Below are 144,179 nucleotides of genomic sequence, written 5' to 3' on the forward strand. Positions count from 1 at the left end.
TCTATTTAAAAAGTGCAGCTTTATTCCAAACGTTCCTTGTAAAGACTATAGGGCTTTCAGAACTAATTTCCGTAGAACTCTCATACGAAAGTGGTTTGTAAAAGCTGTGGGTTATTAGGGCTTGATGAGGAAAGTACTGTTGCATATAATTTAAGCCACACCAATTATCAGTGACTACTTAGAAAGCTGGTGGGAGAATGACCGCTTAATTCTTCTTTATGAGTAAAGCAAAAAAAAGATACGTCAGAATGAGGGACAAAGTTTGGGTGCTATTATGATGGTATTATTTCCAGGAACCAGCACTGCCCAAATTCTGTTTTGTGACTCACTCCTCCTCTGCAAAGCGCTCTTGACCTGAGAGTGAGACTGAAGGTGGAAAAGCTAAATGAAAAACGAAATACAGGACCTCTTTTTATCTGAGGATAACTGATACTAGAAAAAAGCCATTCAGCTGGAATCCACTTAAAGTGGGGACTAAAATGTCATTGTAGACAGTGTAAAACAGGTTTGATAGGTATGACTTTTGAAAAATAAAATGCAAACATAAAAATGATTTTATTTTGTCTTATAATTAACAAAATGATTTTATAATGACAATTGTGTACTAAATCATTTGCTCAACCATAAATAAATCGTGTTCATTTTGACAGATGTGACAGATTGTTACTTTGGTGGCCCTCAACGAGCCATGCTTCTTTGTATTTGTACTCTTATGAGTCCCCTTACACGTTGATTCTGGACTTGGCCATGTGACTAGCTTTGGCCAATGGGACATTAGCAGGAGTGATGCAAGTGAAGGACCGGTAAGTCCTTGCACATCAGGCCTTTTCGTCTTGGGATGCTTCTTCTTGGAACCCATCTGCCATGCCATGAAAAAACATAAGCTACCATGTGGTGAAGCCCCTCTGGAGGAGAACTGAGGCCCCCTAGCCAACTCTAGCTGAGCTCCCAGACAGCAGCCAGTACCAATTTCCAGCCATATGTGAGTCTATTTAAAATCTTCTGGACGTCCCAATTCCAAGCCAACAACATGTGAAGCATAACCACCTGGTCAACCCATAGAGTTGTAAAAATAATAATAAATTGTTATAAGCCATCAAATTTGGGGATGGCTTGTTATCCAGCAACAGATAACTAAAACAGAAACTGTTACCTGAAAGTGAGGTCCTGCCATAACATGTGACATTGTTTTTGAGTCTGATAGAAGGAATGGAGAAGTTTGGAAGAGACTGTTAGTGGCGACTGGAAGGTCAGCAAGGAAATTCCTATCAGAAGCTGAAGAAAAGAGAACTTGAGTTACTTGTTGGCAGAATAATTAGCAAAACTCTTTGCCTGTGGTAATATAGGAAATAGAAAAGATATCTAATGAACTTGTGGATCTAGCTAAGGAGATTTTCAGGCAGAATGTTGAAAGTGCTATCTGGCTTCTTTTAGCTTCCCATGGTAAAATATAGGAGGAACAAGTTGAGCCAAAGAAGGAACTGTTCAGATTTCAAGCAGAATTTAGAACTAAAAAGAAGCTAGAACTTATGGGCATGATAGTAGAATTGTTTTTCATCCCCAATCTCTCCAAGAAAAAATTTCTTTTTTTTTTTTTTTCTTTAAAGATTTTGTTTTTTCCTTTTTCTCCCCAAAGCCCCCCGGTACATAGTTGTATATTCTTCGTTGTGGGTCCTTCTAGTTGTGGCATGTGGGACGCTGCCTCAGCGTGGTCTGATGAGCAGTGCCATGTCCGCGCCCAGGATTCGAACCAACGAAACACTGGGCCGCCTGCAGCGAAGCGCGTGAACTTAAGCACTCGGCCACGGGGCCAGCCCCCAAGAAAAAATTTCTTAATGTAAGAAATGGCCTTGGCTTGAAGTTGAATCCAGGGTGCTGGCAGTAAAATATGGTGTTGGGGTCAAGTTCTCTGTTAAGGCAGATTTAAGAAAGATTTAAGGAGTGTTTTAAGGATCCTCTCAGCTAGATGTAGACTTCTAAGAATCTTAAGGGTATTTTCCCATAGCACTCTGGTTTTCAGCCCCAGAGAGAGGATCTTGTCTTGAAGATCCTCTTGATCTTGAACAGATTTGTGAGTGTGGTTTGTCTGAATAGATTATAGTTTGATACATAGGAAACTACAAAATTTGTAACGAAATTATACTAGCCTGGATTAATAAGACAGAGATAGTTCAGAATGAAAAGATGCCTCAAGACCCCCAAACTCTTACGGGGAAGAAGCAAACTAAGAAAGAAACTCAGTTACAAACCTGGGTCATTTCTCTTGTAAATAGAAGGATATGTCAGAGACTGAGCCTAGAGCACAGAGGGCAGGGGTAAGAGCCATGGAGAATCACTCCAGGGAACAGAACTGGGCCATAATCAAGAAACTGGCTACATGTGGCTGGCTGGATTTCAAAATGGCTGTGGACCAGTAACTGCTGTATACTTTCCATTTTCAACCTTCTTGAGTCGGAGTTTCCATTGCAGTTTTCCTGTCTTTACCTCTTCATTGTATGTTAGGTGTGTGAGGGCCAGAAAACCTGTCTCTTTGATTTACACTTCTTCAGATCAAGCTGTGCCCAAGAGACCTTGGTTGCATCTGGACTTGATTTGGATGATGAGATTCTGTACCTGATACCATAATGGGATAAGAACTTGGGAGCTTTGAAGAGGGTAAGTATATTTTGCACATGAGAAGGACATGACCCATTAGAGACCAAAGGACTCTACTGCACTTTGTACAGTACTGTACTGTACTTAGTACTTTGTACTGTACTGTACTTAGACTGTACTTTGGTGGCCCTCAATGAACCTCATCTCCTAGTATTTAGATCTTTGTGTAGTTCCTTCTCTCATTGACTCTGGGCTTGGCTATGTGACTAGCTTTGGACAATGGGATTTTCGCAAGTGTGATACAACTGGAGACTTGATAAGCACATGCACATTGGGGTTTGTTCCCTAGAAACAGTCCTTCTTGAAACCTAGGTACTAAGCTATGTGAAAGCACAACCAATCATATGGAGGAGAACTGAGGCCCCCTGAACACTTCGAATTAAGTTCCTAGCCAATGGCCAGCAGCAACTTCCAGCCATGTGAATGAGGCCATGCTGGACTTTCTTGTCATTCGAGCATCCCAGTCAATAACATGTGAAGGGCATATTCATCCATTCATTCATTCAATAAACATTTGAATGCCTGCTCAGTGTCAGTCATTCTATCTAGTGTTTATATTATTAATGTAGGTTTGTAAAATGTATTTTTCAAAGCTATAATGTATAAAGTGGTGTCACTGGCACTAAGTCAAAATATTTGTAAACAGAACAAAGTCAGTAATGGAAAATTTGGAAAAAGGAGATATTCTTCAACAAAGTTCTTTACCTTAGGGGTAGAAGTTGCTGAAATAGTGACTACATCATGCCTTTGCAATGAGAACACAGATAGAAAGGTTGATAAATGCAGAGTGCTAGTGAAAAATCACTTAGGGAAAAAATACTCTAATCGTGATGCCTTTGGGGTGTTGTTATAAATGAAAAAAATGTTGGACTTTTTCCTGATGCCAAAAAAAACGAACCGCAATCAGCACTATCTGCTTCTATTTGGATTTTAGAGTAATCTTTATTAACCCTTTTAACGCAGTGCTTTCATAGTAAATATAAGAATACCCAAACTTTTTCCACACTTTCAATTCATTTCTCAACAGTCATCAGTGTCCTACCAAGCTGAAATACTGTGAGATCCTTCCTCCAGAATCAGAGGTCACTCCTCCAGCAAGCTTTTCAACAGGGTTTTAACTCTTCTATGCAGCTGGCAAAAACATTGATCCAGCAAACTGAAAACACACAGTGGTATGTATGTTTGCAGTCTTTATAAACTTTCCCATGTATGCTATTCTGTCAGCTTTACACATTCCCTGAGCAGATACTGGTGAGCTGAGATATTAGGCAAGTGCTCAGAGGTGAGAACTGATTTAGTATGCAGTTTGTGAATTTGCAGTCTGTTGAATGGGCCCAGCTATGGGTCTTCCCTTCAGCAGGAGGGGTCTTGCCGTTTAAGAACTTTGTTCCATCTGCCATGGCTTCTACCACCTCCCCAGGAGACTTCACTTCCTATGGGAAAGAGCCACTTGTTGACAACATCTTAGAGAAACCCGGGGCAGCTTTATGATAATAACACATATTCCTCTCCCATCCTTCCCCAATTTTGGCTTATTTTTTTCATTCATTCCAAAGACACTAATGTGAAAGGAAGGTCAATGAAACCCATCTTGTTCTCAGTCTGAGGTTTGGCTATGCTCTCTTGTATAGAGGGAAGCTTGGCTTCGTAGAGACTTACCTGAGACCCAGCATGCTGAATCTTAACCTTGTCAGTTACAAGGACATTTAATTGAAGGTGTTTCAGAGGATGTTGAACGAGAAGATTTTCAAGCCATTCTTTCCCAGGTAAAGGTTACGTCTTCAAAAGCTGGCTTTTCTCTCCCCAACCAATCAATTGTACCAACTTGACTATTGATGGATGTATACCCCAAGAGGGCAGGGTCTTCTTTGACTTATTCATTGCTGTATTGCTAGTGCCTAGAATAGTGCCTGACACCTAGTAGTTGAGACGTAAATGTTAAAAGTTATTTGTTGACTGATGACTATAGAGTGTCAAAATGCTCAATCCATACCTAGTGTTTCCATTCAATATCTAAAAAGTTAATCAGGAAGATATTGGGAATTTGGCTTGAAGGACTTAAAATTACAGCAATTCTTAGCGCCTCCTCTCGGTTACTTGAAAAATTGACTGGTCTTCCTGTTTCTGTTTTGCCAACTGTGCAAAGGACTATTGGCAGTGTCTTCATGAGGAGAGTAGAGTGAGGAAGCAAGCATAGTGCTTAACCCAAGTGCTCATAACACCCAACAAAGAGTGATACATTTCTGTGGCGTGCTTGTCAACTCCAAACTTGGCTCATTCTTTTTCTGAAATGAGACGCTTAAAATGACACAGATTATGATATCTCTCAAGAGTTCAGGCCCCTCCTTTCTGTCCCCTCCTGACAGGTCAGATTTTTATGGACTCAGCACTACAAGGTCATTTAAGCTAAATCTTAGTCCCCAAATTGGTTGAATTTGCAACCGTTATAGACAATGACTACGCGTCCTAAACCTGCCTCCTGAAAATGTATCATGTGTGAATGTGCAGAGGAAGAAAGATGCATGTTGTGTCTCAGCAGTCCCATAACATTCCTTTTATAGAACAAGATTCCAACAGAGTTTTGACACACACAGTTATCTCTCAAGAAGGAGGCCTCATTTGGGAGCCAGGGGACGCCAGGCAGAGATTCCTAACCCCGAGCCCCATTCCCAGCACCCCCAACGGCCTGTAGTTATGTGACCCCAGGCAAGGCATTTAACCTCTTGGGGCTCCATCTTCTTTATCTGTGAAATAACATTGGCTTCCTGCCTCCCAAGGATACCAGAAGGAAGAATGAGTTAACATTTACATAGCACGTTGGGAGCCTCCAAGAAAGGCAGTGCACAACTGGGAATATGACATAAAGAGAAGAATGTCTTTTAGTTTTAAATTGTTGGTCTCTGGTCAGCCTTGCTGGGCCCATTTCCTGGATACAGTATTAAAAAACAGGCAAAAGTCAAAGGAAGTTCTGAACCTAATTCAGATGGGATAATGGAATCATAGCTGCTGGAGGTTTGTTTTCATTTGTTAACCTTGGGGCAAGGAGATCTGTGGGGGAGGTAACATGATTGCTTTTGGGAGAAGTATCTGACTTTGGGTGGTATTTAGACAACAGACAAGCACACCTATGGAAGAACAGCAGTAGGCACAGATGGAGCGGCTGAAATTCGGAGTTCATCAGAATGGGGGGCTCTTGGAGGGTAGGAATTGTGCCTCGTGTGTCTTATTTCTCCAGTATCCTTCCAGTGCCTGACATATAGCTGCTACTTACTTTGTGTTTATCTAGTGAGTAAACTGACTAGGATCTGAATGGCAGCTTCATCCTTTACCAGCAGTGTGCCCCTTTTCCTTAATTGTAAATGGGAAGCAATAACACCATCTTCACAGGGCTATTGTGAGTGTTAGATGAGTGATATGTGTAAAGTGCCCAGCACACTGTCTGACATGCTTTGGGGGCACAGGATCACAGTAGCTGTTGTGATGACTGTTGGCTGTCTTTCCACTAGTGCTGGGGACACAGGGCAGTGCTGTAGTAAATGATGGATGGGTCCGCATTGTGGCTTTGGTACATATGTATCAGCTCCTGGAGAGCAATGTTGAACCTTTTTGGAACTTGGTTCCTCATCTGTATAAGAGGGTGGTAAAATTTGGTGTACTTTGCAGCTCAATGTCTAGAACGTAGAGTATGATAAAGGGTCCTGGATGTGCTTTAAAGATCTTTTATTGTAACATACATCAGGAGAAGACATAAAACGTATTTATGAGACAAAGTGAATGACCAAATGACCGCTGAGTTCAAGACATGGAACATTGCCAGCACCCAAGGGCCCATCATGTGCCCGCAGATCATTTATACTCTTCTTTCACTTAACACTATATCATGTGCCTGTCATTTAGAATATTTAAACATATGTTTACCTGTGATAAACTATTCAAATATATGAATGTGTGACAATTTATAAACCACTTTCTGCTTGTTGTCAATTTGGGTTGTTCCCACATACTATATTAAGTTCTTATAAACACAGATCTGTTTCATTCTCCCAAAATGCCTGTTGCTTCTTGCACAATTACCGCACCGTTTCAAGCATTGTACAATATACTTTAATATCTGGAAGGGAAAATTATTCCTGACAATTCTTTTTCAAAAACTTCTTAGCTATTCCACTTATTTATTAAATTTTCTTCTCCTTTTTATTTTGAAATATTCTCAAACTTACAGAAAAGTTGCAGGTCCAGTATCAACAAATTTTCTTCCTGACCCATTTGAGAATAAGTTTGTACATTATACCCAATCACCTGAAAATAAATTAGTGTGTATTTCCTACAATCAAGGGCATAGAAATTGAATATTAGCATTTGTATGTGACCATCACCAAAACTTCAGACCCCATTCAAATTTTGCCGCTAGTTCCAATAATATTCTCTATAGTAAAAGGATTCAGTTCAGAATCATACGTTGCGTTTAGTCTTCTGCATGTCTTTTTCACTTCCTTAAATTTGGAACAGCTCTTAGGTCTTTTATTGATTCTTGTGAACTTAACACTTTTGAAGATTATAGGCCAATGATTTTATAGACTATTCCTCAATTTGTGTTTGTCTGATATTTCTTCCCAATTATATTTATGTTATACATCTTCGGCAGGAATATCAGAGAAGCGATACTGTGTTCCTCTCATTGCATTTTTTCAGGTGGCACATGATTTCAATTTGTCCCGTTATTCAGGATGTCTAGGGCGGTATCTGCTAGGCGTCTCCGACTATAAGTTGATCTTTTTCCCTTTGTAATAAATATTTTGTTGGGAGCCATTTGTAACTATGTTAATATCCATAAAATGTTCTATTTATTCATTTATGTTGATACTACTGTGGATTCATGATTTTCTATATAGTTCTATGGCTTATAAGCAATTACTATCATTATTAATTTTAATTGATCACTGGGAGCCCCTTCAGGTTGGTTGTGTGTGTGTGTGTGTATGTGTGTGCACGCATGTATACATCCCAGTTATTCTTTGAGCACTCCCTTACTTTTTGGCACAGCAATATTCCTGGCTTATGTGAGAATTTTTATGTCCATCCCCCAACCACTCTCTGTAATCAGCCATTTCACCAAAGAGCCCTGGCTCCTTTTAGTGGAGAACGATATTTAGAAACCAAGATCTGAGTGCTAGCTGCTCTCATTCCTACTGGAATGTCACTCTCCTAGGCCCTCTCAGCGGACAGAGCTAGGGAGTGGACGTGTGTGTGTGTGTGTCAGGGTGTCCCACAAGTCAGTGCAGTTTTAGATTTTAGTAACTTTAGAAGTACAAATGCTATAAATTAACAAAAACATCATTGGGAAGTTTAGTTGTTTATGCTTCTTTGCACTTAGTTTTGTGAATTTTGCATAATATATTTTTAATTTTAAGTTCTTGTTTGTGACTTTTTATGGATGGGAATTTTTTTTTACAGAGCTAAAATTATATATAAGATTATATAAGCTTTGTGTGTACAACATCATAATTCGACATCTGTATACCCTACAAAATGATCACTACTAAAAGTCTGGTTACCATCCATCACCATGACTCCTTTCCCCATTTCACCCACCCCCAACTCTCTTCACCTCTGGTAACCACCAATCTGTTCTCTGTATCTATGAGTTTTTGTTTGTTTTGTTTGTTTGTTCATTTGTTTTGTTTTTAGATTCCACATATGAGTGAAATCCTATGGTATTTGTCTTTCTCTGTCTAACTCACTTCACTTAGCATAATACCCTCAAGGTCCTGTTGTTGCAATTCCAAGATTTCATTCTTTGTTATAGCTGAGTAGTATTCTATTGTGTATGTATATAAAAACCACATCTTCTTTATCCATTCATCCATCAATGGTTGTTTTCATATCTTGGCTGTTGTAAATAATGCTACAATGAACATAGGAGTGTACATATCTTTTTGAATTAGTGTTTTCATGTTCTTCGGATAAATACCCAGAAGTGGAATAGCTGTATCATATAGTAGTTCTATTCTTTATTTTTTGAGGAATCTCCACACTGTTTTCCGTAGTGGCTGCACCAGTTTAAATTCCCACCATCAGTGTATGGATGGGGATGTCTGAGGCCAGTGAACTAGTAGAGGAGGTTCTCATGTTTGGCCACCTCCGTCAGCTGATCTATTGCCATTATATTTTTCTTGTGGGATCACGTCAAAACTGTCATGTATGCATCAAAACATCATTCTTCCAACAAATTAGATAAACTAGATGAAATGGACAAATCCCTGGAAAGGTAGAATTGACCAAAACTGACTCAAAATGAAATGGAAAATCTGAATGGATCTATAACAAGTAAAGAGATTGAGTCAGTAATAAGAAAAAAAAAAACTTCCCACAAAGAAAAGCACAAGAACACATGGTTTCACTGATATAGTCTACCAACGTTTAAAGAAGAATTAAAACCAATAAATCAGAAATTCTTCCAAAAGACAAAAGGTGAGAGGACACTCCCTCACTCATTCTATGAGGCCAGTACTACCTTGATACCAAAACCAAAACATAAATGTCACAAGAAATGAATTACAGACCAGTATCTCTTATGAATACAGATGCAAAAATTCTCAAAGAAAAATACTAGCAAACTGAATCCAGCAACATATAAAAAGAATTATACACCATGACCAAGTAGGATTTATCCCAGGACTGCAAGGTAGCAAATCAATATAACATATTAATAGACGTAAAGGGCAAAAATCACATGATTGTACCAATAGAAAAAGAAAAACATTTGACAAAATCTAACACCCCTGATGAAAAAATTAGAAATTAGAAATAAAAGGGAGCATCCTCAATGTGATAAAGGGCATCTGAAACAAACCCACAGCTAACTTCATACTTAAGGGTGAAAGACTGAAATCTTTCCTCCTAAAATCAGGAAAAAGACACAGATTTTGCTCTTGCCAATTCTATTCAATATTGTATTGGAAACTCTAGCCAGGATAATTAGCAAGAAAAAGAAACAAAAGGCATCAAGATTGGAAAAGAAGTAAAACTATCTTTATTTGCTGATGATTATTTTATAGAGAAAATCCTAAGAAACTGACAAAAACTATTGGAGCAAATAGATGAGATCATCAGGGTTGCAGGATACAAAATCGATATACAAAAACAAGTTGTATTTCTACACACTGGCAATAACCAACCCAAAAATGAAATTAGGAAAACAATTCCATTTATGAATAGTATCCAAAAAAGAATAAAATGTGTAGGAATAAATTTGATGAACAAGTGCAAGACTCGTACACTGAAAACTACAAAACATCAGAGGAAGAAAATAAAGAAGGCCCAAATAAATGAAAGACATCTCCTGTTCCTTGATTAAAAGATTTAATATGGCAATGCTCACCAAATTGATCTACACATTCATTCCAGGAATCAAAGTTGGTTCAACACTTGGTGGCTAGAATCAAAATTACAGACAAATGTTGTTGAGGATGTGGAGAAATTTGAACCCTCATACATTGATGGTGGGATTGGAAAATGGTTGTGTCTTTGGAAAACGGGTCAGCAATTCCTCAAAATGTTAAACATAGATATACCATATGACCCAGCAATTCCACTCCAAGAGAATTGAAAACATATATTCATACAAAAACTTGTAAATGAATGTTCACAGGATCATTATTCATAACAGGAAAAAGTGGAGACAACCCAAATGTTCAGTAACTGATGAATGGATAAAGAAAATGTGGTATAGCCATACAATAGAATATTATTCCCCCATAAAAAGGGATAAGGTACTCATTCAGTTCATAACATGGATGAACCTGGAAAGCATTATGTAAAGTGAAAGTAGCCTAAAACAAAATGCTTCATATTGTATGATTGCATTTATAAGAAGTCCAGAACAGGAAAATCTATAGACATAGAAAGTAAATTAGTAGTTGCCACAGGTTGAGGGGAGGGGGAAATTCAGAGTGACTGGTAATGGGTCCCGGGTTTCATTTTGGGGTGATGAAAATGTTCTGGGATTACATAGTGGTGATAGTTGCACAACTTTGTGGATATACTAAAAAGCACTGAATTGTATACTGTAAAAGAATGGACTTTTATGGAATGTCAATTACATCTCATAAAAAAGCAAAGCCAATGAGAGTCTTAAAAAAACCCCCTATTTTTGATGATCCAAAGGCTAGAATTATAAATGAAACCTTTGCTATCACTGAGGAGCAGCTGATGAAGTTTTACAAGATTTGAAAATTGACTAGAATGATGTATACCACAATATAGTAATTACGTTGAATTTAAAACCTCATTTTATTTCTAAGTTTTGATATGTGAATACACTCATGATACATGACCCCATAATATATCCATCATCCCCAAAAGTTTCCTCATGTCTCTTTGTAATCCTTCCTTCTCACATCTCTCACTGGGCTCTAGGCAACCCCTGGTTTTATTTCTGTTACTATATGATATTTTGAATTTCCTAGAATTTTATATAAAGGAAACCATACAGTAAATACTCTTTTAAAAAAAATCTGGCTTCATTCACTTGGCATAATTATTTTGAGATTCATCCATAGTTTAGCATGTATTAATAGTTCATTCCTTTTTTATTGCTGAGTAATATTTCATTTTATATCAGTTTGTTTATCCATTTACCTGTAGAAGGACATTGGGGTTGTTTCCAGTTCTTGGCTATTACAAATAAAGCTACAATGACATTCATATTCATGTCTTTGTATGGGATATGCTTTAATTCTCTTGGGTAGATACCTAAGAGTGGAATGGCTCCATCACATGTTTAACTTGTTAAGGAACTAATTGTTTTCCTAAGTGGTTGTACTATTGGCAGTCCCACCAGCAATTCATGAGAGTTCCAGTTCCTCCACATTCTCAACAACACTTGGTATGGTCAGTCTCTTTAATTTTGCCATTCTACGAGGCATATAGGGGTACTTCACGATAGATGTAATTTGCATTTCTCTAATGACTAATAATATTAAGTGTATTTTCATGCACTTAGTTGCCATCCTGATATCTTCCTTGGTGAAGTGTCTATTCAAGTACTTTGCCTATTTTCATATCAGTTTTTTGGTCTTATTACTGGGTTTTGAGAGTTCTTCATGTATTTTGGATATGCATTCTTCGTGAGATACATGCTTTGCAAATATATTCTTCAAATCTGTGGGTTGACATTTCATTCCCTAAACAGTGTCTTTTGAAGAGTAGAAGTTTTAAAGTTTGATAAAGTCCGATTTTTGATAAAGTCCAAGTTAGCAGAGGCTTTCTCCTATAAGTTTTTTTATTTGATTGAGGTCACAATAGTTTGTAACATTGTGAAATTTCAGTTGCGCATTATTGTCAGTCACCATATATAGGTGTCCCATTCCCCTTTATGCCCAACTCCCCAACCCCCTACCCCTCTGGTAACCACTAATCTGTTCTCTTTGTCCATGTGTTTGTTTATCTTCTACATATGAATAAAATAATATGGTGTTTGTCTTTCTCTCTCTGGCTTATTTCACTTAACGTAATACCCTCAAGGTCCATACCTGTTGTTGCAAATGGGACAATTCTGTCTTTTCTAATGGCTGAGTAGTATTGCATTGTGTATATATACCACATCTTCTTTGTCTATTCATCACTTGATGGGCACTTGGGTTGCTTCCTCATGTTGGCTATTGTGAATAATTCTGCAGTGAACATAGAGGTGCATATGTCTCTTTGAATTGTGGATTTCAAGTTCTTTGGATAAATACCCAGCAGTGGAATAGCTTGGTTGTATGGTATTTCTATTTTTAATTTTTTGAGAAATCTCCATACTCTTTTGCATAGCGGCTGCACCAGTTTGCATTCCCATCGGCAGTGTATGAAGGTTCCCTTTTCTCCACATCCTCTCCAACATTTGTTGTTTTTTGTCTTGGTAAATATAGCCATTCTGACCAGTGTAAGGTGATATCTCATTGTAGTTTTGATTTGCATTTCCCTAATAATTAGTGATATTGAACATCTTTTCATGTGTCTGTTGGCCATGTGTATATCTTCTTTGGAAAGATGTCTGTTCCTATCCTCTGCCAAATTTTTGATTGGGTTGTTTTCTTGTTGTTGAGTTGTGTGAGTTATTTATATCTTTTGGAGATTAACCCTTTGTCAGATAAATGATTTGCAGACATTTTCTCCCAGTTGGTGGGTTGTCTTTTTGTTTTGATGCTGGTTTCCTTTGTCATGCAGAAGTTCTTTAGTCTGATGAAGTCCCATTTGTTTATTTTTTCTTTTGTTTCCCTTGCCTAAGTTGACATGGTATTGGAAAAGATCCTTCGAAGATCGATGTCAAACAGTGTACTCCCCATATTTTCTTCTAGGAGTTTTATTGTTTCACATCTTACCTTCAAGTCTTAAATCCATTTTGAGTTAATTTCTGTGTATGGGGAAAGACAGTGGTCTACTTCCATTCTTTTGCATGTGGCTCTCCAGTTTTCCCAACACCATTTATTGAAGAGACTTTCCTTTCTCCATTGTATGTTCTTACCTCCTTTGTTGAAGATTAACTGTCCATAGATGTGTGGTTTTATTTCTGGGCTTTCAGTTCTGTTTCATTGATCTGTGTGTCTGTTTTTGTGCCAGTACCATGCTGTTTTGATTACTGTAGCTTTGCAGTATATTTTTGAATTCAGGGATTGTGATGTTTCCAGGTTTGTTCTTTTTTCTCAGGATTGCTTTAGCTATTTGGAGTCTTTTGTTGCTTCATATGAATTTTAGGATTCTTTGTTCTATTTCTGTGAATAATGTCATTGGGATTCTGGTTGGGATGGCATTGAATCTGTAGATTGCTGTAGGTAGTAGGTACATTTCATCTATGTTTATTCTTCCAATCCATGTGCATGGAATATCATTCCATTTCTTTATGTCATCATCAATTTATTTCAATAATGTCTTACAGCTTTCATCATATAGGTCTTTCACCTCCTTGGCTAAATTTATTTCTAGATATTTTATTTTTTTGTGTGGTTGTAAAGAGGATTGTATTCTTGAGTTCTCTTTCTGTTAGTTCTTTATTAGAGTATAGAAATGCAACTGATTTTTGTAAGTTAATTTTGTACCCTGCACTTTGCTGTAGTTGTTGATTATTTCTAACAGTTTTTATGGATTCTTTAGGGTTTTCTATATATAAATCATGGTGTCTGCAAACAGCAAGAGTTTCGCTTCTTCCTTGCCAATTTTGATATCTTTTATATCTTTTTCATGCCTAATTGCTCTGGCCAAAACCTCCAGTACTATGTTAAATAAGAGTGGTAAGGCTGGGAACCCTTGTCTTGTTCCTGTTCTCAGAGGGATGGCTTTCAGTTTTTTCCCATTGAGTATGGTGTTGACTGTGATTAGTCATATATGGTCTTTATTTTGTTGAGATGTTTTCCTTCTATACCCATTTTATTGAGAGTTTTTGTCATAAATCAAAGTTGGATCTCGTCAAATGCTTTCTCTGCATCTATTGAGATGATCACATAGTTTTTATTCCTCATTTTGTTCATGTGGTGTATCACATTGATTGATTTGTGGACGTTGAACCATCCCTGTGTCCCTGGTATAAATCCCACTTGATCATGGCATATGATTCTTTTCATGTATTGCTATACTCGGTTTGCCAATACTTTGTTGAGGATTTCTGTATCTATATTCATGTGTGATACTGGCCTGTAATTTTCCTTCTTTGTGTTGTCCTTGTCTGGCTTTGGGATCAGGGTGATGTTGGCCTCATAGAATGTATTAAGAATTGTTCTGTCTTCTTCAATATTTTGGAATAGTTTGAGAAAGGTATTAAATCTTCTTTGAATGTTTGGTAGAATTCTCCAGAGAAGCCATCTGGTTCTGGACTTTTACTTTTTGGGAGGTTTTGATTACTGTTTCAATCTCTTTACTTGTGATTGATCTATTCAGATTCTCTATTTCTTCCTGATTCAGTTTTTGGAGGTTGTATCTTTCTAACAATTGATCCATTTCTTCTAGATCGTCCAATTTGTTGTCATCTAGTTTTTCCTAGTATTCTCTTATAATCCTTTGTATTTCTGTGGTATCCCTTGTAATTTCTCCTCTTTCATTTCTAATTTTATTTATTTGAGACTTCTCTCTTTTTTTCTTAGTGAGTCTGGCTAAGGGTTTGTCACTTTTGTTTATCTTCTCAAAGAAGCAGCTCTTATTTCCATTGATCTTTTCTACTGTTTTTTTGGTTTCAATTTCATTTGTTTCTTCTCTAATTTTTATTATTTCTCTCCTTCTGCTTAATTTGGGCTTCGTTTGTTCTTCTTTTTCTAGTTCTGTTAGGTGTAGTTTGAGATTGCTTATTTGAGGTTTATCCTGTTTTTTAAGGTGGGCCTGCATAGCTCTGGATTTCCCACTTAGGGTCACTTTTCTGATTCCATATGAATTGGTTTGGTGTATTTTAACTTTCATTTGTCTCCAGATATTTTTTGATTTCTCCTCTGATTTCTTTAATGATCCATTGGTTGTTCAGTAGCATGTTGTTTAGTCTACACATAGTTGTCCCTTTCTCAGCTTTTTTCCTGTAGTTTATTTCTAGTTTCATAGCATTATGGTTGGAAAAGATGCTTGATGTAATTTCAGTCTTCTTAAATTTATTGAGGTTTGCCTTGTTTTCTAACATATGGTCTATCTTTGAGAAGGTTCCATGTGCACTTGAGAAGAATGTGTATTCTGCTTTTCTGGATGGAGTGTTCTATGTATACCTATTGAGTCCTTCTGGTCTAGTTTTTCATTTAATTCTACCATTTCCTTGTTGACTTTCCGTCTGGATGATCTATCCATTGATATAAGTGGGGTGTGGAGGTCCTCTACTATTATTGTGTTGCTCTTAATATCTCCTTTTAGGTCTGTTAATAGTTGCTTTATGTACTTTGGTTCTCCTGTTTTAGGTGTATATATATTTATAAGCGTTATGTCCTCTTGGTGGAGTGTCCCTTTTATCATTATAAACTGCTCATCTTTGCCTCTCATTACCTGTTTTATCTTGAAGTCTACTTTGTCTGATATAAGTATGGCAACACCTGCTTTCTTTTGTTCACCATTAACTTGGAGTATCGTCTTCCATCGCTTCACTCTGAGCCTGTGTTTGTGATCAGAGCTGCGATGTGTTTCCTGGAGGGAGCATATTGTTGGGTCTTATTTTTTAATCCAGCTAGCCACTCTGTGTCTTTTGATTTGGGAATTCAATCTATTTACATTAAGAATGATTATTGATATATGGAGCTTAATACTGGCCATTTCATCACTTGTTTTCTGGTTGTTCTCCATTTCCCTTGTTTCTAGTCCCGCATATTTCTGACTGCCAATTCAGTTTGGTGGTTCTCCATGATGGTTTTCTCAATTTTCTCTTTATCATTTGTGTCCAATCTGATTTTTTGCTTAGTGATTGCTGTGAAGTTTGTATAAAAGATCTCGTAGATGAGATAGCCCCTTTTCTGATAGCCTCTTATTTCCTTAGTTGAAGCAGTTTCCATCCTTTTCCTCTTCCCTGTCTATGTTGTCACAACTTATTCTGTTTTGTGTTGTGAGTTTGTGGTTAAAATGAATTATAGTTATTTTCTATGTTTTCCCTCCCTTTATCTTTAATGTTATATTTAAGTGTTTGCTAACCTGTTCTGATAGAGAGCTGCAATTTTCTGATTTTGTCTGTCTATTTATGTCCTTGTTCAAGGCTTTGTAAACCCTTTCTTTTTTTTTCTCAGGTATGAGGGCCTTCTTGATAATTTCTTCTGTGTCTGGAGGGGGTCTTATGGTGATGAACTACCTCAGCTTTTGTTTGTCTGGGAAAGTTTTTATTTCTCCATCATATCTGAAAGATATTTTTGCTGGATTGAGTATTCTTGGCTGAAAGTTTTGTCTTTCAGAATTTTGCATATATCATTCTTACTTGTAATTCCAGCTCCTTCCCCAGGTTTGGGACGTTCTCAGCTACTATTTCTTTGAACAGGCTCTCTGCTCTTTTCTCCCTCTCTGCTCCCTCTGGAATACCTATAATCCTTATGTTGCATTTCCTAATTGAGTCAGATATTTCTTGGACAATTTCTTGATTTCTTTTTAGTCTTACTTCTCCCTCCTCCTCCATCTGAAGCATTTCTATATTTCTGTCCTCCGAAGTACTAATTCTGTCCTCCATAATACCAGCTCTGTTATTTAGGGCCCTTAGATTTTCCTTTATCTCTTTCATTGTGTTTTTCATCACCAACGTTTCTGATTTTTTTTTTATAGTTTCAATCTCTTCTGTGAAGAATTCCCTCTGTTCATTAATTTTAATCCTGATTTCATTGAACTATCTTTCTGAGTTTCCCTGTAACTCTTGAGTTTTTTTATGATAGCTATTTTGAATTCTCTGTCATTTACAGTGTAAATTTCAGTGGCTTCAGGATTGATTTCTGGGTACTTGTCATTTTCCTTCTGGTCTGGAGCATTAATATACCTTTACACTATTTGATGAGGTGGATTTGTGCCATCACATAGTGGTAGTATCTGGTTGCAGATTCCACCTGCTGCCACTGTGGGGGGGGGGGCAGGAGCTGTGTATTTTGAGCCCACTGTGACCCCTGGCAGCTGTGTCTGTCCTTTGGAAACTGTGTTGACAGGGCCGGTCTGCATTTGCCCTCTGGCCACCACTGCTTTACACATGTAGGTGCACAGGCAACTCTGGTGCTGGTCCTCTGCTCTGGTCGACCAGCCAAGTTGGTGGACTGGGCAGGGTGGGAGCTGCTTTCTTTCATGTGCCTGATCCTGGCCACTCCCGCTTTGCATTTGCTGTCTGCCCTCCTGGGCTGCTCAGCTTGGTGATGATGCCCACATGATTGTTTAGCCTCCTCAGTGTGGAGCGTTCCCATGGACTGGGAGGCAACTCCAAGAGCAAAGGCGTTCCTGCAGAGAGCTTCCCTTTCCCCCTCTCCTCTCAGAGTTGCATGCTGGCTGCCATACACAGTCCCATGCCCTACATCACTGCCATTCAGGGAGGAAAAGGAGATCCCCTTACCTTCTTCCAGCACCTCCACCTTCAGATTTATGGCTGCATGGATCTCTCAGACGTCTATTTTGTTGTGTGCATATCCTCTTTTGGTTTACAAATGTGCTTTTCATTGTATCTTAGCAGGGAGAGACAAGGGAAGAGTTCACTCCGCCATGATGCTGACATCACCCTCCTAGAAGTTTTATAGTTTCAGGTCTTATATTTTGAGCTAATTTTTACATATAGTCAAGGTATGAATTGAAGTGGGGTTTTGGGGGTTTTTTTACATACAGATATCCAATTGCTGTACCACCATTTGTTCAAAAAACTACCCTTTTCTCAGTGAATTGTCTCTACATCTTTGTAGAAAATCAGTTGTTCATATATATACATGTGGGTTTATTTCTGTACTCTCTATTCTGTTCCATTGACCTATGTGTCTGTGTTTACACCACAACACACTTTGTTGATTACTGTAACTTTACAGTAAGTCTTGAAACCAGGTAATGTTAGCCTTCTAACTTTGTACTTTATTTTTTAAGCTATTTCGGCTGTTCTAAGTTCTTTGCATTCCATATGAAATTTGGAATCTGCTTGTCAAATTATATCAGAAAGTTCAGAGGGATTTTGGTTGAGATTGCATTAAATTTTTAGACCAGTTTGGTGAAAAATGACACTTTAACAACTTAAAGTCTCCTGACCTATTAGCAAAGTATGTGTCTCCATTTTTCAGAGTCATCTTCCATTTCTCTCAGTAATGATTTGTAGTTTTCAGCGTACAGGTTTTTGTCAGATTTATTCTGAAGTATTTCATGTATTTCGATGTTGTTGGGAATGGTGTTATTTTTTACATTTCAATTTCCAATTGTTTATTGTTAGTATATAGAATACAATTGATTTTTGTATGTTGATGTTTTATTCCACATCTTGTTAAACTTTCTTATTAGTTCTAGTAACTCTTTTGTAGATTCATTTCGATTTTCTAGATAGATGATCACATCAGCTGTAAGTAAACAGAACTTTCCATCTTCTTTTTCCTGATGCTTTTCATTTCTTTTATATCCTTGTCTTGTTCCCGTTCTTAGAAGGAAACTTTCTATCTTTCATATTAAGTGTAACGTTAGTAGTAGATCTTTCATAGATACTTTTTATCAGGTTGAGGAAATTCCCTTCTATTACTAGTTTGTTCAGTTTTTGACAAAAATTATCTTTTTTTTGTAAGCGTGTAGCATATATATTTCTGAATTTATTAAAACTTGAAACTGCTCTAAGACTTTTGGGACAAAGATTTATATCCACACACACACAGCTATATTTATTTCTACATCTCTTATTACACAATATTCTACATCATATTAAAAACCATGAATTCACATTTCAACCCCACAGCGTTCGTTCTATTTTTCTTCCTTTCAATATTTGTAACTCCTTTGTCTGACTGTAGAAACACAGCTTCCATTATCCTTAATATATTTGCTTATTTGGTCAACCTCCTGTGTGTATCCCTTCTCCCATCACCATCACCATCCCATACCTCCTGCAGATGCCCTCCACATCACACTTGGGCTTGACACTCACTCATCAGACTGCAGCTGCCTTCCCTGACATGGACACCCTTTTTTACCTTGCTTAGTCTCCAACTCCATGCCCTGGGCTCCCCTTCTGTGTGCACACTACCTCACCCTAACCATGCTCTGATACTCTGTACTTGTCATCCCCTTCCACATGGAAGCCTTTCCCACCAGCTCATGCACTGACCTTCTATACTGGGAAACTCTCCTATGTGGATGTCCTCATCCCTGTTGGCTTCTGAAACCCATGCTGGGCTGCACCCTCTGAGGCCACTCTTTACTCTACTTAAACATGAATCCCTGTAAAGGCTGAACTCCCACATGGTCATCCTCCTCACCTTCTCGGTTTCCAAAGCCCCATGACATTCTCATATGCAGGGATTTCCTTCTAACTCTGCTGGAGCTCTGACACCCTGCACTGGGCCACTCCTCCGCATGGACCCTTCCTCACTCTTGTGGCTCATTCCTGCAATGGGCAGTCCTATTTGGAAACTTTGCTTGTTTTGCTTGGGCTCGCACATCCCTCCTCGTGCCCCTGCTTTGCCCTAACTAAAGGGTTTAGGACTAAGTTTTTTATGAAGGGATATGAAGAGGAGGAGGAATAACTTATTCATTTATTTTTTTATAATTAACTTAGAATAATTTTTTATCAAACTCAAAAATGTTCCATTGTGTTTTTGATTGGGATTTTAGGAGGAAATGCCATACTGACAGTACTGGGTCTCTCGCTTTAGAGGATCCAGCTCCATTATTGCAGAAGAATCTCTCATAAGGCAACTATAGCCACAATCAAGGTCAACTAGAGCTATAATTAAGGTCAAAGCTCAGCATGCTTCAGGGGACAGGTACAACTATGACCCATGAGGAAATAGCCTACACACTAAACGAATTGCCAGACTTTGCTGACATATATCGACAGCATCTGGGCAGATCTCAAGAGGGAAGAACATAACACTAGTTCTGGCAAAATTTATTTATACTGATGATTTACTAGGGAGTCCAGAATTAATGTACTGCTAGAGATGGCTCTGATAGCTTACTTGATTGATTGACTAAAATTTGAATTCAATAATGGCATATATTTAAAGAGGCTGAGATGCCAGAGCTTCCCTGGCATAATGTGGAGGGGGGAATCCAAAGGCTTAGGGAGCTAGAGATATTGAACTGAATGTTTCATATATGACCAGGATGGCTGCCTCCCAACTACATTCCACAAGATGGTCCAGAGACACTTGCTTCACAAAGGCAATGAGATATATATTAGTGAGGAGAGCACGTGCATCCTTGAAAATCTCTGTGGTTGCTCTTTTCTAGGCAAGATATGACTGTAGAGGATGCCACTGTTGAGATGGTTTCCCTGATTCAAAGGGAGTGATAGGATGCTGGAGCAGCAGGGGCCAAGGGTAGCACTTAATTGCCTAAGACAAGGTAAGCACATCTACCATAAAGGGCAGGAGGGATATACCAGGAATCAGAATGTTTTGATTGGCAGAGATCTTTGGCAGAGGCTCGTTGGTCATTGTGTCTCAGGAAACCAAATATATGGGCAGTCTACTAGATATTGATTGATCTATATAACAGCAAAAACTCTAAGCCTGGTAGCTGAAAATCTGACTTGAGTTGCCACAGTGGAGAGTTGAGGCCTCTTCCTCAGTTTCTAGACATATGTAAATGAACAGAGACAGAACCCTTTGATTGAAGGGTAGGCCAGGTGCCCTTGAAGAAGGACTCTGCACCATCGCCACAAGTATACATTATAAATCTTCCTCTAAGACTTCTCCAAAAGGACCAGAGGCAATTTACTGGAATGACTGTGCACTGGCAAAAGGAAATATCCAGACCTTTGGGGGAGTACTAGACACTGGCTCGGAAATGATATTAATCCCAGAGGGACCCAAAATACCACTATGGCCCAAAAGCCAAAGTGAGATCTTACCATGTTCAGATTATAGATGGATTTTAGCTCAAATCAGACCCAACTGGGCCAATTTGGTCCAGACATTCACCTAGTGGTTATTTCCCCAGTTTCTGAAGGTATAACTGGAGTAGACATAGTTGACAACTGGCAGAATCTACACATTTGCTCTGACCCATGAGTGATGGCCACTATGGTAGGAAAGCCTAAGCAGAAGCCCCTAGAACTTCAATTCATACCAAGAGACTAAATCAGAAGCAATACTGCATCCCTGGGGGGGACTGAAAAAATTAATGCTGCCATCAAAGACTTGAAAGAAGTGCAGATGGCGATACTTATCACATCTCCACTGAACTCACTAGTTGGGCCTGGGCAAAAGTCACATAGATCTTGAAGAATGAGAGAAGCCTACTTGAACTTAATGAGGTGGTAACTGAAATTCCAATTGCTGCCCTAGATGTAGCATCTTTCCTGGAGCAAATCGACATGTCCCCTGGCACTTGCTTAGCTGCTACTAACCTGCCGTACGCCTTTTCCTCCATACCAATTTGTAAAGACCACCAGAAACAGTTTGTTTCTACTCGTCAGGGCTAAGAGTACACTTTCATAGTCTTGCCTCAGGGCCATGTCAATCCTCCTGCTCTCTGCCATAGTTATTCTGCAGAGGTCTCGATTGTCTTGACATTCCACAAAACATCACACTCTACTTCACTGATGACATCATGATGATTCCATCTGGTGTTCATAAAGTAGCAGGTATGTTGGAGGCCTTAGTAACACATATGTGATCTAGAAGGTGGGAGATAGGTCCCACAAAAATTCAGGGGCCTCACACCTTGGTGAAGTTTCTGGGGGTTTAATTGTCACTCTTCCAAGGTGAAAGTAAAGTTGCTGTCCCTTGGACCACCTACCATGGAAAAAGAGGAAAATGCTTGGTGAGCCTGTTTGTATTTGGGGGACAATGTGTACCATATTTGAATGTGTTACTTGGACCCATCGACAGAATCAACTATAAGGCTGCCAGTTTCAAGCAGAGACGAGCAAAAGAAGGCTCTGTAGCAAGTTCAGGCCATAGTACAAGCCACTATATCACTCGGGTCTTATTATCCAGCAGGTCCCATGATACTAAAGTGTCTGTGACAGATAGGAATGCTGTAAGGAGGATAATCACAGCACCAAACTTTAGGACTTTGGAGCAAGTTTATGCCCTGTTCTGGATAGGACTATTTTTCTTTTGAAAAATAGCTTCTACCTTGCCACCAGGCCTTGTAGAGACTGAAGGCCTCACCGTGGGATACTGGGTGACCATGTCACCTGAGCTTCCCATCATGAACTGAGTGTTGTCTGACCCACCCAGCCACAAGGTTGTGTGTGCAGCAGCACTCTATTGTCAAACTGGAATGGTTTGTAAGAGACTGAGCTTGGGCAGGTCTAGAAGGTACAAGTAAGTTGCATGAGCAACTGGCTTCGGCTCCTTTAACTCTGAAGATGCATTGCCCCTTCCCCCTCCTACGGTCTATGGCCTCTTGGGCATGGTCCTGACGACCAGTTGACGGAGGAAGAAATAACTGAAGCCTGGTTTACAGATTGTTCTGGATTATATCCAAGTATCACTGGGCGCCACTTGGGGTTGATCCTGAAGGACATTGGTCATGGAAAATTCTCCTGGTGGGTAGAACATTCAGCAGCAGGTTTAGCTGTATGCTATCTAGACTGAGAGATGGCCAGTGGTACAGATGGACAGACACTAACTCAAGTGTAGTTGCTAGTGGTTTGGTTGGATGGTGTCAGGGTTTTCCAGAAAAACAGAACCAATAGAACCTATCTATAATAAATGTTAGGATATATATTTTATATATATATGATATATAGAGGATATATATCTATTTATATAAATAGAATATATGTATTTATATACATATTAGGATATATGTATTTTTTTATATATATATATAAAAGGAGATGAATTGGCTTACACGATTATGGATGCTGAAAAGTCCCATGATCTGCCATCTGCAAACTGGAGACCCAGGAAAGTGAGTGGTGTAACTCAGTCTGAGTCCCGGGGGAGCTGATGGTATAAATCCAAGACCAAGGGCAGGAGAAGATAAGATGAAATGTCCCAGCTCAAGCAGTGAGGTGGGGGGGGAAAAAAAAAGGAGGGCAAATTCCTCCTTTCTCCACCTTTTGTTCTACTCAGGTCCTCATTGGATTAAATGATGCTCACCCACACACTGGGGAGGACAATCTACTGAGTCTGCTGATTCAAATGCTAATTTCGCTTGGAAACACCCTCACAGACACACCCAGAAATAATGTTTAATCTGGGCAGCCGGTGGCCCAAGTCAAGCTGACACATAAAATTAACTATCACAGATGGCTAGGGACTTGAAAGCAATAGGATTGGAAAATTGGTGACAACATCTGCGGAAGAGGCATACAGATGAACCTCTTGGGGTGGTCAGATTGTGAAGATATTTGTATCCGATGTGAATGGCGACCAAAGAGAAGCTCTTAGTAATTGGGTGGACAAATCACATACTCTATGAGGGTCAGTCTCTTTCCCCAGCCACCTCAGTGCTTGCTCAATGGGCCCATGAAAAACGTGGCCGTGGTGGTAGGGATAGAGGCTGTGCATTGGCTCAACAGCACAGACTTACCCTTACCAAGGCCAACCTGGCTAACACTGCTGCTGAGGACCTACCTAGTATGTCAGCAACAGAGGTCAACATTGATCTCCTAATATGACCCCATTCACTGCGGGAATCAGTCAGCCACCTGGTGGCAGGTTGATTACATTGGACCTCTTCCATCTTGGAGGGGGCGGAGATTTGTCCTCACTGGAATAGACAATTTCTAGATATAGATTGGCCTTCCTTGCCCCACAATGCTTCTGCCAGTAGCACTATCTATGGACTCACAGAACACCTTATCCACCATCATGGAATTTCCATAACGTTGCTTCTGATCAATGATTTCCATAGCATTGCTTCTTTCTTAGCAAAGGAAATGCAGCAGTGAACTCTTGGCCATGAAATTAATTCGTCTTACCACATACTCCATCCTCTAGAAGCAAATGGGCAAATTTTGAGAGGTGTAATGGCTTACAGAGGACTGAATTATAGTGTCAGTTGGGAGTCAACACCCTGAAAAGGTGGGGTGCTATCTTAAAGGATACTGTACATGCTTCAAAGCAGAGAACAATCTATGGTGCAATCTCCCCCCTACCCAGAATCTATGGGTCTTGGAATCAAGGGGTGGGAGTGGCTTGTCTCATTATTAAACCCACTAATTCAATCATAGAATTTTTGTTTCCCATCTTGGCTATCTTGAGTCTGCTTGTTGGGAGATCTTAGTCCCCAAAGAGGAACTGCTCACCAGGGGACACACCAATGGCTCCAGGTAGAGAAGTCCAGTGAGTGAGGCACTCTGCCAGACCTTACAGAAGAGAAGAAAAGCATGACTGATGTGTCTGTGAGTCCGGAAGGAGAACTCTCAGAGCTGCTCACTTCTGGAAAATACATTCTGGGTAGTATTGGAAGAGTTGTGATTCTGTCAAGTTTATACAAGATAGAAAGCAGCCATGCATACTGACTTATTTATTTGCTCGTCTAAATGGAAAGAAAAGTCAGGGCTTTAAGATCTGTAGGAGGGGACAAATCTTTTCCAGGCCTCTAAGGCAATTGAAGATGCAATTAAAAAGAAAAACTTTCTTACTATCTTGTCTGCATAAGTTATAGCTTAGGGCTAAAATAGAGCAGGGCTTCTGGTTAATACAAAATTAACATTAGTCCAATTACATACTCTTTTAACCATCACTGGTGATTATGCTAAGGTTATTACTATAGTCTGCTGATTTCTAGATAAAGGGCCCACTTGTACCTTTAAAACATTGCCTATTTTGTCTATATTCTAGACATGGACTCTGGAGTCTGATACTGGGGTCTGAGTCCTGGCTCAGTCCCTTTCTAGCCCTGTGATCTTGGGTAAGCCAATTCACTGCTGTGTGCCTGAGTTTCCTTATCTATAAAATGAGGATGACAGGAGCATCTACTTTTGAGTGTTGTCTTGAGAATTAATTAAGATAACATATGCAAAGTCCTTACAACAGAGCTTGGCCCATAGGAAGCAATGAATAAATGTTATCAATTGTTAATGTTGTCATTTGGCAATGCTTTCTCTAAGTCTGCGTGCCAGGAATATAAACCATTTTATATCCCTCTCTCCCTCTTTCTCTAGCAAAGCTGCCGAACACCTGCTAAATAACTGATGTAGACCGAATTGTGTCTCCTCCCCACCCGGCACACCCCCAAAGTCATATGTTGAAGCTCTAACCCCCAATGGGACTGTATTTGGAGAAAGGACCTTTAGAGATGTAATTAAGGTTAAATACAGTCCCAAGGATGGGGCTCTAATCTGATAGGACTGGTGTCCTTAGAAGAAGAGGAAGAGACACCAGAGATCTCTCTCTCTGCATGCACCCAGAGGAAAGGCCGTGTGAGGACATAGAGGGAAGGCGGTTGTCCACAAGCCTGGAAGAGAGACCACACCAGAAACCAGCCCTGATGGCGCCTTGATCTTGGACTTTCAGCCTCCAGAACTGTGAGAAAATAAATGTCTTTAGTTTGAGCCCTCCAATATTTGTTATGGCAGCCCGAGCTGACAAGACAATGATATTATGCAATTTTGTAATTCACACATTCAGTGAAAGACAAATGAGCAGGGCTGACATAGATTCTGATGTCATCTTTGAATACCATTACCTGTTGTGTGAAAGTCTGGTATTTACCACGGGCTGGTCACAGCAGGGAGTCTGTTCAGGACTACTGTCCACTTGATTCCCTCTAATGACAACTATTTTTTCTACAAAATTTATTGAGGCTCTAGACTGATTACTAGATATGCAGGGATTCGTTGTTATCTGTGAGGAGTTCTCACTCATTTCTTTCTGCTGTTAGACCCATCACAGAGGATTTTCTAAGAATGAGAATTTGGTTGACTGAGTCATTGATCAGACATGGGCTACTGTTGAGCCCCTGTCAGCTATAGCCTTCCGTTCCCTCACAAGCTGGGCAACACTGGCTAGTATCCCCATCATTCCACTTCCGGGGATGCTCAAAGCCCTCCCTCGGATGTCTTCTGATTCTTGGAAACTGCCCTTCCCACAGGCTCTCCCTCCAGATTCCCTGCCCTGCACCGGCTGAATTTGGACCCCAGAGCTGCCTTTCGAAGTCTTCATTCCCAACAAGCGTTCAAGAATTTCGTTGTCCTACCTGAAGGTTCAGGGATCATTGGCAGAAGACTGGGGGATCATGGAGAGGTGAGGCCCCTCCTTGGAATTTTCTCTCTTGCTTCTCTATTCTCTTTTCTCCTCACCTTTCCTTCCACAGTTCCCTGAGAACTCTTCTCCCTTCAGTACATAGAAGAATTCGGCTAGGTTCCAAGTCTCAAACTTGCAGAACCCTAGTTAATAATATGCTTGCAGAACAAAAAGCTTTCCTTTTTAAGGCAGTTCTGCTTATAAATTTTTATATATTTATATATTAAATTTATGTTTATTAATTTATTATAAATATATAAGAATATGTATATGTATGATGATATGTAGATTATATGCATGATATTACATGTATGGTATAATAAATATATATAAAATATTGTAAATATAAATAAACACATCCTCTTTTTTCTTCTTACTACATTCGGAAGAATTAAGGCAATTTAGAGATAAAGGGAACTGCTGAGTTTAGAGAGAGAGAACTGTGGAGTTCGGGTCTCAGATTCACTCAGTGACTTGGGAAAAGCTGTTTGGAATTTACATCTGACTTTATTTCCCAGGGGTAGGGTGTTTAGAAACTGGAAGTAGGAATTATGTAAATCATGTAGCTTTAGGAAAATCAGGGCAAAATGGCTTTCCAATCTTTTATCAAGGCTTTCCCGAGACTGTCATTAAATAATAAGCAAAATGAGAGAGAGAGATCCAAAAAAGTTTATTAGCCCACACTGACTTTCCTAGTTAACCTCTGCGAAGGTAAAGTCAGATTTCATTTCTATGTATTTTGAGTCTAAATGAACTACACAGAGAACGTAAAAACTCACGCCGAGTAATCATGCAAACGAACAGCGATTATTTTAAGGAGGCCACGCGTTTGGAACATGCCTTACGCGTGGACAGCTTTGGCCCCGTCCATTAGTGGGGCGCCGGAGGAGGGCTGCGCTGCCGCCCCAGGCAGCGAACTTCTCGCCGCGCCCCCGCACCCCCTAAACACCGGCCGCGCGTCTCCCGAGCGCCCCGCGCGCCCCTGGTCCCTGTCCCACCCTCAACCCGGCCGCCTCCCCGCCCTCTCCCGCCGCCGCCCACGCTCCAGTCGCGGGGGGCAGGGCAGGAGGCGGGCGGCCGGCCCGCCCCGCGACCCTTTTAAAGCGTCGCGGCCGAGGGCCGGGCATGGTGAGCCTGGCGGCGGAGAGAGCGGCTCGCCGAACTCTCCGGAGCAGCGCGAGGAGTCGAGCGCCCAGGGCTGCGCTTCCCGGGCTGGCGGGGCGGGAGCCCCGGCTGCCCGACGCCTCCTGCGCTCGGCGGCCGCGCGCCCCCGCTCCTCCCTGCCGGTTCCCGGGGGTCCCCGCCATGCGCCCAGGCTAGTGCGCCCGGGGCGCAGCGCCGACCGGGGCCGCTCCCGCCGCCCGCTCCCGCCGCCGGCATGCTGCGCCCGCTGCTGCTCGCCGCGCTCTGCCTGGCCGGCCGGCTCGAGCCCGCCCGCGGCTGCCAGCTCCCCTCGGAGTGGAGACCCCTGAGCGAGGGCTGCCGCGCCGAGCTGGCCGAGATCATCGTGTACGCCAAGGTGCTGGCGCTGCACCAGGAGGTGCACGGCCTGTACAACTACCTGCCGTGGCAGTACGAGGCCAGCGAGGCGGGGCTCTTCTACTCGGCTGAGATCGAGATGCTGTGCGACCAGGCGTGGGGCAGCATGCTCGAGGTGCCCGCGGGCTCCAGGCTCAACCTCACCGGCCTGGGCTACTTCTCGTGTCACTCCCACACCGTGGTCCAGGATTACTCCTATTTCTTCTTCCTCAGGTGAGCCCGGCACCTCTCGCCCACACCACCCTCTCGGTCTGTTTGCGCCAGGGTCACCGTTGTCTGGAGCCAGGTTAGGAACTCGCACGGAATCCTGTCCGTGCCATATTCGAATACGCCTTGGGCTCCTTCCCTCACTCTCTTGTCTCCTGCCCCGTCTGGCGTCTCTACAGAGATCCCGGGTACCTGTGGCTAAGAGAAAACGTGTGATTTCTGTGCTTAATGCACAGGACAGTGTTTCAGGCAACAGCTCAAGGTGGTTCCAACAATCCATTTGACTCATCTTTTTTTTGAAACTGGATTCAGTGGGAGTAGCTTGGGATGGTGGTCAAAAACCCCCCCAAAACTTTGAAATCGGAGTGTTGTTGGAATTTTGACTCGGCTCTTCCTAACTGCTATTGAGCAAGTTACTGACCTTCTCAAGAACTTCAATATTCTCATCTTTATAATGTGAAAAACAAGGTTGGTTGAGACTAAAGCACAGTAACTCATGCACAACACCTGGTGCAGGTTGGATGCGTAACGAATAGTCACACACTCTTCTCCCCACCTGCTTAAATGCCAGGATGTGAATGGTGTGGAATGCAGCCCAGCTGTCCTTGTTTCACTCATATCAGCTAATATCAGTCTCATATCAGCTGCCAACAGACCTCAACGCCAGGCTATTCAAAATAGCAAGGGTTTATGAGGGGGCCTGCTGGGAGTAAGACCCTGAGTCACAATGCTTGGAAGTGTAGAGAGGTGAATCAGGCAGGAGGCCATCTCTGATTGGAGACTACTGGAATCTTGTGAAGTTCCATGAAAGTTGGCCTCTGGTCAAGATGGAATGCATGCGCGTAAGAATTCAGTCAGTGGGTTCAACTGAAGTTTGAAATAGAGAACAGCAGGTGGAACCCTAAATGCATTGGTTGTCTCCAGTGGAATTAGGAGAGTGATCCAGAGCAATGGAGAGAAACATCAAAATGGAATCTAACATGTATATCAAGAGAGTGACAGAATTCATCCAAGCTTTCGATTGATAGTAGTTCCAGGCTTCCCAATCTGCCAAGTAGCAATAAGGGTATTTGGAATGACCATGACCAGGTTCTGCAGATTTACTTTTCACTCTTGAGATTTCATGTCGCTCTGAGAAAGAAAACAGTAAGTTCCACAGAGGGGCGTTCCTAAGCTCACGGCAACACATGTTTTCCACATTGAAGCCAGAATATCTAAGTTTAGAATACATGGTGTGCTTTGTGTTGGCTTGAGTGGTTTAGCTAGATTAAGTTGAATTTTTTTTAATTTCTGGGGAACTATAGTTTCTAAATAAAGTCAGTAAGGAGTGAGACACTGGCCTTCTTTGTGCAGAGAAACTTCACTCAGATTTTCATGTTTTTACTTAGGAAAAACACTGAGACCCCCGCTATAAAACTATTCAACAATGCAACTTTATTTTCCAAAGAAAAAAGAGCCAGAGTTCTTGAGCAGTCTCCCCCTGGACCCCCCGATTTTATCATGAAATACAGTTTTGTCCCCTGGCTCTGTGGTGGTCAGCCAACTCTTTCATCTTTTGCTCTGACATATTTACAAAAAGTTAGGGCAGAATTACAGAGTCAAACAATAGTCTGACAGATTTCCATTTCACAGGGCTGTGTTCCCCTGAAGTGTGTTAACAACTGCATACAAATCATTCCTCCTGTGTTATTCTGGGACCTACTGAGATGAGAACAGATTCTGGTCAGTGTCACAGAAGAAAGTGGCAGTGGAGACCCACCGTTGAGCCCTACGTGCACCTCTTGGGCTGCAGTGTAACTTCCATCTCTCGTTTTCCTTTTTCTGACTTCTTTATCTTTCCAACAGGCAGTTGATGCTTGGCTCTATAAAAATGTTAACTAATATTTATAGTGTACTCACTCTGTGCCAGACTCTTCATTTACTTTTTCTAATGCAACCCTTACGCTACCACCAGGAAGTAGGGTGATATTATTATCCTTTTTACAGATTGGAATACTGAAGCTTAGAGAAGCTTCGAGATTTTAAGAAATTCGTTTCATGTCAGACAGAAGAGAAGTTACAATGATAGGATTTGAACCCAGGTCTTTACAATTGGCCTTCCTTTCACCAAGAAACACTTTAGGAGAAAGAAGGGCCTTTGGGAGATATACAACTGACAAACGCACCCATGCACACACTCCCCCCATGCCATCACCCAAATTCATCTTTTTGAAAACCTGAAGGATAGACTCGTGTAGTATGAGGCAGAGAGGCAATTAGAAATAGTAACTCCTCTAATGAGAGCCATGCAAGGCATTGTTGTGTAATTGGCAAGACTGCCACAGTCTTCTATGACTTTATTAAACCTGGTACACCCTGTGGTATCCAGTCTGCGTCTCTCCTTCTTTCTTCTGTTCCATTAGGATGGATGAAAATTATAACCTCTTGCCTCATGGAGTCAATTTCCAAGATGCCATCTTTCCAGACACTCAAGAGAACAGAAGGATGTTTTCCAGCCTTTTCCAGTTTTCGAACTGTTCCCAAGGGCAGCAACTGGCGACTTTCTCCAGTGACTGGGAGATCCAGGAAGATAATAGGGTAAGAATTGTCTGTACCCTGTGGCACAGCAAAATAATAGAACAGCTACATCTTGTATGAATTCTGTGATCAAAGGAGTCAAGAATGGTCTTCCAAAAGCCCAGGCAAAGAGTATTAGCCTCTCTCCCTCTCTTCCTCCCTCCCTCCCTCCCTCCATCGAAGCAGTTAAAAAAACACTGCTCATAAACTTTGGATTCCCAAGGCTTTACTATTTGGCATGGGGTGCCTCACAAAGTGAGGGAACAAGATGGGATGAAGGTTGGCACACTGTGCCTCAGTTTCCTCTTCTGTAAGATGCAAACAATAGTAGGATCCACATCATACCACTGATGCAATGTGATTTAACTATGTGAAACATGTAAGTAAAACCCTTAGCATAGTGCTGAACGGAGTAAGCACTCAATACATGTGAGCCTTCATGACTATTATTGTTACTGATAGCATAGGGCCCTAAGGAACTTTCTAAGAGGAAAGAGAAAGTCCTCAAGGAGATGAAATGATTGCTGTAACTACCACTTCTATGATTCTTAACAGTAGTTGCTGAGACATAGAAGTGCAGGGTGGCCAAGGTAGTTGTGGAATGTAAGGGTCAGGATAATTTTAGGGTATGAAAATATAGAAGGGATCTTCCAAACTGGGGCAGATGCCAGAGTTTCTGGGAAGTTTTGAGGATTCACAATTTAAGGTCACTTTCCCAAAGGAGTAGCATTGCCACAATCGAGCTGGGGTGATTGTGGGACCAGGTCCGTTGAGGCAGTGGCCCGCTACTCCCAATGCCCCATCTGAGATGGTTTTAGGGCAATGTGACAGGCTGCTGGAGAGAGCGGGGATGTAGGTAACTATGGGATGAGGACATTTTTTATGGGTTAATGAGCCAATTTGTATATGTTAAGCGGCTCCCTTCTTTCCACCCATATGTGTTGGGCTTGGGGGAAGTGTCTTGTGTCTGGGGGGTTGGCCTAGTAGTTGCCTTGTTCTTCCAAATCTCCTTATCGCCTGCCCAGCACTCCCTGGCACCTAGAGGCCGCCTTTGTGTTCTTTGCACAGAGACTGTTCTCTTGATGGGCAGGTATGTCCATCTAAGGAAAACTGTTTATTCTTCTTTGTGTGTGTGTTTGAGGAAGATTGGCCCTGAGCTAACATCTGTTGCTAGTCTTCCTTTTTTTGCTTGAGGAAGATTGTCACTGAGCTAACATCTGTGCCAGTCTTCCTCTATTTTATGTGGGATGCCACCACAGCATGGCTTGACAATTAGTGCTAGGTCTGCACCCAGGATCCAAGCCTGCAAGCCCGGGGCCACCAAAGTGGAGCGTGAACTTAACCGCTGTGCCACTGGGCTGGCCCCAGAATTGTTTATTCTTACTCCCTTGACATTACCAAGAGATTCCTTCCTTAGGCCTACCCTAGAGACAGCAATCCAGACTCCTCTAACCCCTTCTCCATGGCTTGCCAGAATTTTCGGAATGCTTGTCACATACAGATCTTCCTTGACTTGTGATAAACCCATCATAAGTTGAAAATATTGTAAGTGGAAAATGCGTTTAATACCCCTAACCTGCCAAACATCCTAGTGTAGCCAGTCTACCTTAAACATGCTCAGAACACTTCCATTAGCCTACAGTTAGCTAATCATTAGCAAGATCATCTCACACGGAGCCTATTTTATAATACAGTGTTGAATCTCTCAGGTAAGTGATTGAATACTGTTCTGAAAGTGGAAAACATTGGTTGTGTGAATACAGCATGGTTGTAAGTGTATCGGTTGTTCACTGTCGTGACTGCATGGCTAAGAGGGAGCTGCCGCTGCCCGGCATCATGGGAGAGTATCTACCACATATCGCTAACCTGGGGAAAGATCAAAACTCAAAATCTGAAGTATGGATTCCACTGAATGCGGGTCACTTTTGCACCATCGTAAAGTCCAAAAAACATTAAGTCAAACCATCGTAAGTCAGGGATCATCTGTTGTCACTCCCAACATGGTTCCGAGCACCTGTTCTTTTCCCCCATAATCTGTCCCAGTGTCCACTCCCTACTGAACTGGACCTACGAAGTGAATACCTGAGTCCCCCAAGACTGAGTCACCCCTTAGCATATTCTGAATGGAATCATTTTTGGCTCAGCCCTTTGGTTCTCCATTTTGTGGGCATTTTGCTTATACCGTTACATCGTTGGTAACAATAGATTTATATCAAGAGATCGGATGTTATTGCAAAAATACCTGCATAGGTTAGCCCCCAAACTCTTCAGCTATGTAACTTGTTAGCCCCATGTCACACAATGAACCTATTAACATTTCCTTGGAATTAAATTTTCCAGCATTTGCAAAAAATAGAAGAGTAGGACCATGGAGAATTGTTTCAATGTGAAGCCAGTCCTATTTCTGGTGGTCAGTTGTTGATCTTGGGGAGAATTCCTTTTCTCTTTCCTTTTAATCACCCTGGCCTCTTAGATAACAAAGGGCGGGTGTGCTCCATTGCTCTGAGGGAAAGTCAAAAGCTTTGGGGGAGGAAAAGAATTACTCCAGATTGCTGAGCTGATGTGTAGCCGAATTTAGAAGTTAGATGTGATGTACTCCTTAACGCCTTGCTCCTTCTGTTGCTATCCCCTGCCCACTTTGAAGTGTGCCACATCAGAGCTAAGTTAAATTAGTTAGTTTAGAATTTAATTTTAAATTTAATTTTAATTTCTTTTTTTGTCAACTCCATGATTTACATTTTCTGATGCTCCTTGAGAAATTTTTACGGACCCTGGGTGGATTAAAGTAGTTGTGAATTGAAGATCTCAGAATTAGGTGAAGAATTATGGACGAATGCTTGTTCCCTTCTTCAAAAAAAGCTAAAAATTCGCTGCTTTTTCTGGTGAAGGTGAGCATCATATTGTCTGTCCTACCCAGGATAAATATATCATGTTGTATCAGAAGCAGCCTGTATTTTTCCTATGTGGTCCTCAATCTCAGGAGGAATCAGAAGAGCTGTTCGGGTCATCTTTTTATTCCAGTAGAAATGGGTGTTAGACTTTTGTTAATCAGAACACATGAATCCTTCACATGTTCTGAGTCCGTTATGAGTGGCCCTGGACGTGGCACATTACAGACCTTTCTTGTGTTACATGCCATATCTTAGATTATAAATCCTGGAGGAATGTTAGCAAGTTCTCATCCTTCTCTCTGTTTATGCTGCTGTTCTCTAAGCTTCCAGTCCGCTGGAACAGTCGATGTAGACTGTGCTTGTGAAAGGCACATTTCATTCTCTTCACTGATAATCTCGTTTTCTCCATCCTGGAGCATTACATGACTCTGGGGCCCCAGGGTTGATCTGGAGGTTAAGAAATGGAAGAGAAGGAAAATCTTATGTAGGGAAACTTTTGTGATTGCACACTCACTCGGTCCTCAGCAGTGACATCCTCTCTCTGGTTCCATCTTCAACTGTCCCACCCACACTTTAGTAAGTAGAAACACAATCTTGCTTTCAGAAGTTGCCAGGAAGTCAGCAGTGTTTGTAAGTGTTCAGCACCTCTCAGGTTCAGGGTTGTGGTGTTAATGGGACCTCAGGGGACGTCTTTGGCAAGTTGGAGCATCTACCAGATTTACTGGCAGAATTCTCTCCACACCAGCCAAGGACATTTTTCCTCCCTCTTTTCTCTCCTGCTGGGTGAGTAGAACAGTCAAAACAGCAGTTGGATGTTTTCCCCTTTTTACAAATGCTGTCCTCCAGGACTGAGACCCAGACTGACCCATGCTTATATCAATCTGTCACAGAATGTCATGGGATTGAAATAAAATCTGTGAAAGTCCTTCTGCCATCTCTCTTCCCTTTTTGGAGTTGGGAAGGCTGATGGGGGCGTTATTCTCCAAGTTGTGTCAGAAGGAATGTAAACTTGTAATCAGAAGATCTAGATTGGCTCTGCTGTTTCCAGAGGAATGGCCTTGGCCAGGGCCCTTGATGTCTCACAGCCTCAGTTTTTTTGTCTATAAAATGGAGCTAAAATATATAAACTGTCTAAGGTTGTTGTCAGGACCTAATTAATTAGAGCTTAGGTTTGCAATTACTTGTAAACTGTAAAGTGTGATACAAGAGTTTATTACTGTGAATTGATAATTTTAAAGTATGACTTTAAAAATGACATATTTTTAAAATTTAAAGAAGCTTCCTGCTACTTCCCAGTGATATGGCAGAGTGGTGGCAGCAGTGGTGACAGGGATACGTGTTGGAGATGGGAACGGATGATGGGGAAGCCGTCGCGTGTGCTTTCATTCATCCGACGGAATTTATCGGGTTCTGTGCAGGGAGCATTTTACAAAAATTCATTGAGTGAATTAGGAACAGATAAAACATTCACCTGGGTTCCCAGATGTGAAAGTTTGACATAGTAGTCAGTCGAGTTTCTCTCCCACTCCTGACACTCATCCACCTGGTTCTCACCCGCCCTTCAAACAGGTCGCTGCTGTTATTAGGTTCTTATAACCGTTTAAGGTGTATTTTTATCCAACAAATAATTCAAATGTGTTATTTACCATCTTCTTTGACACAAATGGCAGCACATTATACACACTTCGCTATCCCTTGCTTTATTCACAAGAAAATATTGAAAATCTTTCCGTATCAATGCATATAAAGCTGCCTTAAATGGGTGCATAGTATTCCATTGTATGGATGTGTCCCAATATATTTACGTCCGCTATTGATAGGTAGGTTGTTTCCACTATGTTGCTATTACGGAGAGTGCCGACACATATGACGTTAAACATACGTCATTTTGTGGGATTGCTGAGTCTAATCTTTAGCAAATATTTATTGAGTGCCTACTGTGAGGCGGCTACTGTGTTAGACACCAGAGTTTCAATGTTGAGCAAAATACATAGTCCTTGACCCATAAAGCTGATAGTCCTAGTATTGGGGATTAACACAATCAAAAGGCTACATTAATGACTTTATAATTTTAAATGGAAATAAAAGCTCTAAAGAAAGAGAAAGGAAGTAATCAGGGAGTCTGACCTAGACGTAGGGGTAAAGAAAGCCTCTGTTGAATTGATACTGGGGCTAAGATCTGATGGATGATGAAGCATCAGGGGAGATGAGAGCAATCCAGAGAAGGAGAATCTGTGCAAAGGCCCTGTGGTAGCAGGGCACATGGTGTCTTTGAGGAAATGAAAGAAAGCCTGTGGCTGGAGCAGAGGGAGCCAGTGAGAAGGATGAGGCAAGAGCATTGGGCGGGGCCAGACCCTGCAGGGATTGGTGGATCTTGGTGAGGATATGGGCTTTGTCCTAACAATGATAGGAAACCTTTGATGTTTTAAAAGCAAGGGGTGATGGAATCAAATTTACATTTTGAGAAAACCAAACTGACAAGAGTGGGGAACTGGATGGGAGGGGATCCAAGTGATACAATGAGAATAGGTAGTGGTTGTTATAAAGCTCCTAGATAGATGCTAGACTACAGTGGAGTCAGTGGGGATGGCATGGAGTAGGCAAATCTGAGAGCGATTTAGGAAATAAAATCAGTAGCTGTTAACGATGGTTTAGATTTGGGTCAAAAAGGAGATGGGGGGAGGCTCAAAGATAACTCCTTGTTTCTGACACACAAACTGCATATCATGACCAATACCAAGAAGTGGGAATGGGACAGGTTTGGTAGAGAATTCAGGAGTCTAGTCTTGGACATATTGAGGTGTCCTTGAGCCATCCAAGTGAGATTTTGAATAGGTGGTTGGATGTCTAAGTTCAGAGCCTTGAGAAGAGCTCTGTGTGGAAGACGTACCTTTGGGACTGAGCAGTAATTAGATGTCATTTGAAACTGGATTCGAATGAGATTTCCAAGGGGAAGGGCATAGTGTAAGAGGAGTAGAGCCCTGGGTCCGACTGAGCCTCATGGAATGCTCCTTCTCAACCAGTGTGAGCAGTCAGAGAGACAGAAGGAAAACTAGCAGAGTCAATGGCACAGAATGTTTCCAGAAGGATGAGTGATGGACAGGGCCAGAAGCTGTTGAGGAGCTAAGTAAGATGAGGACTGAAAAGTAACCACTCGGCTTTGGTGGCCTAAATGAGGAGCTTCCACAGAGTGAGGAGGTAGGATCTAGAGTAGGGGGGCGTGAAGAATGAGTGGGACAAGAGGCTATGAAGATAGGGTGGACAATTCTGTCATGAAGTTTGGCTGTGGATGGTTTAATACATATAATGTTGAAGGGGGTGGAACCGTTGAGGGAGGGGTTCTGTTTTGTTGTATTTAAAGGTGGCAGCCGTCCTGGTCCCCGTTTTCCTGCTCTTCAGACACTGTTCACCCAAGTAGACTAAAGGACCAATGAGCGGGGATATCTCTTTTGTTTGCTGTTGTATACTTGGTGCATTTTTATGGTGACTTACACATTTGTTGTATGAATCATGTCTCTCATCCAGAGAATTCTGTGGCCTAAGTAAGCAGAAGCCTTCTCTCTGTCTCTTTTATTTTCTAAATGAATGTGTAAAATCCTCATACAGTAAAATTCATTCTTTTTCATGTACAGTTATGAGTTTTGACAAATGCACATGGTTGTGTAGTCACCCCTACAACCACAATGTGGAAAAGTTCCATCCCCATAAATAACCTCCCGTGTGTGCCCCTCCCCCAACCTCGACTCCTGAGAACCTCTGATTCGTTCTCCATCACTAGTTTTACATTTTCCAGAATGTCATATGGATGGAATCGTACAGTATGTTGCATTTTTTAGTTTGGCTTCTTTTACTTAGCAGAACGTACTTGAGATTCACCCGTGTTGTGTGTATCAGTCGTTCACTCCTCTTTCATTGCTGAGAAGTGTTCCATTATAGAGATGTCCCACACTTGTATTTATCCATTTACTTGTATTTATCCATTGAAACATTTAGGTTGTTTCCAGTTTTAGGCTACTGGAGTGTCTATAAATATACATGTCCAGATTTTTGTGTGAACATAAATTTCGTTTATCTTGGGTAAATACTGAGGGTGGGTTTGCTGATTCATAAAGTAAGTATATGTTTAACTTCATAAAAAACTGAAACCTGTTTTGAGAGTGGCTGTACCAGTTTGCATTTGCATTAGCAATGTCTAAGGGCTTCAATGATTCTGCATCCTCATCAGTATTTGACATTGCCTGTTAAAAAAAAGTAGACATTCTAATAGGTATGGGCTAGTATCTCGTGGTATTTTTGGGTTTTTTTAGAGTCCACATTTAAGTGAGATGATATGGTTTTGGTCTTTCTCTGTCTAACTTATTTCACTTAACATAATGCTTTCCAGGTCCATCCCTGTTGTCACAAATGGCAGGATTTCCTTCTTTCTCGTGGCTGAATAATATATATACACACACATTATATATCAAATAATATATATTATATATAAAATATACTGAATTACATATGTAATATACTGAATAATATATATATATATTATATATATACACACTCCATTTTCTTTATTCATCTGTTGATAGATACTTAGGTTGTTTCCATGTCTTGGCTATTGTAAATAATGCTGCAGTGAACATGGAGTGCAGATATTTTTGAGATAGTGATTTAATTTCCTTCAGATAAATGCCCAGAAGTGGAGTTGTTGGATCACATGGTAGTTCTATTTTTAGTTTTTTGAGGAACCTCCATACTGTTTTCCATAGTGGCTGCACCAGTTTACGTTGCCACCAACAGTGCACAGGGGTTCCCTTTTCTCCGCATCCTCAGCAACGCTTATTTCTTGTCTTTTTGAGAATTACCATTCTAACAGGTGTGCGGTGATGTCTTATTGTGGTTTTGATTTGCATTCCCCTGATGATTAGTGATGCTGAGCACCTTTTCATGTACCTTGTGGCCATCTGTGTATCGTCTTTGAAGAAATATCTGTTCATATCCTCTGCCCATTTTTTAACTGGATTATTTTATTTTTCTTGCTATTGAGTTGTATCAGTTCTTTATATATTTTGATATTAACCCCTTATCAGATATGATTTGCAAATATTTTCTCCCATTTGTTAGTTGCCTTTTCATTTCGTTCATGGTTTTTTTTTGCTCTGCTGAAGCTTTTTAGTTTGATATAGTCCCACTTGTTTATTTTTTGCTTTTTTTGCCTTTGCTTTTGATGTCAAATGCAAAAAATCTTTGCCAAGACTGATGGCAAGGAGCTTACTGTCTGTTTTCTTCTGGGATTTTTATGGTTTCAGGTCTTACATTCAAGTCTTTAATCCATTTTGAGTTGATTTTTGTGTGTGGTGTAAGACAGTGATCCAGTTTCATTCTTTTGCATGCGGCTGTCCAGTTTTCCCCACACTATTTATTGAAAGGACTGTCCGTTCCCCATTATATATTCCTGAGTCCTTTGTCATAAATTAATTGACCATATGTATGTGGGTTTATTTATGGGCTCTTTATTCTGTTCCATTGATCCATGTGTCTGTTTTTATGCCAGTACCATACTGTTTGGATTACTACAGCTTTGTAATATACTTTGAAATCAGGAAGCATGATGCCTCCAGCTTTGTTATTCTTTCTCAAGATTGCCCTGGATAATCAGGGTCATTCGTAGTTCCATATGAATTTTAGAATTGTTGTTTTCCATTTCTGTGAAAAATGCCATTGGAATTTTGATAGTGATTGTATTGACTCTCTTGATTTCTATGGGTAGTATGGACATTTTAACAATATTAATTCTTTTAATCCATGAACATGGGATATCTTTCCATTTATTTTTGTCGGCTTCAGTTTCTCTTATCAATGTTCTAAGTTTTCAGTGCACAGATCTTCTGTCTCCTTGGTTAAATTTATTCCTAAGTATTTTATCCTTTTTGGTATTATCATAAATGGGATTGTTTTGTTGATTTCCTTTTCAGGTGTGTCATTGTTGGCATAAAGAAATGCAACTGATTTTTGTATGTTGATTTTATATCCTGCAACTTGACTGGATTCATTTGTTAGTTCGAACAGCTTTTGTGGAATCTTTAGGGTTTTGTACATGTAGGATCATGGCAACTGCAAAAGGAGAATTTTACTTCTTCCTATATGATTTAGATACCTTTTATCTCTTTTTCTTGCTAGTACTTCACTAATGTGTTTAATAGAATTGGCAAGAGTGGGCATCCCTGCCTTGTCCTGGATCTTAGAGGAGAAGCTTTATTTCCCCCATTGATTATGATGTTAGCTACGGGCTTTTCATAAATGACCTTTCATTGTCTTGAGGAAATTCCTTTTATACCTAGTTTATTGAGAGTTTTTTAAATCATGAATGGACGTTCAACTTTGTCAAATCTGTTTCTGCACTTTGAGGTTTTTATCTCTTGTTCTGTTAATGTGGTGTATCACATTGAGTTGTAGATGTGAAGCCACCCTTGCATTTTAAGGGGATACAATTCAGTCTGTAACAGTTTGGTAGAACTTGTCAGTGAATAATCTGGGCCTGGAGTTTTCTTTTGCTGGAAGGTTTTTAATTACTCAATTTCTTTAATCCATAGGACAGTTCATGTTATCTATTTCTCCTTGCCTGTCCCAGTGTGGCAGTGCAGATCTGAGATTGAGGTTGGCCTTAGGACAAGGCTGAGTGAGAAAAGAAAACAAGGGACTTCCTCCATACTCTCTAGTACACTGGGGCTCCTTTTTTCCATCTTCTGGGTAGAAATAGGGAATTTCTCCTGCAGTTGTGGCTGCATGGTTCCATGAACCAGCCCCCTTTGGTTCAGGTCCCATTGCCTCTAATTGTTTAGTTTTTGGAGTCTTCAGGTAATTGCTTTTGGTATTATGTGCAGAGATTTTAATTGTAATCAGTAGGAGTCATAGGCTATGCTTGGCTTATTTCATCTTGACTGGCCCTGGAAGATGATGTTTCTGACTGCGCCCATTAAGAACATCTGGTGAAGCTTGCGTAGAACATATAGGGAGGGAAAGAACAATATTTACTTTATTTTCTGATGATCAAAAGCAAACAGAAATGGGAAAGAGGATCTATAGTTTTTAAAGTGAGGTTTGAGCCTTAAATGGATCGAGAAAATCAGAACTCACTTCATCCAGATTTTCCAGAAAGCCCTAGAAATATTTGATTTAAAATATCCTTCGAACTTTACCAAGATGGTCTAATTTACCAGATTATTCTGGTACAAGAACAAAGATATCCCTTAGGGATGGAGGAGTATAACTCCAGTTTAACAGGAATTTGAGCACCTGTAAGTCTCCCTTTTTCTGTCTATTATTCTTTGAAACTGCATCAAAACTCAAAAAGTGATCACTTCTTAAAAGTTAGTTGCAATGCAGAATCTGAAACGTTGTGAACTTTTTGTATTCCTACATGGAAATCTATTAGTCTATCTTACATTTTGAATGGATTTTCTTTTTTACACCTGCCTGATTTTGTAACATGATGAATTGACCATTTGGAAAATATTAGTTCGCAGAGTTACATAGATCTTGAAAATGTTGAGACTTTTAATTATACAATATTAAAAAAATCCTATTCCTTAATATCACCATCAGTCTCATCAGGAAAGCCTTTAAGCATTGGGAACGTGTCAAGCACACAGTGGCAAGTTTTCTAAAATTCTAATTTTTGCTTGAAAGCTTGAATTTTATCACTGACAACAAATATTGTTAGTTGTTTTCCTTGAAGTGACAGGCTAACTTTACCCGTTTTCTAGAAAATGTCTATCAGATAGTCAAGTCTGAATAACTGTAGTTTGTCATTCATTCTTTCAGGTAAAAATAGTGCTTCATGAAGAAAGCTACTAGTTTGGCTCCAAACTCAATCACATAAGTGCTTTTCCTTGAGACAGCCATTGTTCTTTGATAAGCAGCAGGAGTGCTTCGTATGTGCTTCTGATTTCTTCACACAGAGTATTAAAAACATACTCAAGAGCCAGGATTCAATTAATGATTTTTACTGCTTCATCAAGGACATTCTTAAACTGGCTTTTTCTTTTCTGCCCATGTAAGGCACTGAAGAATACAATGGCTATTAGTGTTATTTGGTGCTCCTGCCTTGATTTGCACCAGGTGCCATCAGTTTTACTCACCTTTGCTTTTGTACCCACAATGCAAATGTCAACACAATGAAAAAGACATCGTAGTATCATTCTGGAAATAGTTTTGATCTCATGGACCCCCCGAAAGGACCTTGGAATCCCCCAAGAATCGGCAGACGTTGAGAACCACTGCTCTAGACCAAGTCCGTGATGGGCGAATCGTAGAAGAGGATGTGTCACCTGAGCTGAGTGCTCAAGGATCCGGGACATCTCACGCTCCGAGCTGTGAAAGGGGGATGTGTGACCTCACAGTGGGCCCTGGAATTTCCAAAGGCCTGGGATAAACATTGAGCTTGGAATGATTTCCCCAGTTGGCCTTCTAGCATTGAGGAGTGGGAAGTTGGCGTAGGTAGGGTTGGGCCAGATTGTGGATGGCTGTGGATACTTTGGAAAAAGTCCAGGGCTGAGATTCAGGAGATCTGGATTCTAACTTGGGCTGTGCCCACGAACTAAGGTTAACCTTAGGCAAATCCATTCACCTTCATAGATCTTTGTGCTCGGCACATAATCAGTGTATGCTCAATAAATATTTTATTCATTGAAATAATTTCATCTCTGGAAAATGAAGGAGTTAACATTTTAGTTCTCTGAGGGTTGTATGAACACTGATTCTGTTCTTAGTATCACAGTTGCATCAACTGAGTGAGGCCCAGACAAGTCGAGTGGAAGATGGATAGACAATGACAGAGCTGGAAGTGAGACCAGGGTTTCCTGACTTCAAGTCCTTGATACTTGTGTTCTCCATCCTGCCTGGTTCCTGGTCTCCTGCCTCCCAAAGCTGAGAGATTCTCTGCTTAGAGAGCTGCCGTTACTTCCCTGACCCGCTTCCTACCTCCTCCTCTTCTTTATCCAGTGGGTCTGGTTTTGTCCTCCAATTATGCACTTAGTACACACTTATTTTTCTTTGTCGCACTTATCGCAAATACAATTAAGTAATGATTTGTGAAAATGATTGGTTTAATATCTATGTCCCCCAGTCAGGATGTAAGTTCCATATAAACTCCTCCTTATTCATTGTTGTATTCCCAGGACCTAGCACATAGTAGGCATGCATACCAATATAAGGAAGGGGGATTATTAAGTATCACATGAGAGGTGTGGGCAACAAAAGCTTTAGAAAGACAGAAAAAGGAGGGCTTCAGGAGGCCTTGAGGATTTTTGCAAGATTTCGGAGAAGAGAGAGGGCTTGATCTGGACCTTGTAAGATGACTATAATATTCTGTTTTTAAAGTGCTTTTGAGGTATCTAGGATCATGCTATTCACTTACCCTCTGGGTAAAGGCTAGTAACTTTCAGATTGTCATTACTGGGCTGATCATTTGGCCAGACAGAGCCAGCACTGTGAATTAGGTGGGGTCGTGGTCTTTTTCATTCATTCATTCATACCTTCATTGTATGCATATTTATTGAATACCTGCTATATGTTAGGCACTGGGAATACAAAGGAAAACAAGAGAAAAGAGCTCCCCGACCTTGAGCTTATACTGTAGTGGGATGAAGGAGAGACAGTCAATACGTCAGTCAACACATCACTCAATAAGAAAAATGTCAGATAATGATAGGTGTTTGGCAAAGAATTAAAAGAGGTGATAATATGCTAGAGAGGAACTGGTAACTACTTTAGGTTGAAGAGATAGCACTTACACAGAAATTTGAAGGACACAGGGCCAATCGTGCAAAGATCAGGTGGGAAAGCAGATAGAAGAAAAAGCTATGCTGTTGGCCAAGACAGAAACTGCTGGGCGTGCTTGAGGGATGGAAAAGTGTGAGTGGAGCATTAGTGGAGGGGGAAAAGTGGAACAAGGTGAGTTTGGAGAAGTGAGCAGGAGCCAGACCATGTGGAGCTTTCTAAGCAAGGGGAAGAGGTTCAGATCTTTGTGCTTCAGGTGGCCATCGAGTGCTAAGATCTGAGTGATGGAGGCTTGGGCTGGGGGAGGCATTGATGCTGGGGAGAAACGGCTGATTCAGGACACATTTTGGAAGGGGAGCTTTTTCTGGGTTCTTCAATTTGTCCTTGATCACAGTCCATTCCTTTGCTTCCACTTTTTAAGACATTTACTCTGTGTCCTCTCCAAGACGGCCTCAGTCACCCCTCAGGGTGTTGGCTAAATACCACATTTTGTGCTACAGAATGTTACACTTCTTTTTTGGGAAGATTTCCATCTTAATAAATTGACTAATAATTTGTCGCCTTAAAAATAAAGTTTTAAGGTGGTAATTTATATCTTGATAGGGCTTTGGAACTAGTCTTGGGTTCTACCCCTGACTCAATACCAATTGTGACTTTGACTGTCACGTAATCACCCTGAATTCAGTTTCCTTATCTGTAAAATGGCTCTAATTATACCTGCTATGCCTCATTCATAGCACTGTCGTAAATAAAACAACTGAAATAACATATTTAAAAGTACAAGTTACCAGTTGCGTGTGAAACATTGTGTCATGGCTCTTAGGCCTCCGTGTGTATCCATTCTCCATCATCGCATAGCTCGCAAGAGCAAGATTCAAAGGTCTCAAAGCACATAGACCTTTATTCCATCAGCAAGGCTTTTTGAGGATCCCCTACATTCTTAGCACTATGTGGTGTATTGTTGGGAATACAGTAGAATAAGATGTAAGTGTCTGAACTCAAGTACCTAGTTAGAGAGGTGCAGTTAACCCACGTGGAAAGGTGGGTACTGCTGTGAGCCTTCTGAGGTGGGAAGGACTGGGACAGGTGGAGAGGAGAGAAGAAGATAAGTTCAGACGGGGAAGAGCATGAATGAAAGCACAGAGGTAAGGAGAGTGCGTTAGAGGAGAACTGTACACTGGGGAATAGAGGCTAAATGAGGGTCCGCAGGTAAGCAGGTCTACTCTGGAAGTTCTTAGTTTCGAGTAGTTCACATTAAAGGAGGATTCTCTGTGACATGTAGAGCTGATGGTTCGTGTCTGTACTGTGCATGCCATCATTTCGTTTTTTCCTCTCTTCTCTCTTTTACCATCAAATATCAGTTAAATTGAAACACAGCTATTACTCTTACATATTGACCAATGCTATCACAATATGGTTACTTTGTGTTAAAAAAAGCTTTTTATTTTGGAATAATTGTAGCTTCACAGGCAATTGCAAACAAATGGACAGAGAGTTCCTGGGTACCCCTCAGCCGTTCTCCCTAGTGTGAACATCTTGCGTAACTATAGTATGACATGAAAACGAGGTAACGACGTTGGTAAAGTCCACAGAGCTGATTCTGATGTGACCAGTTATACATGCACTCATTTGGGTGTATGTGTATGTAAAAAAACTTTGCAATTTTGTCTCGTGCAGCTTCTTGTTACTACCACCACAATCAAGATGAGGACCTGTCCCATCACCTCATGGCTCCCTTGTGCTGCCCCTTAATAGCCACACCTACCCCCTCACTCATTCCTAAACCCTGGCAGCCATTCATCTGTTCTCTATCTCTAGAATCTTATTTCAAGTGTTATGTAAGTAGAACCATACAGGATGTAACTTTTTGAAATTGCCTTTTTTCACTCCGTATAATTTCCTTGAGCTTAATCCAAGTTGTTGTATTTCTCTTCATTGCTGAGTAATATTCCATGTTATGGATGTACCATCATTTGTTTAACCATTCACTCACCGAAGGACATTTGGGTAGTTTCCAGTTTTTTAACTATTATGAATAAAGCTACTCTGAACAGTCATGCGTAGGGTTTTATAGGACATAAGTTTTCATTTCTCTGGGATACATGCCCAACAGTGTCATTGCTGGGTTGTATGGTAAGTCCGTTTTTAGTTTTAAGAGACACCTTCAAACAGATGTCTCATTCACATTCCCACCAGCAGTGTATGAGTGATCCAGTTTTCTGCATTATTGCCCACATTCAGCGTTGTCACTATTTTTTATTTTAGCCGTTCTGATAGGTTGTAGTGTGATCTCATTGTGGTTTAAAATTTTTTCTTTTTTTTGTTGAGATATAATTTACGTACCATAAAACTCATCCTGTGAAAGTGTACAATTCAGTCATTTTTAGTATATTCACAGACAAGAGCCACCATCAATGTTATCTAATTCAAAGCATTTTTGTCCCTTCACCCAGTACCTATTACCATTCACTCTCCATTCTGCCCTTTTCCCAACCCCTGGCAACTACTAATCTTTCTGTCTCTATGGATTTGCCTATTCTGAATGCTTTGGGTAAATAGAATCTTAATAGTGCGTGGCCTTTTGTATCTGGCTACTTTCACTTAGCATGTTTTGAGGATTCCTCCAGGTTATAATATGAATCAGTACTTCTTTCCTTTGTTTGACTGAGTAATATTCAATTGCATGGATATACTACATTTTATTTATCCATTTATGAGTTGATGGACAATTGAGTTGTTTCTGCTTTTTCCTCTTATGAATAATGCATTCCCACCAGCAGTGTATGGGGGTTCAAATTTCTTCACATCTTTGGCGACACTTACTGTCTGTCTTATTGGTTCTAGCCATCCTAGTGGAAGTGAAGTGGTCTTCCATTGTGGTTTTCATTTGCATTTCCCTAACCGCTGATGATGTTGAGCATCTTCTCATGTACTTATTGGCCTTTTGTATATCTTCTTTGGAGAAGTGTCTGTTCAAGTCTTTTGCCCAGTTTTTGATTGGGTTGTGTTTTTATCAATGAGTTGTAATAGTTCCTTATATATTTTGGATACTAGACCCTTATCAGACATATGATTTGCAAATATTTTTTCCCATTCTGTGGGTTGTCTTTTCATTGTAGGTTAAGTTTCCCATTTGGTTGATGACTAATGATATTGATCTTCTTTTCATCTGCATGTTTCCCATCTGTGTGGCCACTTCAGTGAAATGTCTATCCATGCGTTTTGCCCATGTTTGTCATTTCTTCTTACAAAGCTACGGTTGTAGACATCGCCCTGTATAGTATAGGTTAAAAGTCTTCAAACTCTTCTTTGCAGCAGCCCTGGGAAGGATAAGAGAGACAACTGTTAAGCTACTCATAGATATAGGGTTTTTAAAAAATGTGGTAAAAAAAATATGAATTCTGTCCTCTTAAATTTTTAAATACACAGTACAATGTTAACTATATGCATGTTGTCATACAACAGATATCTAGAACTTTCCATTTTGCATGACTGAAACTCTAGACTCATTAAACAGCAACTCCCCATTTTCTCCTCCTCCCCGCCCCCCAGCCCCGGGCACCCACTATGCTCCTTTTTGCTTCTGTGAGCTTGTCTCCTTTAGATACCTCACATAAGTGGAATCATGAGGTGTTTGTCCTTCTGTGACTACCTTATTTCACTTCGCATAATGTCAAGTTCATCCATATTGTAGCATAAGACCATAGCAGTAGACTTTGATCCTTGCTAGGCCAGCTGTCATTTTATAACTCATTGATAATCACGTGCTCTCACCGTGACTGAGTGTCTCCACCAGCAAAATGGACAACAGTAGGTCATTATGGTGTGGACCTTGGGAGTAACTAAGCTTTGTAAATAATTGATACTCCAGTCCTCAGGACTTCCTCATAGATGCTGTCAGTTACAGCATCTATGCCAAAAAATCACAAGTCAGCAGGAGAAAGTTGTCATCCTGGTGTGTTGAAGAGGCTTCACTGAGTGGCCTCATTTCTTTCTTAATTTTTATTTCTTCCCTTGTGTAATGAAGTTCAGCCTTTAATTCCAAAGCCTTGCCAGAGTACCTCAGTACATATATACCGAGATGGAAAGGGAGGGAATCAAAAAGGAGCCTGGTTCTCTATAAATGGTCTTCTCTGCCAGAATCCTCACGCCAGCCTCCACCTGGCCCCACGAGGCACCCAGTTCCCGGAGAGTTACTATGGAAATATGCTCCAGTACTAGAAGGAAATGAAATAAAGCACTCCGAGAGTCTTGCAGGCTAGGAAATAGAAGTTCTGCCTTCTGTTCCCAAGGTCTCCTGCAGTTCTTTCTTCACTAAATTTTTCTCAATGTTTCGGTGTCCCCATGTGGACACAGAGGCTGAATGGGTTGACTGTCCTTACAGGGGCTTTGCAAAGAGGCATGAGAGTTTTGTAAAATCTCTGGCCATCATGCTGTGGTTTTAAATAAGAAATGATGATCATTTATCCCCCTTCTGTCTTGGAAGAGAAAACCCGTCACCATTTGAGCTCTCCCTGTGGACATCTTAGCTCACAGAGACTTCTCTAGGGAAAGGGGAAAGTATCTTTGCCTTTATCACTGTTTCTTCCCCACACCCCTTCTCCCTGTAGGCCCTTTGCTTCTGCATCATTCCACCCCAGGAGTTGACCAGCAGCCTCAGCTCCTGCCTTGCTCAGCACGCGCTGTGGTTTTGCATACAGGCGGGGCCGTTTCTGGGGATTGATCACAGTGGGTAGGACAAACGCTGCTTGTGAATCTTGAGCAGAGGAGATCTCCCCCACACTTCTCTGGCTCTCACTGGACAGACCCTCAGGGGTGCTGTCAAGCTTCAGTTCCCTTGGCTGGCTCTCATCTTTCTTTTAGTTAAATCAGCTGTGACGTTGGGCAGAGTCACACTTCCCCCAGGGGCCTAGGCAAGCCCAGATGCTGCCAGCGTGTTCGGGAGGTCAGTGTCCCCAGAGTGCACTCAAGGCCAGTCCATTTTACTTTGCACAGACACGGGATGAAGACTGTGAGGGTTCGAGGGAGCCGAGATGTCATCTAGTCCAACCCCTTAATGTAGCATCACAGAAGAATTTTATAGGATAACGGAGACTCACCCACAGCTACAACTCTCGGCACGTGGTCTACTGATGCTGTTTTGACTTTAAATACAATCATCAATGTCAATGATAAAACCATTAAAAGCATGAGTGGAAACTAACATAGAGTTCCCAAAGTGTGCAAGCGTTTGTCACAACTTTGCAATAAAACAAAACTGCCATGCTGAAAGTCAAAGGAAATGAACCAGCACATGCACACACACGTGCACTTCCATACATACCCATGTACATCCAACCCTATGCACGCACATCCATCCATATGCACGTATGTACATACATACAAAGTGAAGGAAGGACGTTCTTGCCCAGTATCAGATAGCAGCTCTACAGGTATTTTCTAAATTATTTCTGTTTACTTTTTTGCTCTGAGAAGAGGGTCCTTTTTCCATTTCCTTATTCTGTGTCCAGAGAGAAGGGTCCATTTCTGTTTCCTGGAAAATGGTTGTAGTTGTGTTTGGAGACCAGGGTTGGTCTCTCTGTGCCTCTGTCTTTCTGTCTTCTTTTCCTCTCTGGATTCTCCCTGCAGACCTGAGTTTCCTGCCTGCCTGATGCCCTCAGCTTCCCTCCTTATCTCTTTTTCAGTGTCCCATTCTCCCAGCCCCACAGATTTCTTCTTTTGCCCCACCAGTACTTTGCTGATCTGTGTCATGTAACCCCAAGGCTCCGCTAGATGGTTGACGCTGATCCCAGAGAATAATTGAAGTTAAAGTGGTAAAGGGTAGTAGTGGCATTATTTGTTAGCTTTCCACAAACATTTACATTTTAAAGCTTTGATCCTTTAATTCTAAAACAACTTGAACGGAGTGGGCCTTTCAAGCAAAAGGGGAAAAGGGGTTTTCTTTTCAGGATAATACATTGGGCCGCTGAAGCCACATGGTTGACACCATCCATGCGCAAGCCCAGGCCTGAGTTCATTCCTCTGTCCTGTTGTTCCTAAACAAGATTAAACCCACATTTATTCCAGGCATGTCTTTTATAAGTATTTGTCTGTCTATAATCAGGTCGTAAGCTGCTAATGAAAAGGAATCCTATCTTTTAAATCCAGTTCTTTTTATGAACAGTAGGAACTTGATATGTATCTGTTAATGATGAAAGATTAATGTGACTGAAGGAGTGTCAGCTGTAGATCTTTCCTAGGGTTTGAAAACTGTGTATAAAGCCTTATTGGAAAGCTCTGTGAGGGGTTGGATTTTGTATTATAAGAAAGGATAATTAATTGAAACCCTGGAACGAGGTCATTTCTTGTCCCTCTAGCCAATTCCTGTTGCAAATATGTTTCTCTCATAGATGGAATTTTATGCTTTCTAGAAAGACCTATCCAAGGAAATTAGCTTTAGATGCTGTCACTGTCAGCAGTGCTATCAGCTCCTAACTCTACAGGGCAGTGGATTTGCTCTCTTCCCTTGAGAAACTTTATCAAAGCTGGTATTGACAGGCATTTAGGGATGCCAGGGAAAAGTGCAGAAGGCACTACTTCCTCTCCTTTGGATGCTCAGAAGTGGTGGGTACCATCTAGAGTATTGAACTGGGGCAGATGCTGGGGTCAAATCCTAGGACTGCTCCCAATTAATTCCATGACTATAGGCAAGTTGTTCAACTTCTCTGAACCTCAGCTGCTTTTTCTATAAAACTGGGATAATGATCTCTTTTCACAGGGTTATTTTGAGATTTACATTAGGTATTCATGCAAAGAGCTTGGTGGAGAGTAAGGAGAAGTGGCCAGCTGGTGAATGGGGAGTGCCCCAATTTAGTGAATTCCCAAATGGCTTGCATTTTGGCCCATTTAATTGCCATCTCAGAATGGTGTGTGGCAGGGGATAGAGCTCACAGGTAAACAAATTTATATTTTCAAGTCTTGCACCCCAGAGGGTGGGTATGGAGGCTCAAGAGCCTGGCCTGCTGTGAACTGTGTGTCCTGTTTTGGCACATGGATTCTCCCTCCAGGTGAGAGTGGGTTTGAATGCTGCCAAGGAGAGGGCTCTGTGCAGAGAGTGCTCAGAGTGAGTAGGCTGGCTGGCTGCCCAGGACTGCTGTTGCCATAAACTGAATGTTCGTGGCCTCCTAGATTTCCTTTGTTGAACTCCTGACCTCCACTGTGATGGTTTGGAGGTGATTAGGTCATGAGGGTGGAGCTCTCATGGATAAGATTAGTACCCTTATAAAAGAGACCCCACAGAGCTCTCTCACCCCTTCCGCAGTGTGAAGATACAGCAAAAAGATGGCTGTCTATGAACCAGGAAGTGGCTCCTCACCAGAAAGCGAGTCTCCCAGTGCCTTGATCTTGGAATTGTCAGCCTAGAACTGTGAGAAGTAAATTTCTATTGCTGATAAGCCACCTTGTCTATAGTACTTTGTTATAGTAGCCCAAATAGACTAAGATACCTTAGTCAATATTATGATCCAGTCGTCTTATTGGATTTTTAACAAATAGACTTTATTTTTTAGAGCAGTTTCAGGTTCTACAGCAAAATTGAGTGGAAGGTGCAGAGATTTCCTGTATACCCCCCACCCCAACACATGAATAGTCTCTCCCATATCAACATCCCCCCTAGAGTGATGCATTTGTTACAACTGATGAACCTACATTGACACATCATAATCACCCAAAGTCCTAGTTTACATTAGGGTTCACTCTTGGTGTTGTACATTCTGTAGGTTTAGAAAAATGTATAATAATATCTGCCATTGTAGCAACATGCGGAGTAGTTTCACTGCCCTAAGATTCCCCTATTCTCTGCTGCTTCATCCCTCCCTCCCCACTGGTCTTACTGGATTTTCAGCAAGAATTAAATAATTTTGTATATTGAACAGGGCATATTTGTAAGTCCATAATCTGCTTTTATCTGTTTGCATTGTAAAACCCTGAATAAAAGTAGGAGAAAAGTAATTAGATGGAGAAAAGTAAATTGTATAACATACATTTCTTTGTGGCTGTGGGTTCTTGCCTTGACAATTCACCCTTGTGTGGTGGAATTCTGTCTTAGAATTCTTAGTTACTCCTCCCTCTACCCCTGCCACTCCTTACCCCACACTTCTCTGTTATGCTGGGTACTTTGGATCAGGGACCATGTCTTCTTCATCTTTGTGTCCTAGAGCAAATGCTCAGTGAAGTGAGTGGATGAATGCTCAGCTGCCAGCTCCTAAAACCCCACTTCTTTTCCTTCATGTCCTTCCATGATTTTCTGCCAACCATGAGCCACCCTTACCTCATGTCTGCTTCCTCTGCCCGTCTTTCTCCCCATCCATCTCGGGGAAATAGGGCAGAGGCCCGAGTCTCCAGAGGCATGTTTGTCAGCCACGCCTGGGCTTGTGGCTTTGAGCAGAGAGAGCAAGGGTGTGAGCTGGTTGAGATAGCATTGCTCCAGTGTCTCGACCCCATTTGAGGAGACACAGGGGCCTAGGTGCAAATAACAGCAATCCTACCCCTGCAGGCATTCTCATCTCCTGTCTTTAAGAGAGTAGGATGTAGTGTGGAAGCATGTGTCTTGGGGACCCAGGTCCCATGACCGTGCTGTGTCCCGAATTCTAGCCTGGCTCATTTCAACTCATTGAAACTGGGGAAATTAAATTTTGTACCTGCAAGTTGGAATTGGGTTAACTTTCACCCTTGGTTACATGGTTAAAGGATGATAAGAGTGCAATGCTTTGAGGTCTTCCTGTAAAAGTTGCTGGTTAAATGCACCATTTGTCCCTTTCTTTTGTCAACTGCCAAGGACACTCCTTTGTGTGGCAGAGGTTGCTGGAAACAGAAGAATGATTGTTAGCAGAACTCACCCGCCTGATGCCTAGCAGATGGACACCTGCCTGTTCAGAGCCCTCTGCTGCAGGCCTGGCAGTCTGCACAAAGGGAGACTTGTGAGGCCTGAGACCATGGGAGGAGTGTTTTAGTATTCACTGGCCCATCCTCCCTCTAGTTGAAAAACAACCAGGGGTGAATTGATTTGGTGGATTTGTTTTACAACTTTCTCTTCAAAGGCTGTTGAACCCCATCATGTTCTTATTCCTTTAAGAGGCTGAACTAATCCCCAGCAGGACGAGTTGGAGCGGAGCAGAACATGGCAAGGTTCTTGTCTGTTCAGAACTTGGGCCGGGGGCTGGGCCCCAAATGAACCTTGGTTTGTTTCCATTGGAGGATGGTGGGAAGTGGCCCACATAATGACTAGGGCAGAGTCAGTTAGGCACCACCTCGACTCCTGGCCTCGCCAGCTGTTTGATCTTTGCAAATCCCTTAACTACGGCAGCCTCAGAGTCTTCAGTTGTCATGGAATGTACAACGTAGATGTAACAATACCCGCCTTGAAGAGGTTAGACTTTCGTGAGACAATGTATGTAAAACACTGATGCTGCAAGTCTCTCATGCATTGTAGGTGTTTGAAAAATGGTAACTATCAAGTATTAAACTGGGGGAGGAACACATTATTGGGAAGACTGTGCCATAGCTGTAATTATCCAAATTTGGTCATCAAACCTTCATCCCTGGATGGGATTCAAGCATCTGGTGGTACCATATGCTATAATAAGACCCACTGAAGAATCCAAGATGTTGAAAGGCCACAGGCCCACAGAAAGCCCTCAGGCAGTCAGTGATCTAGGATGATGGAAACCTACCATGTTGTGGGCAGCAAAGACCCAGCTGCTCAGAAAGGTGGGTGCCTCCGCCCTGGGGCCCCTTGGGGCTGATCAGCTTCCTTCCCCACAGTCTCACAAAAGCTCCAAGAATAGTATGCCATGCTCTTGTTTTGCCACATGGGATGGCATCTCCCAGACATGCTGCCCTTTTCTACTTGGCTCTTCAGTGTGACAGTTAACTCTTGTCTTGGAGGCTTTGGGGGCATCTTCAAACACTTGGCATGAATCTGAGCTACAATACCGGCTATGTGATCAGTTTCCTCATCTAAAAAATGGCATCATAATAGAACCAATTTCATAGGATTGTTTGGAGGCTTAAGTGTTTTAACTCATGTTAATGCACTTCCATCACTTATAGTAAGGGCTCAGTAAATATTGGCTCTATTGTTACTATACTGACATTATTCTATCTTCTACCTTCTTCTCCCCCACACCTCCATCCTTTCCTTCCATCCCAATCATCAATTTGGGTTTCGAGAAGTTTCCAGGATGGGCAAGGGATTTTTGGGACCACCTGACTTGTGGAAGCTGTATTTATCCTTCCCCGGTCTCCCTCCCACCCACCCACCTCTATTCTGATGCACTGAGTCAGCCCAGTTTTCTTCCCATGTGCCCAACAGCAATCAGGTCTTGCTCTCCTTGAGGTTGGTTCCTACCATTGCAGGAGCTGGAAAAGGAGTGTTCTCATTGGACCTCAAGGGATGGGCCTCTGGGGCGAGGAGGAGGTGAGCAGAGCATTGGGTTGGGTGTACATGGGGCTTCTCTGGGCTGCGGAGAGAACTCTCATAAAAAACTCTGGCAGTTCCTTTTATGGGATTCAGTGGGGAGATCCTATCACTGAGAAAAACTTGACCCTGTCATCTACCCTTCCTTTCTCCTAAAAAGGTGGTGGTGTCCTGTTGGCCTGAGAGTAGAGCTCAACTTGGGTCTTCCTGAGCTTAGCTTTCAGTTCCACTGTGACTCATAACCGGAGCTCACTTAGTCTTCTGCCCCACGCCCTCTGCTTCCCAGTACCTCATGTTTTGGCCGGGTCATAATTCCCTTTCCACTCACCCCCTCCCTTCCCCTCTGCCTTCTGAAGGCTATCATGAGGCTGAGTTTAGGTGGATAAAATGGCCACAGACATGATTTCCAAATTCCGTGTAATTGATATTTCAGTATATCAATCTACCGTCAGTCAGCTCCATCCCTTCTGCCAAAAGAGATAACAACTGTAAAAACACACTTTGAGAGGAAAACAGGAGGAGAGGAATGTAGCCAGTCCCTGCCAGTGGGTAGTCATTTTGGCGGCAGTGGAAACCTCTGGCCTGCTCTGAACTGCCCTGTGCCTCTGCTCTGTTGATGATGTCTCTCATGGAACACGCAGACCAGCTTGGCCAGGTTCAGAAAGTAGCTCTTCTCATAAATGGAAACTCCAGACAGGAAGTTTGAAAACTTGGCCCTGATTTCTGCATGGAATGAGATTTCTCACCGTACCCAGCAGGCCTTTCCTATCCAACATATTTCGTTATGGTGGCCTAGGTTATTTCAGATTTGGGGTGTTCTGTCCATCACCCCTGATTTCTCACCGCTAAAGGGGCTATTGACCGTGTCATTTGACCATCTTAGACCTTTCTGGAATGCTGCCTGGTTCTTGCGGTGCTTTCATTTTTCATTTGACCTTCACAACCACCGATGTCATTATAGATGAGGACATGGAGATAAGTGACCCACTTAACGATCATAGAGATTGTTAGTGGAGAAAGAAAATAATTCTGGTCCCCTAATGTCTGGTCTGGTGCCTTTTTTACTACATCATGATACTTGGGGAAAAGCTAGGGTCATGTGCAGGAGATACCTTGCAGGTATGAGACCTGGGTGAAATTTACCTGGAAGCCCAAAGTGCAGTAGGAATTGGGTAACATGTGCAATGAGTGAGAGTGGAACTTACATCTTCTTATTGACAGGGAGGCAGCAACAGCCTTTTGGTGGCATTGGGAACCTACCAAGTAAGCACTGCTGGGACCTTTTGGAAGAGACCTCCCTGTTGGAAGAACATGGTTGGCTACCACTACATTAACGTTAACAGGCAGTGCCAGTCCAGACATGCAAGAACCAGTGGCATTCCCCAGAGGAGCTCCTTTAGGACCTGGATATGAGGCCCTAATGTGTATGGTTGCTTGCATTCTGGCTTTTTTCCATTGCTGTGGCGGAGCCTCCTCCCTTTGGCCTTGCAGCTTACCCTGTGGGTTGGGCTGCTGTGGTGGGCCCCATACCAGGACTCATGGCTGGAGGCAGGGGCTTGCCCTGGGCTATGATATTCTGTCTCTTGCATCCCTAAGGACAGACCTCATCTAGTCTCCTTTCCCCTGTGATCCATCAGACTGTTTATTGGCAAAAGAGACCTCAGGTCTTTAAGAGAGGGCTTTGCTCTCTGTCTTCCCCTGTTCCCTGGCAGAGCACATGGTAGGGCTCAGTAAATGGTAGCTGCTATCAGTGTTCTATGACCTCCTTTATTCCTCACAACAACCCTGAAAGCAACTTGATGCTGTCCCCATTTCACAGATGGGAGGCCAGGCTTGGAGGAGAAGCCTGCCTGGTCACAGTCAGTGAGTTGCAGCAGTGGGATTCGAACCCAGTTCTGTCCACATCCAAAGTCGAGATTCTTTCTGCTACACAACCCTTCTCCCTCTGCTGTGCTGTTCACCCCAAACCAAGCTGATTTCTAGGGTTCCTCACTTTTAAAGGCATCTGGGATATGACCTGGAGTCTCTAAGTGGCTATGGGACAGCTTTCTCCACCACCCTTTGGAAGGGGGTTGGCAAGAACTAGGAAGGGCTCCAGCTTAGAATGGGATGTGGCTAAGGGTAGGGAGTCAGGTCCAGTAGGAAACCCAGGATTCCGGGCTGGAAAACAAGGCAGAGATCAGGGGCACTTGCCTGGCTGGATTTTTGGGGGGGAGGTGCAAATGAAGCTGAGTATGCTATGCGTTCTTAGAGTTTAAGCCTGTTTGGCTGCGAGTATTATGATGAAAATCAAACAACAAACCACAAGTGAGGTTGGGGAGAGGGGTTGCGTTGGAGGCCTTGGAGTAGAAACAGTGAGCTTGGTCTGTGTTGTGGATGATGTGAGGTGACAGTTTGCGGGAGACGGTTGCTGTCTTGCAACAGTGGGGGTTGGAAATGCAGCGAAGAGGATGCTCCCAGCCTGGGAGCTGATGGTTGCAGCTGTGAGCTGGAATGAGTCCATCTTAGAGGAGATAGGGGACAACCTTGGGGGCTTGGCTGCAGTTGGAGGTGGAAGGAGGGACACGATTCTGCCTAGCAGACAGAGAGGGAGCCATGGGAAGCATGGGCAGGAGAGCAGGAGACGGCAGCGTGGCGGGACCCACGCGTGGAGACAGCTGGCAGGAAAACGGCAGCAGTGCCAAGCGCTGAAATTCAGGGCTCAGAAGGGACACGGGATTTGGCAAGAAAGGTCGTTTAGGACCCCAGGGTGCACGTTCCCACTTTTCCACATCTCAACCTCCGGTAGTCTATGATGAGTAGTTATGCTCTGAGGTTTTCAAAGAGCAAGTTGTGTTCACTGTGCAGGACCAGTTATGACAAGAAAATGTCCTGGTTCATTTTAGAAAAGATAGCAGCCACTTGGCTTTCCTTCCCAGGCATTGGTTCAGCTGACCACAGTAGCCCCTTCTGCTCATTTCAGCGAGTTCAAGTTTGACTCCATGATGTAAATATAGTCTGCAAGGCCCTGGGGACCGGGAGGGAGGCATCTGCGGGCAGTAGACGGCTTGGGTCTGATTTCCTAAGGATGACAGTCAAGGACTTTTCTTCCCTTCAAAATATGGTAGCTTTGTAGATTTGTGTATTAGAGTAATTAGCCTTGATGTTACACCTGTAAGTCGGCAGATCCCCAATTTAAATTATGGACAGGGAGAAGTTGAGACGTGGAAGGGTTTAATGACATGCTGGACTTTGTAAAGTGCTTTATGATTGCTTAGTTTTTTAGTCAGTTTGGGGAGCGACTTTTAAAGAACTTTTAAAGAGTCTCTAATTTGGGTAGAGACATACTGCTTAAGAATGAAAAATAGGTCTTTTAAAATAACAAAATAATTAATTTAGTTATCTTCTTTGCCTGGTAGAAGCTTCTGGAGCTTGGAAGAATTAAAGTTGGGGCTTCCAGTAAATTAAGCTATTTATTGAATGGCATCGAAGTCAATAAATTGTGTTGTGTTTTACAGTAGCCTTTAAAAGGTAGAACTGCTATGCTGGGGGGAGGTGGAGAGAGGTCTGGGTCCACGTCCTGTCCCATCTTGGGTAGGTCACTCAGCCCATTGGAGTCAGAGCACTGGAGGAAGACAGGAGGGAAAGATATTCCAGAAAGAACAGAAGCATGGGAGCAAGAGATCTGGAACATTGTACGGGCCTGTGTACCCTGGACAGATCACTTAAAATTTCTGGATCTTAGTTTCCATACCAGAGTCCAATTGGGATGATAAAGCCTGCCTTCCTCCCAGGTTTGTTGAGAAGGCCCGTGGAGATAAGATACGAGCGCGTGCTCTGAGTGTCGTCAAGCTCTGTACAGAGATGGTGGTGAAGCCTCTCCATTTTTAGAAAATGCTGGAGTTTGAGCAGGCTCAGTAAGTAGCCATTGGCTTTCTCGCTTGTGTTCTGATTTGAGTTAAAGATTGCTTTTTTTTTTTCCTTAACTGATCAAGATGATATTGGAAAATGTGGTTCCTGTCTGCAGGTGAGAGGGCTGATTCCCAAACTCAGGATTCCACGGACTCGCCCACCCAGGCAGGCATTGGCAGCCCTGGGAAGCACAGCCTGTGTCTGTGGGCCCTGACGCTCTAACATTTTCAGCTTTGATGAGAAGGCTGGACAGGGAGCTCCCTGTGGTCAGCTAACTCCCAAGAGGATGAGGGGAGAGGGTGGGACTGGCGAGGCATGCACAGTTCGTATTCTCAGATACACTAATCAGAATTCACTCCCCATCCCCAGCAGGCTGTGAGTGAGGGGCCCTGGAGAGACCAGGAATGGACCTCTAATCAAGTACCCTCTACACAGAAACTAGACGGCAGGGAAGGAAACTCCTCCCTACAGATATTACCATTCAGAAGTAACTCAACCCCCATGAACGGGATTCTGTGGACTTTGAATTCATTAAAGGCCATTTACATCACTTCCAGATGCTTCTTGTCCATAGACCGTGACAGATATATTGAGACGTTGCCTTAGGAACATCTGGAGAAATAAGTAAAGTGCCCGGATGGAGGATTCGCTTTCTATGCTGGAGACTCTTAATGATGTGTGGTCACTAAAAGTGAACTCTTTATTTGCTTTCCTAGAACTCAACGATTCATCATCCACAGTGAATTATATTCTGAATCCCACTCGGGTGGTATCTACCTTTTCCACGTGTCATTTTACAGTTCATGTATAGTAATGAAGCCCTCCCTTGGGAGGGGAGCCATCCCTGGGCTCTGTTTTGCCTGATGCCTCCTTATAGCTGAAGCCTCCATGCTGCCAGCATCCAAAAGTTAATGCCTCATGATCACATGAGAAAAGAAGCATTAACAGTTAACAACAGATTGCTGCTTTATTTATGTCCTTTGGCAATCCTAGCTCATCACTTGATTTTACTAAGATAAACTGTTATAGTCAAAACCATTAGAGTTTAATAAAAAATGATAATATATTTGCTTTTCCATGCTTTCATAACACTTTCAATGCCTTACACCTATAATCTCTCTCTCTCACACACACACAGTCAAAATCCCACAATCTTTGGGAATCGGAAATATATATTGAGCTCTAGCGATGAACTTGCTAACTATAATTTCAAGATTAGTTGTGGTGTGAGTGTGTGTGTGATTATGAAAGTATACGTACCTATAATTTATAAAATATTGGTGTTTGGAAGTCCTTTTAGCACTCCTTTTAAGTTTTATGTGTAAACTGTAGTCCCTAATGCCTGTGTGTTCTTACTACGTTTACTAGCAGCGTGATTTTAGGTAAGGCACTTGCCCTCTTAGTCTGTCTGTCTTCATCTGTAAAGTATGTCGTTAAGGAGGCCTTTGGCTTCATGAAGGAGAGAAATCCGATCTCAACTATTTTAAAACAATGAGGAGATGTATTATCACGTGAGTCAAGAAAACAAAAGCTATGGCAGCTCCAGACACAATATAATCAGGGCTCTGGGTCCCCTCTGGGTGACTGTCTTGGCTTGGCATTCTCTCTCTAGTGCCTTTGTCCTCAGGCTACCTTCCCTTCTCTCGTGGTTGCGAGAAGGTGGCAGCAACTCCAGGCCTCAGCGCCAGACCCAACAGATCCAAAAGAGGAAGCCATTCTCTCTTCCTATGTGGCTTTTACTGAGAAAAAAAATTACTCTTGTGAACAACTTCCCCCTTCCCACCACCAGCAGACTTTCTCTCACGTGTCATTGGTCAGAAAGGTGTCATGTACCTGTACCCAGTGGGCCTCCTTTTTTCTTCTTTTTTTAAAGATTGGCCCCGAGCTAACATCTGTCACCAATCTTTTTTTCCTTCTTCTTCTCTCCAAAACCCCAATACATAGTTGAATATTCTAGATGTAGGTCCTTCTAGTTCTGCTATGTGGGATGCCACCTCAGCATGGCTTGATGAGTGGTAGTAGGTCTGCACCCAGGATCTGAACCAGTGAAACCGTGGGCCACTGAAGCAGAGCACGCAAACATAACCACTTGGGCATGGGGCTGGCCGCGCTGCTGCGCCTCTTTCATTAACTTAGACCAACAACAACCCACCTTCTAGGATAGCCCCGCCTGAAGTAATGGCCGTGTGAAAAAGGGTGGAACTTTAACAAAATTGGGGTTCTCTAGGAGGGGGAGAAAGATTTAGGCAACCAACACAATAAACCCTGTAAGATTATTGTGATGAACGGAAGACATAACATGGTTTAATGAGTGAACATGTTCAAAACTCTTTGCACAGTGCTTAGGACATGGGCAGTGCTGTATATGTGTTTGTTGTAATAGATGTGTTTGATAAGTCTTAGTGTCTACCAATAAAAAGTAGTATTATGAATGGTGTTGTTTTATTAGAGATAGAAGAAGAAAGATGGATGCCAAAGGTAAACAAGGGAGTAAATCTAGTTGATATTCAGAGACGAAGAGGAGACGGAGTAGTGAGCAGTTGGCCCATATTTGGTCATAGTCTTTCTATTGGGAGGAGCTAGCGCAACCTTCTAAATAAAGGAGGAATACTATTGCCCAACGTGTTAATGAATTCCAGGCCCAATAATCTCCTCTTTCCCACAGCTATTTTCTTTCACTAGTTGAGAGTGGTATTTAACTGCAGAAGTATTTTTAAAACAGCTGGAGGTCTCTTAACCAAATAAAAAGTTTAGATTGTATGACTTTTGATGGGGGAAGAAGGGAGGTGGAAAATCACGTGTTGTGTATCTGTGTGTGTAAATTTAAATATCTCTTGATGAAAAGTACACAATATACTTGTAAGAAACCATATGAAAGCTATAGCAATCCCAGCCAAGAAAAAAGGAAAGAAAAAAATTGGCTCCTTGAAGCTTTTAGCTAAAAATAATCTTCCTCATCCATGTTTGGTACATTACTCAAGAGAAAATTTACTCTGTGTATCCTGAATGATTTTAGAGTTCGTTTCACTGTGTGACTTAAAGAAGGTCCCTGTTATATCTGGTGGCATTTTATGCATTTGGATCTTAGGCTTTTGTCCTGGCCACTTGATACGGCATTTTAAATGTAGCAGGTGACAACCGTAAACTACTGTTCATGTCTTTAAAAGAAGAGAGGAAGCGGCTCTTCTAATTGTAAAAGCCCGTTTCATGTTAATGCATCGAGTTTTATGCCTACAGCCTTGAGGAGATTTTGGGAGTTTGCTGATTGTTACACATTTTTCTTACGTGCAAGCAAATTACTTCAAAGGGAGGCTGTCCATCTGACAGTAGAACTTGTCATATCAATCCTTCCACCTCAGGGAAGCCGAAGAAGGCAAGGAGAAATTTTGGAGCTCTTATTCTGGCGTGAAGACAGCCGTTTCTGTTTTCATTCTTCTTGGCCTTCTATCCAATTTTACTTTCAATCTTCTCGGAAAGCAGTGTTCTATTATTTATAATCAACCTCGTAAAATCTGATGTTTGCCAGTCTATCTGGTTTGACACTTCGCATCTACAAGTCCAGAAGATCATTTCTTCCTTTATCAGAGGTTTGCATTTCCTCCCACTCCTACCCCTCAGGAGGGGTCAGAGGGCTGTTTCTCTACACTTCCGGAGTATTTCCTTTGAAGTTGAAACTGCAGCTAGCTCTTTAGAAGCCTTGTAAGGGGGTACTTAGAGCAACCCTGGATTACCAAGGAGAGGGTTGAAATGGAAACTCTACTGATTTCCGCCAAGTACTTGGGCGTGGGAGACCCCTTCTGCGTCTACCACGCTGTGAGGTTAAGCTCCATTAACTTCCTAATGCAAAGCCCTCCTTTGGAAATCAAGCTAATGGATGTCACCAGCTGTCCTGAGTGCTCCAGACATAAGAGCAAACATGAAAGGAGGCTGGGATACCTGTATTCAGTGGTCCCAGAGCCTTGGGGAAGAAGCAACAGAAAAACACCCGAAGTTATGTATGCCAACATCTTCTCAAAGGCTCACAGTGACCATTTCTATTAATAGATTTGCTGCGTGGACTGTAGCTCGGATAATTATGGAAGCTTTTTTCCTTCTTCCACTTTTAATGCCATTTGGCTTTATTCTTAATTGGGCTTTAAAGGAAATACTGGTCTTCAGTAAGGAGTTGACCCACCTGCTGTTTCCTTTCCTGACACATTCTTGGGAACAGCAGATTTAGTGGGTAGCAGCTACTTGGCGGGCTCTGGTGACACTAGGTTTTCTCAACAGCCCTGTGATGTGTATACTTTTATTACCCTCCTGTCATCGATGTGGAAACTGAGACATGGTGGGGTTAAGCCACTTGCTGAAGCCACTGAGCTAGTGAGGCAGAATCTGGGCTGGGGGCTCGGGTCTGCGGGATTCCAAGCCCACGCTCACTCAGAGCTGCTTCTGGATGGTGCTCTCTGCCAACACCTTAAGGATATCCATATTGCTAAGGGGAGGGTGTATTTCTAGGCTCCTCTCCTGCTGTTAGGCACTTCTGTTCCCCCTCCTGCTCATTTTTCTCCCACTGAGATAGATTCTAAGAATACTAACCCAAACTGTAGAAGGTAAGAAAGTCTGAAGGTTACTGCAGACTCACTTGTGTCTGTGCAGAGCGCTTCGTACTCCACAGAATGCGTTCCCATTTACTGTCCTTGATTTGGTCAGTAGGGCTCATTCTGGGTGTCAGGGCAGAAATCCCAAGCTTGTCATCTGGCGAGTGGAGCTCAGGCAACAGAGTTACCCTGAATCGGTGTTGACTTTTCCAAACCCTTGGCTCTAGGGGAGGGCTGTGCAGCCTTGACCCCTCCAGGGGCCTCCTGGCCATTTCCCACATTTCTTGCCACTCCTCACTGTCAAATCCCCACAACCCCCACCTCCTCTTTCAATTCTGCATAGTTTGTCATTGTGGTGGGAAAGTTCTTGAGCCTAGTACAAAAGGGCTGGACGCACATTGAATATTGTGGGCTCCGGTCTGTTTATTCCACATAGATCAGGGCTGGAATGTCACGTTATAAATCTCCCATGCCTGCAGCTGCCTTCTCTGGGCCAATAAGCAGATAAGCCTTGAACCCAAGGATGGGGAATTTCCATCCTCTGAGGCATAAGGACCCAGACTCATCTTTCTGGCTCACAGTGACCTCTCTTGCCTCGGTCTTTCTCCATTCTGGCTCCTCTTCCCCCCTCATCCCAAATACACACAAAGAAAATACTAAAAAAAAAAACCCCAAAACACTAAAGGTCTGTAGAGCTGAAGGATAAAAACACATTCAAAAGTTTGTCTATTTTTTTCATTGCTTTTCCCTCAAGGACAGTACAAAAAAATCCTTAAGAAAGGAGAGAGGATTTGAATTTTCCTAAATCTCACATGTAAGCGTTCTGGGTGCCATGTGACACAGTGGTCAGCACTGGGCTGGGAGGAGGCCCTGGCTTCTTGGACCCTGACCAACCTTGAGATCTGGGCCACACTGCTAACCCTCTCTGTGGCTCAGATTTTTGACTGTAAACCAAGAGATTTGGACTAGATGATTTACAAGGCATCTTCCAGTTCAGACATTCTGTCGTTTCAGCAGTAGAGTCCTGTGTCCATAAAGATGGTTTCCCATGGGCTGCTCCTTGGCTTACCCTGACCCCTATATATGCAAATAGTAGAACAGTTGGGTAATTAGTACTTGAGTATCTATTATAAGCCAGGCACTGTGCTAAGGAACAATAAAACATATTCCTACTCTTCGTAGCTTGTAAAATAGTGAGGATGGGTGAGGTAGGAGTGGTGGCCCTCTCTAGTTTGCAGTGAATTAGGGCAGTGGTAACAGTCTATCAATCAGAGTCTAAGATTTAATTCTTCATGCCCCCCATTTGTGGACATCCACTGTTTCTGCCTGCCTCTTGCTTTTGGCAGCAGCACCCCAACTTTCCTATGGCCACTGTTTCCCATTGGGTCGATCACATCCCTGTGATGTAGGCCTGGCTAGTTAGAACTCATATCCCCTGCCTGTGGTCAGTGGTTAAGAAATGGGCAGAAACCTAAGCCAGGCCAATAAGACTTTAGCTGGAACCATTGGGACAGAGGCTCCCTATTCACTGGAGAAATGTGTGCCTAAGGTGGCTGGTGGCCATCTTCACTATGACACAGGACAGTCCTACTGAAGCAGACGTTGATGCTGGGGAAAGCAGAGAGAAAAGAGGGGCTTCTGGTGGCATTGTCAGCACACCTGAGTCTAGCTCTGCCGGAATCTAGAACCAGGCCTGGACTTGTCAGTTTTGTAGGCCAATATATTCCCTTTTCTTTACTAAAGTTTTGAATTGAGTTTCTCTTACCTATAGTTGAGTCATGATCAATACTACTCTTCAGGCGCTACTGTCTTTCTGCCACATTCTCTGGGCAGCTCTTTATCTTTTGGACTGAAGCAGTTAGGATACGCTTGACTTCAAGACCATACTCAAAGCAGCTTAAACAGTAGGGTGTTTATCAGTCTCCTATAACAAGAAACCCAGGGCAGCGTGGGTCCAGGATTGGTATTTAGTGTCATCAGAGGCTCAGGTTGTCAGGGTCCTGGCACCCCCAGCTGCTGGCTTGTCTCAGAAGGGCGTCCCCACAAGGTGCTTGCTTGCAGTTCTAGAAAGCTCCTCGTCACATGGCTGCTTTATTCTAAATGGAAGTTTCTCCCCAAATTCCTTCATAGTCTTGGGTTGTTGGGTTTTGTTTGGTTTGTTGCCTTTTTGGTTTCATTTTGTTTTAGATCAGAGAGAAAAAATTCTACCAGCAGCCCTTTAGCGGACTTACCCTTACATTTCTTTTAAAGGAAAACAAAGGCCAAAGCTAGTTAAAGGCAGTAAAGAAAGATTTCAGTCAGTACCACTGCAGTGGGAGAAAGAGAAGTAAGTACATATAGGACTGGGCCCAACTCTGGTGTGCACAGAGGTGACTCTGCGCTGTAAAGGAAGAATGAAGGGGAATGAGCCGGGGCTCGAGCAGAGCCAGGGAAGTGGAAAATTACAAAGAGCACATGGGTTGGTCAGTGTGATTGGGGCATCTGGGTGAAATTAGACTCATACCCTCCCACAGAGACTGGGAGATGGGGTCCTATCCTTCCTGGTTATTACATTACAAAGGAATGGCTTTCAGCGCCTTGAGAAAGACACTCCTGGGTTTTAGGAGATACAGGTATATCTCAAAGGGATAGAGAAAGGGTTCACAATAGTAAGTCTTTTAAATAAATGCTTTAAGAAAGGGGAGGTCAGGGGCCTATTAAGTTGTTGACTGGAACAGATGGTAAATTCTTTTGGAAGCCTTGAGTTTCTCTAGACAGGAACTCAAGGGGGACCGGGTCAACCCAAGGCCATGACCTTAGGTTGCTAGAAGCCACATTAGAGTTTGTTCAAGTCTCTGAGTGCGGTGGGGTAGACAAAACCGCTTGTGCCCAAAGTTGCAGTTCTTTCAGCGCGAGGTTGAGGCCTAGCTGAGAAGAGGGCTCAGAGGAGCTTGAGTAAAGATGACCAAGGTGAGATGCTTGGCATTTCCTTGGCCAGAATTGCATTATCAGCCATGATAAACCAAGCCACCAAAAGCTCCAGGTTTCTATTGTGGCAAAAGAAATGTAACTTCCATTGTTAGTGTAGAGTCTACCCTGAGACTCATCAAGATTCATCCCCTGGAGCTGAGCTAGGCCTTTTCTCTGAGCCCAAGACCAGGAGGAGGGTGAACAAAATCAGAGATCCCTGGGCAGGAAGAAGGGGATGAGGAGTGGCCTTTGGTCTACCACTGGGTCTCTGTGCTGGCCCGTTCTTCAACTGGGATGGTTAGAGGGCCCCTTACTGTCTATCTTTACTATATTCCTGCTCCATAGAAATGCTAGATGGAGGAAAACTGGTCTGAAAAGTATAATTTGTTTAGTTCCCTTAGGGACAGCCCAGTATATTGAAAGGCATAGAATGATAGGATAAGAAAGTTTTTCCTTTGACCATGGGCATGGTGGCTTGGCAGAACAGCAACGTGTAGTGGTCACAAGTCGCTGAATCAAGGATGAAGTTATTGAATCTGAGTCTTGCTTGCAAACCAGATGATCCACGGCACTCACTTTGAACTTACATCCCTCTCTTCATTCCCGACATCCTGCCCTGTCCTAACTGTGGAGAGCCCTAGAAATAACTTGGTTTTGCCTCAGAAAGGTGGTGTTTTCAGATAGGAATCTGAATCTGAAGTGATGGAGTCGAATGAGGAGTAAAATCCTAAATCACAGAGCAGGTGGTAGGATTTTCTTAAGCAAAATACGACAGGTTGTCTAACAGATATGTCCATGAAAAGCTCATTTATATTTTATTTGAATTAGGGGAGCCTAGTATTTAAAAGAATCTTATAGTGACTCTTTTTGGAAATAGAAGTAAACAATTTTGGTGACTCATAAGTCTGTTTGGTGTACCAAGGAGTCTAAATGCCAGACATATCTGAACAATAATAGAATTATTCTAAACATTTTAAAAATAAATGATAATTCATCAAGAAAAAATTGAACAGTTTGCACTCGTGGGCGGTGTGTGGTGACTGTGTGAAGTGCTGGGCTGTGAGTGACAACTGGTGATGTCTAAGTGGGCTAGTCCACACACTAAAAATGGAGAGACAGATGGTAATGGAGATTTGCAAAGCTATTGTCACAGTTTCAAAGGTGACACATGCATTGTGATTGTCTGCGTCCCTTAGATGTTTTCATGCTTGATAGTCATTTTGGAGTATTGACTTATAATTGGGCAAATATATATGCCATTCACTAATCTGTATCATGGAAGGAAACATAAGAGCATTCAAAATAAAAAAATTGGGGTTGGATGAAGACTTTTATGAATAATGTGTTTGTTTGGATTTAAAATATCCAAATTCTGGAAATACTGATAATTTAAAATAGGTCAGATAATTGGGTTTCTGGGTAAACTACTACAGTATTTGTTTTCTGAGTGAAGATTTCAGACATTATAACACAGCGTGATTTCTCCACACTAGACCAGAGGTCAGCAAACTTCTGCCCACTGGCCAAATCTGGTCAGCTGGTCACATCTGACCCACTCTCTATTTTTGTATGGCCCCTGAGCTAAGTGTGGGTTTTATGGTTTTAAATGTTTAAAAAACAGAAGAATATTTTATGACACGGAAGTGTATGAAATTCATATTTCAATGTGCGTAAATAAAGTTTAATTGACGCACAGCCTAGGTCAGTCATTTATGTATTGTGTGTGACTGCTTCTGTGCTACAATGACCTACATGAGTAGTTGTCACAGGCCATGTGGCTTCCAGACCTGAAAATATTTACTAACTGGCCCTTTACCAAAAATGTTTGCTGACCTCTACCCTAGACCCTTTCAATGACTTCTGTTATTCTCTTCTTTCTACCTGGGAAGACCTTTCTCTTGGGGTCAGGCCTTCGGCGTGTTTCCTCGGGCCGAGTGCCTGTGAGCTCCTTGGGGCCCTTCCTAAGTCACAGTGACACAGGGTAAAAACCTGTGGCCATTCTCTCAGCTTGTTGTCCCTCAGCAAGTCAACAGCGAGACTCTGGAGAGAATTTTCCCTGCCCACATGTAAACAGTTGGTGCCTGAGTGGCAGACTAATGACTTCTCCATGGTGTACCTGTGAAAACGTGGTCAACCACTTACCTCCTATTTTCCTTTTGCTTCAGGTCATACCCGTATTTTATTGGCATGTGTATATTTTCATCTTTTTCTTTCCTCAGTATTCTTCCACATATATAATTCATGGGGATATGATGAGATGGGCTGAGGGTAGGCAGAAGAGTCTAGGTGGACTGACTGGGTTACTCATTCATTCATTTGCTCATTTATAGCTCCAATAACTATTTATTAATAAGATCCGCTGTGGCCCTCAGGGAGCTCAAAATTGAGTGGGGGAGTAAGACACGTAAACAGATAAATTGCAAAGGTGTTAGAGACACGACAGTGGACGTGCCCACAGTGTGGAGGTAGCATGGATGAGAACTTGATTTACTCTGTAGAGGTTGGGGTTAAGGGTCAGGGAAGGCTTTGAGAAGGTCACACCTGACCTGGGGCTTAAAGGAGGCTGGTCCTATTTGGCTGGGCTCTCCGAGAAGGCTGGTATTTCAGGCAAAGGACACTGAATGTGCAACAGCACCAAGTCATAAAATAGTTCGGAGAATTTAAATTAGTTTATTATTGCTAAAGAAGTAAATTTCAAGATGAGGTGAGAGGGAGGAAGGAAGTATAGGAGGGATCCCGGATATGGAGAGATGTCATGAGCCAGTATAGTGTTTAGTCTAAATGATGCCATCACAACATTTCAAGCTGGAGATGAATAATCTTCGTTCTGTTTCTAATTAGTTCTCAAAGTCTAGCTGAGTATAGTTGGTGCACCTTGGTGAAACATGATTTCTTTATAGGTTAAGTAAATTTGCCATAATTATTATTAGTGAATAATTATTTTTGAGTTTGGGGATTATCCTAACTCATTCCTTCATTAAATTGTTCATTCAACTAATATTTATGGAGGGCCTGTTTTGTGCCAGGGACTATTCTAGGAGCTGAGGATAGAGCAGTGAGCTCATAAACAGAACCTTTCCCGCGTGGACCTCACATTCTGGCTGGTGCCCGCCAGCTACTTGGGTCTGTTCATTGTTTGGCTACATAGAAGGTTGGGCAAAACCACACACAAGCCGGTTTCTTTGGTCTTATCTGATTGTGGCACAACCATTTTGACTCTGTTCTCTTTGTGGCCATGAGAAGTCACTTTCTATTATGCACCTTCATCCCTTATCTGTCAAAATGGTATAATCGTGGCCATCTTTGATGAAAACACCAGAAGACCTATTAGACACGGTACAGATGGGGGCTGAATTCCATGGAAGACCAATGCACAGGAGACGTAAAAAGAGGAGTTCCCACGAGAACGTGAACTATCCATCATTTATTCAGTCAGCAGCTTCCAAACGTTTTTGGCTATGATTCACTCAAAGAAGAATGTTTTAGAACCAAAACAGAAGTTTCACAAAATTAGGAAAGTGATGCCCAGATACTTTCTCTTCTATCCTGCTTTATTTACAAATGCCAGTAGAGACCTACTAAATTGATTTCGCAACCCGCTGTCGCTGGATCACAGCCTCCAGGCTAAGAAAGACTGCATTAGGTTGAACATTCTTGCCGGCTGACACAGGGTTTTAAACTTGCTTTATTTCTCCCAGATCTCACTAAGTACTTGTTGATGGATTGTTTCAGCTTCTACCTGGCCTTTTATAACCCAAGCAACTGTGCACAAACTGAGCCAGAGATCACTCAGTCTTTGTATGACTGGGGAAACCCAGTCATGCATGCCTCACTGCATGCTCTGCCCCTCATGAGGTGACCCAGGCTGCTTTGTCGTGCCGACTCCAGGTGGGCATTAAATGGAGTCAGATGTGGTGGGAGGGAAGCCGCTCCCCTCCCCTTCCTTCCAGAGGCTCTCGCTGTCAGCTCTGAATGAATGATCACGACGTAACACCTTTCCCGGGAGACGACCACAGGCCTGAGCTTGTGCATTCGGCTCTGCTTGGGGTGTGTGGGCTCTTCTTAGGGTTTCTGACGTGGGCGAGGAGGCAGGAAGTTTAGAAATGTTTGTCTTCTCTAGTCTAATGGTGGACAGGAGATTTAGCCAGAAAATTCAGGATAAGGGGAAAAAATGACAATCAAATGCACATTTTTCTGGGGTTTCCCAACCCCAACATGTTAAAGCATTTCATGTTGTTTGTTTTAATAGAGAACACTTCCCCTCATTCTGCTGTTTGCTCCTGAACTGATCTCAGTCCCGATGGCTAGAATCTGAGAGGGGGGTAGATGAATTCCTTCCTTTAGATTCTTGCTTTGCATTCCAGCAGAGCAGTGTCTTTATTTTCAAAGGAAACAGTCCCTTGGGCAGAGCAGCCTGGTGAGTCCTCGCATAGACTGTCTCTTTCTCTTAAACGCACGCTGCTTTCAGGCTTCCGGGAGGTGCTGTGGAGGAAGTGTTCTATTAGCTTGAACTTTCAAGTCCAAGGCCCTATTGATCATATGTTATTTATTCATTCCATAAGTATTCATTGAGCTCCAGCCTGTCAGAGGCAGCCCTTGGATTAGTCAGTGCGCAGGTGAGAGCTCCTAGAAGGCTGGATGAAAAAATGATCAGCTTCCAAGAAGAGATGGGGCTGGGTCTGTGTCTTAAGGAGAATAGAGGATGCAGGAAAGGGAAGCTGGGGGATGCAGCCCTAGAAAGGAGACAGCCAGGGGTGCACAGGAAGTGATGGTGTGGGTAAATTGGTATGTGTTCTTTAGGATTAGGTTCAGCTCAAGGATCAGAAAACCCAAGTGGCCTAGGTAGAAGTTTGCTTCTCTCTCATGTGAAAGTCAGTTAGGCAGTCCAGGCTGGAATGGAACTCCACGGGGCAGCTCCTTCCATCTGGTTCCTTCACTGTGCATGGCCTCCGTGGCTAAGTTCAACTCATCGCCTGAGATGTCTTCTCCAGCTCTAGCCGTCACGTCTGTGTTCCAGTCAGCAGGAGGGAGACAGGACGTGCCTTTTCCCTTTCTGAAGCACTTCTCACAAGTTGTACATGCTGCTTCTACTCACATCCTGTGCCCAGAACTTATTCTCGTGGCCACACTTGGCTCAAGGCAGGAGGGGATACTTGGGTTTATCCTGAGCAGCACTTGTGCCCAGTTATACATTCTTTTTGGACATCTCCCAGGAAAAGAGAGAACCAATATTGAGGGACCCCTGGCAGTGGTGTTTGGCTCTTTTGCTATTTAGCTAACCAAAAGAATCTTCCTTCCCAGGAGCCCTAAAAATCATCTATGACATTATAGTCCACTCATCCCCCAGCTGTTTCTCAGGTGTCCTCATAATGTCACAAGATATGAAAGAACTGGCTTAAGAGAAAGGACTTGAGTTCTGACCAGACCTTTTGGTCTTCATATGGTCACCAGATGTTAGTTTAGTGCTCCCAGAGATTTAAGGCATTTGACCTAGGATCTCAGAAGGGCAAACCCTGTCCAACAAGACCCTCACATTAGGGTTGAAGAGAGAGATCAGCTACTCTAGGAAAAGTCCTGCAGGTAGAGAGAGAAGAAGAAAGAGGAATCTGAGATGAGGTAGCCAATTCCCTCTGTCATGCATGTGCGTTGCTCACCTTCCTTCCGCCATGTCAGAGTCTTATCCCTGACATCCAACATGCCTGGAGGGCCTCCTCTGCCCATTTCCTGAGAGTCAATATGGTATAGTGGCTAATAGGTGGGCTCTGGAGCCAGTCTGCCTCGGTTCAAAGCCTGGCTGTACCACTGGATGGCTGGGACAGCTTGGGTCTACCCTCCAGGCCTCAGTTTCCTCATCTGTAAACTAGGGGATGATGCTAATAATAGAAAGCATTCCACAGGATTGTCGTGAAGCTGTGCTTAGGTCTGTGCCTGGCCCTAATAAGGGCTACAATTTTCGGTCATTATTATTACTGTTGTAAAGGAAATCTACAAGCCACTCATCTCTTTATGAAAGAGACACTTTATTTATTAACTTATTTTAACATAGCCTTCTCAGTGAATTACTGGGTACCTCCCGATTGCCTAGCTCTTACTGTACTGCACTGAATAATTAACTGCCCACAGGGATGTTATAATCTATTTGCGAATACAAGACGCTGAAGGTGACATGATAGCCTGCAGCTGAGGTGACGAGTGCCACATTGTGGAGGAGGAAGTGAAGGCAGCTGCCATTCCATCAGTACCTTGTGTGTTTCTGGTACCCAGCACCCAGGCACAGGTCAAGAAAAGTTTGTTGTGGAGAACTGAATGGCAAATAAATAACGAAACTGGACTCTGGCCACCTCCGGCATGAACTTGAGGAACAGGGTCATATCCTCTGGCTCACTAGAGACTCGAATCCAAATCATATTTACCAAAAGCTTGATACACAAAGCCTTTGAAAAGCTGAGCCCCCTGCCCTCCTGCCGCCCCCTCCTAAGGCGGCCTCCAAGGGAAGTGGCAGTTGCTTTAAAGCTCCATCAGGCATGCAGGAAACTGGACCAGAGGCAGACCCAGACACCATGCTTTCCTCTCGGAAACTCAGGGGGAATTTTTGATTGACAGAAAATAAACTCTGGAGATAGAAACAGGAGCAGAACCCAGTCATGAGAGGGCTGGCCTCTGTAGTGTGCTTTTTTGATTGATTTTCTGTGATCTATTTCCTTCTTTTGGCTTCTATCCTCCCTTATCTGATTGGGGGAGGGGCTGAAATGAGGGGGTCAACACAGGAGTCCCAGGAAAGAGCAGGGTGTGGAGGGAGCATGGATGATGCAACCTCAGGTAAGGCGATTGTTCCCAAGTAGTGACTATGCTGGGGAGAAGACATGTTGCTAGCAGGATGCAATGGGGGAAGAAAACCTTATCCTGCCCCAATAGCGAATGGAGTCTGTGAGTCTTGGGGCCCTGGGGAAATGTAACACCTTACCCACCACCCTTCAGTGTCTGGTGAGGTGGTGTCAACCTTCTCTAGGTCACAGACTCCTTCGAGGATCTGGTGGAAGCAATGAACCATCTCCCAGAAAAATGCATTTGTATACACGCTATGCTTTCATTCATTGTCTGAAGCCCACCCACAGAACACCAGGGGTTCAGAGATGAGTGATTCCTGCTCAGGGATCAGAGGCCAGTGGTCCCTAAATGCAGCGTCCCCCAGCCTCCCACTGGACAGTGCTGGATAAACCCTGTCATGTTCACGGGTTCCCCTTTCCAGACTCTCATCAGACTGCTCCCTGATGTTGATCAGTTCTTTCTTCAGAACTGGTAACACCAAGGGTTACGATGCAGGCTTTTTCTCATTCAATTCTGCCTTGCTTAGATTTAGGGGCAGGAAGAGAAGGTACATTGTCCACCTCCTATGTGGACACTTGACTCATACTCATACCATTGCTTAGCTTAATCCTCACCACCAGTGTGGGAAGCAAATGTGATTATATGCTAAGAAAGGCATCTAAGAAGTTAAGGGATTGAACAGCCATGCAGCTAGTTGGTGGTTGAGTAGGATTCACTCATCTGAATCTGACCCCAGGCCCTGTGTTATTTTTGCTATACCAAAGGCCTCTCCCTGCTCTTCTCCCTTTAACTGGGGAACCACCCTGATCCTCAGGTAACTTCTGCAGACATCCAAGCTCATCTATTATGTGGATTTTGTGAGTGTGACTCTCAAAGGGCCATATGATTTTGAAGTCCTCGCAGACCGTTTCATTGCAGCCTCTCGTGTACCAGTCATATATTTGAAATGCAGCGGCCATCTCCACATCTCATTTCCCAACTATAAAATCTCACTCCCAGGAGAAACAGTGGACTGTGGCTTGGTTTAGGAAAAAAACTATGTCGATCACTCTTTTTCCAGATGCCTTATTTTCATTTTGCGTTGTTACTTCTGTAACTGAAATAGTCTGATGTATTTTGAGCTGTTTTCTTTTCTGTGTAAAACATCTACCAACAGGGTCCTTTGCTTTTCAGAAAAATCAGTGTGTTTTTGGACATTTAGGTCTGATGTGTTAACACAGAAGTAAAATTAGAGATGGTGAGGGCCCTGGAATGGGCATTTAATCCATTCTGGCCAGTTCTATCCTATTTTTTTAAGGCCTCCAATCTCCTTTGATAAACTATGCTGGTGCCTAACAATCTTTATGTCTAGGAAATTCTTAGGATTAGCCAAGTAGTTAACTCTTTATACAGCCAATGATTTAATAAAAATATTATTTTTGGTCTCTCTTAATGGGATTGTCCAGGCCTTAATTTTGTCGTCCTTTTAGGCAATTATTATGATTTGGTGAGAATCTCTATTATGTCATGCAGTAATTTTCTGCATGGCCTCATGTGAGAGAGACTGAACTTCACAGAGTGTCTAATTTATTATTAGAGGCCAGCTGAGATCTGGACCAAAATGACCCACTTCTACCATTTCTTACATTCTAATAATCTTTATTATAAAATATAAATCTTCCTTCTCGTGCAGCTTAAAAGCTACAGTTTCTAATGGGTTGGGCAGAAGTTGAGGACTGGAGTAGGAATTTACCTTACTCAAAATAAGGGTATCTTCTCTATTGGAATGGGAAGATAAGAAGATGCAGATGTGTTTAGGGAATGGAGAAGAAAGTTGAGGAGCCTTTATTTTGCTCTCTGTCTCCCCCTGTGTACACACACACACACACACACACACACACACACACACACACACACCTGAAAGTCTTTATTTCTTTATAAGGTAGGAAGCAAAGTCATCTGCCAAGAGTGAAGAGAGAGAGAGTAAGAGAAAAAGGGTTTGAGGAGGCTGTTGAAGGCTAGACATTACCGTTGTAAGGAAAGGAAAGAGAGTCAATTTGATACACTTAAAGGAATGACTGGGCAGAGTTGAAATTGGAGATGCGGAATTTATAGTGGAAGCAGTCAACATCTGAGGGATGGGGAAGAGAAGATGGATCTTTGCTTAGATCCAGGACTGGTGTATTGTTGGAGGTGTTTATTAAAAGGACAAGAAGGCATGGGAATTGATGGAATGGATAAGAACATAGGTGAAGTTATGGGTCATTGATTCATTCAGGCACTAAACAAATATTTGTTAAGCAACCATGGGAGACAGTGTGACTGGATGGGGAAGGAGGTGAAGACAAGAGTAAATGGATACTTTTAAAGAAAATGGAGGATCAGGAGATTAGAAGACTCAGGAGGTCAAGGAGCAGCAAAGGAAGTGAGGGCAGGAGAAATCTGGAAGGATGATAATGGAAGCCAGTGTTTCAGTAGCGCTGTATATGTACCAGGACTATTCTAGATTCTTTGCACACATTAACTCATTTAACTATCACAGTAACCCTATCAAAGAGGACTATTATTATTCACATTTTACAAGTGTGTGAAGATGGAGTAACTTATCCGAGGTCTCCCAGCTAGTTCATGGCAGAACTGGGATTTGAACCCAAGTGGTGTCTGGCATCAAAGCCCAAGCATTCCGCACTGTACTGTACTGTCTCTAGGGGGCTGTGGTCAGAATGGGATGCAGAATGTTAAAGGTGGAGTGGTTCCAGGTGATTACACAGTTTGGGGATATCCATGGGGAAAGTGGTTAAAGCCAAGTGTGGGTGAAGGTGACTGGAGGCAAGATGGCTGGGTGCATTCTCCGTGTGATTACTGATGTCCCCTGGAATGCTGATAGGACTGCGGGGAGAGAAGACCGTGGGCTGGGGGCTAAAAGCATTCACTCGTGTGGACTGGTAATTGCAAGGCCAGTAGGTGAAGTAGATGACAAAAGGAAGAGGTGGAGATGGTGATACAATCAGATGGCCTGAGTCCAAAAAGCTCAAAAGTTATTATATGTAAGTGGAGGAGGAGTAGTTTGGAAATGCCATTGCTGGAGGAACAAGCTAACCCTTCCGTCCAATCCTGAGGGAGTGGGAAGCTGTGTTCCTGGGAAAGAGCCAGGCTTCACCTAAGCAGGCAGATGGAAATGAGAGTATTCTATGTGAGTTGATGACGTTTGGGAATTTATTTTCTATACTGCAGAGTTCCAGAGATTTGGGCAGGAGAAGAGTTTGGGGAGCCAGGGTCAAAGGCATAAGAACACAAAATTGGAATGAAAGTAAAGCCAAGGATGGGAGATTGAAGGGTGAAGATTTTGGGCGACCACTGAGATATGAGTGGACAGTTTGCCTTCGAGGGTCCCTGTGGGGCCCTAATATAAAGTTGCGTGGGCCTCAGTGCAGGCCAAGACCCCAGGTAGTGGCCATTGTCCAAGGGGACCAGGTTGGCCGTCCATTTGAGCCAGACCAATGAGCATCCTTTCTACAACACCGTTAACTTTCCCTGAGCCATGGCAACAAGCTGTTCCTGGGCTTATCCTGAGTCATACTCTCTCCCTATTCGATGGGGTTGTTAACCTGTTCTGTGCCATGGAGCTCTTCGACAGTCTGATGAAGCTTACAGACCCCTTTGCAGAGTAATATTTCTAAATGCATAAAATAAGATGCCCAGGATTACAAAGGCAACCAATTATATGTACATAGGTTATCAGAATATAAAAAACAAATTTGTGATATAGAAATAAACCTACATGCTCTGTTATTAACACATTGTAAAATAAGAACTAGCAGCAGGTCTGATAATAATTATAATTTCAAAATAATGATCATAAGTATATTGAGATATAATGTGAAATGAAGACATCGGTGATTTCTTTCGGTGATAAGATGTCAGGTTCTGCTAATACTGCTGTGGCTTCTTGACCATGTGCATAACAGAGGAAAATGCCGTATTGCAGTTAGAGATTAGTGAAAATAAATATTTTCACACGCAAATCCACATAGCCTCTGAATTCTACTCACAGACCCTTTGGGTAGTGGGGACCCCATATTAAGAACCCCCAGATAGAAGAACCGCACATGTAGGACCTAATTCCTGAAATGCACACATTAGGATTTCTAGCTTTTCCCATTCCGCCATATCTGCCATACATTGTAAATAACTAATTAGAAACTAATAAAATTGATAATTGTTGCACTTATGGGTAGATCTCATTCATAAATGTTTGTGGATACAGTATAATTGTCAGAGCTTTAAATCGATTTGTGCCCCTTAGTGCTAGAGTCAGATTTGGTCCAGAGCCTGGGACAGACAGATGTCATTGGAGTTCTCACTGGAGCCTCGTCCTTACAAGCCCCTCCTTTGCTTTATGCTCCAGATCTCTTTCTAGAATGGAGTTTCTCAACCTTAGCACTATTGACATTTGGGGATGGATAATTCTTCGTTGTGGGGGGCTCTCCTGTGCATTGTGGGATGTTTGGCAGCCTCCGTGACCACTGATGGCAGTGGCATTATCCTCCAAGTCCTGACAACCAAAAATGTCTCCACAGCCTGTCAAATGTCCCCAGGGTGGGTAAAACTGCCCCCCACTGAAAACCATTGCTTTAGAACATGTTTTTAGCAGTTAACCCAATGATGGCAGCCACTATCTGCTATGGCAGTTGTCAGTTGCACAGGAAGACAATTCTGCCTGTATCAAAATGACATCCCATCCCCTTAACCTCATATTAACCTCTTAGTGATAGCACAGGGAAACATTCACAAACCAGGAGAACTCTTGTTCCAATCATGGGAAGAGAACATTTTCCATTGTTGACAATGTTCGTTAATAGAAATTAAGTAATGCCTTCCCTTAAAATAATACTTGATTATACTCTTGACTCTGTTAAATGTCTGCAGATTGCTTTTGTGACATATGAGTTTTTTGAGGGCACATTGCAAGTGGCTGACTTATTATCGATGAAAAAGAAACGGACAAATATTAAACCATTTCGTAGAGAAATTTTACAATCTCCTCTCTTGGACAGCTTTTTAAGAAGATTAGAGACCTGTTTGATGAAAACGATTTGGCTGAAGTTCTGTCTAGAGCATGAGCTTGGTGACATCTGGAATTCTGGTCTAACTGTGCAATTACGGAAAACTAAGAAAATCATCATAACTTGCTCCCAACTTTGCATCTCCTGTTAAAATATATAGATGTGTGATCAGTAATTTTATCTGAAAATGAAATGTAATTATTAATCATCATTCCTTTCCCATTTTGTATTTGCAGACAGCTTTCTAATACTCTTCACCTTTCATCCACTGATTACAAAAAGAAATTTCAGTGGCCAGATCAAAAACAGAAAATTCTCTCTCATTCTAGCTTTTCTCTTCTCATGCCCTGCAGAATATTCCCTTCCTCCTCCCACTTTGCTTTCTTAGCTTGCTTTTGCACAGCATTTTATGGTTTTCAAAGACCTTCTATATACATTTTCATGTTTGGTATTCCCCCAAATTTTATCAGACTGGCATCATTACTCCCATTTTAAACATAAGGAAACAGCCATAACAGGTAAAGGTAACCAGCTCAGGCTCAGTTGGTGTTGGGTTGTCTTAATATGGGTGAGTTTTGAGGTATGTTGGTTTTATGGACCAGTGGAGAGGAGGTGAAAACTAGTCTTTGGGCACCATGAAGGATGAGGGTGTCCCTGTGGTGTTCAATGGCGTATGGCTGACAGCGATAGAGAAGATCTATGGCAGAGGGACAGGGTGGGCTCCATCCCTCATGGACTCTAAACAGCATCCGGGTATGTGGGCGTCATCCATCAATGCAAGGACTTAGGCTTCCTAGAGAAAATGATGGAGCTGTTGAAGGAGAGGCAGCCATCTCACCTAGTGCTCACAAGCTCTGCTTCTGTGAGAGTCTTTCGTCAGAGCCCCTTAGAGTCTTTGCAACTCAGCTTTAGTGATTTTAAGAAAAGGCAGAGGCAGGTTGAGTAGTTTGTCTAACATGACGGGGAGCGAAAATAAAACTCAGGGTTGGCAGGGCTCCTGTTTAGCCAACATTCTCCTGTAGAACTTCAGAGTCATCCTTTAGTCTGATGGTCCCAGTTGGCCTGGATCCTCGCTGTGTTAGTCAGGGTGCTCCGGAGGAACAGAACCAAGAGGATAAATTTAGAAAGACTTCTCATGAAGGATTGGCTCACACAATCTTCCGTCTGTAAGCTGGAGGCCCAGGAAAGCTGGTGATGTAGTTCCAGTCCAAATCCAAAAGAACCAGGGGTGCCAACGGCGTAAGTCCAAGTCCCGGTCTGAAGGTCTGAGAATCCAGGGGGCTGAATGGTGTGAGTCCCCGCCTGTGTCTAACAGCCCTAGAACCAGGATTGCTGAGGTCTGCGGGCGGAAGATGAATGTCCCAGCTAAAGCAGAGCAGGAATTCGCCCTTCCTCCACCTTTTTGTTCTATTCAGGCCCTCGAAGGATTTGGAAGATGCCCGCCCACGTTGTGGAAGGGGATCTTCTTTCATCAGCCTACCAGGTTAAATGCTAATCTCTTCCAGAAACACCCTCAAAATCACACCCGGAAGTGTTTTACCAGCTCTTGGGCATCTGTTAGCCCAGTTAACACATAAAATAAACCATACACTCGTCTCCAGTTGAGGTCAGCCAGGTGCCTGCAGGGCTGTTCTTGCTTCCTGTGGGGCGTGTGTCAAAGAGGCTTCTTTAACAGTGATGACCCTGTGGTAGAGACCTGTCTGTCGCCTTACCACGGATGCAGAGGACTAGGAATGTCTCCACTGAAACAAGAGCCCCTTGCCACTTCAGAACCTCCTATGCAGTGAGGTCTGACACTTCACCACTGCTGCTCCAGAGATGAGATGGTGGTGAAAGAACCAACTACCTGGATGCTTCACACTCCACCCAACCACGGGCTCCTGGGTGCAGAATCCCTTCCTGCAGGGGGCCAGTATGCACAGGCTGGCAGATCAGGTGTCTTGGATGAAAGTTAAGACTCAGGTGTCTGTATAAATTATACACCCCTAAAAGGAGTTTCAGGGGGCGGATACTGAGATTATTCAACCTCCCTTATTGAAGAGACAGCTTCCTGTTTGGTGGCTAAATGCAGTCCTGCCCCGGGGCAGGAAGATGGATTGCTAATGATAAACTGGTGTTGGTTCACTTCTTCAACTCATGGATGTGTCCGACCGAGGATATGAAGTATTGTAATTCCTATAAGGATAGAGGGAGATATAGCAGAAAACTGCCGAGAAGAGGCAGTCATTTCATGTTTTCTCTTTCTTTCCTTTTGTTTTAGTCTTTATTGTATTCTTCTCTTCGGTGCCTGGGGCTTTTCAAACTTTTCTTCCCAAGATTTTGGCTTTCGAAGCTCTCTAAGGGAAAACCAAGTTTGCGTTTGCTGTGGGCTGGGGTTGGAAATGGTTCCCCGTAGTGCTGGCTGACTAAGCTCACACGCCTTGGGCCACGGTTGTCATAAGCACTTCCTCCGAGCTCTGAGTTTGTCTGTATTAAGTTGTATCTGAACATTGTTGTGATGCCATTTGCTTGGCTGTGTTTGAACATGCTGAGGCCTGGGTGTGCGCACCTGCATTCCTTGACATCTCCCATGTGCCCCAGCAGGCCTTGAGGTTAGACAGAAATCAGATAGTTACTCACGACTTGGCAGTGTTCATCTCCTTCAGACCTAGGGGACCTGCTGAAGTCTTTTTTTCATTTTAGTTCCTTTTCTGGATGGTGCGCGTAGTCTGAGATTGCTAGAACTTATGCTTCTGGTTAGTGTTTTTGAAATGCAGATTGAATTTCACTTGAAATTGAATTGAAAGAAGTCTCTGCTCCTGATAATTCTAATGGGGTCCTTGGGATTCTAATGAGGTTCAAATTGGCTTAAACAGGTTCAGCGAATTCCCTGGGCAATGAGAAGCAATCTCTTTGGAGGGTTTTGGAACACTCCTGAACTCCCATATTGTTCTTTATTTATGCGGTGGTAGTAATCATCTTCAGAAGAGATCTTTGTTAAGTCAGAAAGAGCTGTTTTTGTCATTTTGTAGCATAAATGACCCAGTTTCTCTAAAGAAATCAATGGCTTAAAAAAGGAAAAAAGATTAGTGTAGCGTAAGAGACTCAGGAGTTATAACAACCAAGTGCAATATAAGGACCTTATTTGGATCATGATTTGAACAAACCAAAAAAAAAAAGAAATCTGTGACGCAGTTGTACTGGGTGTTAGTTGATATTAAGGAATTATTATTAATTTTGTTAAGTGTGATAAAGGGTATGGTGGTTATGCTTTTTTTAAATGTCCTTATAGCTAGAGACACTATGAAATTGTTTTCAGGTAAGATGGTGTGATCTCTGGGATTTCCTTTAAAATACTCTTTCAAAACATAGTTGGGGAAGGGCCAGTGGGTAGATGAAAAAGGAGAGACAGAATGCTAGAAATTGTTGAAGGTGGGTGGGGATGGGTACGTGGATGTTCACTACACGACTTTCCCTACTTTTATGTGTGTTTGGAAATTTCCATGATAAAAGGCTTTTTTTTTTTTTCAAAAGATTCCTTTTCTGGGTGGAGATGGAAAACAGGAGCTGGCAAACATCACATCAGCTGATATGGAGAAGACCAGGATGTTGGGCGTCGTTTTTCCTGCTAATACTCTACTCTGAAGCTCTTTAAGAACTTATTTTTTGTTTTATAAAGTGGAAGTTGTTTTGTGGTAGTGACTGTTTTATTTATCTTTCTACTGCCCACGGTGCTAAATCGATGCTCCCTGAGTTTACTTTGTGTATTTTTTGTTTTTAGGGGTATAAACATTTATAGTTATAATATCTTCATGACATATTGAACCTTCATGAAATATCCCTTGTTATCTCTAATAATATTCTGTGTGCTGAAGTCTGCTTTGCTTGATATCAGTATAGCCATATCAGCTTTCTTATGCTGAATGTTTCCATGATATATGTATATCTTTTCCATCCTTTTACTTTCAATCTATTTATGTCTGTGTATGTAAAGTCCATTTCTTGTCAATCGCATATAGTTGGGTCTTGCTTTTGTATCCAGTTTGATCATCTCTATCCTTTTAATTAGTGTGTAGTCCATTCATATTTAATAGTTGAGTTTGTCTACCATCTTGGTACTTATTGTTTTCTATTTGTTTTATCTGTTATTTGACCTTTGTTCTCACCTTAATAGGAAAAACAGGATACACAATGAAGAAAGCAGCCTCTCCATCTGGGTAGATGCAGAATTCCAGGAGGCATCATTCATATCACATTCTTTGAAAAGAGTGTTCTGGAGCACAGTTCCAATACATCATGAGTGAAGCTTCCAAGAAGCAGGGCGTCATGTCAGTCCTACCTGTCTTTCACTGGACCTTGTATGTAAGGCCACTGTTGCCTGCCATCCTTAGGTTCCATTCAGCCATAGTTCTTGGCCTCCTTGAGAAATATATTAATGGCTTTAAATATGTGCCTTTAGTATCCTATCCAGTGGAGCTTAGGGTTATCTCTGTTTCTTAGGCTCAGAGTTTGATGATCACTAAGTGGTTACACACAGCCCAGTGCACAGAGTAGAGACCAGCCTCTTATCACTAAATCTCAGCCATCTTCACACTCCGCCTGTGTTCCCCAGTTCATAGCATGGATTGATGTTCTTGTTTTGGTTTGTTTTGCTGACTGCCCACATGTTTTCACTCCTCCCAGTATCCTAGATGCCACCCAGGACTGAAACACTGTCCTGCACTCTAAGTGCATCATCAGATGCTCAGCTATCCTTCTCTGCTCCTATCCAACTCCTCTCTTGGGCACAGCACCTCAAATATACCACTGCACTTGTAGATTCTCTCTCTGTTGGCTGGTAAGGCCTCCTAAGACCTGCCTCACCCTAGTGAGCTGGCCTTATGTGAATTCGCAGCTCGTCCCCTCCTTGCTCCTTCTTGCCTCATACATAAGGTTTGGACTTTATCAGCCCTGGTCAGACTATCCCTTAAGCACAGTGCTCAGCTCAGACACAACATTAGGATGGATGGATGCACAGGAGAATTTCTTGAGATGTAGCGTCAGACCATTAAGCATCTTGAAAAATGTGAGAACTGGTCCAGGGAGCTGGAGATGTTTAATCTGGAATAGAGAGGACTTAGAGAAGGTATGATGCTGTGCACAAAGCTTGGGCATGCTACCTTGAAAAAGAGGAAATGGCTTTATTCTGTGTAACTCCAGAAGCAAGAATTAAAACCATTTGTGTTATATTTTCTTATAAGGTATTTATATATGTTTACCTTTGGGATAGATAGTTGTGCTAGAAAATAAAAGTGAGTTGGATGCCAGGCATGGTTGGAATGTCTTGTCCTGGAGGCCAACTGGCCACTTGTCGAAGGAGTTGCTGAGAATGTACCTTCACAGGGCAAGAAGTTGCCTTCAGGACCTCAAAACATATGATTTGACAGGTCTGGATTTTGAAATTATTCTTTGGTTTGGTTTGGTTTGGTTTGGTTTTTTGAGGAAGATTAGCCCTGAGCTAACTGCTGCCTATCCTCCTTTTGCTGAGGAAGACTGGCCCTGAGCTAACATCCCTGCCCATCTTCTTCTACTTTATACGTGGGATGTCTACCACAGCATGGCGTGCCAAGCGGTGCCATGTCCGCCCCTGGGATCTGAACCGGCGAACCCCGGGCTGCTGAAGTGGAACCTGCGAACTTAACCGCTGCGCCACCAGGCTGGCCACAAAATTATTCTTGATTAATAGTGGGCCACAAAGGATTTTAAAGAAGGAAAAGGAGATCTTGGTGACTTTTTGACTAGGATCAGTTACCTATTGAATATAAACCAAAGAGGCAAAGAATACCTCCAGTTTAGAGACCGGAACAGACTTCCCACTGGCTGGATTGCTTAGCACCTGGAGGCAGCTCTGCAGGCTTTGCTTCTCATTCTTGTCTCTGGAATCTCCCTCCCCACCTTCCTGTTTCCTGATGGAGACTCACTGGTCTCACCCAGGTTTATTGGCCTCTCCTGGGACCGTGTGTTTCATTCAGACCATCTCTGTCTCCCAAACCTGCCTTCACCCCTGACCAGTGTTGGTGGCTCTCTCTCCTTCACGTGGAAGCCTCTAGAATTCAGGCTAACTCCATCCTCTACGCCTGTGCTCAGTGTCACCTGAGGGCTTCTCACCACTGTCGCATCCAGCTCTCACCTTCCAGAACTGCAAGTCTTCCTTGAAAATCTCTAGCTGCTCTCACTTTGTTCTCTTCCATTCTTCTCCATGGTGTCCCATGCTCTTGAGACCTAAGTTGACTACAGAATTCACTGGAGAGTCTCACACACATCCATGTACACACACAGAACGTGACAGAAAAGTGGAAGTTTCAGCCCGGATACTCCAGTTTGAAAGCCCGTGTCCCCACAATGACATTCAAGGGAAGAAGTCAGGGAGTTTTAGAGCTCCATGGAAAGGCACAGTGGATTCAGAGCAGGAAAATGGATGTTTACCCAGGCCCCTTGTGGAGATCACACCTGGCTGTTCCACTTAGCCTGTTCTCAGAATCATCAGGGTTTAGGTATTCTTAGGCTGAGTAAAACATAACAGATTGGCTGCCATGGCAACACAGTTATAAGTTCTGTTTTTAGCAAAGAGTTTTCACTTCGGAAGGCATTCTAGGATTTCTACTTCAACCCACAGGCATAGGATTTCCTAAAACATGTAACAGAAGAATATAACGAATTCTTTTCTGCTCCAAAGTCTTCGCAGGCTATCAATGCGATGCTTTTTGTGTCTTAAGCCACATTGTACAACATGGTGGTTTAAAGACGGAATTGGAAATATGGAATGTCTGGCTCTTTGACTTCTTTACAGCTTTCTGGAAGATTGGGAAGGGCTCTAAAAACTCAGAGCTTCATCTAGAAGGTTGTATAGCCTAAGCTAATGATACCAGCTGCTTAAAGCAGAAATCGAGGCCGTGACAATTCTATAGTGTCTGAAATCAGTGTCTCCTTCAAGGCGCAAAATTGAGCTCACAAATGAGTCTCACACCAGACCTAATGTTTCATCAGTCCACCAAAGAGAGGCAGTTCCACTCTCCCTTGATTTCACTGCAAAGTTCAGCCGTTCCATGGAGAATGTGTGCATTGCTGAATTTAGGTGTCCTTATCAAAATTTGCAAAGATACTCGTGAAAGAGGAGGTTGTGCCCACAGATTGTATGCTGAGTATCGAGCATACAATTATTGACTTGTAAAGCTTCATAGACTAACATTTATTGAGTACCAAACAAGTTCCAGACATGGGGAGTGAGGGTGGTAAGTGATGGAGAGATGGGGCAGACACAGAGGTTACCTTCAAAGGGCTTATCATCAAGGGTAGGGGTAAAGACAAGTATATACATGGCTGGGATGTACATCCCAAGGGTAAACCCATCTGTGTATCTTACAATAATATAGAACATAATTGGTTTAAATTCTTACCTCTGGAAGATAAATGCAAAAAGGGAGGTTCCAAGCACCATGGGAGTCCCAAGAGGGTGATTACATGCAGTCGGTCAAGGAAAGGCTTTGTGAGGTGACCTCAGAGCTGGCCTCGGAGAGAGTACCATTTAAGCTGATAGGGGTGGGGAGACATACCAGGTGGAGGAAGCATCAGGGATAAAGACTCAGAAGTGATGTTTTGGGGTATGTTTAGGGAACAGTGAGAATTGTTCAGGGTTCCTGTAACTTAGTTCTTGTGAAAGAGTAATGATGTCTAAGCCGGAAGCTGAGGGAGGACCATCTCTTGGCGGCTTGCGGCCGCCTTTGAAGCTTTCTGAGGAGGGAAATGACATAATGCAGTGTCTCGGCGTGTGCACCCCAAGCAGAGGAACGTCACCCAGAGATTACTTTCCCTTCTAGAGGATTAAACTTACAGACAGGGGGCCCACGGGACGTCTGTGGAAGGCCATTCCAGTGTGGTTTTGTCTGCTCTCTTGCTTTCCTGTGTTCTGAAGCTCTCAAAGCCTCCAGATGGATCTCCTTCCCCCCAACGACTTTTAAGAATAAGTGATTTATTCTTCAAATCCATCAAGGGATTGTCTTTCTTATCTCACATACAAAGCGGGGAGGGAAGGAATAAGTTTGTGTACCGAACATTTGGCAAGTGTCAGAACAAGAGAATGTTTTCCTGAGCCCAGAAGGCTCTGGGCTCCCCTTCCAGGCAGTAAATTGGCATTTGGGAAATTGTCTCTTTCTGTACATTCCATACTATGAGATGTGACATGTAGGTGGGCGTTTTCTGCCAGACTCAGCCAAAGGGAAGAGGTTAGAAATGGGAGTTCGTTGGGGTTCAGACAACAGAGAGCCAGACTTGTACTTTCTACCACCTCCTGGGATCACTTCAACATTCTGGGTTCCCATGAAAGCAGAGAGGGAGGAGGAGGTGAAGGAGGGGGATGTTGGGAAAAGAAGAAAATGAGAAAAAGAAGGAAAGTGAAGGAGAGAAAGGCCCTGGAGTGGGAGCAGCAGGTCAGGATAATTTATAGACAGAGTGCGACAGTTAGCATCTGATACAGCTTTCCAGGCGCCAGGCCTCTCTCTGTTCTCACAACCATCCCACCAGTTAGACAGAGGTGGCCCCATTTTGTGGAGAGGTGAATAGGCTCCTCAAAGTTCGGTCAGCTGCCCAGGGCCACGTAGCTGCTAAAGGAGGCACCGGGTTGTAACGCAGGGCATGTGGTTCCAGAGCCCCTCCTGCCACGGAGAAGCCAGGAGAAGGAGGGAGGTGGATGTGGGGCCTGGCTGGGAGGAGGCTTTGGGAGTCAGCCCAGGTGGCAGATCCGGAGCCCTCTGGGCACTGAGGTCCTGCCTGGGTCTGGAAGGAGGCCCAGGAAGCCATCAGAGTGGGGGCCACTAGGAGCCTGTGCGATGTGGTCGCACTGCAGGCTTTATTCACAGACACAGCACCTCTGCAAAAAGCAAAGGACCGTCTGGAGAAGTGGACGTCAGCTTGTGAGGGCAGAAATGGAACAGGTGATGGGAGAAGCTAGGGTGGGACGGAAACACTTAGGGAATCCAGAGGTAAGGCCTGGAGAGGGAGGGTCGTGATGGCTGCACAACAGTGTGGGCGTACCAAATGCCATGAACTGTGCACTTAAAAATGGTTAAAATGGTAAAGCTTATGTTCAGTGTATTTTACCAAAATAAAAAAATAATTAGAAAAATAATAATAAGACCTGGCTTCTCCCCCAGTCAGTGAAGTCTATCAGTGGGCAGGGCTTCCTGGCTTCAAATTCAATCAGAGGGCCCTGTTGGGGTGCATGGGGGCCCGGCTGCCTGCTCTGGGCCCTTGGGCTGACCTCACAGCGGACGTGCACCAACAGCCCTGGGGACAGGATCCGGCACAGAGGCGGCTCTGGCCAAAGAGGATGTATAAAGTTTATGAGTCAAAGGTCACCTTCTCAGGGACTAGCGTGGAATTTGATGTTCATTAACTGTGAGTTTTTCAAAGCTGGGGCTGACGTCCTTCCTCACTTGAGTTGCCTCCTTAATTCATTTTAAATTGAATATCCAGACTGCTCGCAAATGGGATTATGGAGGGGGATGAGAAGGCAGTCATCTGGAATGGTGGTTTGCAGTTTTGTTTTTTGGTAACTGAAAGCCCTGTGTTGCAGGCAAATAGCCTCGTGTGGAGTTTGCCTGGGTTTCTCTTGAAAGTAGTTGGAAGGTGGTGGTTCTGTGAGAACGCCCTGGTGTGTACTGCGGGGGGTCAGGGAGAGCTGAGCCCCCTGCAAACCTCTGGTTTGCAAATTCCCTCTCGTTATTGAAGACCTCAGTCATCTATCATAAAGCTTAAGAGGTTGGAGCCACAGCCTTTAAGATAGGTAGTCTGATTTCAAGTTCAAGGTCCATCCTGGACCATGGGGCCTTAGGCAAGTTACCGCAGCTCTCTGAGCTTCATTTTTATCATCTCTAAAATGGGGAGGGTAGTACCATCCACCATATGGGTTGAATGTCAGAAGTTAGTAAGAGAATGTGTCCAAAATATCTAGTATAGTACTGAGCACGGAGTAAATGCTCAGTAAATAGTAGTTATTGTTGCTCTTTGTCCAACGCCAGAGTAGAATGAAGATCCAGTCCCAGGTCTGGGCATCTTAGTGCCTTGGGTAAATGACGACCCCCTCCCACAGCCACCCCTTCACACGGCCAGGCACCAGCTCTGACCATTCCAGTGCACTCTGATATCCTGAAGCTGTTAGCATGCTTAGCAACTGCTCCTTCTGGCGCTTGATTGGGAAGCCTAGATTCTGCTCAGAGACTGGGCTCCGAGTCGCTGCCAGTCCCTGGTCATTCACCCGCCCCCACCCCCTTCCCTGAGCATGGCTTTTCTTACCTAAAATGGCAACTGCAGAGTCTGTGATTCCTGCAGGCCCAGGGCTTAGTCATTGCACATCTCCCTGGGGGCCGAATGCTCGGGGTGCTCGTGGGGCGAAGTTTGTGCCTGTACCTACAGAGGGAACCGTGGTGCTGTGGCACCCAGGCGTATGCGAAAGAAATTCAACCCAAGAGCTGATAATCGCTTCAAAGAGTATGACTTTTAAAATATTTACTGCTTTCTAGTTGCACAAGTGAAACGTGCAAGAATACATTATCAGTGCAAAAATGTAAGCATGACAGACAAAAGCACAGCTTCCTTTATGCACTCCGCCCCAGGCCCCTCCCCAGAGGCCACCATGCTAACAGTAAAGATCTTTCCAGACCTCTGACCAGAGCTTTGTGTACATATATGTGAACACTTAAAACAATGGTTTTGTGGGCTTTTTTTCTTCTTTTTTGCATAAATCGTATCATACTACATGAATAGTTCTAAAACTTGGTGAGGTTTTCTTTTTGACTTGATAATATTTATCAGAGATCTCCCCTCTTTCGTCTTTTAATTTCATGTAGTATTTCATAGGGTGGATGGGTTGTAGTTTATTTAGCCATTCCCTATTGACGGGCATGAAAATTGTTCCTACTTTTTCAATTTTATCAACAGTTCTGCAGTGGCCATCCTTGTCTGCCTCCATTAGGAACATCTGTGCATATTTCTCTGGCTGGGTAATGAGAAGAGGGGAAAATTCAACTTTTATAGGGTAAATCCAGAATGAAACATAAAATTTCATGGCTTTATTCCCTGCATAGGCGTAAGACAGAGAATCAAGAGTATATTTAAGAAAAATAATGGGCAAGGAGATGGATCAGAAAAGTATATACTTTGAACTCATTTTTGAAATTATGTAATGATCAAATATTAGTCCATAGTTTTTGATCCATTTACAACATGTATAGAGCTGCATAGGTTCCATACTGCATTTTAATATTTGTATAGAATCCTTCCGGGTTTTAGAAATTGGGCCAAAAAGTTTTTGAAAAAGGAGAGGAATGTCCTATCGCATATTAAAACTAATTTGATAAAAGCCACATGGATTGGTGTACTAACTCGCGGCTCAACGGGACGAGGTAGGTCCAATCAGAAGTCGTTACTTAGTATAACTAAGAAGGCTAAGGAAGGAGGTCATATGGTCTGTGGGGAGGGGGTGGTATTTAATAAATTGTGATTTTGATGTTGCCATTTGATATTTGGAAAAAAAATTTGGTACTTATATCATACCGGAGACCAAAGTAAATTCTAGTTAAATTAAAGAAAGAAATATGAAAAATTAAACATTAATTCAGCACAATGCTTTTTAGAAAACAATTTGGCGACGTAAAGCAAAATTCTCAGAAATGTTCACTACTTCTACTCTAATAATTTCACTTTCAAATGTCGACCCTAAAGAAATAATTCTGGTAAAGAAAAATGTGTTATTTTCTTTAACATTATTTAAAATAGTACATTTAGAAACAGCCTGCGTACCCAACAAAAGGAGTATATGATTAAAGAGTGATCTTATAATGAAATAGTTGCAGCCATTAGAATAATGAAACTCTTGGATTGTAGCATTTTTATGAAATAAGTTCTAAAAAGCAAAACTCAAAATTGAAAATACAGTGTGTTTATAACCAGGTTAAAAAAAAAATCATGCCAGTAAAAAAGAAATGAAGATTGAGGAGATTCTAGGTGAGTTTTTCTTTTTTTCTTTTTTAATTTTTAAAATAACTAGCATATGATAGTTTTATAATTCATTTTTTTCATTCATCACTCACTCTTTTGAGCACTTAGTGTGTGTCAGGGACCGTATTAGACACTGTTTCACGGTAATGAGAGAGAGTCCCTGTTTTATGGTGTAGTGGAAGAAAGGTACAATTAACCATTAATAAATAAACCTGTTAATGCTATTCGGGACACAAGCAGGGTGCCGAGATAGTCACTAGGGGAGGCCACATATAGGGTGGTAAGAAAAGATACCTGAGGAGGTGACAAGGGAAGCAGAGGGATGGGAATGAGCCTACCATCCAGAGTCATAGAACAGATTTCAGGAAAATGGAACAGCAAATTGTTGAAGAGGTGGCTAGGGATAACTTAGATTGTTTGTATAATGGAACAACTATTAAGGCATATTTAAATTTTCTTCTCACAGCTACTATCCAGTTTTCATTTGTCACAAAGTCTGGCCATGACTCTGCATTGGGTCAGGTTCTGTAATTTAATGCCTTTCACGTGCAAATTTTGCCCTGACCATGTTATTGGAACTCTCAAGTTTGGGACTTGCGCCAGATTTCAAGCCAGGAAGGACAGCCCTTGAAAGTTGGCAGAAACACATCTCTATGCTTTCTTATCCATTTTTCTTCTGTTGTTTAAAGGTTTTCCAATAATATTTTCACCTAGTAAAATATTAACTGAGAATTGATTCTGGGACATGAGGTTATGGGCTGAGCCTGGCAGTATGTAGGAATAACAGTCAACATTTAGTGGCGTTAAGGCTCACCAAATACATCTATGCACACTATCACCAATAATATCAGTGTCTCTGCTTTGAAGACAAACTGTGTAGCCAGCAAGGGGCAGAGCCAGGTTGGAAGTGAGGTCTTACTGAATCCCACCCCAGCTCTTTCCACTCTAAGGAGAGACAGTCCAAGGCCACCTGTCTTGATTCAGTAGCAGAAAAGCCTGTGTCTGGGTTTGATAAACTCTCCCAAACAAACAGACTTTCAGCTGAGTCAGGCCCTGGAAGTGGCCGCATGGACAAGTCATCGGTGGCTGGGAAGTAAACAGGAGTGCGCTCACAGCTCGTAAATCTCCGTCACATTCCCCAGTAGGGCGGGTGGCAGGAGCCCATTGGGGTTTTCAGCCAGGAGTGACGATGCCAGGAAAACACACCAGCCATCAGAAGGAAAAGCAGAGCCTGGTCCTTAGCTGCCCTTTTCAGGAGAAGAGCTGGAGACGGAACCCCAAATCCTCGGAATCCATGACTGTGAAAGGCCCCAGTGAAATGAGCCTCAGGTCAGAGACGGGGCAGGCTGACGGTGCCCTTGGAGAGAGAGCAGGGGCAGAGCTGTCCTGTGTTGGCAGTGGGCCAGTTTCTGCTCTAGGCTGCCCCTCCTCAGTGGACCCTGGTGGTCCATGCTCCAGCCTTCCCACTCTTAGCAGCCTCACTGGTATGCACTGAGATCAGAGGGGACTGTCTTTAGATCACCCCGGACCAAGTTCAGAGGTCACAGGGCAAGGGGGAAGCTTTGACTTGGCTAATGACCTACTGGTCCCCTGAGCAGCAGCAGTGACCCGAGGCATGGAGCCTAAGGAGCCCACCAGTGGCTCAGTGCACCTCACTCAGCAGCTGTGGGCACACCCAGGGCTGGGGCAGGAATGAACTTGGCCCCCCACCCCCAATGGGGTTTGGGGAGGTGGCTACATTATCAGGCCTTTTCATCCTTCCTATGGCATAACCTGAGATGCCATGGGGGCTGAGCACACACACATCAGAAGGCCAGTGATCAGATCTTTACAAAAACCTGAGATTCCAGTGACCAGTCACAGTCATCCCTCCCAAGGGAGTTCCTACATCAGCAAGTCTGCTGTGAGCCTGCTTCCCACCTGCTGTTTTCATGGGAGAGAAGCCCAGCTCTGGCCATGACTGGCCAACTAGAGACAGAGATGCTCAAGGAAGCTTTGACTGAACATTCACAAGCATCAGAAGTTGGAAGCTTTCTTTCAGAGGCTGTAACTGAGGTCCAGAGAGGACCATGACTTGCCAAGGTCACCAGCACATGGGTGGCAGAATTGGGACTAGATGGAAGTGCCTCTCTACTGTGATGCTGATTTTCCGGAGTGAATTTCTGGGAAGCTAAAAAAACTAAGACACTCTCCTTCCCACTTTACCTGGGAGTCTTTCCTCCACTGCACCGTGGAGAGTGCTCAGCACTGAATCACACCAGTAGCAGCCTTCTTACCCAAGGATCTGTCATCTCAGTTTTATCTCCCCTTGTTAGGTCTAGACAAGCATTGGGGGTTGGAATCAGTATTCCATGGCCTAGCACTTCCTGGTCATCTTTACATCATAGGCAACAGAAATGATATTTGCAAAACTCCCTGGGGAGATATAGATCCACCCTCAAGAAGCTTAGAACCTAGATTGACATGTCACAAAATGAGACAAGTTCAGCTCCCCTTGGTGAGGTCCACATGCATACAATTGAGTAACAGAGCAGGGAGATGCAATGAGGAAATTCATTTTATATGTGAGTGGTAATCAAAGTATCATAATCTTCAAAACTGATGTATTCTAAAAGTTACGAAACTGCTAGGCTCATTATGCCATTTTCAACCATAACAAGAAAGGATTTTTGTAATGGGCATTGAAAAAAATATTCCCTGGGGGGAAATGCGGCAGGCTACTCACAGCTGAATGGACCGGCCGGGGGCTCTGGGGGCCTCCAGGACTGAGAGGGTCAGAATCTCTACACCCTTGGAGCCAGTTGTTGCCTGTTGGAGGGCTCCACCATAGTCATAGGAAATGTGGGGTAAAACAGAGTTATCAAGGTTTATTTAATGGAGGACCAGTGTGCACAGCTGATCTGTTAACGAGTATTACAGCAAATAGGGAGACATAATATGCAGCATTTCTGAACTTTATTTGACCAAAAAACCCCCCTTTGTCTCCATGCCAGCATCTCATAAGATGAGTGCTCTGTAGACCCCACTTTGGGCAACACTTTGCAGTGGATTTACCTAAGGTCATAACTTTTTTTCTCTATACCTGAACTTAACCAATAAACTTCCCTTTCTGTGACAGCAGGAATTGACTCAAAGCAGCACAGACTTGCCTGGTTTTAATCGTGGGCCATACAGGATGTAAGCCCTGGCTGGCTAAGACCCTGTCTCCATCTTCCCGCACTCAGCCACTGCTGCTGTTTGGAGCCAGCTTCTGAAACGTGATCCCGTCTTCTAAATTTACCTGGGTTTCCTGTAACCCAGCATCTCCCCTCTAAAATTCACTGCCTTTTCTCATCTCCATCATGTCCCACGACTTCTGTGGGATTTGGTATGGGGATATACCAAATAACCCAGTCAGCTGGGTGGGCAGAGAGGGTCAGAAAAGGAAAATACACTCATTTCAGCATCCTTAAAGTTCCTGATCTTTCCAGAACAGGTAGTCAAAACTGACTTTCTTACGAGAAACAGGACTTCACAAGGATCGTGGTTAAACCCAGAACCCCCTTTCAAAAGGTAGCTCCTGATTCTTCATTTATTGCCTGCTTAAGTCATTAAACTTGTTTCTATTTCAACCTGCATCCCTTCCTTCATTTATTAAGCACTTACTGTGTGCCACATGCCAGATGCAAAGATGAAAAATGGAACCCTTGTACTCCAGGGCCTTATGGTCTAGGAGAGAGTCAGACTTGCCAGCATTTAGAGCATGATGCGATAAACTTGACAGTGGAATCAGAACCATTACACACCTCTGCCTGGAGGAATCAGGGAAGGCTTCACAGAGGAGGTGACCCTTGCACTGAGACTTTGAGACTAAGTCGAATTTCATCAGTTGGATAAAATGTGAGGAGTGGGTTGGTGGAGATTTTCTAAGAAGAAGGAGCTATACATGCAAAGGCGTAGCTACTTGAGAGAGCCTAGTATTGTTAGGGAGTAGCAATTGGATCAGGAAAGCTCAAGATCAGGATGAATAATAATAATAAAAGCTCCATTTATTGTTCACTTTATGCCAGGTGCTATGTCAAATGCATTACGTATAGTATCTGACTTAATCTTCAAGGCAAATCTATGGCAGAGGGATTATTATCCCCATGGTATAAATGAGGAGACTGAGCTGAGGCAGGTTCGTTGACTTAAGGCCGTGCTGTCAGATGATGGAAGAGCCAGGATGAAATCCTAGTTTTACCCATTTTCCTGCCCAGGATACCAGACCGCCTCCTGCTTGCCCAGGCAGAGTCGTGCGAGGGGAGTGAGCTCCGTCCCCTTGAGCCAGTGCTGCCCAGTGAGAAGAACGCTCCTGTCCTCGCTTCCTCCTGCCCAGCCCCAGACCCCTTTCCTGTTCTCAGTCTCCTCTCCTTCCAGCCACGGCCTGTCCAGGACACTTGCTCTCCCTTCTGTTGGGCTCCTGGCACAGGGAGACAACTCTTTAAACTTTGGGTGGAGCAAAGAACCAGATGCCAAGTCAAATACAGTCATAGGAATCTAAGCTCATTTCTCCAGAGAGTCCTCAGAAGAACTGCCCTGTTGTCACTTCCATGGCTTGTGAGCTTTTTCAGTAGCTCTGGGTATCATCCAGCCTGTTAGTGTCAGGTCGTTCCAGAAACCATTCTGCATTCACTTGGCTCAGCTGCCCACCTCCTCACACATTTCTTAGTCTAGGGCTTTAAAACCATGGTGGAACAAAGAGAAGGGCCCCAAGAGAACCGTGGAGAACTTGGGTTGAGGCCTGGGGGCTTGATCCCCCACCCCGAGAGTTCCTGAATCACACAGAGAATGAAGGAATCTTGGCCTCTGCCCTCAACGGGGTCAGAAAACGCAGTGCAGTGTAAACTTTTCAGAACTAACTGACAAACTGCATGACCAGAGGGATCCCCTAATCTCCACACGGACAGTTGATGTTCCTGAGCACTGCACACTTGTAGATTCTAGAAAGCTTATCTTTCCAGTGTCGCTGGCGGAGCATCTTAGAAACAGTTGGCTCGCCATTTTGGAAAGAGCTGTCTTGTTGGTTTCCACCTGGAGGTTTGAAAATGGCAGCAGTCCATTGAGATGGAGTTGGAAGGATCCTTGACAAAGATCCTGAGAACCTGAGCTGTGACCCAGCAGCCCGCAGCAGTAACCACAAATCAGTGTTGTGAAAGTCATGTGAGGAGGTTGAGGGGTAGGCAGTGAGGGTCTTGGGAGACTCGGGTACCAGGTGCTTTTCTTGTCCTTTGCCCTCCCTCCATTCTTTGGCTGTCGGCTGTTTTCCCTCCAAACTCATCCAGTTGTCAGCTGTTGCTTTTGCGTCTCCGTTTGCCTTGAGTCCCTCTCAAGGTTAAGGTTTGGGAGTTTTTTTCCTGTAAAGAGCCAGATAGTAAATATTATAAGTTTGTTGGACCAGTTTGTGTCACAACTACTCAATCCTGCCATTGTGGCACGGAAGTAGCCAAGGACAATATATAAGCAAATGAATATGGCTGTGTTCCAATAAAACTTTATTCGCAACACCAGGCAGTGGGCCGGATTTGGTTCACAAGCCGTGGTTTGCTGACCCCTGCTCTAGATTTTAATTCTTTCCTTTTTGTCCTCGTCCTCTTTTTTGGAATCCCAAGAACAGGAACAAAGTGTTAAAAAGGCAAGCTGTTTGTCTGTGTTGTTGCTTTTGGACTCGCCTTCCCTCAATTTTAACATTTCAGAAAGGACACTTTGTCTTGTCTTTATAGGTGGTTATTTAAATTGAAAGCAGCTGTGAAGGCAAGAATCCTCTGAGCATTTGGTATGTCTGCTGCCATGAAATAGTAATTTTTAATACACTGTCTTTTTGTTTAGCTAGATACAAAGCTTATTGGTATATCGCAGACCAATTCAAGAAAACTTTCTGCACCTTATAGTGCCAGGCACGGTAGAGTAAATGCTTCTTGCTGGAATGAATGAACATATGGAAGCTGAAACTGCTTAGAAATGATTTTGAAAGAAATCATTTAGAGGTGATTTACATGGTAACATGGACACAGTTCCTGTACCTTTCATGATCTTGATGGTGAAACTTTCCCACAGCACCTGAGCTTCCTGGGAAAACCAGAGAACACATGGGAAGGTTTTGGGTAGAGGCAAAGGTGTGAGACTCCCCATGGGTTTGTCCTGTCATTGGAGACAGGTGACTGCCCAAAAGGCCACACTCAGAGACTCACAGCTGCAAAGACACCCATGTCGGCATCCTCCCCCACTGGCCTGTGGTCATCAGGATAAAGGAGGATTAACCACTGATGATCCAGTCTTGCAGCTCATGGTGGCCAGGCACAACCACCAGCATCCAATGAAATGCTCAGTGGAAGTGTATGAACGGATGTCTGGAAAATAGTCATGATGAAATGCTGAAGGGAAAAAATTAGAACAGAAAATCTAATAATGGCCTGATTCCCGTTGTGTTTAAAGTGATTATGTATCTCTACCCATAGAAACAATCCTAGGAAGAAATATATTAAAACCTCAACGGTGCCAATCTCTGTGAGGTAGAATTACAGGTGACTTTAACTATCTTTTTTTGGTGTCCTATAATTTTTTTTGTTTGTTTTTGGAGGTTTTTTTTGGTGAGGAAGAGTCTGTCTGAGCTAACATCTGTTGTCAATCTTCCTCTTTTTTTTTTGCTAGAGGAAGATTAACCCTGAGCTAACATCTATGCCAGTATTTCTCTATTTTGTATGTGGGAATACCTACACAGCATGGCTGATGAGTGGTGTAGGTCCATGCCCGGGATCCAAAGCCACAAACCCCTGCTGTGAAAGCGGAGTGCAGCAGAGTTAACTGCTATACCATGGGCCTGGCCCCTGGGTCCTATAATTTTTTAAAGTTTCTCTGCAATTAACATGGTACTTTCATAGTTTAAAAAGGTGTTAGTGGTGCAGTGGTCAAGTTCACACGTTCCACTTTGGCGGCCTGGGATTCACTGGTTCGGATCCCGGGTGCGGACATGGCACTGCTTGTCAATCCATGCTGTGGCAGGCATCCCACATATAAAGTAGAAGAAGATGGGCACGGATGTGAGCTCAGGGCTGATCATCTTCTTCTTCTTCAAAAAATTACTATAAAAAGTGTTGTTTTCAAAAGATAACGAATGCGTATCCCATCCTACCTTTTATCTTATTGAGAGTAAAAGAGCAGGCTCCCCTCTGACAGCCTTGCCATCTACTCTGTAGCAAGGACCTCGCTGGCCACATGGAGCTTTCCAGAGAAAAACAACCCTGCCAAGGCAAGTGCATGGAGTGCTGAGACAACAGATGTCAGCTTTATCCTCCTTGGCCAATCAGAACTGGTGTGATGTGGACCTGAGGATGAGCCTGCATGTGAGGAGTCTGTTGCTTCAGGACCCCCAGACATGGCCATTTGTTTCTCTTTGGTTCTTCTTCAAAGAAAATGTGGCAGGACTTGTCTCAGGTTGCCCTAGCCTCTCCCTCTCCTCTTCTCAGTTCGCTAAAAAAATACCGCAAAGCTAAATGAGCAGATAACATCTTGACCTTTTATGTTTTTTAAGAGCGGTTTTCTAAAGAGATTGATTTCATTGGGAAAGCATTCCAGAGAAAGGACAGTTTCTTAAACACATCTCTTTGAAAGCACAGCTCTTCTGTAGAGATGGAATTTTCTTTTGAGGTGATGGCCAGGATTCAGGAGGCCTCCTTGAAATACTATTGGCTGCGGCTTCATCATTTTACAGGGTTAGCCTCTATTCCCAGGGCCTAGGGTCTCCCTTCTTGGAGGCATAGCCCTCTTTTCTGCAGAGGTAAAGACCTTCTGCCTGGGAAGGAGTCCTGGGCACAGCTTTGCTAATGGTGACGTTGGACAAGTTACTAGGAGTCTTTCTATGTCCTTCTGCTCCTACTCAAACCTTCCCCATATCAAAGAGGATTTAGAATGACATTCACTAAGGACCTCCAGTCATTCCGTCCATCCCATCTTAATAACTGCCCCTCCCACCCACACTCTCTCTCCATGTGTCCCTCTGTTCCATCTTGGTTTCTTCAAGCTGTCATCAAGGTGGTCATCTTCTTGCTGTAGCTCCCTAGAGTAGGGAACAGCTGGCCCCTTGGTCTGAAGGATGACTGTGGAGAGTGCTGATGTCTTAGAAGTGATCACATAAGTCCCACCAAGAGTACAGATCTTGTTGCATCCTACTGTGTTTGCTTTTACTTATTTTAAAATGCAGCTTTTGAAGAACATCCTAAACATGACTAACCCTTGTCTTTGATGTTATGTTCCAGCACATTATGGGACTCTGTCCTTTCAAAATTTGAACAAACAGCCATGTAAAACTCTAGTCTTCTTGTTATAATAGACTTTCTTGGACTCTTTCATCCTGTTCTTGATTGAAGAATCTACCGTAACTTTTAGAAAGACAGTGACTTAATGAGAGAGCGAATATAAAGCGCTTATTCTAGTACTTGACCATATTAAATCCTCAGTAACTTATATAGATGATATCTGGTCCTATAAATACAAATAATGGGTTTTCCAGAATCTCCAGTGTCAACCTTCTTTTTGAGGGGGCTCTTTTTGGCCAGAAGAGGGCAGTGTTGCATGTGTGTCTCCCCCATGTAATAGTGGCAGCCCCAGCTCTATGAAATGACAGATGCTTTTGGAACACTTAACTTGATTCAGATTTTTTATCATATGTCTACTTAACTTGATTCAGATTTTTTATCATATGTCTACAATGGCCAGGGCAACAAGGCTACAAAGACCAAGATGGAGTAGGCCTTCAAGAGTTTGCAATATGACACGGGCAGTGCTGCCTGGTGCTTGGGGAGTGCTATATGAATAGCTATAGGGTGCTCTGCATACATGGGAGCAGGAAACATGATGTACAATTGGAGACCCCAAGGAAAACGTCATGGAGGTGGACCTGCAGAATGGTTATAGGATTGCCAGACAGAGCTGGAGGAGGATAGCCCTCCGGAAGTAGGAGGAGCAGAGCAGAGGCCCAGAGGTGGGAAAGAAGATGACATACTGGGAGACAACAAGAGCCAGGTTGCTTTGGTGAGCAGAAGTGTGTGAACAGAAGGATAAAAAATAAGACTGGAGTTGGAGGCCAGGTCCAATCACAGAAGTTAGGGGTTTTCAGAGATCCTGTAATAATGACTAAGATTTAGTGGACATTTACTATGTATGAGAGTGTCTTAGTCCATTCTGGCTGCCAAAACAAAATTCCACAGATGAGTGGCTTATAAACAACATAAATTTATTTCTCACAATTCTGGAGGTTGGAACTCTGGGATCAGGGTGCCAGCAGGGTCAAGTGTGGTCCCTCTTCCGGGTCTCAGACTCCTCTTCCTATCTTCACATGGCAGAAGGGGTGCGGGAGCCCTGGAGGCCTCTTTTATAAGGTCGTTAATTCCATTCATGAGGGCTCTGCCCTTAAGACCCAATTATTCCTCAAAGGCCCCACCTCCTAATAGTATCATCACCTTGAGCATTAGGATTTCAACATACAAATTTTAGAGGGACACAAACTTTCAGACCATAGCACACGGTATGGTTCTAAGCACTTTACATGTAAAACTCCTTAAATCCCTGAAACAACCGTCTGAGATGAGTTATTCTCCCAGCACACACAGGAGGAGACTGGGGGTTGCAGGTTGGGTTCTCTGGGAAGTAGACCCTGACCTAAGAGTAGTATGCAAGAAGTTGTTCTCTTTTCTTAGCAGAGTGCTCCTGGCATCAATACTGAGGAAGAGAAGGGGAGGAGAGGAAAGAGCGAGATTGGGCAGAGGGGGAAGCTGGACTGCACTGCTGTCTCCCCAAAGGCCATAGGTTACCCCATGGGGCACGCTGAGGCTAGGATGGCCCTTCAGAGATGTGCCAGGTTGGGACTTGGAACAGACTTGGCTGTCGTGTCCTTGTGTCAACCAGCCATTGAATGTGGGTGACCTGGGGAAGGAGGTGTGACAGGGGGTGAGCTGGCTCTCTTAAGTCAGGGGCAGATTCTGGAGAGAGACTCAGAGGAGGGCTGTCGGCCAGCAGCCTTCTAAGAAGCTAGGGGAACTACTCCTTCAGTCCTGAAGGGGGGTCTGGCCAGTGCAGCACAGATCCCGCCTCCCTGAGTTTAAGAAGGTTGCCAAGGTCACACTACTCAGCAGCAGAAGAGGCAGGACCAAGGCAGCTGGCTTTTCAACATTTCACTACGTTGCAGTGTGTATGGGGTGGATCAATGGATATTTCCAAGCAGTGGTAAGTTGCTGCTCAAGCCTTAATTTGGAAGCATAGCTCTTGATAGTAGCATCTAGAACACGTGGGAGAAGAGAGATATGGGAGATTAGAAAAAAATTTTTTTTTAAATAAAGGTAACACTAGCATATAGTACAGAATTCAGAAAGTATGAAAGGTAACACAATGAAAATCTCACCATTGTCCCTTCTGTTCCCTGGACATAGTCAGTTTCTTATCTATTCTTCCAGAGATAGCGTGTGCATATTTCAGCAGAGATAGATATGGAACCCATGTTTTATAGTTGGGTGTCACACGATCCGCTCTGTTCTGCACCTTGGTCTTAATATATTAACAACCTTGCTTAGATACTGTTACAATGCTATTCATGTGGCACTGCCTTGTTCTTTTAAAGATGGTGGATGTTTCCATTAGGTGGATTTACTATAATTTATTGACCTCTCATGATGGGCATTTTTAGATTGTTTCTGATCCTTTTTTCTTCCCTCAAGCTTTGAGATATAATTAGCATATAACCTTGTATAAGTTTAAGGTGTACAGCCTGTTGATATGCTACTTAGATATTACAAAGTGATTACTGCCATAGCATTAGCAAATAGCTCCATCGTGTCACATAATCATCTTTTTGGGGGTGAGAACACTTAAGATCTACTCTCTTAGCAACTTTATAGAATATAGTATTGCTAACCATAATCACCATGCTGTACATTAGATACCCAGAACTTTCCATCTTGTAACCTAAAGTTTGTACCTTTTGACCAACATCTCCCCATTTCCCCCAGCCCCTAGTAACCACCATTCGACTCTGTTTCTATGTTTAGCTTTTTTAGACTCCACATATAAGTGAGATCATACAATATTTGTCTTTCTCTGACTTTTTTCACTTAGCATAATGCCCTCAAGGTCCATCCGTGCTGTCGCAAATGGTAGAATTCTTTCTTTCTCATGGCTGAGTAACATCCCACTGTGCATATACACCACATCTTCTCTATCCATTCATCTGTTGATGGACACAGGTTGTTTCCCTTTCTCAGCTATTGTGAATAAGGCTGCCCTGAGCATGGGAATGCAAATATCTCTGTGAGATCCTGTTTTTATGTCCTTTGGATCTTTACCCAGAAATAGGAATGCTGGGTCATATGGTAGTCCTCGTTTAAATTTTTGGGGGAACCTCCGGAATGTTTTCCATAGTGGCTGGACCATTTTTCATTCCCATCACCAGTGCACAAGGGTTTCCTTTTGTCTGCAGCCTCACCAACACTTGTTATTTCTTGCCTTTTTTATTATAGACATTCTAACAGATTTGAGGTGATATCTCATTGTGGTTTTAATTTGCATTTCCCTGATGATTAGTGATGTTGAGCACCTTATCATGTACCTGCTGGCCATTTGTATGTCTTCTTCGGAAAAATGTCTATTCAGAGCCTCTGCCCATTTTTTAATTGGATTGTTTTTTTTATACTGAGTTGTACGAGTTCTTTATATACTTAGGATATTAACCCCTTATCAGTTACACGATTTGCAATTACTTTGCCCCGTTTGTTAGGTTGCCTTTTCATTTTGTTGCTGTTTTCTTTGCTGTGCAGAAGCCTTTTAGTTTGATGTAGTCCTACTTGTTGATTTTTGCTTTTGTTGGCAAATCTAAAAAATAATCACCAAGACTGAAGTCAAGAAGCCACCTATGTTTTCTTCTAGGAGTTCATGGTTTCAGGTCTTACATTCAAGTCTTTAATCCATTTTGAGTTGATTTTTGTGTATGGTATATGATATTAGTCCAGTTTCATTCTCTTACATGTGGCTATCCAGTTTTCCCAACACCATTTATTGAAAAGACTGTCCTTTTCCCCTTCTGTATTCTAGGCCACTATGACTTAAATTAATTGAACATATATGTACGGATTTATCTCTGGGCTCTCTGTTGTCTTCCACTGATCTGTGTGTCTGTTTCCATGCCAATACCATCTGTTTTAATTACTGCAGCTTTGTAATATACTTTGAAATCAGGAAGCATGACGCCTCCAGCTTTGCTCTACTTGCTCAAGATTGCCTTGGCTATTTGGGGTCTTTTGTAGTTCCATATAAATTTTAGGATTGTTTGTTCTATTTCTGTGAAAAATGCCATTAAAATTTTGATAGAGATTGCATTGAATCTGTAGATTGCTTTGGAAAATATGGACATTTAAACAACGTTCTTCTAATCCACAGGCACACAATATCTTTCATCAGTGTCTTCTGGTTTTCAGTGTACAGGTCTTTTTCACCTCCTTGGTTAAATTTTTATTTTATTTTTTTGTTTCTTAAATTTTGCCGAGGAACATTTGCCCTGAGCTAATGTCCACTGCCAGTCTTCCTCTTTTTTCTTGTTTTTATATGTGAGTTGCCACCACAGCATGGCCACTGAAAGATGAGTGGTGTACATCCATGCCTGGGGAAACAAACCTGGGCTGCCAAAGCAGAGCACATCAAGCTTAACCCCTAGGCCACCAGGGCTGGCCCTGTATTTTATTCTTCTTGATGCAATTATAAAGGGGATTGTATTTTTAATTTCTGTCTCATTGTGTTTCTTTACACTGATAAAAAAACGATTTTTGTACGTTGATTTTGTATCCTGCAACTTTACTGAATACATTTATTAGTTTTAATAGGTTTTTTTGGTGGAGTCTTTAGGGTTTTCTCTATATAAGATCATGTCATCTGCAAATACATTTTTACTTCTTCCTCTCCAATTTGAATGCCTTTTGTTTCTTTTTTTTTTTTTTTTTTTTTGCCTAATTCCTCCAGCTAGGACTTCTAATACTATCTTGAATAAAAGTGGCAAGAGTGGGCATCCTTGTCCTGTTCCTGATCTAGAGGAAAATCTCTTAGCTTTTCATGATTCAGTATGAAGTTAGCTGTGGGCTTGTCACATATGGCCTTTATTAGGTTGAGGTACATTCTGTCTATACCCATTTTATTGAGAGTTTTTATCATAAATAGACGTAGAGAAACATTTGACAAAATTCAGCATCTATTGAGATGATCATGTGATTTTTATCCTTAATTTTGTTAATGTGGTATATCACATTGATTTGAAGATGTTGAACCATCCTTGCATCACTAGAATAAATCCCACTTGATCAGGGTGTATGATCTTCTTAAGGTATTATTGAATTCTGTTTGCTAATATTTTATTGAGGTTTTTTTGCATCTGTGTTTATCAGGGATATTGGCCTATAATTTCTTTTCCTGTGGCATCCTTGTCTGGTTTTGCTATCAGGGTAATGCAGGACTTGTAAAATGAGTTTGGAAGTGTTCCCTCCTCTTCTGCTTTTTGGAAGAGTTTGAGAAGGGTTTGTATTCTTATTTAAATGTTTGATAGAGTTCACCAGTGAAGTCTTTTGGTCCTGGACTTTTGTTTGTTGGGGGTTTTTGATTACAGTTTCAATCTCCTTGCTAGTAATCAATCTATTCAGATTTTTTGTTTTTTCATGATTTAGTCTTGATAGATTGTATGTTTCTAGGAATTTATACATTTCTTCTATGTTGTCCAATTTTTTGGTGTATAATTGTTCATAGTAGCCTCTTATGATCTTTCATATTTCTGTGGTGTCACTTGTAACATCGCATCTTTCATTTCTGAATTTGTCTTCTTTCTTTTTTTTCATGGTGAGTCTAGCTAAAGGATTGTCTGTTTAGATTCTTTTCAAAAAACAAGCTCTTAGTTTCATTGATCTTTTCTATTGTCATTTTAGGCTCTATTTAATTTATTTCTGCTCTTTATTTCCTTCCTTCTACTAACTTTGGGCTTAGATTGTACTTCTTTTTCTAGTTTCTTAAGGTGTGAAGTTAGGTTATTTATATGACATATTTCTTGTTAACGTAGCATTTAACATTAAGAACTTCCTTCTTAGTACTGGTTTTGCTGCATCCCATAAGTTTGGTATGTTGTAAATTTTTATTTCTCTTAAGATTTCTTCTTTGACCCATTGGTTGTTCAGTGGCATGTTGTTTAATCACCACATGTTTGTGAATTTTCCAGTTTTCGTCCCATAATTGATTTCTAGTTTCATACCATTGTGGTTTGAAAAGATGCTTGATATAATTCCAGTCTTCTTAAATTCAATAAAACTTGTTTTGTGGCTTAACATATGATCTACTTTAGAGAATGCTCCGTGTGCACTTGGGAAGAATGTGTATTCTGTTGCTTTTGGAGGGAATGTTCTATATATGTCTGTTAAATCCATCTGGTCTAATGTGTCACTTAAGGTCGGTATTTCCTTATTGATCTTTTGTCTGGATGATCTATCCATTGATGAACGGGGGGTAATAAAATCCCTACTATTATTATATTGCTGCCTATTTCTCCCTTTAGGTGTTAACATTTGCTTTATATATTTAGGTGCTCCTATATTGGGTGCATAAATATTTACAAATGTTATATCCTTTTGTTAGATTGATCCCTTTATCATTATATAATGGCCTTCTTTGTCTCTTATTACAGTCTTTGTTGTAAAGTTTATTTTGTCTGATATAAGTATAGCCACCCCAGCTTTCTTTTGGTTTCTATTTGCATGGAATGTCTTTTTCCATCCCTTTACTTTCAGTCTGTGTGTGTCCTTAAAGCTGAAGTGAGTTTGTTATTGGCAGCATGTAGTTGGGTCTTGTTTTTCGTTGTTGTTGTTCATCCAGTCACTCTGTCTTTTGACTGGAGAATTTAGTCCATTTACATTTAAAGTAATCATTGATAGGTATGAACTTATTGCCATTTTGTTTATTGTTTTCCGCTTTTTTGTAATTCCTTCATTCCTTTCTTCTTTTGCTCTCTTCCTTTGTGATTTGATGATTTTCTGTAGTGGTAGGCTTAGATTCCTTTCTGTTTATCTTTTTTGTACAATAGGTTTTTCCTTTGTGGTTACCAAGAAGCTTACATAAAACAACTTCTATTTATAAGTCTATTTTAAGTTGTTACAACTTATTTTCAAATTCATTCTAAAACTCTATATTTTTACTCCCCCTCCCCACATTTAATGTTTTTGATGTCACAATTTTTATCTTTTTTCTTGTGTATCCATTAACAAATTATTGTAGTTATAGTTATTTTTACTTCTTTTATCTTTTAACCTTCATACTGGCTTTATGAGTGATTAAGCCACCACAGTTACAACATTAGATTATTCTGAATTTTGCTATATATTTGCTTTTACCAGTGAGATTTACACTTTCATATGTTTTCCTATTTACTAATTAGTGCCCTTTTGTTTCAGCTTGAAGAACTCCCTGTAACATTTCCTATAAGGCCAGTTTAGTAGTGATGAACTCCTTTAGCTTTTGTTTTTCTGTAAAACTCTTTATCTCTCCTCCAATTCTGAAGGACAGTTCTTCCAGGTAGAGCATTCTTGGTCGACAGGGGGTTTTACCACCCCCCCCCCACCATATTTTGAATATATCATGCCATTACCTTCTGGCCTGCTATGTTTATGCTAAAAAAATCTACTGATAGTCTTATGGGGGTTCCCTTGTAAATACAAATTGATTTTCTCTTGCTGCTTTTAAGATTTTTTTTTCTTGTCTTTAACTTTTGACACTTTAATTATAATATGTCTTGGTGTGCATCTCTGGGTTCAGTTTATCTGGAACTCTCTAGGCTTCCTGGAAATGGATGTCTGTTTCTTTCCCTAGGTTAGGGAAGTTTGCAGCTATTATTTCTTCAAATAAGTTTTATGCCCTTTCTCTCTCTTCCTTCTCTGGGACCCCTATAGTGAATGTTGGTTTACCTGGTGTCCCATAAGTTCTTTAAGCTATCTTCACTCTTTTTCATTCTGTTTTCTTTTTGTTCCTCCAATTGGGTGAGTTCCACTGCCCTGTGTTCAAGTTCACTGATACTTTCCTGTGCTTCATCTAATCTGCTGTTGAACCCCTGTATTGTATTTTTCAGTGCAGTTACTGTATTCTTCAGCTCTGTGACTTCTATTTGGTACTTTCTATATTTTCTATCTCTTTGTTGAAATTCTCACTTGTTTGTGCATTATTCTCCCAAGCTCACTGAGCATCTCTATCACCATTATTTTGAACTTTTTTTTATCAGATAAGTCACTTATCTCTGTTTCATTAAGGTCTTTTCCTGAGTTTTTATCTTGCTTTTTTGTTTGGAAAGTATTCATTTGTTTCTTCATTTTCCTTGCCTCTCTGTGTTAGTTTCTACATAAAACAGCCACTTTTCCCTGTCTTGAAGGACTGGCCTCTTGTAGGAAATGAACCTTGTCATTCTGCCTTGCCCTAGCTCTTCGTTGTATCTCAAAACTTTGTGATTGTCTGTGCAGCTTACTTTAATCTTAGTGGCTCCCAGTAGTTGAGGGTGTGCCAAGAGCTGTCAGTGACCCGAGGGGGATGATCTCAGTCAACACCTAGGTTCAGGCTGATTGGAAACCAAACCCTCAAGCAGCAGCTTTTAAAGTATGCAGATATTCCTCTTTCAGGGGAAAACTGGGAGTTAGTCATTTGTCTGCTCCGTCTGCACTGAGCCCTGGGGTAATAACCACTTAGGAAGTGTTTCTTTGAGGATATAAGGGTGATCTGGCTGTGATATCTCTCACCCCATTGATTGCCAGGCTTGGTTTGGCTGGCTAGGCAGGTGTCCCCTTCCTCCCTCACCACCCCATGTTTTTCATTCCTGAATCTGTTTGCTCAGTTGAAGAGGATGACCTTCTCCAATGGAGGAGGATTTTTCTTTGGTATATGAGTAGCTTCTCCCCTGCTAGAACCTCCAAACAAGCTCTCAAGAACTGTTTCTTTGCTTGTATTCACCCCATTGAACCCATGAACACAGTTGCACTGGCCACTGGAGCTTGGCTATCAAGGGATGTGTCCTCTGTTCGGCAACCACAAAAGCTGGGGCACCAGACATATACACAAGCTCCTTTCTTGGAGACACTGGCAACCCACAGTAGGGCAGAGGGAGAACATGAAGATGGTACCCATCAGCCTCCTCAGTCTTTGGAGAGGGTTGCAGTTGGCTCCTAGATGTGTGCTTAATTAGAAGGCTGCCCCTCAGGCTGCAGGCAACTATGAAGATAAGCTAATAGGGCCTCTTCAAAGAAAGACTGGGTGCTTTTCAGTCAGCTGCCCCTGTGCTGGGCCTTGGGGTGGGTAAGTGCATGCATGTAAGCCCTTTAAGAACTATTTCTCAGTTCACTATAGCCATGTGGGTCTGTGGACACAAACCCCATAGGCTTTCTTTGGGGACTCGCTTCTCAGGTGCAGATCTTAAAAGTTGGGGTACCCAATGTGGGGTCCAAATCCTTCACTGCTCAGGCAGAAGCTCAGCATTGTGAGTTCCCTGCTTCTCCTGGGTTGCGACACCCAGGGCTTTATGGTGAGACTGTGTCTCAGCCTCTCTTTCAATGTGGGGTTTTTCTCATTTGCCCAGCATGTAGAAGTCACTTACCTAGTTTTGGGTTTCTTTCAGAGGAGACTGTTCTGTATGTGGGAGGGAGTGAGTCCAGGATCCTCTTATGTCACCATCTTGAACTAGAACACTGTCTCTTATCTTTTTGATGATAGCCAACCTAACAGGTGTGAGGTAGTATTTCATTGTGACTTTGATTGCATTTCCTTAAGAATTAGTCGTGTTGTGTATCTTTTCATATACCTGTTTCCATTTGTGTATCTTTGTTGGAGAAATACCTGCTGAGGTTCTTTGCCTGAGAGAGGCTGGAGCTGGCTCACAACCCACTGCAGCATCCACAGCTGGGACTGAGGTCTGTCTCCCCATTACCTGACATATGGGTGGTGACACTCCTCCTGCATCCCCAGACGTAAGGTTGCTGGATCCCACAGCTCTCCCAAAGACAGTTGTTCATGGATAGGTGCCAAATTTTGGTGGTTTTGGGGGGGGGGACAAAAACGAAGGACATTTTATGCTGCCACAATACTAACATCACTCCTCAGTCTTCTTGTATCTATAACAAATACTATCATGTTTGTGCATGTGGCAGTTGGCACACATAGCAGTATTTCCATGAGATAAAGCCCCAGAATGACTAGATCAAAATGTAGATGCAGTTGCAGTTGCATAGGGGTCACCAAATTGCTCTTTATGGAAGTTTACACTCTACCCACAGTGTGAGGGTGCCTGCTTCCCCACATCCTGACTCGGATTTTACCAATCTGTGAAAAATAGCAATTCATTTGGGCTCTAATTTGCATTTTTCTTTTTTTTTTTTTTTTTTGAGAAAGATTAGCCCTGAGCTAACTACTGCCAGTCCTCCTCTTTTTGCTCAGGAAGCCTGGCCCTGAGCTAACATCCGTGCCCATCTTCCTCCACTTTATATGTGGGATGTCTGCCACAGCATGGGGTGCCAAGCAGTGCCCTGTCCACACCCGGGATCCGAACCAGCGAACCCTGGGCTGCCGAGAAGCAGAACGTGCGAACTTAACCACTGTGCCACCAGGCCAGCCCCAGCATTTATCTTATTATGAGTGGGGCTGAGCTTCTTTTTGTATGTTTGAGAAATGTATATTTCCTTTCCTGTGAACTATCCATATTCTTTGTATATTTTTATTTTCAGGTTTTGGTGTTTTTCTGATTCACTGGACTCTTTCCCTTTTGATATGAGTGACGCATATTCAGCATATCTTAAAACAAAATCATCCAAGGAACCCAACTATAGAAGCAAAAGAGGGGTTCTGTTTTGTATTTGAGGTCAAGGTGGGATTCACAGGGTGAACGGAGGAAGCCGTCATGAGGGATGTCCTCGCCCTGGGGTCAGGGCTGTTGGTGATATCAGGGTCTTGGTTGCCGGGCGCTTGGCAGCACCCAGGGATGTTTACCTGGGGAGGTTTTCTGAAACTCACCTGCCTGTCCCTCCCTGGCGTTTATTTCCCCAGCTCATGTGTTCCTCGGTGCAGAAAGCCCTGTTTGAGGAGGAGGACCACGTCAAGAAACTGCAGCAGAAGGTGGCCACACTGGAGAAGCGGAACCGGCAGCTCCGGGACCGGGTGAAGAAGGTGAAGAGGTCTCTACGGCAGGCACGGAAGAACAGCCGCCACCTGGAGCTGGTGAACCAGAAGCTCAGCGAGAAGCTGGCAGCTGCAGCAGGAGCCATCCCGCACATCAACGCCCTGGGGCGGGAGCCTGCACGCAGCTCCTACCTGCGGGGGTAGTGGGACTGCACGTGGCCTGGGCCAGCCCTGCTGGGGCACATTGCCTCTCGCCATGGAATGGAGCGATGGTGGTTTTGTATGTACACATATTTCAAATCTTGTAGAAGATATTTTTATTCATTTTGTAGCATCTAGTTGGTTTAAAAGGCAAGCCTTGCTTTCCCCTCAGTTGCTGGCCTGGTCCCAGACACAGTGCTCCGAAGTCCAGTGGCAGCAGGATCCCGGAGTGCTGTGTGCTTTCCTGGGGCCTGGCCTCGGCTTCCAGGAGCAGCCTGCAAAGTGCACTTATTGGGGAAAGAGCATTTTAGAATCTCTAGATGCATGAGACTTCGAGGGGCTTGGCCTTTATTTCAGAAGAGAGGCAGTGTGGTCTCAGCTCTGAGCTCCAGGACAGCTACTAGTTTTGAGGAGTGATCAGAATCAAGTCGTGGAACCTTCTGGTGTCTCATTTTCCAGAGCTCTGGAAGGAGAATGGTGGCTTCGCAAAGCACCCAAGGATGCCTGTAAATAAACATGCGCGGGGCGTCCCTGCTCCAGCCAGCATTTCCTCACAGCTGAGGCTTATTAAGGCCTAATGAGCTCATCACGGGTAAGGGAATTGAGTTGGGAGTGGGGCGGCAGGAATTAAACAAGATGAATTACACCTGATTTCCAACATCAGCTACCCAGAGCTGAAGATGATCCCTATGGGTCGCTCTAGTCAAGTGCAGAATTGCCTGTATGGACCCGTCATGTTTCATCAAACCATACTCCTAAGCCGGAAGGGCCTGAGCAGTAGTGCAGCCGCTGCTTAAGTTCTAACTCGTTTACTCAGTAATTGCTTCCAACTCCTCCAGATTCGAGGCGAGCCGACCCGATATTCTGTGAACTTCTGTTCTGCAGAGATGCCTCCTGCCCAGCCAGGCTCTCAAAGGGCTTCTTCCAGGCATTCCAATCTCTGCTGCTTTGTGCAAACGCTTTCCACCCACCAGAACTGTCTGTCCCCTGGGAGTAATGTTTGCATATCAGTCCACTTGTTGTTGTGTCAGTTCCTGGACGTGATCAAAGCACTTCACCCTCTTTAGAAAAACTTTTAAAGAGAGAACTACACATAAAAAGTATTCTCCATACCTATCACTTGGGCACAGTCAATTACTCCCTGTGTAATTAAGAAGTCAGCTGAGGGGCTGCCTCTTGGTTATCTTTTGATGATGCAGTTCCAAACCCCCAAGTTTCCCTTCATTGCTGTTTCAGATAGAAGCTGCAGATCAGGAGATTGGCCACCCAGAGATGGCCCAGACCCTGCGGGCCCTGATTGTGCTGTGTTCTCTGTTGGAAATGGCAGTTACACTGTCAGATTTCCGTTCCACTGCCTTTAGGAAAACCCCGTCCTTCTTGCTCTGGCAGCCAGTCTGGGGCAGGAGCCTGTTTCACATGAGTCTTGGTGGCAGGCTTCTGCCTGAGAGGAGGCATCTATGCCCTGGACTAGATAGCATGGGAACTTTTGCTCAAGGGTACTTCATGTCCAAGCTTCTGCCACTGCTTTACTAGTGTGGTGCATTAGAAGGCGCATCTTCTAGTCTCTTCTTCCTGGGGATATTTCCTTAGAGCAGTTTTGCTCCCACTCAAGGGAATGGCAAGCCTCAGGTGACTTACAGCCAGGGTTTGGAGAGCTGTGGGAGCTGGATCACTACAGATGCATTATGTTCTGCCTTTGCAATAAACGAGCAATATTTCAGCCACAACAGGAAAGCAGTGTGTGTTTCTTTTGGGTCAGGGAGACTTCAGGGTTTCTAGCTTTGGCGTGGAAAGTCTGTTTAGATCCTCTGGGGGAAGCATCTGTGAGCAACACCATTTAGGAGACTGAGCCCAAGCCTCCTCTGTTGTCCCCACTGGGATGTCACCTCCAGGGTTCCCGTCTCTCAGCACACCTTCGGAAAACCAGTGCTCTCCTGGCCTGCTCCTCACAGGGACAAGCAGCTTCATTAATACATTCATATCTGTTGCCAAAGGAAACTCCCCAGGCCCTGGTGTCTGCTGCATTGTCATCTGACCATAGCCCTTGCCACCTGTGTATTGTGCTAGGAGGAATTCTTTATGAAAGAAAATTCCAAGAATTACTCAGAACTTGACATCCGTTAGCCAACCTGCTGTAGCATCATCTCTGAGATACAGGCCATTGCTTCAGCTTTGTACTTCGAGGAGGCCAAATGACTTTTCTCAAGTTACATTGTAAGCAAGAGGCAGGTAGAATCTAGAATCTTTAAACTACAGTCCCCGGGAGTCACTAGCTGCAGCATGTGGGCCACAGCTAGTGCGGGGTGAGGTTTCTCGGGCCTCCACAGTGTGTTTGAATGTGAACACCTTTGCTGGACTCCAGCTCAGGCCACTGTCTCTACTGCTGTTGCTCCCTTTTTTTTTTTTTTTTTTAACACCAGGCCGTGTCATACATTTATGGTGCCTGCCTGGCAGCAGAAGTTAACAAGGATTCTTGCTTCTGTGGTGTGAAGCCACGTCTTCCTTTTGGGAGAGAGAACACAAACTCAGATCACAATGATTTTGAATCAGTCCGTAGTCTACAATGGTTTAAGAAAAAAATCAAGCACCCGGCATGTATTAGGCTCTTTCACACATATTATCACATTTAATATTCCTAATAACTTTATAAAATAGTGATCCTGCTCCCCATTCTTCAAGAGGAATATGGGGCTTCAAGAGAGTAAGTAGGGGCCGGCCCCATGGCTGAGTGGTTAAGTTCACATGCTCTGCTTCGGCGGCCTGGGGTTCACCCGTTTGGATCCCGGGTGCAGACCTACACACCTCTCATCAAGCCATGCAGTGGCAGCATCCCACATGGAGGAACTAGAATGATTTGCAACTAGGATATTCAACTACTGGGGCTTTGAGGAGGAAAAAAAAAAAGGAAGATTGGCAACAGATGTTAGCTCAGGGCCAATCTTCCTCACCAAAAAGTATACTTAAAAAAAAACAAACTGCCCAATAAGCTCAACTAGTACAAGTGGCCAGTCAAAGATTCAACTCCATCCTCTCTCTTTGTTCATCTGTAAAATGGGGATAAAAGTCACTTCTACCTCAAAGGTTGTTTAGAGGATTGAATAAAATTATTCGTATAAATGCTTAGTGTGGTGCCTGACACTCTGTGAGCATTCAATAGATCTTACAAGAATGATTTTTGTTACTAATATTCACCAGAAAGGCCCTTTGTCAGAAATAAGAGTATTTCGCAGGATTCCGTAAATTTTCTTGTCAATCTTTAGCCTCCTTCCCGTCACCCTACAACATCCCTAGCTCTCTCTAATTCTCCTTATTTCTGAGCCACTTCCTTTTCTTTAACAGTGAGCTGTTAGTTGTTCCTCCAAATTTACCAAGAAAATATAGTCCATCTGAAATGTGTTTCTTCAACTTCCTAGTATATCGTTCACATTGTCTAGTTTTGCCTAATCTGTCGAGTATCTCTCTCCTCCCCACCTCAAAGGAAGGGACCACATCCAGGGTCAAACCACTTCCCTGTTATCTTGAGTTCATATTACTCCCCTCAAAACCTTGCTCCACTAATGTTCCCTCTTTTATCATAAATCTTTTCTCTTTTGGGGACTCCTGTCCTTATCTTCCAGCCACCCTCAGATCTCCTCATTCTAGGGGAAAAAAGACCCAGGAACAAACATAGAAAGTATTGAGGTAATCTTTAAAGATGGCAATATGAGAGGCTCCTGAACTCCCCTCCTTCCACCAACACACCAAATAAACAGCTACACATGGAGAAATTCCCTCTGAAAGAAGTCCAGGGGCTGGCCCCTTGGCTGAGCAGTTAAGTTCGCGTGCTCCACTGGAGGCAGCCCAGTGTTTCATTGGTTCGAATCCTGGGCGTGCACATGGCACTGCTCATCAAACCAGGCTGAGGCGGCGTCCCACATACCACAACTAGTAGGACCCACAATGAAGAATATACAACTATGTACTGGGGGGCTTTGGGGAGAAAAAGGAAAAAATAAAATCTTTAAAAAATAAAAAAGTCCAGAAACTAGCTGAGTGACTCTCACACATCAGGGGAACAAGAAAATACTGACATCAAAATGAGCAGGAAGGGCTGAGATGCACTCTTGCCATAAACCTCACCCATGGCACAGTGCCATACAATCGGGAGGGAATCCCCAAATGCCAGCTTCTCCTAGAAAAGTGAAGGGTTTGACCCCACATCTCCCACCTCAACTTTTAAGACTCTCAAAACCTCTACTCTGAAAACCTATGGGGTTTGTGTCTATGAGACCCACAAGACTATAGCAAACAAATAATTACTGACAGGCAAGAGCACTCACTTAGCTATAACCCCAGGGTCAGAGCAGACAGAGCAGGCAAAAAACACCCATCTACTATTTTTTCCCTGAATGAGTTTATTTCAGTACTTTAAAAGCTGCTGCTTGAGGGTCAGGCTTCTAATTAAGCACACATCTAGAGGCTAACCACAATCCTCCCTGAAGACTGGGGGAGCCAGTGGACACATCCTCTGCCCTCTCTCTCTAGCCTGTTCCAAGTCACCAGTGTCTCCCTGGAAGGAACTTGCACACAAGTCTGTGCCCTAGCTTTTATGGCTGCTGCCAGGGAATGGGCCCCCAAATTGCCTGGCTCTGATAGTGAGTGGGGTTTGCATTCATGAGTCCCACAAAACTGTAGCAAACAAGTTCTTGACAGGCTCAGGAGAACCCAAACACAGCTATACACCTGGGCCCAGTGCAGAGGGAGCAGGCAAAAACACTAACCTCCCATTTCTCCCTAGAAGGCGCCTAACTACATACTTTCCCAGCTGCTGCCTGAGAGTCCAGCTTCCAAGTGGTCTGCATGTAGGTGCTGACTGCGATCCTCCCCTTTGGGACTCCGACAAGTCTTGGCACACCTTCTACTACTGGGAGCCACTAGGAACAAAGAACGTGGCTTGGACAATCACAAAGGTTAGAGAGACAACCAGGCCGGGCTGATAGATGAGTTTCATCTCCTACATGAGACCACTCTGTCAAGACTGAGAGAGGTGGCTGTTTTATCTAATGTACAGAAACAAACAAGCCAAGGAAAATGAGAAAACAAAGGAATATGTTCAAAACTAAAGAACAAGATGAAAACTCCAGAAACAGGGATGAGAGCTATCTGACAGTTCAATTAACAGACCTAAAGATGCTCACTGAGGTCAGGAGAGCAATGCATGGACAAAGTGAAAATTTCACCAAAGAGATAGAAAATATAAAAAAGTACCAAATGGATCACAAGGCTGAGGAATACAATAACTGAACTGAAAAATTCAACAGACGGGTTCAATGGTAGACTAGATAAATCATAAGAAAAGATCAGTGAACTTGAGACAGGGCAATAGAAGTCATCCACTCATAGGAGCAAAAGAAAAAAGATTGAAGATAGCTTGAGCGGCTTATGGCACACCATCAAACAGACTATAGACATTTATAGGGGCCCCAGAAGGAGAAGGGAGAAAAAGGCAGAAAGCTAATTCAAAGAAATAATGGCTGAAAACTTCCCTAACCTGGGGAAAGAAACAGACATCCAGATCCAGGAAATCTATATTTTCAAAAATGATGAATATGAAGAGACCCACACTGAAACACATAATTAAATTGTGTAAAAGTAAAGACAAGGAGAGAATCTTAAAAGCAGCAAGAGAAAAACAACTTATGTACAAGGGAACCCCCATAAGGATATCTTCATATTTTATAGCAGAAAGTTTGCAGGCCAGAAGAGATTTGGATGATGTATTCAAAGTGTTGAAGGGAAAAAACTACCAACCAACAATACTCTACCCAGCAAAGCTGTCCTGCAGAATTGAAGGAGAACATGATATTATATATACAAAACCCTAAGGACTCCACAAAAAAAGAAAAACACATTAGAACTAATAAATGAATTCAGTAAAGTTGTAGGATACAAAATCTATATATAAAAATCAATTCTGTTTAACTTGCCCTTCAGAATTGAAAGAGAGAGAAAGAGTTTTCCAGACAAGCAAAAACTGAAGGAGTTCAGCACCACTAGATTGGCCTTACAAGAAATGTTTTAAAGATTTCTTTAGGCTGAAATGAAAGGGCACTAGTTAGTAACAGGAAACACATATGAAAGTATAAATCTTACTAATAAAAGTATATATATAGTTAAATTCAGAATAATCTAATGTATTGATGGTGAATTAATCACTTATAAAATCTAGTATGAATGTTAAAAGGCAAAAGCAGTAAAAATAACTACATTAATTTGTTAATAGATACTCAAGATAAAAAGATGTAAACTGTGACATCAAAAACATAAAAGGGGGAGTAAAAATGTAGAACTTTAAAATTTATTCAAACTTAGGTTGTTTTCAGTGTAAAATAGACTGTTAAAACGTTTAGATGTTTTATGTAAGTCTCATGGTAAACACAAAGCAAAATCCTTCAGTAGATACACAAAAGATAAAGAAAAAGGAATCTAAGCCTACCACTACAGAGAAATCATCAAATTACAAAGGAAGAGAGCAAAAGAAGAAAGGAATTACAAAACAGCCAGAAAACAACTAACAAAATGGCAGTAAGTACATATCTATCAATAATTATATTAAACGTAAATGGACTAAATTCTCCAACCAAAGATATAAAGTGGCTGAATAGATTTAAAAAAATAAGTCCCATTTAGATGCAGTCTACAAAAGACTCACTTAGCTTTAAGAACACACACAGACTGAAAGTGAAGGGATGGGAAAAAGTATTCCATGCAAATAGAAACCAAAAGAAAGTGGAGTAGCTAGATTTATATCAGACAAATAGATCTAAGACAAAGAAGGTCATAATATAATGATAAAGTGGTCAATCCAACAAGAGGGTATATCGTTTGTAAATATTTATGCACCAAATATAGTAGCACCTAAATATGTAAAACTAATATTAACAGACCTAAAGGATAAGTATAAAGCAATACATTAGCAGTAGGGGACTTTAATACCCCACTTTCATCAATGGATAGATCATCTGGACAGAAACCAGTAAAAACATTGGACTTAAATGACACATTAGACCAGATGGACTTGACAGACATTTATAGGACATTCTATCCAACAGCAGCAGAATACACATTCTTCTCAAGCACACATGGAATATTCTCCAGGATAAGTCATATGTTAGACCACAAAACAAATCTTAATATAAGAAAACTAAAATCATATCAAGCATCTTTTCCAACCACAGTGATGTGAAACTAGAAATCAATTACAATAAGGAAACTGGAAAATTCACAAATATGTGGAGATTAAACAACCTGCTACTGACAACCAATGGGTCAAAGAAGAAATCATAAGAGAAATCAAAAAATATCTTGAGACAAAAGAAAATGGAAACACAACATATCAAAACTTATGGGATGCAGCAAAAGCAGCTCTAAGAGAGAAGTTCAAGAGACAAATGCCTACATTAAGAAACAAGAGAGATCTCAAATAAACAGCCTAACTTTCCACCTCAAGGAACTAGAAAAAGAACAAACTAAGCCCAAAGTGAGGAGGACAGAGATAAAGATCAGAGCAGAAACAAATGAAATATAGACTAAAATGACAATAGAAAACAGCAATGAAACTAAGAGCTGGATTTTTGAAAAGATATACAAAATAGAGAATCCATTAGCTAAACTCACCAACAAATAAAAAGAAGACTCAAATAAATTCAGAAATGAAAGGTGAGGTGTTACAACAGATACCACAGAAATTCAAAGGACCATAAGAGACTGCTATGAACAATTATATGCCAAGAATTTGGACAACATAGAATAAATGTATAAATTCCTAGAAATGTACAATCTACCAAGACTGAATCATGAAGAAATAGAAAATCTGAATAAGCCAATTACTAATAAGGAGACTGCATCAGTAATCACAAACCTCCCAACAAACAAAAGTCCAGGATTAGATGGCTTCACTGGTGTATTCTTCCAAACACTTAAGAACTAACCATTCCTTCACAAACTCTTCCAAAATAAATAAATAAATAAAAGAGAAGAGAACATTTCCAAACTCATTTTATGAGGCCAGAATTACCCTGATACTAAGACCAGATAGAGACTCTAAAAAGAAAAAAATTACAGGCCAACATCCCAGACAAAAATACATGTAAAAATCTTCAACAAAATATTAGCAAACCGAATTCAAGAATACATTAAAATGCGTATACACCATGATCAAGTGGGATTTATTCTAGGGATGCAAAGATGGTTCAACATCCTCAAGTCAATCAGTGTGATACACCACATTAACAAAATGAAAGATACAAGTCATATGATCATCTCAATAGGTGTAGAAAATGGTATTTAACAAAATGAAACACCCATTAATGATAAAAACTCTCAACAAACAAAGTGGTTATAGAGGGAACATAGCTCAACATAATAAAGGCCATATGTGACAAGTCCACAACTAACATCATACTCAATGGTGAAAAGCCACAAGTTCTCCTTCCAAGATCAGGAACAAGACAAGGAGGCCCACTCTAACTACTTTTATTCAACAGAGTATTGGAAATCCTAGCCTAGCAATTAGGCAAGAAAAAGAAATGAAAGACATCCAAAGTGGATCTGAAGAGATAAAACTGTCTCTAGTTGCAGATGACATGCTATTATATATAGAAAACCGTAAAGACTCCACCAAAAAACTGTCAGACTGATGAACAAATTAAGTTGCAAGATACAAAATCAATATACAAAAATCAGTTGTATTTCTATACACTAACAACGAAATATAAGAAATAAAAATTAAGTAAATAATCCCATTTACTTTTGCATCAAAAAGAATAAAATACCTAGGTATATATTGAACCAAGGAGGTGAAAGATCTGTATGCTGAAAACTGTAAGATATTGATGAAAGAAATTGAAGAAGACACAAATAAACAGAAAGATATTTTGTGCTCTTGGGTTGGAGGAATTAATAAAGTTAAAATGTCTATAGTAGCCAAAGAGATCTGCAGATTCTATGCAATTCACATCAAAATTCCTATGGCATTTTTCACAGAACTAAAACAAGCAATCCTAAAATTTGTATGGAACTGTGAAGGACCCCAAATAGCCAAAGCAATCTTGAGAAAGAAGAACAAAGCTGGAGGCATCACACTGTCTGATTTCAAACTATATTAAAGTTTTAAGTTACCCAAACAGTATGGTATTGGCATAAAAACAGATACATAGATCAATGGAACAAAATAGAGAGCCTAGAAATAAACCCACGTATATGTGGTCAATTCATTTACAACAAAGGAGCCCAGAATATACTATGGGAAAAGTACAGTCCCTTCAATAAATGGTGTTGGGAAAACTGGACCACTATCTTACAGCATCCAAAAAAATCAACTCAGAATGGTTTAAAGACTTGAACGTAAGACCTGAAACCATAAAACTCCTAGAAAAAAACGTAAGAGGTCTGCTCCTTGACATCAATATTGGCAAAGACTTTGGGTTTGACACCAAAAGCAAATATAAACAAATGAGATGATATCAAACTAAAAAGCTTTTTACAGCAAAGGAAACTTTCAACTGAATGAAATGGCAACCTATGGAATAGGAGAAAATGTTTGCAAATCATGTATCTGATAAGGGGTTAATATTTAAAATACGTAAAGGACTCACACAGCTCAATAGAAAAAAACAATTGGATTAGCATATGGGCAGAGGATCTGAATAGACATTTTTCCAAAGAAGACATAGAAATGACCAATAGGTACATGAAAAGACGCTAAACATCACTAATTATCAGGGAAAGGCAAATCAAAACCACAATGGGATATCACCTCACACCTGTTGGAACGACTGTCATCAAAAAGACAAGAGATAAATGTTGGTGAGAATGTGGAGAAAAGGGAACCCTTGTGCACTGTTGGTAGAAATGTAAATTGGTACAACTATTATGGAAAAAAGTTTGAGGTTCCTCAAAAAATTACAAATAGAATTACCATATGACCCAGCAATCTCACTTCTGGGTATACATCCAAAGTAAATGAAAACAAGAAGACATCCACACTTCCATGTTCAATGCAGCAGTATTCACAATAGCCAAGATATGGAAACAATCTAAGTGTCTGTCAGTGGATGAAAGGATAAAGAAGATGTGGTATAGATATACAATGGAATAATATTCAGCCATGTGAAAGAAAGAAATCCTGCCATCTGCAATGACATGGATGGACTTTGAGGGCATTACACTAAGTCAGAGAGAGAAAGACAAATACTGTATGATGTCACTTATATGTGGAATCCAGAAAAGTCAAACTCATAGAAACAGAGTCTAGAATGGTGATTACCAGAGGCTGGGAGTGGGGGAAATTTTGGCTAAAGATTACAAACTTCCAGTTATAAGATGAATTTAGTTGGGGATCTGATGTGCAGCATAGTGATTATAGATAATACTGTACCACATACATTAAAGTTGCTAAGAGTATATCTTAAATGTTCTCACCACACAAAAGGAATGGTGTATATATGAGGTGATGGAGGTGTTAGCTAATACTATGGTGGGAATCATTTTGCAATATATAAGAATCAAAACAACACATTGTACACCTTAAACTTACCCAATGTTTTATGTCAATTATATCTCAATAAAGCTGGAGAAAAAGAAAGTATTGAGTGTTACCATCCTTGAAAGTGGAGGTGGCCATCTTCTGAAAGTCAGAGATGAATGTAGGAAATACTGCCATTGAAATGGGTCTCTGATTTCAATGTGGAATGTGGTCCTAGGGTACAAAACCATGTAGCAGTGCTCACCCTCCAGAGACAAAGTGCGTGTTTAACTAACAGAAAGCATGAAGAAGCAGGCCATCCAAATGATTGATCATGGAGTTCTCAGGACTGAAAAATTGATAGACCTCCTACTAAATATATATAAATATATGGCAAACTGAGGCCTGCCTTGAGTCTCTACTTATGGGGTGGTCATACCTCTTCAACTGATTCCAAGACCTGAGATAGTTCATAGAGTCCCTTGATTAAAAGAGAGATCAGGAACCCTTGAAGAAAGACCCTGCGGTAACATTACAGGATGCTATAAATCTTCCTAGTCATCTACCAAGGACCTACAAGTGCTTACCAGTTTAAAGGTGCCCCAGAGAAAGGGAAATCCTGAAACTTTAATGGGATTGGATAATGGTGCTGAGCTATCCCTAAGCCAAAAGTCAGAGAGGATGCTTATAGGGGTCAGATAGTAAATGGTGTTCTGGCCCAAGTCCGTCTTGCAGTAAATCTCATGGGTCTGTGAACTCATTCTGTGGTTATTTTCCTCAGCTCCTGAGTATGTAGTTGGAATAGAATTTCTTAGCATCTGGCAGATGCCCACACATTGGATCCCTAGTTAAGGTTATTACAGCAGGGAAGGTCAAGAGGAAACCCTGAAGCTTCTCCTCTTAAGTAATGCTAAAGTATATAAATAGTAAACAAAATAGAATCCATGAAAACAATATATTACCAAATAGGGAATATAAAGAAGAGAAATTATTAAAAGGAACCAAATAGAAATTCTTGAGTTTCTTGAAAAGTACAATAACAAAAATGAAAAATTTACTAGAAGGGCTTAACAGCAGATTTGAACACACAGCATAAATAATCAGTGAACTTAAAGATAGGTCAATTGAGATTATCCAGTCTGAAAAACAGAAATAAAAAAGAGTGAAGAAAAATGAACAGAGACTAAGAGCCCTGGAGGACATCACTAAAGTTACCAACATACGCATAATGGGAATCCTAGAAGGAGAGGAGAAAAAGAAGGGGGCAGAAAGTAAATTAGTGGTTGCCAAGTTCTGGGGTGAATGAGAGGTGGGTACAGGGTTTCTTTTGGAGTGATAAAAAATGTTCTGAAATTACATAGTGGTGATGTTTGCACAACGTTGTGAATACACTAAAAATCATTCAATTATACACCTTGCAATGGTTAAAACAGTGAATTTTTTGTCATATGAACTTTATCTCAATAAAAAGAAACCATTATCTCAGTTCCTCCTGCCTCCCTCCCTCATTATAACCCCTCATCCAAGGCCCTGCTGGATGCAATTTACTCAGCACCTAATGTCTTTCCTTACACTATTCTCCTGGTTTCTGCCTTGGTCTCTCATTGTCCCCTCTATCTCAGAAAATCTTATTCAAGTTTGAGAGTCTATCATGATTCTCTTCCCCCACTGAAACGGTTGTAATTCTTTAAAATTTTATAGTTTGGAAGTGGGTAGCTATTGAGAAGACTTGGGTTATCTAGTCTAATCGCAACTGGAAAGTTCTGCTAAGGATAATTTTTTTAAAGTTGGTAAAAAACATAACATAAAATTTACCATCTTAGCCATTTTTAAGTGTACATCTCAGTAGTGTTAGTTATATTCACATGGCACAGCAGCTAAGTATCACTCAAACCCTGATTTGTGAAGCCTTCTCTAACCTTCTAGCTGGAATCAATTACTCCTTCCTCCGTGATCCTATAGCTTGTTGGGCACACTCCCATTCTAGCGTTGACCACATTTCTTTCTGGTTAGCCCTTGTTTCTGTCCCCTTAACTAATTTGTGAGCTCCCTGAGGGCAGAGTTTGTGGCTAATTCATCTCTGAATTCTCAGTGGCCAGCACTATGGAGTGACACCAACTAAATGCTTGCCGAGGAAAAACTAAGAGGCGAAGAAGGCAGTGTCAAATACCAAGACTCCCAGAATTTTAAGAACTGGGGACATGAAGGGAGAGAAGCAAAGAATGACTTTCTTTATAATCCAGGCTTCCTCCTCTTCCTCTACATCCTGGTCTAACATCTTGCCTCAGCCTTGGCCAACAGCAGGGACCGGGGGGATTAGTCCTTGGGTTCCAGGGTCCTGTCAGCTGCTGGCCTCAAGGAAAATCCTACCTCCAGAACAGTTTCTTCCTTGGCTGATGTCATACAGCAGCTGAACTGCCGTTATCCAAAGCTATCTGTTCTGTGTATAAAGATTCAGCCTCTTTCTAGCTTCCAACTCTCCTGGTCTATAGGACCATAGGAAACATCCTTGAGTAGTACCTTCCACTCACCACCTCATACAACCAACACAGAGAAGATAACTATGTGGCAACATTACTTTTTGGTTATCCAGACGTGATTTCTCCAGGGAGGGGATTTAAAAGCCCCTGTTTTTCTCCTCTCTACACCCCTGCTGCCACCCGCTTGGCATCTAGTTAACTTACTGCCTTTGGCACTAGAGGCTAAAATGGCAAAGGGGCAAATCTCTATGAATTTGTCTGCTTTCTTCTGCTTTTGCTAAAGGCTCAGAGAGGAGGCTGAACAAGGGAACCGAAATGAAATTTTTTGATTATCTGTGTTTTCCCAGTTAATCTTGTTCCCCATTAAAGGATCATGTGTTGGCTGCTCCACTCTGTCCCTCTGAGATGAATGTCCATTTGCCAGATGGCTGGGGCATGAACTGGATGGCCTGGCATTTCATTTCTTCCTATCCAATAAAATGAGAAAACTCAAACCAGACACTGAAATGTCCTTTTCTTTTATTAAAAACATTTCTTAATTGTGTAGCTGGGTACTCTGAGAGTGAACTTCAATATTTCTGAGCCTTTCGAAAATGCTGGAAACAGGGACAAAACTGCCATTCCAAAAGTGCCAGACAATTGCATAATGTGACACTAAACGAGTGGTTCTGAACCCTGGCGGCCCATTCGGAACAACCAGGGAGCTGTAAATATAAGAATCCCTTCCAAGCCACCCCTTTCCTACCTGAACGGGGCTCCAGCATCGGCATTAAAAACAAATCAACTCAAATCAAAACAAAACACTTTCCAGATGATGATAATACGCAGCCAGGATAGAGAAGTCACTGCTCTGACGGTAAAATAGGTTATTTATCTTCAGAATAAACACGTTATACTAGGAGAAATTATTTGGGGAGCCCCTTTGGTAAGAAGATGTAAGTTGAGGTACTTGAGCACCTCTGATTATTGGTAAACTGATCCAAATGCAAAGACTTTAGACTGGTATATTAACTATCTATGGCTATGTAACAATTTACCACAAACTTGGTAATAGCTGTGTAATTACTGATAACTTAGTAAAACTGTGAAATAGTAAATGTGTGTTGTTTTATTGGCTTAAACCAAGACACACTTATTGTTTCACAGTTTCTGTGGGTCAGGAGTCTGGACATGGCTTGGCTGGGTTAAGTGCTTCAGGGTGTGTCATAAGCCTGCAGTTGAGGAGTTGGCCAGGGCTGAGGTCTTATCTGAAGGCTTGACTTGGTGTCCAAGCTCACACGGTTGTTGGCAGGATTAGATCCTTGCACGCTGTCAAACTAATGCTCTTAGTTCCTAGCTGGCTGTTGGCTGGAGGCTGCCCTCAGCTCCTTGCCACGTTTACCTCTCCTGCATGGCTGTTTGCTTCATCGAAGTGCATAAGGCAAGAGGGAGAAATTGAGAAAGTCTGCATCAAGGTGTAAGTTACATCTCACGTAACCTCAAGGAAGTGATACCCCATCACCTTGGCAATATTGTGTTGGTTAGAAATGTCACGAGTCCCACGCACACCCAAAGGGAGGATAATGCCCAAAGTAGCAAATGCCAGGAGTTGGGGATATGTGTATTGGAGTTTGCCTGCCACAAGTTGTCTTTAATAATTCAATTTAATGGTGTAAAAGCATGTCCTGTGGTGAGGAGGTTACATCCGTACAGACATTTTTTCCCAACTCTACTGAGGCATAATTGACAAATAAAAATTGTATATGTTTAAGATGTACAACATGATATTTTGATATAGGCATACATATACTGTGAAATGTTTACCACAATCAAGCTAGTTAACATATCTGTCACCTCACATAATTACCTTTTGCGGGGGGGGGGGGCAGTTGTTGCTTTTTTGGTGAGAACAATCAAGATTTACTCTCTTAGCAAATTTCAAGTATACAATACAGTATTTGTTAACTATAGTCACCCTCCTGTACATTATATATCCAGAACTTATTCATCTTCATATCTTAAACTTTGTACACTTTGACCAACATTTCCCCTTTTCCTCTACCCTCCAGCCCCTGGTAACCACCATTCTACTCTCTGTTTCTAAAAGTTTAACTTTTTTAGCTTCTCTGTATAAGCGATGTCATGTGGTATTTGACTTTCTGTGTCTGGCTTGTTTCACTTAGCATAATGCCCTCAAGGTCCATCCATGTTGTCATGAATGACAAGATGCCCTTCTTTTTAAGGCTGAATAAATATTCCATTGTCTATATGCACCACATCTTTATCCACTCATCCATCGGTGGACACTTAGGTTGTTTCCATATCCTGGCTATTGTAAATTCTGCAATGAACATGGGAGTGCAGATATCTTTTTGAGATACTGATTTCATTTCCTTTGGCTAAATACCCAGAAGTGGCAATGCTGGATCATATGGTAGTTCTATTTTTAATTTTTTGAGGACCCTCCATACTGTTTTCCAAAATGGTTACCAATTTAAATTCCCACCAACAGTGTGCAAGGGTTCCCTTTTCTCCACATCCTTGCCAACCCTTATCTTTTGTCTTTTTAGATAATAGCCATTCTAACAGGTGTGAGGTGATATCTCATTGTGGTTTTCACTTGTGTTTCCTGATGATTGGTGATTAGTGAGCATCTTTTCATATACCTGTTGGTCATTTGTTTGTCTTCTTTTGAGAAATATTTATTCATGTCCTTTGGCATTTTTAAATTAGGTTATTTGTTTTCTTGCTTTTGAATTACTTGAGTTCCTTATTTTTTAGATATTCACCCCTTATCAGATATGTGGTTTGAAAATATTTTCTCCCATTCTGTAGATTGTCTCTTCACTCTACTCATTGTTTCCTTACTGTGCAGGAGCTTTTAATTTTGATATAATCCTATTTGTCAATTTTTGCTTTGTAGCCTGTGCTTTTGGGGTCATATCCAAAAAATTATTGCCTAGACCAATGTAAAGGAGCTTTTCCTCTGTTTTCTAGTAGTTTTATAGTTTCAGGTCTTAATTTAATCTACTTTGAGTTAATTTTTGTATATGGTGTGAGATAAGGGTCCAGTTTCCTTCTTCTGCATGTGAATCCAGTTTTCCCAGTGCCATTTATTAAAGAGACTATCCTTTCCCCATTGTATGTTCTTGGCATCTTTGAAGGTAGGTTGACTGTAAATGTGTGTATTTGTTTCTGGGCTCTCGATTCTATTCCATTGGTCTAAATGTTTGTTTTTATGCCAGTCGCATACTGTTTTGATTACTATAGCTTTGTAGTATATTTTGAAATCAAGCAGTGTGGTGCCTCCTGCTTTATTCTTCTTGCTCAGGATTGCTTTGGCTATTTGGGGTCTTTTGTGGTTCCATACGAATTTTAGGATCTTTTCCTATTTCTGTGAAAAATGCCATTAGAATTTTGATAGCAATTGCGTTGAATCTGTAGATGGCTTTGGGTAGTATGGACATTTTAACAATATTATTTCTTCGAATCCATGAACATGGGATATATTTCCATTTATTTGTGGCTTCTTCAGCTTTTTTCATCAATGTATCATAGTTCTCGGTGTACTAATCTTTCACCTCCTTGATTAAATTTATTCCTAAATATTTTGTTGTTTTTGATGCTATTGTAAAGGTTTCTAAAATTACTTTTGCAGATAGTTCTTTGTTAGTATACAGAAACACAACTGATTTGTATCCTGCAACTTTACTGAATTCATGTATTAGTTCTAATAGTATTTTGATGGAGTCTTCAGGGTTTTCTATATATCAGATCCTGTCATCAGCAAACAGTCAATTTTACTTCATGTTTTCCTATTTGGATAACTTTTATTTCTTTTTAATGCCTAATTGCTACTGATAGAACTTCAAATATAATGTTGGATAGAGGTGGCAAGAGTCAGCATCCTTGTCTTATTCCTGATCTTAGAGAAAAAGCTTTCAGCTTTTCACTGTTGAGTATAATGTTAGCTGTGGGCTTGTCATATATGGCCTTTATTATGTCCTATAGACACATTTTTATCACTGTCTCCACCATTCATGGCTGGGTATGTTTATGAAGGACAACTGGCAACCTTCTGGGTAGCTGAAAATCACAGAAGCACTGATAAATCAACTATTGTGTCCTTAATGTAGTCCAACATCCAACAAAGAGTCTATAAGATTCAATTAAAAGCACATAGTAATCCAGAGTAAAAAGGAACTAAAGATTCTGTAGGCCACCTCCATATTCAATTCCCTTCTTTAGCCCTCTGTCTTAGTTTGGGCTATTATAGCAGAATACCGTAGATTGAGTGGCTTAAACCACCAACTTTTTTTTTCACAATTCTAGAAGCTGAGAAGTCTAAGATCAAGGTGCTGGCAGATTTGATATCTGGTGGGAGTCCTTTTCCTGGTTTGCAGATATCTTCTGTCTTCTCATATCCTCACATGATGGAGAGCGGAGAGAGAGGAAGCAAGCTCTTTGTGTAGCTTCGTGTAAGGGCACTAATACCATCATGAGGGCTCCACCCTTGTGACCTAATCACCTCCTCAAGGCCCCTTCTTCAAATACCATCACATTGGAAATTAGAGTATTAACATATAAATTTTGAGGAGATACAAACATTCAGTCTATAGCACTCTCTCTCTTCCCGCTGTCCAGGATCCATGGGGAAACTTCCAATAACAGAGAGAATGCTTCCCAAGCAGAAGGCCATCATTGTAAGAGGCAAACCCACAATGCTGAGTTTTATTCTTGTTCCTCATAAACGTACTCTTCTCCTCATAGAGGTTGTGGAGATGATTTATCTTCTCTGCACTAGTTTCCCCATCAGTAAATTTAAAAATCAATCAATCAATTTATCTATTATCTTTATATCTATATTTGTTTTCCAACATAGCCCATGAAAATAGGCCAAGGGGATTGATTTTTTTACACTTGCTCAAGCACACAAATCTTTTCCAAAGAGAAGGTCTACCTATACTCCACCTTGTTTGCAGGCAGTGTTTAAAATTGGCTATCTTTGTTAAGTTTGATTTTGCTTTGGACTCCCCAAGGCATTTTTTACTTGGAGTTAATAACTCAGACCCAAGTGTTTAGTTTGGAAGATGGAGGCTGTTACAAATCTCTTGGTTACCCAATCCAAGGCCAAGTGGAAAGTTTTTCTAAGCAGCAACTAGAGGAAGGGACCAGCCTCACTCTTCCACGGCTCTCCTCCAGGTAACCCCCGTCAATGTCCCAGAGGCATAACCCTCTCAGATCCACCCAATCTGCCTGCTTGCCAAGAAACACACACCACAGGGACTTCAGAGAGGAAAGCAACACATCAGTTGGAGAGATATGATTCTTTTTAAATTTCCATAATCCTTTCTTTGTTTTGATCACTAGCATCAGTGATGATGAGTAGAATATTTGTCCTGCCATCACTACAGAATTTTCATCTCATCCATCATTCGCCCCAGCAGGCAGTATGAGGCTGAGTCTCCATCACTCCTCCCTCATCTGCACACCATGATGCATGATGGATGGCCCACCGGTGACATGAAGCAGAGTCACTGATGGGAGGCAGGAGGCATCGGGGGTGGGGAAGCTACAACTGGCTTTCAGCTCAGGAAGAGTAGAAAAGAATGGAGGATTCTCCAACATTCCTGACTTCTATCACATAAACTCTATTTCTGCTTTAAAAAATTATATGTTGGTCATGGTTACACATGTTTTCAACCCATGCTATTGGTCACTTTTTCATTTTACTTTTGCACTGGGACCTTAAAGAACTGGATTATTGTCCTTTATTTTTCAGAGTGTGGTGGAAGTAAAAAGGAATATTATAACCCATAAGTCAGAGCACACAAAAAGTAACTACACAGGATTTCACAAAGAACTGCTCTTAGATCTCTGAGGAAAAGGCTCTACTTTCAACTCATTTTTACCATTTTGGTGTCAGACACCAAGTGCCAACAAGCCAACAGATTGTTCCCATCAAGTGCTTCCCATTTTCTGGCGCTCAAATCACCAAATCTCAGTAAGCTTTGGCTGGGGGGTGGGGGTCACAAGCTCCTCTTTCTTGGAAACTCAGGCAGCAAAGACTGAACCCCTCCCTTTTCTGCTTTTCCATTCCAAAATACTGTGATTGAGAGATACAGATGTTTCCAGTACTTTATCACACAAGCTGTTTAGTGAGGAAGAGATTACTTTATCATCAGACCAAAAAGAGGCATAAACAATATTTCAAAAGAAAAACAAATTCTAACTTCTCCTTCCGTACATCATGATTTCTTTCAACCCATGAACTCTGACCTCCTCTAAAACAATGGAAATTTTGCCAGGTTTTCCCTTTGCCTTCATGCTCCCTATTGGCTAATTCACCCACATAAATTAATACTCTTTAGAATAGTATGAGGCCCCTAGTTCAGATTAACAAAAATATTCACCACTTCGACTTTCCTTTATAATTTTTCTGCCACTTCATTGTCTACTTTCTTAGCTGGACCCCCTGTGTTCCTTCTTTCTATCTCTCAATAGATCTGGAGGGTAGACCTTGCTGAGAAACAGGGACCTCTGTGATATATTCGGCTTCCTCCTTAGGAAGAGAGCTAGTACGGAGCTTCTCATTCCAGTCTCTTTCTCAGAAGTTGGATACATGCTACCTTCCCAGAACTCTCCGGTGCATTGGGGTAGAACTTAAAAATAGCCTTCTCCTCTGCAGGGGACAGATCCTGATTAGAAATCTTGAAATATTTTCTCAATTTCATTTTCCATGGAAGGGACTAGATTTTAAACCAGGCAGTTAGCAAATAGCCACATGGTTTTTCAGCTTGCTGGCCCTGACATCTCACAGCAACTCAAAATGCTTACAAAAACGATTCGTTTCAGGAACTTAGGAGGGAGTTGGTGTGGCTCCATCCATCTCTGGACCGTCATCCTGTTAATAAGGGTGCATATGCCATGGTGCTCAGTGATTGATGCAATGGCACCCAGCACCCATGGGTCTTGGAAATCCGCCATGTTATTTGCCTGTACATTCTCTGATAGTTATTACCCCACCGTCTTTACAAACCAGTCCCTCAGACCTTATTCATCATACATAACTGAAGGCTTATACCCATTGAATAACAGCTCATTTCCCCCTCCCCCAAGCCCCTGGCAATCACCATTCTACTCTCTGCTCCTATGAGTTTGACTATTTTGCTAAGAAGGTAGATTTCAGGTTAAATGTTCTTACCACACTAAACAAAACAAAATCCATTCCTTGTCTTGGCCTAAGGACTTAGTGATTTGGAAGAAGGCTACTCCAGCCCACACTTAGAGTGCCAGTTAATCCACTCATGATATCTCAGATGGGGCAGCTCATTTGCTTCTTCAACAAATATTTATGTGCCAGGCATCGTGCTAATTCTGGCTGATAATGATGACCGAGACAGGCAGGTTCCCTTCCATCATGCAGTCTAATTCTCTTTCCAGTGGAGGAGAGGAACAAAAAAGCATAAGCTAATAATTATAAATGAATGTTATAAATGAAATTAACAGTGTGCTGGGTGAGGAAATGCTGCAGTGGGGGTGGAAACCAAGAGGGGAGACTGATTTTAGATAGGATGGATAGAGAAGATCTTCTGAGAAGGTGAACTTTAACACGAGACCTGAAAAATGAAGAGTTAGAAAGAGTCTACAAAATATATATGATCCCTCAGAAAAGGGAAATATTCTTTGGAATGCGGTAATCAGCTATCAGTGTCTATTGAGAACCACTTCTGTGCTTGCCTCCCCTTCCAGCCCCTACACTTCTGGTCCCTGTAGGCATCTGGAGAGACCGAACTATAACTTAGAGAGAGAAAAGAGAAATGGTGGCCCCTGAAATTGCAAGGAGAGGTGATAACAATACTCTTTACATTGCCATGGACATTTCCTTACCTCTTTAGCCCCAATTTTGCCCCCAAGCTCCAGACTCTCATATCCAGTTGTATGCATGATGCCTCCATATGGTTGTCTAATATACATCACAAATTTAGGAGGTCTAAATCACAACTCTTGATTTTCTCCCTGAGACTCCCTTACCTCCACAAATGGCACCAACATCTATCCAGTTGCACAAGCCAAAAACACCCAGAGACATCCTTTACTCTTCTCTTTTTCTTATCCTCTTCATGCAATACATTGGCAAGACCTGCTGACTCTGTCGCCAAATATATCCAGAATCCACCCACTTCTCTCCTTCTCCAAGACCACCACCATGGTTTAAGCCCCAGGTGCCTATACGGCTGCAACAGCCTTACTTGTCTCCTCTACAATTAATTTTCCACAGCATAGCCAGAGTGATTGTTATAACATTAAATCAGATCTTCTTAATCTCCTTTGTAAACCTTCCAAGGGCTTCTTATGACCTTCATAATCCCTAAAAAGCCATCAATCCTTGCCCCCCGACCCCATGTCAAACTATTCTCCCTGCTCCTGACCCTCAACTTTGCTCACTACTCTTCAGTCACATTGGATTTTTTATTCCTTGACTACTGAAGCTCGTTCCAGGCCCTGGGTCTTTGCAGGTATTATCCCTGCTGTCTGGAGCCCTCATCCTTCAGATCTTTGCATGGTCTCTTCCTCCTCCTTTAAAACTTGGTTCAGTTGCCCCCTCAGAAAGTCTTTCCTTGAGTACTCTTTCTAATATATTCCCCAGTTAATTGCATTACTTTGTTTAATCGGATTCGTAGCATATATTTCTATCTGAAATTACCTTATATTTTTTTAGCTTGTCTATGGTCTCTCCCCACCCGCATTAGAAAATTAGCTCCATGGGCACAGGAACTCTTGTCTGTTTTGTTTATTGCTACACTGCCCAGAACAGTGGGTCCATCCTTACTACCTAGAATGGTACCTTACACACAGTAGGTATTCGTTATGTATTTATTGGATGAATGCATACATGAATAAAATATAAATACTTTTATGACAGTCTTAGAATAAATATTATGAAAACATTCTTACCCCACTTTACAGATGAGGAACTGGAGGCTGAGGGACCCAGAGAGGTTAAGTAATTTGATCAAAATCACTCAATTAATCTGTAATGAAGCTTGGATTCAGACCCAAGTCGTCTGACTCTGGTTATCTTTTTTGTCTTTTTAACAGCAAGAATCTTATTTTTCTTTAAAAATTTTCAATCATCTTTATTGCATTATAAATTACATATAATAAAATGTAATACACACCCATGGAATCACCACCATGATATAAAACAAGATATAGAATAGTTCTATCATCCCCAAAAAGTTTCCCTGTGCCCCTTTGCAGTCAATCCCATTGTCCTGGCATTAGGCAACTACTTATCTTTCTGTTGGTGCCTGTACTTTATTTGTTTCTTTATTTATTTGGTGATGGAATACTTTTCACCACTAAGGAATATGGCCTCTGTAAGCTTCCAGGTTCTCATTTGTATTATGTAGATGATGATAATGTAGTATGTTTCTCATGGGTATATGTTAGAATAGCTGATGTCTTTAAAGTACTTACAATGGCGTAAGCTATCGTATTAGTCCACTTGGGCTGACATAACACAGTACCACAGACTAGGGGGATTAAACAACAGAAATTTATTCTCTCACAGTTCTGGATGCTGGAAGTCCCAAATCAAGGTGCCGAAAGATTTGTTATCTGGTGAGAGCTCTCTTCTTGGCTTATAGAAGGCCACCTTCTCACTATATCTTCACATGGCCTTTTCTCTATCCATGCATGGAGAGAGAGAGCTCTCTGGTGTCTCTTCCTTCTCTTATAAGGACACCAATCCCATCGGATTAGGGCCCCATCGTTATGACCTCATTTGACCCTAAGTATCTCCCAAAGGCTCTATCTACAAATACAATCACATTAGGAGTTAGGGCTTCAGTATATGAATTTGGGGGGGTAATACAATAACATTTTGCCTCCTGGGGCCCCAAAATTTGTCTTTCTCACATGTAAAATACATTCATTCCATCCCAACAGCTCCAAAAGTCTTAACTCATTCCAATATCAATTCCAAATCAAAAGTTTCATCTAAATCAGATATAGAGGAGACTTGAGGTATGTTTCATCCTGAGGGAAAATTCCTCTCCAGTTATGAACTGAGAAACCAGACAAGTTATATGCCTCCAAAGTACAATGGTGGAACATGCATAGGAGGGACATTCCTATTCCAAAAGGAAGAATTGGAAAGAAGGAACGGCTGATGGGTTCTGAGCAAGTCCAAAGTCCAGCAACAAATTCCTGGATTCTTAAGGCTAGAGAATAATCTTCTTTTGCTGGATGCTCTGCCTTCCAGGCCCACTGGGGCAGCAGCCTCACCTCCATGACCCTAGGCAGCACACCCTGCCCCCTACAGTTCTTTGTGGCAGCCCCACCCCCACAGCTCTTTGTGGTGGCCTCGGCCGTGAGGTGCTGGGTGGAGTAGCCTGGCATGCTGAAAGTGAGGAGGGGAACCACACCCTCTGAAACCTATGAGACTAAGGAGGAAAAACTCCTTGTACCCTGTGCCCGGGGTGGGAGTGGCAGCAGTGATGATCTCTGGATCACCTATGGGGTCATTCTTCCCTTTTCTTGAAGAATAAAAGATGTTCACAGCCAGATAGCTCTATTGTCCTGTTCTGTCCCCTTGGTCCAAACTGGCAGTGTCTGCTGGTATAACCCCATCTCTATTGCTCGATTCTGCTGAGACAGCTGATTAAATCCAGGGTTCATATCCATAATTCCTTTATCAAATGATTTTCCACCCACATCCTTGGTGTTCTCTTCAGAGCATACTTTCTCACTTTTTGTAACATGGGTAGGCTGAGAATTTTCCAAATCTTCAACTTCTACTTCCTTTTTGCTTAACAATTCTTTCAATTTATCTCTCTCCTCTTGCATTTTCCTGTAAGAGGTAAGGAGAGGCTAAGTCACTCCTCTAACACTTCATTTAAAAAATCTCCTCAGCTCTGTCAATTATACCTCAGTAAAGCTGAAATTTTAAAAATCTCCTCAGCTAAACAACCAATTTCATCACTCGCAAGTTCTGCTTTCCACAAAACACAAGAACACAAGCCAACCAAATTCTTTGCCATGTTATAAAAAGAATAGCCTTTCTTCCAGTTTCCAATTTCGTATTCCTCATTTCCATCTGAATCCTCACCATAATCGCCTCTAATGTTCATTTTTCTATCAATGGTCTCTTCAAAGCAATGCAGCCACTACCCATTATCCAGTTCCAAAGCCATTTTCACATTTTTAGGTATTTGTTATAGCAGCACCCCACTTTTCAATACTAAAATCTACATCAGTCTGCTTGAGCTATCATAACAAAGTACCACAGACCAGGTGACTTAAACAACCTTATTTTCTTACAGGTCTGGAGGATGGAAGTCCCAGATGGAGGCCAGTAGATTCAGTTCCTGGTGAGGGCTCTCTTCCTGGCTGGTGGGCAGCCACCTTCTTGCTGTGTCCTCACATAGCCTTTCTTCTGCTCGTGAAGAGAGAGAGGGAGAGAGAGAGACTGAGCTCTTTGGTGTCTCCTTCTCTTATAAGGACACCAATTCCATCAGATTAGGGCCCTGACCTTATGACCTCATTGAACTCTAATTACCTCCCAAAGGTCCCATCTCCAAATACCGTCATATTAGGGATTAGAGCTTCAACATATGAATTTGGGAGGGGACACAACTCAGTCCATGGCAGCTATTATTATCATAAAGTCATATGACTAGTAAATTTCAGAGCTGAGATTGCCCCCAGGGCCCCTAGGAGCTTGAACAGACTCTAGTCTTCCTTCCTTTTTACCAACGCCATCAGATATTAATAGTGATAATAGGAAGATGTGTGATCTTTACTTGCAAAAGTGATAACTTTCCTAATGGCCCTGCATGGTGGTGGTCTCACCTCAGACCTCGACCTAGTTCTAGAGGGGGGGGCAGACTAGAGTAGCAGAAAGGGAGAGACTCTGGGGACAGACAGCCCTGGAATAGAATCTATGGAATAGGAATAATGATAGCTGCCATAACATTGCATCAAGAACCCCTGTATGTAAAGAAACTCCCATGTGCCTGACTTTTTGTAGGTGCTCAGCTCATGGTTTTAACATCTTCAACAATACATTAAAATGATCATACACCATGATCAAGTGGGATTTATTCCAGGGATGCAAGGATGGTTCAACATTCACAAATCAATCAATGTGATATGCCACATGAACAAAATGAAGGATAAATTTTATATGATCACCTCAATAGATGCAGAAGAAGCATTTGACAAAATTCAACATTTATTCATGATAAAAACTTCAAACAAAGTGAGTATAGTGGGAACGTATCTCAGCATAACAAAGGCTATATATGACAAGCCCACAGTTAACATCATACACAATGGTGAAAAGCTGAAAGCTTTTGTCGCAAGATCAAGAACAAGACAAGGATCCCCACTCCAGCCACTTCATTCAAGATAGTATTGGAAGTCCAAGCCAGAGGAATTAGGCAAGAAAAAATATATAAGACATCCAAATCAGAAAGGAAGAAGTATAACTCTCTCTATTTGCAGATAATGTGATCTTATATAGAGAAAACCCTAAGGATTCCACCAAAAAACTGTTAGAATAAGTGAATTCAATAAAGTTGCTGGACACAAAATCAACACTAAAAATAAGTTGTTTCTATAAACTAATAATGAACTATCAGAAGAGAAATTAAGAAAACAATTCCATTTACAATTGCATCAAAAAGAATAAAATACCTAGGAATATATTTAACCAAGGAGGTGAAAGATCTATATACTGAAAACTATAAGACACTGTTGAAATTGAAGAAGATGCAAATAAATGGAAAGAGATTCTGTGCTTATGGATTAGAAGAATTAATCTTGTTAAAATGGCAATACTACCCAAGGGATCTACAGATTCCATGCAATCCCTATCAAAATTTCAATGCCATTTTTCACAGAAATAGAATAAGCAATCCTAAAATTTGTATGGAACCACAAAGAACCCAACTAGCCAAAGCAATCTTGAGAAAGAAGAGCAAAGCTGGAAGCATCATGCTTCCTGATTCAAACTTTATCACAGAGCTACAGTAATCAAAACAATATGTTATTGGCATAAAAACAGACATGTAGATCAATGGAACAGAATAGATAACACAGAAATAAACCCACACATATATGATCAATTAATTTATGCCAAAAGAGCCAAATATATACAGTGGAAAAAGGACAATCTCTTCAGTAAATGGTATTGGGAAAACTGGAGAGCCACATGCAAAAAAGAAAAATGAAACTGGACTACTATCTTGTACCATACACAAAGATCAACTCGAAATAAATTAAAGACTTGAACATAAGACCTGAAACCATAAAACTCCTAGAAGAAATCACAGGGAGTAAGCACTCCTTGACATTGGTCCTGGTGATGATTTTTTGGATTTGACACCAAAAGCAAAGGCAACAAAAGCAAAAATAAACAAATGGGACTACATCGAACTAAAAAGCTTTCTTACAGGAAATGAAACCGTCAACAAAATAAAGACGACCTCCAGAATGGGAGAAAATATTTGCAAATCGTACATAAGATAAGGGGTTAATATCCAAAATATGTAAAGAACTTATGCAGCTCAATAGAAAAAAAAATCCCATTAAAAATGGCAGAGGAACTGAAAACACACTTTTTCAAAGAAGACATAGAAATGGTCAACAGCTACGTGAAAAAGTGCTCAACTTCACTAATCATCAAGAAGATTCAAATCAAAGCCGCAAAATATTACCTCACACCTATTAGCATGGCTATTATCAAAAAGACAAGAAATAGAAAGTCTTGGAGAAGATGTAGAGAAAAGGAAACCTTTGTGCACTGTTGGTATGAGTGTAAGTTGGTATAGCCACTGTAGAAAACAGTATGGAGGGTATTCTAAAATTTAAAAATAGAACTACCATACAATTCAGCAGTCCCACTGATGAGTATTTATCCAAGGAAATAAAATCACTATCTCAAAAAGATATTCACACCTCCATGTTCATTGCACTGTTATTTACAATAGCCAAGACGCGGAAACAACCTAAGTGTCCATCAACCCATGAATGGATAACAAAGATATGAGATATATATACACACACTCTCACACAATGGAATATTATTCAGCAACAAAAAAGAAGGAAATCTTGCCATTGATGACAACATGGATGGACCCTGAGGGCATTATGCTAAGTGAAATAAGTCGGACATAGAAAGAGAAATACTGTATGATCCCACTTATAAGTGTAATCTAAAAAGAAACTAAACTTATAGATACAGAGAAGAGATTGGTGGATGCTAGGGGTCGAGGTTAGGGGGGTGGGCGAAACAGGCAAAGGCTGTCAAAAAGCACAAACTCTCAGTTATAAGATAAAGAAGTCTTGGGGATGTAAGGTACAGCATGATGAGTATAGTTAACAATGCTGTGTTGTGTATTTGAAAGTTGCTGAGAGAGTAAATCTTAACAGTTCTTATCACAAGAAAAAAATTAGTAACTATGTATGGTGATGGATGTTAACTAAACTAATTGCAGTAATCATTTGCTATATAGATCAAATTGTTATTTGTACACCTAAAGTTAATACAATGTTTTACGTCAATTATATCTCAATAAAAAAGAAAAGAGAGAAGGTATAAGGAGTCCCTTTTTACTGTTGAAATAGAACCTAGATTTCAGTTACTGAACCAAAAAATGCCGCATTTGATGAATAGCCAACTTCAGGGCATTCAGAGAACAAAATGGTGCACTTTCTAAAGAAAAATACTTCTCCAGATATCAGAGTGCTCTTGGGAGACATTTTGTCCTTTTCAGTGCAGAACCAAATTAAATGTTTAAAATGTTAATTTATGGCAGCTGGTGTTGTTTGATACTACCAAGTAGTTCTTTCCTTAAAAGTGTATTGTGAGATGGAGAAAGTGAAGGCTAGACTAAGGGCAGCACGGTTGCAAATCCCATGTTATTAAAAATATGCTCAGCATCATTGAAGAGTTGCACCCCGAGTGGCATGTAGCTGTTCTATGAATACAGAATTATGCTGAATGGCTTGTGACCCGCATGGAGAGTCCTCACCAATTTGAGCTCTTGGGCTGCTATTTACTCTGTACTAGGTTATGATTCAAGTGTGTTTTCTATGTTGTGTCATTGAATCTACACAACCATCCTGGAGCAAGTATTTTACAAATATACAATGGAACCCCATTTTACAGATGAGGAAAATAAAGGTCAGAAAGGCTAACTTCTTCCGTCTCACATAGCTAGGAAGTGATGGAGCTAGGCTTGTGAACTTTGAGATATCTGATTCCCAGGGATTCTCCTAGCCACAAAGCTAATTGCAGAGTAAGAATACTAATAAGAGCTTCTGTTTCAGGAGCCCTCACCAGGTGCTAAGGCATTGCAACACACAAGCTAGGTAGGTGGAGATTCCCATATGCTGGAAGACTGTAGAGATGAGGCACTTTGGGAAAGGGGCAGGAACTGGATTATGCCATTAAGGGGATTCCCTGGGAAGGCTTCCTCTTAACTACTTTCCTCTTGGACTCTGAGGAAAGTCATATTTAGCACATAATTATAAGGACCCCCCTTACCCCCAGGATGAAATTCCATTTAATTACCCAAACCCTTTAGTAAAGGGCACCAGGGAGCAAGTGGCAACCTGGAGAAATCCATATAGAACTCTCTAAGGAACTGAGCAGAAATAAATAACATTGAGTATTTCATATGTGAGAAACAGATACTTGCCTCGTGGATAGAAACAAACTAAATATATACAGCAATGAAGATATCTCAGCTAGGTTTCTTTGCTTACAAGTGATGAAGAACCCAACACAAGCTATACTAAAAAAAACCCTAAGAACTTTAGTTTTAATTTTTGAACTAGTAATACATTCACATGACCTCAAATTCAGAAAGTATCAAGGGATGTATATGGAAAAGTCCCACTCAAATTCCCCAGCTATTCTCGTTTCCTCTCCAGAACCAACCAAAATTATCAGTTTCTTGTGTAGTCTTTCTTTCTCTTACACACACACACACATGCACACACACACACACAATGTACTATCTTGCACCTTACTTTTTTTACTTAAAAATATATATTGACGATTGCTCCATTTTGATACATAGAGAAATTCATTCTTAAGGCAGGTAATTTATTGTCCAAGGAGGGTTAAGTTTTGGGGTGCTTTTTCCATCAACTCTGAGGGAAGTCTTATTTAGTGGTCCTCTCCCATGTTGTTATGTCAAGTCTAACAAGACTCTTTGTGAAGACTTCAGCCTTGTATGGACCCTAATGTGATGGGGCAGAGTAGGGAATTGTGACTCGCCCCACATGCCTCCTTCCACTGGTACCCAGGGGCAAGGAATGACATCTTGTCAAAAAGGTGTGTCCATGCATGGCCAGCAGGAAAGTGGGACTCCAGAGGGATGGAAGAGCTCTCAGACTCCAGGAGTATGGATAAGAGTCTACTCAGGAGAGATCAAAGCTAACACTTACAACTTCGCCATATGCACTGGAGGAGGGGGAACCTTGAAAAGGAGGGAGGCTGATGCTTGAATTCAACATGTAACTAGGACTTGGTTTTACATAGCTCCATTCTCCACTGAAGGGTATAAATCAATCAAAGGTATTTCCATATGAGAAAGCCAGCACCAGACCATTATAGTCCATTGTAGAAGTTAACGTGTGAGCCCACACAGCTCATAGAAGGCCCCAGCTCCTCAGTGCGTGTTCTCAGGAAGGTCCACAAATGTGAATTCCGTCCCTGGGGGCTGGTCATGGCCACACTGAGCTGAGTGATTCGGGATGAGAAACGGTTGCTTCTCAGGAGAAGAACCTTACTAAGGGGCAAGAATGCTGCTGGTGTTTTAAAGAACAGAAGACAAAAGGTGAGTGGAGGGCAGTGGGAGTCTATCCTGATTAAGATAATTTAGTTTCTACCTTTGATAATCCTAACCATTCAAAATCCACTACACCCTTTCTTAGTGTTATATGAAAATGCAGAGAAAAATCTTGATTTGAATGTCCACAGTTTTAAACAACAGCCATTTATGATTTCTCATCCTTCATTTCTTTTGTACTTTGGCTCAAAATCAACTACCAGAGATGCCTTTTCCAGGTGTTCTTTCTCCCTGGTGACTTTAGACCCAAGGTGCCCTCTGTATTTAAGGAGGAAATATGCAGCTTCCTTCTCTTCTTTCCATTTACTGACTCTTTTTCCTTACCACAGTTACAGCTAATTCTGCCACCACCTCTACCTCCCATCAAAAAAAAACAAAAATGGGGCCGGCCCCATGGCTGAGTTGTTGAGTTTGCATACTCTGCTTTGGTGGCCCAGGATTTCGCTGGTTTGGATCCTGGGCGCTCACCTAGCAACGTTCATCAAGCCATGCTGAGGCGGCGACCCACATAGCACAACTAGAAGGACCTACAACTAGAATATACAACTATGTACTGGGAGGCTTTGGGGAGAAGGAAAAAAAAAAGAAGATTGGCAACAGATGTTAGCTCAGGTGCCAATCTTTAAAAACAAAGAAAAACAAAAAACAAAAATCCCTACAGTTTTACAAAGTGACATACAGTTCTGCCTCTTACAGAGCTTGGTGTCAGGCATGGTTTTCCTTTGATCCAGGGAACTTACACTCTGAGTGCCAGAGTTGAGTTCTGTCAATGTTTGCTCAATCTGACTTGGGGACAAATGCTGCAGTTTTGTGGTCAAAAACCTAATTTCTCTTCCTCTCAGGCTGCTATTTCTTGCCCCTCTACCATAGCAAAAGTAAAGAGGGATAATAATGGGTTCTACATTGATGGGTTGATGTCCACTCCTAAACCATCCAGAACTGTCCATTCTGAGCTCTCCCCTCTTGTGTCGCTCAGAGTCAGGGCCCCTCTTTTCATCTTTGACAGCTCCATCTTTGAGGAGCAGCAAATTGTAGTTAGAAACACACCCACACCCACACAGTCACACCCCTGAAATGCCTGGCTAGAGTCAGGAGAACTAGACCCTAGTTTTAGCTTCTTCACGAACATTCCCTAGGATTGTGGACAAGTCACTTCATCATTTTGAGCCTTAGTTTCCTCATATTAAAGTGAATGGGTTGGGACAGAAGACCCATACGATCTTCTCCAGCTTGAGTCATGTTTGACGTAAATTTTCACGAGAGGGAGGACTGAATTCCTCAAATCGCTTAGGGAAGATGCTAGTCTTAGGACTAGGGAGGGTGGCTTAGTTTTAAAAGAATTCCAAGACATCTACCAAAAAATATAGACCCCCAGAATTAGTCCTTCCACCCCACTCAAGGAGAGTGGTGAAGACAGCTAGCCTGAAAGACCTTTGTTCGGTCTTAAATGTTTGATCCCGACCCAGGTGTGCTGGAGCCACATGATACAGACTTGCAAGAGCCGACTGCATATCTTCCCAACTCAGTGCTCAGTGACTTTACGTTGGTAGCTTAAAACTCATCATAGTAGGAATAGTTACACCACAGAAATCAGCAAATGATACAGATTAAGGCTTATTTTTTCCCATGGAGAACTGGTTTACCAGCACTCAATGTCTCCCAATATATTATTCATTGTGATGTTTAATTTGATGTCTCAACTTGACTGGGACATGGGATTAAACATTATATCTAGGTGTGTCTGTGAGGATGTTTCTGGAAGAGATTAGCTTTTCAGTTGGTGAATTGAGTAAAGCCAATGGCCTTTCCCAATGCAGGTGGGCATCTTCTAATCCATTGAGGGTTTCGATAGGAGGAAAAGGCAGAGAAAGATTGAATCAGCTTTCTGTCTGACTGAATGAGCTGAGACATTGATCTTCTCCTGCCCTCAGCATTCCTGGTTCTCAGGCCTTCAGACTTGGGCTGCAATCTGCATTATCAGCTCTGTGGCCTTCGAACTACACCAGCTTTCCTGGGGCTCCATCTTGCAGACAGCAGACCATGAGACTTCTCTGCCTCCATAATCACATGAGCCAATACTTGGTAATAAATCTCTTTCTAGATAGATATAGAGCTAGATATATATAGTCAATACCTTATAATAAATCTCTTTCCAGATACATGGAAAGAGATATATATCTATCTGTCTTATGTCTATCTATCCATCCATCCATCCATCCTATTCGTTCTGTTTCTCTGGACAACCCTGAGTAACACATTCATGAAAACCACAATGCCCAATTCTTAGTCATCCTCATCGCCTAGTGGAACCCCTATTGCTAAGTTAAGAAAACTAAGAATTTGCCTATTTGTAAGTCTCCTACCAAACGTAGTTTATTTCAATAAAATCTAAAAGAAAAAGATCAGGAAAAAAAAGCAAAGAATACCAAATTCCTAGGTCTGTAGCCTACTTCTTAGTTAACCCCGATTTCTCTAAACCTCTGGCTGCAAACTGCTCTCCCCTGGGATCACTTCTCTGTGAATTAAATACGGTTTCACCCCAGACCCAAATTTCTGTCTCAGACTCGCCAGAGCTTCACTAGCCTTAAGTTCCATTGGATCAGCTTTTTGTCTCCCTCTGATTGCAAAATTTAGACTGAGAATCATCGCTCTCTTCCACCACAAAGCTTATCTGGTACTTCATTCCTCTGGGTAAATGGATTTCCAGCTGGGCCTGCCAGCAGCACCGAGCACTGGCCAAGGTCAGCAGACACTGAGGGCTTGAGTGCTTGTTCATGGGTCCATGTTCTCACCTCCAACATGGCCATGAAATATTTCTCCTCTCCAAAGCCTGCCAGGCAGTCAACCATTCCTGCCATGCTTGTGGGCTTCCTGATACACCATCTTCCCTGCTATAATCCCTGTGCCCACCTTGCACCTAGCTGCTCTGTTTGGAGCCAAGGCACCATTTGTACCAGCTTCTGGATGGCCTCTCAGCTCATTTCAGGCCCTGCTTCTCTCACATTGCTCAAGTGGGAAAGCTTTGAGTCCCCAGTTCAGTTACTGGAACCAGTGCAATTTGGGGGGAAGGATCAGTGTCAAGAAATCTTGATGGAGTCTTATCCTGTCCCAGAATTTCAGTTAAAGGACAAATCTAGGAGAGAAAAAAAAGAAAAGCTGTGCTAGGTCCCCCTCATACTAAAGAGAGCCATCCATAGTTACGCACCATGAATTGGAACCAGCCAGTCTTCTACATGGTTAAATAGGACGTGTCCTTCCCTGGGAAGATGAGTCCCACTGGCAGTTGCCCAAACAGAAGCCCAAGTGGAAAACAGAAATCCCACTCTCCCCTTTATTTCTGGCAAGCCAAGCTTTGCCACTTGGCCTCTGCAAAGAGAAGGCATACCTCTTCACCCCTACGGACAGTCAACCACCGTGAACATGGCATTTCCCACTAAGTTAACCACACTTCCATTTCTTCCCTTTTCATTTTTCTTTTGATGGGGATGAGATAGAGGTGAAGGGGGTGGAGTGGTGTTTCCCATCAAAGACTCAAGCATTGGAGGCTTTCTTTGGCAACTCTCTGTCGAAGGTGGGGGCACTTACCTAGAGCCTTTTGTTTTAACTTTGGACCTCAACTGAACTTCTGAGAGAACGAGAAAGTCCCACTTGGCATCCTGTTACACACAGTGACTGCAAGCCAACGATGCACCAAATTATAGAGTGAGATGACGCCTCCTCACCTTCTCTCTCTGGTGCCTAATGACCTCCCACCACACCATCACCTGAGCCAGTGGATGCTCAGGTCCTGCCTGCCTCAACCACTGTTCTAGTGCCCATTCTGTGACTCACATCCTTTTGAAAATATCCCGTGTCCCATTCTCCCAGTGCTCTGCCTGGGACCTGGCACTAAGGGGTTCTTGGGCCTTAGCTCTCCAAAGTAAGGTATTTGTATTTTAACAGAGATGTGCTCCTAAGTTTAACAGAAAAAGTAGCTCTGAAGATAAGGATTTTAGACGTGGTAACAGGTCAAGGGCATATATTTGTAGACGAGTTGGACTTTCAGTGCCTTCCCAATGAGAGGAGACCATGTAGGCAGTAACTAAGGTCAGGACAAGCCCGTTCCTCATTTACGGAGAACATCAGTCAACTCCGAGTGAAAGAAAGCATTGTCCTTTCCCAACTCCTTTCATGCTGTGGCTCCTGACTCCTGTGACATCTCAGTGCAGAAAGTTGCTTGTCAAGCAAGACTCTCTCCTCTTGTTGGGGGGATCTCTCAATGATAATTGGTATATAACTTAAAAAGCACCAAGAGATTATGAAAGAAAATAAAATCCCAGGATTAGATCCCTGAAGTAGATATATATTTGAATTGGATGGAAAGTTTCTCCAGCCTCCTCTGAAATCACTGTGGTACTTATTGTGAGATTTGGGGGGCGAGCAGAGGGTGAACCAGAGAAGGCCATGCAATGTGGATGAGGATCAAGTAGGGTGACAATATAATTTATTGTCCAAACTGGGACGCTTCTGAGAGTGAAAAGGGACACTCTGGCATAATAATGTTGGGACAGTAGTTATAGACTTGGACTGTCCCAGGCAAACTGAGACATAGGTCATCCTACTTCCTACAGGTTGCAACGATGATGGAGTAAGAACCTGCATGTCACATGGGTCATCATCCTCACCATACTGCTTAAGCAACTTCAGGGCCCACTTTAGCAACTGGAAGGGGGCTGGCAATTGGGAATAGCATATAAAGTTCAAAATCACCCACTGGGATGTTGTGGCAATATCAACTTGCTAAAAACTTTCTAGATGCTTATGCTCACTTTCTATATTTTTCTCTTCTCACAGACCACACTTTGAGTAGCATTGAAGGCTACACATGTAGTAGATTTGAGGTTCCTTATTAGGTAAAGGAGAGGCAAAATTTCTTCTTAGTAGGGACTGTAACCAGGAGAAGAGTCATAGAGGAGAGCTGAGCCCTGGGCTCTTAGGAGTGAAGAGACTGTAATGAGGTAGATACGTTGCTTTCAGAATGATAGAAGGATAAAGAAGAACAAAGTCACAGAGGTCAAAAATGGAGATGCTTTTTAGTGGTCACACCAGTCAAATGAGACACAGAGTTGTCATGAAGGAACAAATGGAAAAATCCAAAATGTCAAGGAGATAAAAGCTATTTATTGGGATCATGGTTATTCAGTGGAGGCAGGGTCTATGGAAGTCCCCCCCTCATCTCCACGTGTTCATCACTCTCCAAAGATGACTGCCCTCATGAGTGATTATTCACTTTATGAAATGATTCCCTTAAAGGTTTGTGTCTCCCACTGTACAATTTTTTTGTAATGTGGTTTTATTCTATTTGGGAATAGATCCATAACTTGAACACCTCTAAGTCATCTAGAGACATTCTTCAATGGAAATAAAATTATATATGCCCCCTCTCATGAAACTCCAAGAACTGGAAAATTCTGTGAAAAATCCATGTACTGGTGCCCATTTTTCTAAGAATTCCAAGAATTATGCTCCTTGGGTCACTCTCACCTTCTGCTTCACTTTGCGTGTCCCAGGGCGGCTCAGTGATGCTCTTGCAGATGGTTCTAGCTCTCTCTGGTTCATGTCATCCCACACTGTCAATCCAGAGACTACTCCTTTCTCACACAATGTAGGATGGGGGCAGGATGAAGTTCTTTGCCTTCTTTACTTACTCTCTCCTCTGTGTGTCCTTCCTCTGTGCCTCCCTGAATCCCACCCTGACCACTGGGACAGGGGCTCTTTCAGCACAGTAATGCCCAGGATTATGCTATGTGAAGGAAGTCACCTTGG

At 42.2% G+C, this 144,179-nt stretch overlaps 1 protein-coding gene across 1 annotated transcript; it reads left to right on the plus strand.

Annotated features, from left to right (window-relative positions):
• Window positions 1–27,571: 27,571 nt before the first annotated feature.
• CCDC3 (coiled-coil domain containing 3) lies at window positions 27,572–110,267 on the plus strand. Its single transcript, XM_046679738.1, has 3 exons — window positions 27,572–28,196; window positions 30,593–30,767; window positions 108,268–110,267. The coding sequence occupies exons 1-3, from the start codon at window positions 27,823–27,825 to the stop codon at window positions 108,541–108,543; spliced, it is 825 nt and encodes a 274-aa protein (XP_046535694.1). The 5' UTR covers window positions 27,572–27,822; the 3' UTR covers window positions 108,544–110,267.
• The last annotated feature ends 33,912 nt before the right edge of the window (window positions 110,268–144,179 follow it).

Source organism: Equus quagga, chromosome 12 (genome assembly GCF_021613505.1).
Source record: "Equus quagga isolate Etosha38 chromosome 12, UCLA_HA_Equagga_1.0, whole genome shotgun sequence".
NCBI classification, from domain to species: domain Eukaryota; kingdom Metazoa; phylum Chordata; class Mammalia; order Perissodactyla; family Equidae; genus Equus; species Equus quagga.

What these genes read in the sequence shown, in the direction of transcription:
- CCDC3 (XM_046679738.1), top strand. Translation starts at nt 27,823, where the DNA reads ATGCTGCGCCCGCTGCTGCTCGCCGCGCTCTGCCTGGCCGGCCGGCTC. An exon ending in TCCTATTTCTTCTTCCTCAG is followed by an intron (nt 28,197 to 30,592) that starts GTGAGCCCGGCA and finishes CTGTTCCATTAG; the next exon opens with GATGGATGAAAATTATAACC. An exon ending in AGATCCAGGAAGATAATAGG is followed by an intron (nt 30,768 to 108,267) that starts GTAAGAATTGTC and finishes TTATTTCCCCAG; the next exon opens with CTCATGTGTTCCTCGGTGCA.